This window comes from Lygodium microphyllum, chromosome 7, assembly GCF_053477565.2.
Source record: "Lygodium microphyllum isolate KBCC chromosome 7, Lygodium_microphyllum_v1.1.10, whole genome shotgun sequence".
Classification (NCBI taxonomy): domain Eukaryota; kingdom Viridiplantae; phylum Streptophyta; class Polypodiopsida; order Schizaeales; family Lygodiaceae; genus Lygodium; species Lygodium microphyllum.
In genome coordinates, this window is record NC_141141.1 from 136102957 (window position 1) to 136247135 (window position 144179).

Here is a 144179-nt window from a genome sequence, read left to right on the forward strand (position 1 = left end):
TCTAGTCAAAATGCTCAAATACTGACCCATTTTTAGTCATTCCCGTGTATATATAGCCTCATCAAAGCTCTCAATAGCTAAAGCATGAAAAAAGTGATCTACATATGTGGCTAAAATCTCAACCTCATCATCATCAACAACAAGAGACTCATCATCATCAAATCTAGCTCTCATAAGCATATTTGCAACCGGTTTGTCTTTACCTACAATGTGCTTATACTTAGGTTCATGGACTTAATATATGCAACCCACCTAAGCATAGTAATGTTAGGCATGGAGAAAATATTAATCATCACCAAGAAAGGTAGTTTGTTAGTCTCAACCACAAGAGAAAGCACAAGGATATATGATGGCTGCCAAATTTATACATGGCTACACGTATGGTTATTTGTTGTATGCGAATCACTGTACAACTACTCACATGACATCCCAAAACTCCAATAAACCAACCCCTAATACTCTACTTAGCAACCAAATCCCCATTTAACCTTCATACAGTATTCTCACCCAAGAAAAATGTTCATCAACATCTTCCATCATAGTGGCTACTACTTCTCTACATATTGCTACCCCAATCAACATGTCCTCTCAATCCTCTAAATTGTACACCATTGTTGTTGACAAAACCTCACACATTACCAACTTACCCCTACAAGGCGATATTCTCTCCAACTTGCACCAAGTTCCCCCATATCAAGTGAGTGAATACCGACCTTCTCCACTAGGCAACTGAATTGAAGAAATGTCATCAATGCAAGCCAGTTTATAAAATGGATGAGGATTTATCCACCCAAATAGGCAAGCCCGACTCTAAATTTTTTCCAGCATGACTTCACATTTGGTCCCTTTGCCAAACTATTCGCTATGATCACCTTTCCTAGTTATTAGGAGGAGCAAGAACATTTATTTCACAAAAGCATTCATGCATAAGACCACCTGGCTCGAGAGATTTCCAAACAACAACTACAAGCATGTCGAATACTTTCTTCCTTAAGTAAGCCCACCCTTCTTAAGGACCTTTATATCATTGAGAGGGTCCACCACCTTTGCAATATGATCCCTCGCTTCCTCAAAAGATGGTACGCCATCCATTATGAAGCTGCTACTATAGGAAACAAGATTGCCACTATGATCGAATAATGCAAAATTGTCACTCTCCTCAAATAAAACTCCATGTATTGTGACACAACTTCTTTACAAGCCATCATTGAGGATGGCATTTTAACCCCACCCATTATCCACTAATCAAAAAACTACTTACTAAAGAAGAAATCCATGTTACAAGTCAGTTCAATGGCCCATTGCTCCTCAACAATATCATGTCTTATCTCAATGAGTTGTTGATTCGGCCCGATGCCCTCGATGCCTCAATGCAACATAAGTACAACCCAGATTTCTACAACTAATGGATTTGTAACCTCTCACATCTTGTACATAAGTGAGACAACCAGTTATCTCTATATATTATAATAAAACTACTATAGAAATAAACCAAATCCCCACACACACTATGACCTACTCTGTCAAGCTAGGAAGCTTAGCACTATTTTGCAAGGGCGAGAAAGGCAATCACTAAAAGTAACCAAGACCAGACCAAGAGACTAACTCCTACATGAGCTGAAAGTCAAAGCCCTCAAATGGCCTTCAAAGACCACAACAAAGTAACTATTAGTTGTGAAATCAAGTTAAATTATGTATATGACTTGAAAATTCAAGTTGTGCATATCCAACTTTTCAATTTTGGTAAGACAAATCAACTTGCATGATTTAATTTTTTTATTTTAAAATTCTCATGATAAATTGCAAACAACATCCACATCGCCACATTATAACCCACATCAATCAAAGACTTGTTAAATGAAGACAAACTTGTTTTCTCTACCCAATAGGGACAGGGGCTATAATTGGAGACAAACATGTGGGGAGTCAGTCACCTCAGGTTCCAAGTTCTCACCAACTTAGGAAATCTAGTTGAAAAATGCTAGATGACAAGGGAACTCATACTCAATTTGGTCTCAAAGGCTATATCAAAGCTACTTCCACTCCCATCCACTTCTTGATTTGTTTCAAATTGATCAAGAATTATGACCCAAACACTAGATCCAATAGGTTCAGATATTGCATAAAAACCAATTGAGAACTACCATGAGCAGGTGGCCAACGTTGAGTTCACCCCAAAGATAGTGGAAGAGACATTAGGCATCAACACAGGATCAAGGAGGTATGTCAAAACACAAAAGACCCCCCAAGTTTCTCAAAGGTGGGATAAAATTTTAATAATCACAATTGGTAAAACTGCAATGAAAGTAGTGGCCAATGAAGGAGTCCTCTTAAGAGCCATTCTAGAAGAAGAGCTAAGGGTGGCAACACAACTCTTCCATCATCTATTCACCTACAACAAAACCTTGACCAGCCCAACTAGGATACCTAACTACCTCCTAGAAGGCGTACTAATAAGGGACTTGGCTAAGCAAGACTTGAATGCTTTGTGGTTGAAGCATGTCATAGAATCCCTAGCCAAGGCTCAAAAGGTAGCTCCAAAGAATCTAAATCTAAAGCTTCATTCTAACAAGATATCATTTAATCTCATCAACTACTACATGTGATGACTAAAGATATTCCTCCCACATCATTGGCATTTAGTTATTGCTTTAAATTGATCATCAAACCATGCATGAGTAAATTGATCACTGCATGAATTTGTAAAACATGTAGTTATGGGTTGATATAGTTTTCTTGGTGAATCCTTTTTCCATTTCCATAATAGATCTCTTCCTTAGGTTTTTTTAAGACTAGTAGTAGGGGATGAAGTTTGGTAGAGCATACTTGGTGTAGATTGTCATCGTTTACCTCTAGTTTTCTCCCTGATTTTTTACATTAATTTGCCTTATTAATATTGTTGGGTTCCCAGATAGCTAGGACCATTGTGTGGAATCCATGCTTACATTACAAGGATTGCCTTAACTTTTGTTGTTTGATAAATTTCTTAATAGCAAAATAAAGGGTGGTGGTTGCCAGCTTGGATCCTTGGTTAGATTGAAAGAAGTAGATAGTCCTTGTTTGCCAAGAATAGAATTTATAATGGTGAGGGGTTCCTATTGTTGGACATCCTACCTTTGGACCTTCCTCTTTTGGACTAGACTTGGTAGTGGTACAAGGAATGGCTATAGGTGTCTTTTGGTGTTAGGCTTCACTCTTGGTTGACACCCTTTAGAAGTGTCATATACATTCTTTGTGGTATCTACTGTGTGAGATCTCTCTTTTAGATTGGTTGCAGTGACTTTAGGTATGGGCTATGTCTTTGCCAACTCATTAATCTGTGCTTGCATATCACCATGTTGAGCCATTAGCTCATGGACAATTGTAGAATTGATAGTTCGCTCCTCCATCACTTCTCCTTTCCCTTGTGCTAGAAATACTTTTCCTTTCTAGGCTACAAGATTTTCCATCTACTATGTGATAGAGTGCTCCTTATTGTGCACGGACTCTTTTACTAACATTCTAATAGTACTTTTACATTCTTCTTGGGATTGTCTCATTCTAGATTCTAGCTTTCTTCATTCCTTTCTTGACCTCCTTTTTTTAGCATGAACAATTGTTCGATGTCCTTCTGTGTCCCTTTTGTTAGAATCTTATGAGGATGAGCTCCCATCTTCTTCTTCTCTATGCTTCTTCTTCTTCTTCTTCTTGCTTGTGTCGTCACTATGGCTAGGGTTTCCTCCATGTCTTTACCTCTTTTCTCTTTTAATAATATCATCAAATGAATACTTGGATAGTGTGGGTGGCTCTATATGCCATGGTAAGATCTCTTGGAGGGGTACCCCCACTACAACAACAATGATGCAAGTAAGCAAGCTGCCATAGTTAATGATGATATGCATGGCCTCCGTGTGGACACATTCCATTAGAGATGGGTGTTTAATCCACCTTCTCAACTCTTTGCCCCAATAAGATCTTAGGGTATCTTCGATGATTTGGTTCACCCTGTGAGGTGTTTGCCAGTCTCAATCCAAGGTGCACCTTTTACTAGTCCATCACTAGGTTTTTGAAAATGACACCACCGGTACTCCCTTGGAGTATCACGAGGCTTGTCACTTAGGCCCTACTGAGTCTACATCACAACAGAAGAGTTCTGACCGAACCCACTAGGATTGACCTAAATTTTCAGGTTCCTAAAATCAAGCAGGTCTCCTACCACCTAGCTAGCATCAGTAATTTCGAGTTACCACTTCCTACACGATTACTAGAACTGAAGCGGACTTGCCATTGCACTTGGTTCCAAGAGAATGGGAGACGCAGGGGAGCGCAACACGTCAACCCTCTTGCCCATCAGATAAAATCCCATTCCGACCCCCTAAAACAATGCAAGTCAGTTCTACCTAATGACTAGTCGGTCAATTTATCATCTTCTTATTTCTATCATCGATTTAGAAAAGTTCCCAGCTAACCAAGACCACCCTACCATTGGACGGACCCATCGGGGGTCACACCCACCTACTTTCCTTTGATGACGGTATCATCTTTAGTTTTTTTTAATTACCTACATCACATTTATTGAAACATATACAGCCAACTTCCTTAATTATTCCATTAAATCACCAATTCCTTCACGTAATTTATTTCACAAACACGCATACAATTCAAACAACCCTTAAATAAAAAATAAATTCATTTATTATATTAAAATTTTATCACAATTTCCATCTTTTCGATCATGTAGAAGATATACAAAATTCCACGAGGGTATTCTAACCACCAAGATTCCTCCCTTATAAACTAGTATTAGGGTTCCAGGATCCCATCGTGGGTCGTGAAGGGACTCATTAGATTCTACGAGTAATGCAAAATTTACGGCTAGACCCCCCTCGCATCCACATTTCCTACTGCTCGAGACTATCCCTACAGACAACAGATCTTCTGTTATGGAACCGATCTAAGCCTCTTGAAGCGATAATCATGACCCCCTTGGAGTAGGGTCTCGCAACTAGCTTGGGGGTAGCCTAGTGCAATCTTTCCTTTTATCCTGTTTGTCAATGTTTTTAATCAAAGATCTAGATTCTAGTAAACACAAACAATCATTTCAAATAATGACAATCACACCATCGTGCAATTCACAGCTTCACATAGCCAAGGTAGATCCTTAGCCCAAGGTAACCTTACATTCTAACGAGGATTCTTCTTCCCATAAAGAAGTGTTGAGTACAAATCTTTCAACATTGTTAAGCAAGACATGAATTTCCCATTTAGGGCTAACTTACCTAACATAAGCGAATTTCCTTTAGTTGGTACTTAGAAAAATATTGCGAAAATAATTTAACGAGATGATTTACAAGACCTTTAAATAGACTTTCACTTTTTAAGTGTTAATCAACTCTTAACCATTGTCGCATTTGACAATAAATATATCGAGTTAGTTTACTAATCTTGAGTGTGCATAACGTCATTTACTCACGTCATTTACTCATTTCGTGCAATAACCTCCTACAACTATTTCCATCATGATTCTACGAATTATAATCTTGATTAATCTATCTACAAATCATAGGTAGTAGTTAACTATTTGTGTGTGTATGAATACGCTGTCTAGATGAAACTGGCATCTCATGTAAGTGCGAATAAAAAGCTAACATTTTATGTACTTAATTTTGAAAAAAATATTATTATTTTATGTGGCGATATGAAAATAATAGCCTATTTCTAAGTTTTGAACAACCTGGTTGGACACAACATCATTGGGAAGTTCATCTTTGCTTGCGCTTGCATTTGCCACACCCGATGTTCCATTAGTAGTGGCAATTTCGGCAACCTCGGGCATTTCTGTATCTCTGGCAATACCCGTTCTTTGACCAATTGCAGTGGATTCCGTGGTCTTTCTGCATCATTCCTTTAGAGCCATCATTCGCAAGTAGGTTTAAGAGATAGAGAAGGTGGAATGAATTCGGGATGGGAGAGCGTGAGAGTAGCTTGCCGAGTTGAAGACCGAGACGATGAGTCGATTCGTTTCCTCTCTAATCCCCTCTCTAATTCCCTCTCTCGTCGCAGCCTCTCAGGATCTTCTTCCCTCTCTCTCTCTTCCTAATTCTCCCCCTCTCTAGCTCCATCTCGCAGCCTCTCGAGTTCTACCTCCCTCTCTTTTCCTCCCTCTTGCTCTATACTCTTGAGAAGGGCCTCTCCCCTCTTACTTGGACCTCTCCAACTACTCCCCATGCCTCTTGCTTATAGCTAAATTAGAGAACAAGGGTTATGGCTAAGAATGAAAAAGAGCTCTTTATGGAGAGGATCTTGGCAAAATCAGCAATTTGAAGCTTCCAAGATGCAATATGATGCTGAAATCGCAAATCTGATGGTTCCATTGTCTTTGAAAGGGGGGTAAAACTCTAGGACACTTGGTCAGAAATTTTCCAGATCACTCCTTCTCCTCTTTCGGAGTGTTATTTACTGCCTGTAAACTGGGATCACAACGTGTGCCATTTTGCCAATCCTTCTTTTTGCATTAAATCTCCAAAAATGGTTGAAAAAAACCACTTGCTTTTTTTTTAACATGACACCCTGTTCTAGAAGTTTCCATAGCTTTTTAGAATATTTACAATAAATAATATCCAAGATATCAAAAATATGCTAATTTTGTCCAAAAATCTAGTATTTTTGGACCATCCATACTATAGACACTAACAGTAATGACTAATATGGCTCATAACTCTTGTTCACGTGGTAACTTTTGTCGAGTGGCTATAGTCCTTGTCAATCCGGAAAAAATGTCGGGTTACAATCCTTGAGTTTTTTTTCTCTTTGCTCGAGATCTTCTCTATTTAATGATTTTAGAGTTCTTCAAGTCCAATTTGCGAGAAGTCGGGAAGATTTTAAATCAAAGTCAATATATCACACACCCTCAATTTGAAAATCAGTTTGCAGGGATAATAAGTAATATTCAGACATATTTGCTTTCCCATGTCTTTGAATGCCCTGGTCAAGAACGTTTAGGGGAATTGGGAATCTCTTGTCACTAATTATACTCTTTGGTTGGCAACCCATGCAATCTAAAAATTTCCTTAATAAATATTCATGTAATACATAGGATTCATAGGCAATATTAATTGGAATCAAGTGAGCAACATTTATCAACCTATCTACTACTATTGTCATAGAATCATATCCACTAGCAAGAGTGGGTAATCCAACTACAAAGTCCATGCTTATCGGCTCCCAATTGATTTGCAAAATATCTATAGATTGAAGTTCCCTCTTTCCACCTTGGCCTTTAATAGGTTAGGCACTGGGGGTCAACAATTACTACTTCTTGCACCAAGACTCCTTCAATCACAAGTCTACTTTTTAATCATCACTTCAAATTGTTGGTTGAAGTCAAAGAGCTTTAGGATTGGAACTAATGTTACACATTCCTTGAGTCTCAAAGCTTTGTTGTTGTTCTACTACCCATATGATCTAAATGTTCTTCTTCAAGAGATTAGTTAAGGGAAATGCTCTAAGGAAATATTACTTGATGAAGATTTGATCTTGTCCCATTAGTCCTAGAAATCTACAGGCTTTCTTAAGTATCTTGGGAACCATCCACTCTTGGATATCCTTGACATTTGTAAGGTTGACTAGTATTTTTTTAGCCACGACAATGTATTCCAAGTATTCGGTTTGATTTGTAAAGAATATATACTTGCTCTTTTTAGCATAGAGCTAGTTTTAGTAGAGGATTTAAAGCACAATCTTTTTTTTTACCTCACAATCTTTTAGGCATTTGGGATAAACCAATATGTTATTAAAAAAGACTAGTAGGATGTTGTCCAAGTAGGATCAAAAGATATCCTACATTAGTTTGGTTAACCTTTTCTAGAGCATTAGTCAATCCGAGTAACATGACCAAGAACTCATAATGACCATAGCAAGTGCTAAGGTGCATCTAGATATTTGGATGACAAAGCATTGGTGTCGGCTCACTTGTTCTCAATTCAAGATATGCTCTTCTTTAATAGGATGTCCTATCATAGAGTTTACTCATTTTCTAGATGCTCTTCCTCTTCTTTGGCATTCAGTGTTATTTCTAATTCCTCTACCTCTTTTGGTTAGATGGTTTAGGTTAGGATTTTGAGGAGGATTTTAGTAGTCCACCATCAAGTGTCCCCCAGTCTTTCTACACCGATAGCATTACTTGTTACCTATTCCTCATGGTTCTTGGTAGGTGCCAAGGTCCACACCCATTGGTTTCTATAATATTTATCTACTCACATCGATTTGGATAATTATTTTCATATTTCTTGTTTATTGTACAATTCTTGTGGTAATTCATAGTAATTTTCTTGGTTATGTGTTTGGCTTGCACAAGGACATCTTCAAGAGCTATAAGCCTCATTGCTTCAAAATGGATGCTTAGAGGGGGATTCATCCCTTGGAGAAATCTTGCAATATGCTAGGTCATCGTCATTGGTGGTACATACTTCGAGAGACTCACAAACTTGAAGTAATAGCCTTCCAAGGTCGAGATCAATTGGTAGAGGCCATAGAACTCATGCATCTTGATGGATTTGAAGGGATCAAGTATCATCCCTTCTCTACTCCCTCAATTTTCTCCCATGTATATAAAGCTTCAACTGCTCCATTATCTCAACACCATTGCTTCCACCAAACGAAGGCCTAGAATCATGGATTGATTTTTAATAATGGTTTTTGCAGCACCAAAGTAATCATCCATGGCTTCAATCCAAGCTTTGACACCTTATTCAACTGTGGATCCTTCTCCATCAAAATAATGGTTTTTGCAACATCAAAGTAATCATCCATGGCTTCAATCCAAGCTTTGACACCTTATTCAACTATTGATCCTTCTCCATCAAACTGTGGTGATTGTGTCTGCTTTAGGAATTTCTTCTCTTAAAGCTTTACGTGTTATCTATCATTGGCAATTTTGGTTACCACATAAGCCAATACTTTAGAGATTCATATTCTTAGAAATTAAGCATTTCTATCAAAAGGGATTCATGCATGAATACAATAGAGTTCTAGTCATGAACTTATATGTAATGGAACAAGTACAAATGTGGGAGGTCTTTTCATTATCCGTAAGGCTATATAGGTTGGTGATGAAGTAGGATATTTTCTATCCATTTTGATCATATCTCATGTGTACTACAATGGGAAAGACTTGATTGACTTGATTATAAGGCCAACAATGTGAGGTCATCATTTATCTATAAATAATCAAAATTTTATTGATCGTTTTGCCTTTTGATAGGTAGCAAAAAAATAGCATTAGTTCTTCTATCCATTAGATTCTCCTCAGATCCGTCTTAAGATCCTAGTGTAGTCAAGATTGATCATAAAGTAATTATGGAGATTCTCCATGGCATTAGACCATCCTTGCTGAATTCAAATATAGTGAAAGTCAAAAAAAATCTCGATAATATTCATCGCTTTCTCTCAAAATCTTATGTCTGAGGATTGACAAAAATTTCAAACATTAACTTCAATACGATGAATTGAGAATAATAAGCATGCTCAATATCTTTTTAGATCATAATGCACTCATTAGTGATAAAGAATAAAACTATGTCTTTATTCATTATCTCTTCAAGTTCTTTGATGACTTGAGAAGGGGTGTCTTAGTCTCATGATAACAATTCAAAAATTGGAATATCTTTAGTGTTTGATTGTTCTCTATAGGTTTGCATCCATGCAATGCTAGACTTAGATGGATTGACACATATTATTTCATGCACTCTCAAACTTTTGATGTTTTGCAATCTCTCATCTTACAAGTATCCTTACTATATGACATCTCTCTAACCTCACCTAATCAAAGATGTTACGTTTCAACTATTGAAACAACCAAAAAGAAGATAGACGAGACAATGAAAACTCACTATGTCCAAGTCTAGAAGCTATCAATGAGCTTTAAACCTCTATTGATTTTGGTTTTCACTCCTCTTCATAACTCCACACTTCTTGATTCCACATCCCTTGCATGCAAGACAATGAACTCCTCCACTTATTCCTCCAAGACAAAGCAAGTTGTGTGCATGCGTGTGTGCACGTGCGCACGTGTGCATGTGTGCATGCACTCACATAATCTAAGGCAAATAGTAGAATGCAAAATGAAGAAGTGAACAACCAAGTAGAGAAAATACAACTCTTTCTCACCCACAATGATAGAGAATCTATGTTCTCACAAACTATGGCATTCAAAATATTCAATAAGGCAACATCATTGAAAAACTCTAGAAGGTACAATATATGAATCTATTTTAAGACTCTAGTCTAAATCATCCAAAAACATCTACAAATTTATCATCATGCTGGCCTCCTCCAATGGTACAATACTTTAAGAATATTAAGAAGGCCCCATCTAATTTTTTAAAAGGCCCTATCTAATCTTTAAAAAAGACTCGTCTAATCAAAAATATACCCATGCTCCAACTAATGGTGAAGACTAGAATATATCATAACCCACCACCTCCATTCACCTCTAAAGGACAAAGAGTTAATGGCTCTCAATCACACAAAGACAATTGATGATGGTGGCTCTCAAAGGTTGCCAAGTAGGGAATGGGATACTAGAAGTAATTCGTTTTGAAGTAAATTGGATGATCACCAAAACACTCCCAAGGGAAGTATCTTTGGCTAAAAGCATATGTTATACATCAACTCTATACTAGTGCTCAACTATAAAACTCTTTATAAGAGCATGTGTAACTAAACGATAATTTTTTCCACCTACTATGGAACACATGCAAACATTGATGATAGACCGCCTATTTAGATGGGTTCACACGTCTACACTTTGCATATTGGTGGTCATTATGATCATCACATGTCCATTAACTTATCAATTATTACTTTTAGTTTATTGTGCCTACCTATAATTGGCATAGTTATAGTGTCAATCGATTAATATAGCCAATTATTCATAGTTTGACTTAGTAAACCACTTTCATTTACATTATATCTTATCTATACTTTGTGTGCATTGTATTGTGTGTGAAAGAAGAAGAAGAAGCCAACAAGAAAAAGTTTTGGCCTCCATCTCTCTTCTTGTGTTCTTGAGTGAGCTTCCTCTTGTGCGTATGGTGTATGTTTAACATAGCAACTCAAGCAAGTTCCCCCACCACGTGATTCGTGACATGGCATCATAGTAACCCCTCTAAGAAAGACTAGATTTGAAGGTTGAAGTGAAGGAGAAGAAGCAAGGATTCGAGTAAGCAAGCAATAGATAATAAGCTCTCATATTCTTCTACTCTTTCTATTTGATACAAGGCAAAGCAAAAATCTCTAATTGCTATGAGATTGGCCCTTTAGGGCTTTCCCATTGCTTTTTTGGCCATCTAAGGCTGTTTCAAATCCTGTTTTAGATCTATAAGGTTGCGGACATCAGTTTCAAAGTATACAATGATTTCAATTATGTGGATCAAAAGTAGGTGCACAAGTTATAAATTTTGAATTTGTAAGTATATTGAGATATTTTCCTAGAAGAAAACACAAGTTTTATCTACTAACGGGTTGTAGGTTTCATGTATTGTTCAGCAGTCAGTTAAAAAGGCTACTTGGTGTATTGCTATGTAATTATTATGAAATATTGCAAAAGACTTGCTTGCTATTTTGTATCAATTTTGAGATAATGGAAGAGAACAGTGGAAACCCCATCATTGAGAAGCTATACAAGAATAAATATCCATCGTGGAAGTTTTATGTGACAAAATCTCTTATCAAAAAAGGCCTCTATGAGTTTGTTTTAGGTGAAAAAAAGGAGCCATAGCTAAGTAATGCTACAACTAGAAAATAATTAAAGGCATGGAAAGAATGGAATGCAAAAGGTAAATAGTGATGTATTCGCTATCTATTGTCATTAATAATGTTACGCTAGGATATATCAAAAATGGAGAAACTTTACATGCAGCTTGGACAATTTTTGAGAATATGTTTTTCAGTAAATAGAAAAGCATGAAAAATTCAACTCAAAGCAAGAGTTGAATACTTTGAAGAAAGAAAAGATGTATGTAAATGAATATGTTTGGAAAGTGAGAAGTATTACAAATGCCTTAGTAGCTATTGATGCGATGCTTGATCATGATGATTTAGTTTCATCTACTTTGGGTGGCCTCAATAATGAGAAGTCCTGAAAATCATTTGTCACTTTTATATATGTATAAAAGCCATTTCCAATTTTTGATGAGTTGGACTCTCTCATGATCTCATTGAAGAGATCAACATGTAGGGTGAATCATCTGAAAGAAGTGGTGAATGAGTCCAAGCATTTTACTCAAGTTCAAAAAGGGAACATAGTAGATCCTCTTCAAGAGGCCATGGTATGGGACGTACTAGTGATAACTAGCAAAAGAAATTGAATCAACAATTCAGTGAAATACAAGTTTCATGAGGTCGTGGAAACTTTAGAGGCAAAGGGATCTCTAGAGAAAGAGGTGGATGGCAAAACAAAAGTCCTAGTAATTCTAGTATTGTTTGTCATTATTGTGGTAAAATAGGTCATATTGCATCCCATTGTTATGCTAAGAAGGATGATATCCACATTAGTAAACTCCAACAAAAATTCATGATAGAATAAAGACAAAAATGAGCGTTTGTTTGTTATGTAACATATGATGAATGTTGTTATAGGAAAGGGGACACATGATGATGTATGGTGGTATGTTGATTCAAGTATATCTAATCATATGTCTAGTCAAGGTGAATGGTTTGGAGAGATGCATGATTTACAAAATCTAGATCATGTACAGATGGATAATTATTCATACCATCCAATTTCACACATTAGAAAAGTTTTCTTGCCATTGCATGATGGCGGGACAAAGACTCTATGCGATATATTATAAGTGCTATCCATCACAAAGAATTTAGTATCTATTGTTCAAATGGTAGAGCAAGGGTTACAGGTTTGATTTAATGCAAAAGACTGGTTTGTATAAGATTTTAATGATAAGTGCAAGTTGGTCATAAAAGGAAGTAGGGTTCGCCACATATTCACTTTAGATGCTGAAATTTTTGTTATGATTGTTGCTATGTATGCTAAAGGAAAAGGAGTGGTTGCTATAGACATTGAAATGTAGCACAAATGTATTGGACATGCAAATGTGTAAAGGCTAAAATCAATGTAGTCCAAAGGGTTACAGGGTTGCTTACTTTTAGAGTTGCAAAATTTAATAAAGTGTGTGAAGCACATCGGTTTGGTAAACAGGAAAGACACCCTTTTTTGCATGATAGAGATGTTAGCAAGAATATACTTGATGTTATGTGTATAGATGTTTGGGGGCCTGCACAGAACATTTCCTTTAGTGACAACAAATATTTTAATACATTTATTGATGAATGTTCAATAAAGCTATGGGTGTATTTCATGAAGGAAAAGAGTGACGTATTTGAACACTTCAAAACTTTCAAGGTTGCTATTGAAACAAAAGTAGGCTTAAAAGTTAAGTGCTTAATATTAGATTGAGGGGGAGAGTACCTCTCTAAAGATTTTGACTTCCTGAGGTCTCATGGGATAAAAACACAATTTACTTACAAGTATATCTCGCACCAAAATGAGGTTGTAGAAAGAAAAAATAGACATATTGCAGAAGTTGCACGGGCATTAATGGCTAGAAAGAATATGCAAAAATATTTTTGATTTGAAGCTGTTAATACTGTTGTCTATATCATGAACAGAACTCCCATAGTAGTTGCAACTCATGGAATGATCCCCAAAGAATGCTTTACAAAGAAAGAAGCCTAATGTATCACACTTGAAAGTTTTTGGTTATATTGCATATATTCATGTGTCACATGAGGTGCCAAAGAATCTTAATCCAAAGGTTGAAAAATGTATTTTCATTGGATACTCTTTAGAGCAAAGATGTATTGATATTATAACCCTGTCACATGTGACTTCAGAGTGAGCAAGGATGTTATATTTTATGAGATCAACAGTTGGTATACATCTAATGGTGATACATTGGATGATGATGATGACCATGATAGTTATATGCAGAAAGAAAAGTAATAATCATAGAGCCTTAGTGGACCACAAATATAATTTGATACTACATTTACAATTAGCCCTTAGTCTAGGAGACTAAGAAGTAGCCCCATATCTTCAAGTGTGTGTTTTGGCCTCCATCACTTTTCTTGTGTTCTTGAGTGAGCTTTCTCTTGTGTGTATGGTGTGTGTTTGGTATAGTAGCTCAAGCAAGTCCCCCCACCACGCGATTCATGGCATCTCTTATCAATTGATAGTCCATATATTGACATAGATATAAAAAACTATGAGGGTATAGTAGTGGCTTGCATCATACAAGAGCTCTTTTGTGAGAGAAGGTCCTCTTGGCATATTGCACAAACATCATTTAATACTACATTTACAATTAGCCCTTAGTCTAGGAAAATAAGAAGTAGCCCCATATCTTCAGGTGTGTGTTTTGGCCTCCATCACTCTTCTTGTGTTCTTGATTGAGCTTCCTCTTGTGTGTATGGTGGTATAGCAGCTCAAGCAAGACCCCCACCACACAATTCATGGCATCTCCTATCAATTGATAGTCCATATATTGACATAGATATAAAAAACTATGAGGGTATAGTAGTGGCTTGCATCACATAAGAGCTCTTTTGTGAGAGAAGGTCCTCTTGGCAAGTCTGAAAGAATAGAGGAAACTTTGGAGCCAGTGTAGGAGTACCACTTAATTCAAAATTTAGAGCTAAGGCTCTTATAGTAGTCTAAAGATATCAATGTTTTAGCTTCTTCTTTTTTTGTTTAGATGCTATGATGAATTGGCCTCTTGTTATGTTGAGATGCTCCCATGAATGGTGTTATGCTTCCCTTCATTGATTTTCCACCTACAATGACATGATTATCCAGGCTTCATGATATCATAAGTGTGGTAATGTTCACAATAAATTGATACCAAAAAGCTTTGATCAAGTCTTAATAAGCTTTAATTGTGATACACTTTATAAGCTTCAATAAGCTTTAATACCTTCAATAATTTTAAGATGATAAGCCTCATGGCATATTATTGAATCCCCTTCACATCTGCTAGTACTTTGTACGATAAACACTATGTTCTTGGAAAATAGAACTATCCACAATCGATAAAACATCTATTGCTTTCCTCATCCTTTGTCTACCAAAAGCTCCACTAAAATCTAGCAAAACAAGGACCCTTGAGAAGATAGCTTGCCTAGATTAGTAACTCACACCCAAGGATGTTTTGAGCAAAGTTCCCATGCCTTAGCCTCAATATATGTACACTTGCTCTTCAAAAAAATATTTAACTCCAAGTCTTGAAAATGTATTACCTCCACATCTTAACATCTTCAATTCCTAGCACCATCTCTAAGGTACCTACAATGTCCCCTAAACAGCATATATGATATAGTTAGTCCCCCAAATTCTAAAACACAAAGTAGGAGCATACCTTGAAGTTCAAAAACCCTACTAAGATTCCAATGAATGCTACAAATGTATGTACCAAAGTAAGACGACATAAAGGCTAGATCTCAAAATTATCATGGTGATTAACTTCTTTAACTTATAGCCATCAACTCTTCTTGGATGGATGGTTATGTCCACATCTTGCAAAAGATAGGTCCTATTAGGAAATGCTTGCTTAATCACAAATGGTCCTTGTCATTGTACTCAAAAGTTTGATGGAAAGCCATACCCCATAGTGTTGTCATATTTGAGCATCAATGTGTCCCATAATGACCCTTTTATCCTAAAGCTACTCATTAAACCAATTTCTTCTTCATTTTGGCACTTTCTCTTGGCACTTTATTGCTTCATTTGTAAATAACGACAAGATCAACAAAGATAAGCATTAGCATTATGGCTTGTTTCTTCCCTTTATGAACCTTTTACCTTCTTCTTATAGGACTACAAAGTAGGTAATATCACATGAAGAGGCACAATAGAATCCTTCCCATATACAAACCAAAAGGTGGGAAACCTAGCCCTTAATGAGAAGAAAATTCAAGAAGAATCGTGCTACATCCACTCCTTTTACATTCTGTGTAGCTATTGCTTCTAGCTACTTCATCATATAATCAATTGTGCAAATGAAATGTAAACCTTACCTCTCTGAGCTCCAAGAGCAACCCTATAAAATCGAGGTTCCACTTTCACCTAGTCAACAAGTCACTATACTCTTTGCATGTTCAAGCATAAGAGTTCATTTCACACAAGCTTGAGCCTATAGACAACTTATACACCCAATGAGTTACATCACAATTCAAGCTATGGCAAGGCAACCTCTCTCTACCAAAGTGTCCACCACAACATTCTTCATGGCAACCTACATTCATGCTTGTGCACCTTCTTCATAAGTCCTTAAATCTTGTACAACTATTGCTTTGATTCCTCCTTATTTACTGTCAACACTTCATGCACCTATCTGATCACAAAAAAAGCATCTCCTTCCACAAGAACTTTTTGAAAATATGAAGGCACTTGAGTAAATAAATGCATAAAGTGTAATACTCAACCTTGTTAATGCTTTGAACCCTTGCACATTGAAAGTGTTCTACATATTCTTCCTTCCCTTGAGCATCTTATAATGCAAATCCAATGCTTTCTTTCTCTGCAACACTTTTATAGATGTCATAACATATATAACTGCCTATTTATCCAATGTCGTGTCTTGAATCCCTACATGTGACAACACCTTCCTTTTCAATGTTTAAAAATTTATTTCAACTCCTTATATGTAGGAATATTTGTAGGTTGTGCTCTCATCATATCATCTTTAAGGAAAAAGTTAACTCAAATTATTATAAGCCCAACAACCACTTATTTCAACTCTAGGCGTAAAGATCTTCATTACATATGGCCAAAGCTTATTACTTTTCAAAAAGCAACAAATAGTATAGGTTATGAATAATATTTATATTTTTGGTGGCAAACAGAATGCAAACATACTAACTATTCCAACTAACACCATGCTAGCTCAATCGCACCCATTGGTCTACAAATGCAATACATTGCTCTCATGGAGGATTTTCCTTCTCCTTTTTGCATAGGCATCATACCTAATGCATTCACCCGTCGCTAAGAAAGGTAACAAAATAGGATTGAGTACTTCATTCAATATTTTTTAATTACCTTCTTCAATCTTGGAGAGCATATTCTTGTTAATGCACAGCTTGCCAAGTCATTAACAATAATGGCATGGAAAGCATAGTCTTCAATCTTCTTCCATCTAAAGAATATGCTTTCCAAGCCATTAACAAACAGTTAACTAGAATACACATTATTAATGGATTTGAACTCATTTAAGCTTGTTTTGTTACCTTTCTCAAGGGAACAAACATGATAGGGAGCTTGTTAATGGCTTGGAAAGCATATTCTTCAATCTTCTTCCATTTGAAGAGATCCCATTGAGAGGCCTTTTTAAGAGGATGAATGAGTTCTAGCAACATACCAACAAAACAAGATAAGTACCTTAATTTGTGCAAAAAACTAAAAAACTCCTTAGTGCATGTTAGGACATCTTGGAATAACAAAGCATCAACCATACTAGACACATGTACAAGGTCATTAGTAGAAATTCCATGACCCAAGAGAATCCCTCTCTACGTTACTATCTTATACTTGTTTTTGTTCAACTATCCATCATCTCTATCAAGCCTTTCAAACACTTCATCTACCTTATTTTCATGTGCCAGCAAATAATTGTAAATGCCAAAATCTTCCATAAAGACCTTGAGCAACTTACCCAAGAATGCCCCAATACACACAACTCATCCACCTATGGATAATTATCATCTTCAAGGGATATTAAAAGCCCTAACAAATATGCAACATGTCCTCCACTTTCCATTCTTCTTTTCGATTATGACCATTGGAGAAACCAACATCCACACAATTGTTTTAGCACCCTTTTTAAGATAAATACAATAAATAATGCTTCAAGTATCTCTTAATTAGTTATATATATTCTATGAAGACAGCTTCACAACTCTTTGAAATTTGCCAATATCAACTTTTCTCTTCTTTTCTAGAGCCAAAATCTAGAGCATTTGGATTTTTGGCAAAGGCACACTGCGATGAGCATCTTCAATCTTTCCGTCCACCCCTAGGAGGAAGAGAGAGGAATTCTCATCATTAACTTCTTCACTTTTTTCGCGTCATTGAACCAATACCCATTTCAAAAGTAGCATCTTACACTTGCCCATCCAAATATAATTCAAGCCCTTTATATTCATTCCAATGAGGCATAGGCACACTAGAATCAAAGTTTAAGCTCCAAGCTCATAGGCACATGGGAAATAATTGAATAGTGGCTTTTTGCCTATCAACATTGATCTTTAAATTCTTAATGACACCCAAAGACCAAACCTACCATAACCATTAGAAGTCAATGACATTGTGAGTTCACCATATTCCAATTGTAGCACCTCACAATATCATTTATATTATCCATATTGATGGATGATCGTGAATTGAGGGTATGCATGCATTTTATATTATGTACATGGTTACGTGCTTATCCAACTAGGAAACCACATCTTTTAAGAATGTTTATACAAGAGCTTATTACTTTTTTAATACTTGTGCTTGTGATTGAGCTTGTTTTAGGGGAAACATAGCCCATAACTAGTATTTACATGTAAAAAGGCACTTCTACATGCATGTATATAGAATATATGGATGTGTGCACATGATACAATCACTTGGGTAGATTGAGAAGCCTCGAAAGGTTTAGAGAAGGGGATACAAAAGATTTATTGCAATGTGAAAACTTTGAAAAGAGCGAGCAAGAAGCCACGTCCAAATGACCCTATAATTTGTTTATATTCTACGGCACTTGCTAAGCCTAGGAGCTGAAAGGATTTGGAAAAAGCACATAAGGGCTCAATGTAGAGACAATATAAGAGGCAAGCAAGAGATGTACCTATGGTCAGTATCTCAAATCCTTAATCCGCCAAAATTCATGACTACCAATTAAACATTAGCTCTCACAAAGATGTTAATGTGCCCAACTAATGGATAACTCTATAGCACTGATGGTATCTCGATTGTCAACTAGCAAGCGTAGTGGTACTAGAGCGCCCAACTAATGGATAACTCTATAGCACTGATGGTATCTCGATTGTCAACTAGCAAGCATAGTGGTACTAGAGCCCAATCCTAATACTACAAGATATTCTTCCCCCAAAAAAGTGCATTAATAACCTCACCTAACTTATCAAAATAGACTCTAGATGCATCAAAACATCTTTTTACCAAGGATGACTTAGCCCTACCAACCAATAACATAGTTAATAATGTTGATCTTTCCCTTAGAAATACTATTGGCATAGGCACCACCCTTAAAAGGGTTGATTGTTGTGTTCCCCTCTTTACATTGGACTGTTGATGTGTCAAAAGTAGCTAAGGTTGTTGTAATGTTCTTGGTAGAAGGTTCACCCCGATTAGGACGCATAGTTACATAACACAGAAAGAAGGATGTGCACATGCATCTCCCTGTGTATGCACATGCATTTGTTACATAGTTATGCGCGCATGCATTGTATGAATGTTTATATCTATGTATGTGTGGTTACTCGCTCACCCCTCAATTTCCATCATGTTTTCATAGTGAAGGGAATAGACTGTGTCCCTCCGATAAACAACTCCCCCTTATTTTTATGACAATTGTATGAAGACTGTCTTTATCCAAGCGACAACGTCTGTAGTGTCATTTACTTTTCTCCTCAAAAACTCAAAATAAAGCTGCGAGCTCAGCTCAATTGACTGATCAGACATGGCATCCATGAAGTACAAAACTCTTCTTCAACCTTGCATCTTTAATTTGATGTAGTCACGGTTATGTTACAGCCATTGGCAGCTTTCAAAAAGGCAGGAAAACCTACAGGCTCCCATGTACCGACAAAAATTTATTTCCTTGGTATTCAGGACCTCTCCCCTAGCACAATCCTGGTGCAAAAAGACCAGAAGGGCAGGCCACCAACCATGGAAAAGCTGTCAGCATGAAGTAAAACCAGATGTCAAATTGTAAGGTAAACCTACTTGGGCTGTGTAACTGTTGCTCAAGTGAACAAGTGATCAAGCAGTTTGGCGGACTTCCATGAAAATGACATCAGTTATTTCAATGACTTCCAGAAGGAAAACCGTGTCAGAGCAACTTGAGTTCCGTCCTTCACCTAATTAGTCTCAAATGAGAGGTTAACCTTGTGATCTTAGACTTTTCCACTGCCAGCCTCAAGATTTGTTTAGACCATCACAAAGAACTTTACTGCAGAAGCCCACTTAGGTATTGGTTTTGCTCCCACTTTCCTGAAATGACAGCAATGTTTTCAAATCCTCAAAGCCAACCACTGCTTCATTAAGTTCGTGCTCTATTTTCTCCATTGCCTTTTTCATTTGCCAGGCATGCCATGAACTACCCTGTTTGCTAGACATGATAGACACTCGTAATGAAGGATGAACAATTGGAGCAGGGACAGCTACCCATTTACTGTGATGAGCAGTCACCTCGCTCAAACTGCATAAATTTGTTAAGTGGGAGAAGTTTAGTTTTGAATATTCGTAAAAGGAGAGTGAACCAATCCAAACTTCAGGCCTTCAACCCTACATTACCTGAATATAATATTGGAAATGTTTGGCAGTTCACTTGCTTTGTAATACACATCAAACACTCCCCTGCGACGAAACTTGATGGTGTCAAGTGCTCCCAACTTTCCACAAATAGACAAGACATGTCCTTCTGGAGTATTGGGACTGACCCTGCTTATTCTGACCACAGTGCTCATTGGTTTGTCTATTCTGATAATAGGATAGCTTTTGCCTTCAAGGCATAACTTTCGAACTCTCAAAGCATTGTTCATAGCATCCTCCGTCTAAATAAATGTAGCAAACCGTCTGTCAGAAAACAATACCAGAGAGCAAAAACAATATGCATAAATTTAAAAAGCACCTTGAACTGAAAGTAACAGTCACAATGACCATTTGTTGTTGGCTTCTTCAAGGAACCTATGATCTCTCCATGATGACCCATAGCCGCCCTGACCATTATCAGGTCATTAGCATAAGGTAAGTTTTGAACACAGATTGTGTACCTAACGTCATTAACTGATCCCAACTGGTCTGGATTGCAGTATTCCTCAAAAGATACACTTTGCGTATCAGTGCTTTCTGGCTTTTCCTTCCTGATTTTCTGCAGGTCATTAGAACCTCCTGCTTTAGGTTTGCTGGTTGAGCTTTTAACACTTGCCTTCATCATAGCCTGTTCAATAGAAAAGAGGCGGGCTTAAGACTGCTGAACTTGCAACTACAGTGCAGTTCTGATTGGGCTCCAAAATGAATCAAAAGAAAATACATGAAATCTTCAGGTTCAGCCATCAATTTATGCCGAAGTATCCCATTTCTATTTGAAAGTTGTGACAAAGATTTCCTTTATATGAGCAACCAAAATACTTCATGAACAAGCCACAGCACGCTTTGGTAGACTATATTATTTAATACCAACATGGCACTCACTGCATAAGAATTTCTGGCAATCTGAAAGTGTCTTTAAATAGTGGCAGCACTCATATGGATTGCACTTGCTAAGAGCACCACCTTGAAAGCAACAAATATTAGGTAACAATCACATCTTCAAAGATAATATATAAGCAATGTGACAGAGACAATCCTGATTGAGATGAAATGATTCATCCATTTGCATCCTTATTAGAAAGACTTTAATGGTGTCGTGTAAAATTTCAAAATCAAATTCTGGCAGAAGTGTTACAGAACCTTGCATTGAGAAACCAAAAACACTCGTGTGCAGATGGGTCCACCCCATCTGCTGATCAAGCAACATGCATAAAAGTTAGGTCAGAATGGTGATCAACCAGCTATTTGACTCATATGCAAACCACAACCCTGTTTCTTTCCGTTAAGCAAAGAATATACATTACATCATGTAAGTGATGGTAGATGCTTACGTTTAGCCAATATAGTTCCCTTGTATTTCTATCATTGAAAAGCTTTAGTGTAAACGAGTAATTGAATGATTTGTGTAATTAGCAGGATTCTTGAAGGTGCTTTGGTATTAAGGGACAAGTCCACCTGAGTACACAATAAACTATATCTAAAAAGTGGGTATATAGACTAGTGGGCATGTAGAGACTATACGTTCCATTTATTCAATTTCTTCTGAATATTTGGGACCATCTGTACTGAAGTCCCGATTCAGATTTGCTGGTTGAGATTTTATATTGTGCATTCACCATAGCCTATTCAACGGAAAAGAGCACCAAGTTGTATGGACTTAAGACTGCTGAACTTGCAACTATTGTGCAGTTCCAACTGGGCTCCAAACAAAATCAGAAAAGAATAGATAAAAATGTCTTCAAGTTAAGCAATCTATTTATGCTGTCAAATTCAAGTATCTCATTTCGATTTGAAAGTTGTGACAGATTTCCTTTATATGGGTCACCAAAATACATCATGAACAAGCCGCAGCAGGCTTTGCTAGACTATATCATTTAATACCAAGATGGCACTCACTGCATAAGAATTTCTAACAAGCTGAAAGTGTCTTTTAAATAGTGGCAGCACTGGTACTTGGATAACACTTGCTAAGAGCACCACCTTGAAAGTGACATATATTAGGTAACAATCACAGCTTCAAAGATAATACATAAGAAAGGGGACTTAGAGGCAATCATTATTAGCAAGACTTTGATGGTGCCATATAAAAATTAAAAATCAAATTCTGACATAAGTCTTCTGGGACCTTGCACTGAGAGACCAAAGAACACCCATGAAGATGGGTTCACCCCCATCTGCTGATCAAGCGACTGTATAAACGTTGAATAAGAATGGTGAACAACCAGCTATTTGACTCCTATGCAAACATAGTTCCCTTGTATTGCTATCCTTGAAAAACTTGTGTAAACGAGTAACCGAATGATTTGTGTAATTAGCAGGATCCTCAGAAAGAAAGAATGGTGACCAACCAGCTATTTGACTCGTATGCACACCATAACCTCGTTTCTTTCAGTTAACAAAGAACGCACATTACATCATGTAAGTCATGGTAGATATGATGGTTACGTTTAGCCAACATAGTTCCCTTGTATTGCTATCGTTGAAAATCTTTAGTGTAAACAAGTAATTGAATAATTTGTGTGATTAGCAGGATGCTTAAAAGTCCATTGACATTTATGGACAAGTCACCCTGAGTACACTGTACACTGTATCTAAAAAGCAGGTATGACTAGGGGGTATGTAGAGATTATACCTTCAGTTCTTGCAATTCAGTCATGGGATCATCTGTATTGAGGTGTTCCTCAGAATATATTTTTTGCACATGAGCATTATCTGGCTTTTCCAGCTGGATTTTCTGTATCCCATTGGAACCTCCTGGTTTAGATTTGCTGGTTGAGCTTTTAACAGGTAAATTTGTAGTAGGCTGTTCAATAGAAAAAAGCACCAAGTTGTGTGAGCTTAAGACTGCTGCTGCACCTACAATGCAGTCCAGACTTGTCTCCAAACAGAATGAAAAACAGATATATGAAGATGCTTCAGGTTAAGCAGTCAATTTTTGCTGTCAAACTAAAAGCATCTCATTTCCATTCAAAAACTGTGAACAAAATTTCTTTTATGTGAGCAACCAAAATATTCCATGAAGTCAGTAGACCATATTGGTAAATACCAAATGGACATGCTTACATACACAAAAGGGCCTTCACCAAGTTGGATTACCACATGAAATCATGCTACACAAGCACTTCTAACAATCTGAAGGTGTCTACTAGCATAATCACAAGTGACAGCGGACGGGGATGGTGATGGGACAGGAAAAGCCAAAAATAGGGGACCAAGATGAAATTTAAAAATACAAAATTGACTTCAAAAATGGGCAAACATATTGTCAGCACGGTACCTTGGCTACATGCTGAATACATCTGAGACCCACCACGTCCGAGAGCTGTCCACAACTGGAGGAGCGCAAGTGCTACCTCCCCCTTGAGCATTAGGCAATACTCCACCCCAAATCTGTTGAACTTGACTAAGCCCGGCAGCTCTAACTGAAAGGCATCTATGTAAAGCTGCAACAATTGAGAATGGTCTACAAAGTCATCCTCTTCCATCCATTTTACATCATTGGTGAATAAATTTGAAACTTCACCAAATATCTTCTAAAAACTTTACCTCTAACCTTTATTTCCTTATGTGCCAAGATCTCCTCGAGTACCTGAATCTCATCCAACTCCTCAACCTCAGGCTGAATTTCAACAGACATCCTCTAGCACATCACTACGATGTGGAGGTAATTTCAGCCGCCAATGTGGAGGTAATTTCAGCCGATATGCCACGTTCTTGATTTTTTACAACACCTGGAAGGGCCCATAGTATCTCATACTCAACTTCAGATACAACCCCTCTCTTCCTTTCATCTTTTTCAGCCTTGCCTTATCAAAACGAAGCAATACATAATCACACTCTACAAACTACAAATCGTGTCTATGGCCATCAGCTGCCTTCTTTTGCTTTTCCTGACCATCTACTTATACAAGTGATCCACATATTACTTTTTCATGTGATTTGATTTTGATCTATTTGGGATTATAGAAAAGGAGATCTCCGAATAGCATATTTTATCTTTGTAGAGGGTGCATCCTAGTTTCCCCCATAATGATCAACCTCAAAGATATTATGCTTAGTCTGCAAGAAAGGTGGTACCTTCTTGCCACCCTCAACCACATCAAATGGAGCTTTGCCAAAAGAACTATGCACTATATTGTCGTATGCAAACTCAACTGATGGCAAATACTACTCCCACTATATCCTATGGTCTAAAACACAGCACCTCAAAATATCCAACACTATAGAATTGGCTTTCTCATACTGACCATCTATCTGTGGATGGAAGGATGATAAGAATTTCAGCATGGTACCCATATTCTCAAACAACCCCTTCAAAAATAAATTGGTCATCCGAGGGTCTCGATCACTAACATTCAACTCTCGCATACCATGATACTTAAAGATATGCTGCAAAAACAAGCTCAAAAATAAAATCCATTGCAATGCTCTACCAAGGCCTATCTAAAATAAGCAAGGGCAACAAGCCCGACATCTTTTGCCTATCATGCTTCACATTCTAACAACGATGCATGTTGTAACAAACTACTCTATATCATGCCTCAAAGCTAGCCAATAAAAGATAATATTTTTATATTCTACATACGAAGAAGTATGACTTTTAGTAATAAGTCTAAGCCTCAATTGCTTTGTGACACACTCATTCATACATGATCAGAAATCCATCTCTAAACACAAAGTGCTTATACCTTCGGCAATTGCAAAGCTAATCATAAATATTAGCAAAGTCCAAATCAATAACATATTACTCTTTCATGGCATTCAACTCAATGTGATAGACCAAGCTGATGGGGCTGACGGCCAAAATTTGTGGCTTGCATGACAATGCATCAACCACAATATTCTTTTTACCATCAATATGTACAATCTCAAAATGAAACATAGAGAAAAATTTGCCCATCTCATATGTTTCTTTGACAACTTTGTTTGTGTCAAAAAGTACCTCAAAGTCTAATAATTTGTCTGCATTGTAAAATCGGTCCCCCAACAAATAATGTTTCCACGTAGACAGTGCATGAATTACAGCCAAAAGCTCTTTCTTATACAGCTGCAAATTCTTTTTCACTCCGTGGAGAATTCGGCTCTCATAAGCCACAACACGAGCATCTTGCATCAAAACAGCCCCAACGTTGTTACCACATGCATTACACTGAACGATAAATGACTTTCTTAGATCAGCCAACACAATCACAGAATCTAAAGCCATCTTTTTCTTTGACTTTTCAAACTCTAATTTTCACTACTATCCATCTATATGGCATATTCTTCTTCTGTAAAGCATGCAATGAAGATGCAATTTCAACAAACCCACATACATACCTCCTATAGTAATAACATAGACCCAAGAAGTTGCGGATCTCAAGTACATTTCTCAAAGATAGCCATGGTTGTATTGCCTCAACCTTTCTAGGGTCCATGCAAATACCATCAGCTAATACAATATGCCTTGAAAAAAGAATCTCAAGGAAAAAGAATTCACTTTTCTTGTCATTGATAACCAACCTATGCTTATGCGGTTCATTGAGCGCAATATTCAAATATCTTCTATGCTCTGCCTCATTCTTTGAATAGACAAACATGTCATCAAAAAAAGTGCCCATAAATCTTCTATGTAGCCTGAAAATGTGATCCATTATCCGATTAAAAGTGGTAGAAGCATTCGTGAGCCCAAAAGGCATGACTAGAAACTCATAGAACCCAAAAGATGTCCTAAAAGTTATCTTAGGCACATCCTCCGATCTAATGTCTATCTGATGATACCCACTTTTCAAATCTATATGGCTGAATATAGCTGCCCCCTGCAATCTATCCATAACATCATTGATCCGAGGAATCGAAAACTAATTCTTTATCGTGATCTTGTTCAGAGCACAATAATCAATGGACATATGCCATGAACTCATTTATCTGGCTCATAATCTCCTCTCGCTAGGCTTCACTGACTCTATAGGGTGGCTTAATAGGTAGGCTACTTCCAAGGATAAGATCTATGCCATGATCTTCAGGCCTATTAGGTGGTAGCTATCATGGGAGTGACTAAGAAAAACAATGAACATACATTTTTTATATGACATGGGCATAGTTGCCAGGTACGAAAGCTACGATACGGTACGGTACGATAAAATACGGTACTAAATGGTACCTTAAGATTTTATAAGGTACGGTACGATATGTTGGGATATAAAGGCCCGGTAACCTCCATGTATTTAGTACACGCACATTGTACATATGAATGCACCCTTTACGTGCCCTAAGTATTAATACATTTTATTCTTTGTGTACCAACACAATTGTTGGTACACTCTTATCGTCTCATACTTTCACTCTGCTCACTCTCTCTCAAGCCATCACACTCACTCGTTCACTCCTGCTCGAGCTGCGTCCCTATTGCTTCCAACAATAGGTATTAGAGCATCAAGTCCCGCAAGCTTTCCAAGATTGACAAGTCTAGTCTGACCTGATGAGATCAGCTGACAAGAGCTGGGCACAACTGTCAGGTTGACGTGAAGAACCAGGCGGGACCAGGATCAGTGGAGGTGCTGAGCGTGTGGCAATCAGCAGGCAGTAGTCGCAACGTGAAACATACAGGCGACCTTCAACAGGCAGAGTCGACTGGTAGCAAACGTGCAGACTGGTTGTCCGGAACGTAGACCAACCAGGCAACAGCTACTCTCACGTGTACCAACCAAGTAGCACTGGCCAACAAGCTTAGACCGGGAGTTTATTACTGCGCGCGGTGAAGACGACTGGCGACTGACGGTAGCACGCAGCGGGCAGGACGTGCAACGTGACGGGTCAACGGAAACCCCCCTCCCACCATCATTTCATAAATCCCAAACATTTTTTCTTAAAAACTTTTCTTGAATCTCTCCTCCTTGGGGGGACTTCACATACCAAAGGCATAGTTTCAAAATCTGTGCAAATCACGCCATAGAATTTGGGGCTTTTCTAAACTTTGGCATCATTCATGCTTGTCTGTGACTTTTGAGTCAGAAATTACAGACATCGCGAGTGGCGACCTCAATTAAATTGTGGATTTTGCCAACTTTGTCGAACTTTTGCATTTTTGGGTAAAATTTCCTAACATTGGACCCTAGAGGTTTGGGGCTTTTCATGTATTGGCAAAGCTTTACTCAGTTGGGTCAAATTGACTGACATTCATGCAATTTTGGACTTAAAATCTTGGGGATTTGCGCAGAATTTGGTAAATTTCTACATCTTTTGCATGTTTGTTGGTTGATTCATGTACAAACAGCAGAAAATTACTTCCGGTTGAGAAAGAAGAACAGTGCATTTTGCTAGTACAGCTTGTGTTTTTTGCAGATTGGTGCATTTACTCGTGTTCGTGATAAAATGGCTGCAACTTCTTCCAGTTCAGACATCAAGAGTTTGATGGAGATCAAACGGTTTGATGGTCATGGCTTTGACCTTTGGAAAGACCGTATGCAACGCATTTTGTTCCTGAAGGATTGTGAGGATGCTTTGCAGGAAAATAAACCTGCACTAATGTCTGATGCAGATTGGGCTAGAGTGAATAAAAAGGTCGTGGCTTACATAAAGATGGGTATCACTGATGACATTTTGACAGACATTAAGGGTTTAGACACAGGTTATGCAATATGGGAGAAGCTGAAGACTACTTATGAGATCACCACTTCTGTTAATCAGGTGCATTTAATGCGCAAGTTGGTGAATATGCGACTGGATGAGTCAAAGCCTGCAGCTGAGCACTTGAGTGCATTTACAGGGATTCTAAATCAGCTTAAAGATGCAAATCTGGATTTTGATGATAAGTTGAGAGCGATCTTTTTGATTATGATACTGCCTGACTCTTGGGAGACCTTGGTGGTTTCACTCAGCAATAATCCCAATCTCTCATATGATCGGGTGAGGGGTTCTATCTTAAATGAAGAAATTAGACATATGTCTAGTGGAGAAGGCAGCAACTCAGCTTATAATGTAAGAGCCAAGGCTGAAAAGAAAAATGCAAATGCAGGGCAGAGAAACAGAAGCAAAAGCAAAGGAAAGGATAAGAGTGGCATTACTTGCTATCAATGTGGTCGGAAGTGCCACAAGAAACCTGATTGCAGATATTATAAGAAGGAACAATAGAGAAAGAAGATTGCAGGAGATAAAAAGAAGAAGGAAGAAAAGGCAGATGCATCGGAGACAACCAAAGGCAAAGAGAAGGCCAAGGTGGCCTCTAGCGTGGCCATAGAAGAGCTTTCAGATATAGACGTTGATGTATTATGTGCAATTGATTATGATGCCCTTGTATGTCACATGTAGGATATGCAGATTACCAAGACTGATGTGATTAATGCACTCTTGTAAGTTGATGATGGTGTGACTCAGACTTGAATTGTACACTCTGGTGTCTCTTTCCATGTAACTCCTTGCTTGGAGTGTTTTGCTATTTTCAATGCAAGCAGTTATGGAAACGTGCACCTTGGAAATAACCATGCTTGCAACATTGATGGGATTGGCACCGTACACTTGTCTTTAGACAATGGTCAAGAGCTTGTGTTGAAAGATGTCAGATATGTGCCTGGCATTAAAAAGAGTTTACTATCTATTGGTCAGCTTGACTTGCATGGCTACACCACACTATTTGGTGGTGGCTTGTGGAAAGTAAAAAAGGGTTCCATGCTGATTGTAAAAGGAACCAAGAAGGGCACATTGTATTCTTTGCAGTGTAAAGCCTTGAATGGCAAGTTCCTTGCAGTTGCTGAAATTTGCAGCCACTTGGAGTTATGGCATAAGAGATTAGGCTATATGAGCCTAAAAGGACTTGATGTCCTTACCTCTTTCAAGACGGTTGATGGAAAAGGCTCTAAACTTGATTTTTCTAATGAGTGTCAATTTGGAAAGCAAACAAAAAATTCATTTTACTCTGGTGTCTCTTGTAAGTCCAATGTCTTGGACTTAGTGCATTCTGATGTATGTAGTATGCCCGCGAAATCATTGGGTGGTGCTCCATATTTTGTCTCCTTTATTGATTATTGTTCCAAGAAGATTTGGGTGTACTTATTGAAAAAGAAAAGTGAAGTGTTTGCTGTTTTTAAAACTTTTCATTCATTTGTGACCACTTAGACAGGTAGAAAGCTTACATGCTTGAGAACTGATAATGGGGGTGAGTTTACATCGATTGAATTCAAGTCATTTTGTGACTTACATGGTATTAAGAGGGAGCTTACAGCCCCTTACAGTCCTTCAAATGGGGTGGCTGAAAGATATAACAGGACTTTATGTAAAAGACTGCGGTGCATGCCCTCCACTGCTAATCTCCCGAATGAATTTTGGGAAGAGGCACTCAAAACTGCGGTTCACATTTGGAACCACTCTCCAAACAGGTCCTTGAATAATGGCATCCCTGAGGAGGTTTGGTCTGGCAAATCGGCCTCATATGACCATTTACGCATATTTGGCTTTGACGCTTTTGTGCATGTTAAGAATGAGCTGAGGAACAAACTTGACCCAAAATCCACCAAAGGCATTTTCATGGGCTATGGTGATGAGGGTGAATTTGGCTACAGAGTGTGGTTACCTCAGTCCAAGAAAATTATTCGCAGCCGTAATGTTGTGTTTAATGAGGCAAAATTGCTGAAAGGCTCTTTAGCCTCTAATGAAGATCTGAAAAAGATGAAATTTCAGAGTTTGCAGCCACCCATTACTTCAAAAAATCAGCCTCAATGTGCTGTACCACAAGCTAAAACTAATTATCAGCCGGTTATTTTTGAGCCAGATGATGATGGACAGCAAATAGAAGCACAAGGAGGTCATGGACAGCAAGATAGGCTTGCTGATTATGAAAATGCAGGTGCTGGAAATGAAAATGAAGGTGCTGTACAGCATGAACAACATGTTGAAAACAGTTTACAGCAGCCAATAAATGCTGAAAATAATATACCTCCAGATGTAGACCCAATTACTAAAAATGTTGATCATTGGGTACGCAGGTCTACACGCATAAGAAGGCAACCACATAGGTTTGACCCCTCCTTGCATTATGTGATGCTTATAGATGAGGGTGAGCCTCTTACATACAAAGTAAGAGGCCAAGTCATGTGAGTTCAGCAGTAAGTGGGAGCTAGCTATGCAGAAAGAGATTAAATCTCTATATGCAAATGATACTTGGGATCTTGTGTCATTGCCAAAGGGAAGGAAGCCACTTCCAAACAAATGGGTGTACAAAGTCAAGACAATTGATGGGAAACCCAAGTACAAGGCAAGGCTAGTTGCCAAAGGTTATGCACAAAAAGAAGGGACTAACTTCCAAGAGGTCTTCTCACCTGTTGTAAAGATGACCACTTCACGTGTGCTTTTTGCTCTTACTGCTGTTTTGGATTTAGAGCTGTATCAAATGGATGTAAAAACAGCTTTCTTGCATGGCGACATTGATGAGGAAATCTACATGAAACAGCCCAAGGGCTTTGTAGTTCTTGGAAAAGAGTAAATGGTGTGTAAGCTAAAACACAGCCGGTATTGGCTGAAACAAGCACCACGGCAATGGTACAAAAATTTTGACACTTTTATGCTATCTCATGAGTTTACGCGCAGCCATGCAGATCATTGCTTGTACATGAAAAAGGATACAGATAGGCACCCCATCACACTTGTTTTGTATGTGGATGATATGTTGTTAGCTGGGAAAAGAAAGACTAGCTTGGATGCTCTCAAAAATCAGCTGAAATCAGCATTCTCCATGAAAGATTTAAAAAATGTGCAGCATATTTTAGGCATGAGGATTCGTAGAGATAGAATGCAGAAATTGTTGTTTTTATCTCAAGAAAAGTGCATTGGAAAGGTACTGGACAGATTTAACATGGCTAAAGCTAAGCCTTTTGGGGTACCCTTACCTCCTTATCTCAAGCTTAGCAAAGCCAACAGCCCGAAAGATGACGTGGAAGCAAATGCTATGAAGGGAGTTCCTTATGCATCAGCTTGTGGTGGCTCTCTTATGTATGCTATGGCTGCTACTCGTCCAGACATTGCTAATGCAGTGGGAGCTGTTAGCAGATTTATATCAAATCTTGGCAAAGCACATTGGGAGACTGTCAAGTGTATTCTTCGATACCTTAAGGGTACACAAAGAAAAAGTATTTGCTATGGGTAGGATGCACTTAGTTTGCACGGTTATTGTGATGCAGACATGGCAGGTGACTTGGACACTCGTAGGTCCACCAGCGGGTATGTCTTTACAGTTGCTGGTGGGGCTGTTTCTTGGTGTTCCAAGTTGCAGAATATTGTTGCACTAAGTACCATTGAAGCTGAATACATATCAACTATTGAAGCTTCTAAGGAAGCTATATGGTTAAGCAAACTTGCAGATGATCTTGGCATGTCTATGGGTACTACAGTTTTGGGATGTGATAGCCAAAGTGTTGTGTATCTGGCTAAGAATGCCATGTATCATTCACGCACAAAGCATATAGATGTGCGATATCACTTCATCAGATAAATTCTCGAAGATGGTCAAATCACATTGAGCAAGATTAAAACACAAGATAACCCTGCAAATGTTCTCACTAAAAGTCTAAGCAAAGCTCAGCACGAGCATTGCATTCGATTAGTGGGACTTGGTTAGCTAGAGGTTCATATCGAACCTTTAAGTGGGAGGTTGTTGGAATATAAAGGCCCAGTAGCCTCCATGTATATAGTACACGCACATTGTACATGTGAACGCACCCTTTATGTGCCCTAAGTATAAATACATTTTGATTCCTTGTGTACCAATACAATTGTTGGTACACTCTTATCGTCTCGTACTTTCACTCTGCTCACTCTCTCTCTCAAGCTGTCACACTCACTCGTTCACTCTTGCTCGAGCTATGTCCCTATCGCTTCCAATACGATATTAGTACGACAAAAAAATAACTTGATTATTCTAAACAAAAGATAATAGAATAGATATTTCAAATCTAAATAGCAATGCTATTAGAGCATATAAGATGAGTATTTGAGGGTAACATGCCAAAACCTAATGCGGAATGCACAACATGCGCTACTGCTACCTACAACTTATAACTACATAGATGGGAGTGGATACATCATACATGCATGATCATACAAATAAGAGAAGTGTGGGCTTGAGAAAAAGAGGTTGAGAGAAATTGTTTGAATCTCAAATAACCTAATCTCATGGGTGAATCATATTAATATAAGGAGCATTTAGCTCATCCCAAAGTGCAGTTCGAATGGAAAAGATACATCCATTAAGTTGGTACCTTATGGTACTAATACGTAAGGTACGGTACCTAAAGTATGGTATAGTATCAAACCTTTTGTACGTGGTACTAGTGTAACTAGAGAGAGGAAGAGACACGAGAGAGAGAGAGAGAGAGAGAGAGAGAGAGAGGAGAGGCTTGAGAGAAAAAGAGGGTGTGAGAAGCTTGAGAGAGAAAGAGAGAGGCTTGGGGGAGAAATAAGAAAGAAAGAAGAAAAAAAAAGAAAGGAAAAAGAAAAAAAGAAAGTTGTAGACTTAAAGTAGAGTGGCCAAAAAGTATCCATTTTTTCATACTAAATCGTATAGATACGTACCGTACCGTGCCATACGGATCAATTCGTACTACGTACGGAGACAACCGTGGACATGGGATTTTTCTTTCACATAGACATATTCTCAACATTTTCACAATCATCTTTATCCTTAGTAAAAACCAAGTATGCTAAAATATAATTTTTCATGACTTTAGAAATGGCAACTCCAAATACAACAAGCACAAATTTTCCTTTTAAATTTACATCAAATGTGAGTGTCTTTTCCTTTCCAATGAGTGGTGTGACACGCTCTGCATAGCCTTTACATGTCATTCCAACTACCCCTATAGATGTGTCTCATCCTCTCTAATTCCTAGACAGATTACCATATCTACAAAGATGAAGTTGACTTCTGCACCATTATCAAAGAAAATCAATGCATGCTAATCCCTAATTTTGTCCTATGCTCTATACAGCTCAATAGTGTCATCATTGGATTGGTCAATAACAACATCCAGCACCAATCCCACTAATGTTTTGGGCTTTTTTTCCTTGGGATCTCCCTGATTTTCTGATTTCCTAGCTTCCTACCTATTGAAACAATCCTAATTCAATGCAAACATTTGCTTGAATTGTGCCCACGTTGACGGAGCTCTACCTTGCATCAAAAGAGTGGACCACCATTGCAATGCATTCCATTTCAAGAAAGTGGCTACCTTTTGAATCTTTAAAGACCCAGTGAAGTTTTCCACTAAATACGCCGCATCAAACTATTAAATGAAATTCAAAGCTTTCAACCTATTTTGTGCACCGCTAAAGGACTCAAACTTCACTGCTTTTTCACCCTCATCATAGTCTTTTCTTGCCCCTTTGGATGTCAAGTTGTCATACATTAGCTACTCGAAAAAGGGTGCATTTGCTGAATTTACATCAAAACCAACACCAAACTGAGCATTTGCATGACCAGCACTCATTTCTTGACCCCCCAAAACATTCGAGGGTGTAGATGCATTACCAAATCTATCTTGTGCACCATTGAAGAACTCAAACTTCACACTACTTTTCCACCCTCACCATAGTCTTTTGTTGCCCCTTCGGATGTCAAGTTGTCATACATTAGCTGCTGCAAAAAGGATGCATTTGCTGAATTTACATCAAAACCAACACCGAACTAAGCATTTGCATGACCAACACTCATTCATTGAGTCCCATAAACATTCGAGGGTGTAGATGCATTATCAAACATGCTACTTTGTGCCCAAGGCATCAAACCAATACTACCATACATAGGGTTTTGCACATTTCCAACCATAATTGAATTGGGCCGTGCACACCATGCATTGGCTGCTGCATACATTGGGATTTGTGCCATGCATTTCCATATGCGATCCCTGTCCAACCATAGCATGAAAAATCATGCTACCACCATAGTATCCTCGCTACCCCATCATAGCATGCATACTCAGCTATCCAAAAAATCCATTGGATTAGTACTTCCATGATGTCCTTGCATTCGCATTCCTTGCCCCGTACATACCAAGTGTTTTGCTTCATTAGTATCTTTAGGGGCTTCAGGTAAAGGCTTTGGCATCACCTTCGATGCACCTTGTTATCCCAAAGGTGTGGAAGATGACTTCTTCTTCTTGCCTCTGCTTTCCTTCGGAGCATTCAAACATCGTGTGAACTAAATGTCCTTTGCCACTTCAACAAAGAGATTTGCTATTGTCCCTCATCTGATTCTTGAACCGGTCATCAAATTCCTCTTCACTTAGCTAGTCATCAGCCTCATCATGCCTTGAAGGCCCTACATCTTGCCCAACAGTAACATTTTCAACTTGCTTTCCATGGTCCGAGCTTAGTCCAAGATCAAGCATTTCCTTCTTCCCCATGTGAGTGTCCACACTCTGAGGGATCATCACTACTTGATTCCATCTTGCTGTTCGAAGACATATTGCTGTAATTTCCCAGCTAAGAGCAAAAATCAGCACTATCACAAAGCTTTGGCTTGCAATTAGGTGCCTCAGGCCCACCAAATCAAAGGATTGAGTGGTGTCCTAACAATAAAACCACGAAACCAACCTTCCCTCTTGGAAAGGGTGGTAATTCCTTGATCAAGCACTTAATTACAACAATCAACAAATAAACATAAATTGAAATGCACAATTTACCTTAGTAATATTGGACAATAGACATCCTATTGGCCCCAATCTAATGCCCCTTTCAATATTTCTTTAACTTCAATTGCCCATGGATCTATTACAAGCCGCAATTCCACGATATCCCTGGCTGATCCAAAAGCCCCTTGCTGATCCAACAATCAACAAATAAATTGGGCAACGACCTAGTATTAGCATTCTACACAAACATGTTAAACTGACATCGAAAAAAGTTCCCTGCCTGTCACGCTGCTAAGTCCGCCATTGCGCCCCCCACTCTCCCCCCTGTTGTTTCTGCCTATCTTCCCAGTGGCGCACTGTGCCTCCCCCGTTGCCCTGCACTGCACCCTACGGCCCCATCCTATAGGCTCGTGAGCTAGTGGATAGCTCACCTTATGCCTCCACAAAGGGGGTCATCTATATGGTTCTCTGATATAGTGGCTTCAAAGTAGAGGAATTCGCACTCCACAACAGGTTTCTTAGACACCCGGTCACCCTACTATTCCCCGGACTAGCGGTAGAGTATCGTCAGTTAGTGGAGGACTTTGGATGGCTCTTCGGCACAGTCCTGACTGCCTCCTTCACAGATGCAACGATAGCCGCTGGAGTCCAGAACGTACGGGTCACTGTGAAAGATACAAAAAACATACCAAAGTTTCTAGAGATTGAGGCAAGCAGACACTCCTTCACGTAGCATATTATTGTGACTGGGCAGCCAAGGCAATACCTGCGATGCCATGACTTTGGGCATTAGGCAACAGATTGCACGTGCTTTGAAGCCAAGGTGGCTCCGCCTACATGCCTGCAGGTGGATGTTGATGGATTCACACGGGTCCAACGAGACAAAGAGGGAGATGGCAAGGGAACCTCAGCCAGCCCCTCAAACTCAACCACGACAACAGAGAGCAGGAGAGCGAGCGACGAACCCCCGATAGAGCACCTCGCAGCTCCCCCCAGCTCGGCCCACCCAGCAGAATCACAGACCTCCACCTCCACCACCCACAAAGGCGTCACAAGCTACCCCACCCTGTTGAGCTAAAATATGCATTACGTGCTGATTAGCTTCTTAAGCAGCCCCAAAACACACTAAAAATGCTCTTTTAGAGTAAAACCCTAAAACGGGGAGCGGTTCAAGAGAGTTCAGTGGAAACCCTAAAACGGGAAGCGGTTCGAGAGAGTTTAGTGGAAACCCTAATTTTTGGGGCGCCCTTCCAAATCTATAAATAGACAAGCTGCCCCCATTCAGCGATCATCCTTGTTTGCAGGTTACACCAACCCACACACCCTCTGTTGCTGTTGGCGCCCAGTTTCTAGCCTGCAGCTCGCCTCCATCGACTATCCAGCCATCATCAACTGCAACCACATTAGCTTCAGCCTGTCCATTGCTGTAGGCGACAACTCTCAGCTGCTGGCAACTGCTCCAAACTGTCCCAAACTGCTGTTCAGCCTGCTATCCATCATCTCCAGGGTCAACCAGCCTGCATTTTCAGCATTGCAGCCCCTGACACTCTCAGATACTGTTTCAGCCTGCTGTTTACAGCAGATTTACAGCAGATTGTGCACAGCTTCCAGCCTTCGATCGGTGGTACACTGCTGCGTTTACCAGTTTCCAACCTCCAGACTGCTGGATTTTGGTAACCAGCCTGCTGCCATTCACTATTCAGCACTCCTACACTCCGACTGGTGGTCACAGACTTAGGATCCGTCTTCAGTGGACGTCACACTCCAACATTGCTCTGCCCTTGAGCACACTGTACACTCTTACATTCATTTATAGCATTCATTCACTTCAAAGTTATGTTCTCCCTCTCCCTTCTTTTGTTTGTGTTTGAGTTTTGAGTTTTGCGTTTAGGGTTTGAGTTTTTGAGTTTTGTGTTTAGGGTTTGAGTTTTGCCCTCTATGTCTGTGTCTGTCTCTTTGTGTTTCTGTCATGGTCGTACACTCTGTGTATCCTCAGTGCAAACCCTAGCAGTTTCCTTCACAAACCCAAGATCCCACAACCCCCACACCCACCCCCTCCTCATGGATCACCCCCCGACCCTATCCCACAGCCTCCCCCTTCTAGGGCCACCCGCCTCCTACCTCTGATCACCCCACCATCCCCCGATCTGCCTCCTCCCCACCATCTCCCCCGCCACTCAGCCCTCCTGATCTTCACCCAGTAGATGTAACCCCCCACCCAACCCATTCCCCTGCTTCCCACAGGGGATGACGAGCATCATACACTTATATCTTCTCCTCACCAGCAGCCTAGTCCCCCCCCCCCCCCCTCCCCACACAGCCACTAGCTCATCTAACCCAGATACCTGCCACACTTTCCCTAGGCAGACACACCTGCTCCCATACGAGTTCTTCCACAATGATCAGTGGTCCGACTTGAGCATTGCGGAGCACGGAGAGTTTCCACTACCTCTACAGGTGGCGATCTTTGTGGTCCACAAGTCAAGGAGCGGCAAGGTCCATTTACTATCACCACCGGACGGACCAAACTATGCTTTTTTTCTTCAGACGGCTCATTCAGGAGACTAGATGATGGCACAGATAGAGGTGGAGGTGAAGGGCCAAGTTGCAAACCACATCTCCCAGTGGATGGGAGAAGAAGGACTAGCACTCTTTTCCCAGCAGTGGCCAAGGAGTATGATGGACATTAACTAGTGGGCTGGAGCCGAGGTCCCACATCTAAGCATTATTTTTCGAGCCCCTCCACAATGGAGAGCACCGATGGATGAGATGAAGTGGCTCGTCGCACAAGTTGTCTGCTTCTACCGCTGTACAGAGTCACGCCTCTCAGCCTCGCTGATAGATGCACTGGTGGTACCGCCTCATGCATCTTTTACCCGCATGGTCCGCCTGAGGGCCACCATAGGGGAATGGAGTTCACCTTCCAGGCCTGCGGCAAAGCGCATTCACATGCCCCATAGCTCTTCTTCTTCATCAGCAACTTCCACACCGAATAGATGCATGTTCATTCAGTCACAGGCTTCCCTATGAGTTTACATCTAGCATCCTGGAATGTGAATAGCCTCCACTACAATGGGGCACGTGGTTCCAAGAAATTCATTGTTTGGCAGAAGTTACAGCCTGCCCTTGCTCAAAGGATCGACATCTTACTTCTGCACAAGCACAAGCTCACCCCCCCCCCAGGTCCATCGGGTAGGGAAGGTACTTCCAAGCAACTCACACACCTATTGGGAGTACTCCATCGATGCCCACAGCAGGAGTGGAGACGTATGCACCGCTATTGGCCTGAGGCCTACCGCCTCTGTGCGTGACCACGAGACGATTGTGGGAGGGAGGATCCTATGGATCAAACTAGACATGGGGACGCATGCCTTGGAGTCCTCAACGTCTACACTCCTACGGAGGTTAAGGCACACAGCAGGTTCTCGATGGAGATTGCAACACGACTTCCAGAGGTGGACTCTTGGATTGTTGGAGGAGACTTCAAGAACCTAGAAGCCCTATAGGACCAACAAGGTAGACACAGAGGCTACTAGAGTATGGGAAGGGAGGTGCACGAGGCACTATAGGACCAGCAAGGTAGACATAGAGGCTACTAGAGTATGGTAAGGGAGGTGCACGAGGCATGGGAAGTCTTCCTCCTTGCAGTAAGAGCACATGATTCTTGGCGGGACCCACCTTTTCTTAGGAGGGAGAGATCGTTGGACTTCTCATGGGGATACAGGCGGCTAGGCGGAGCTCTTTCAAAATAGTTGTACCGGTTTTATATGGGAAAGTGGGGGTGCTCTCGAGAAGGCCAGGTAGGGCAATTGGCTAGCACCACCTTGTCTCCGGTTCTCCTTACTCTTGATGCTCTAGCTTCACCCCTTTGACACGCAATGCTATTGGATCCCTAACTTGATCTACAGGAGGGAGGAAGTGAGGAGGCTGATTGAGTAGCTTTGGTCTAGGGTGTGGGACAGGAGGGACAAAATCGCAGAAGAGGTTGTAGAGGTCTTACCCGAGTCAAGTAGCATCTGCCAAAAGGCAACCCTACAGGCCAAGCAACAGAGCTGGGAGGAGGAGAGAGCACTCCGGCAAGACCTAGCAGCCATGCACAGACTACTCCAAGAGGCACCAAGGGAACCCACTCTCCACACGTAGGAGGTGCGCGCAAGGGCAGCCCTCGCTAGTCTTAAGGACAAGCACTCGGAGTTGTCCTTCCATACCTCAACAGCCTTTTGGCCGTGGAAGGGGGACACGATGAGCAAGGAGTTTCTTTAGGTACATCAGTCTCGCACCTTAGGAGATCAAATTCGCAGCCTCCATGATCAATATGGGAGGATTTGCTCTAGCCCAAATGAGGCGATGGAGATTGCCACTAACTACTACAGAAACCTTTTTCAGTAGGAGACAATATCAGCCAACGGACAACGTTGTAGATAGCACGTCTGGGATTGCATTCCATCCCTTGTCACAAAGGAGATGGAATGTTCCCTCCTAGACCCCTTCAGAGACAAGGAATTAGCGGAGGCTTTCCATGCACAGGATGGACAGAAATGCCCGTGAGAGGATGGTCTTTTGAAGGCCTTCTTCACTACCTACTGGGAGGTGGTGAAGGACCCTCTATTGCTGGCCTTTCACAAAATTTTCAGCTCAAGACGAACGCCAGGGAAGTCTATCGGCAAGTCTTGTCAATCTCCTCCCAAAAGGGGGAGACCGGTTGGAGCTATCCCAGTGGAGACCAATCACCTTGTTGTCAATGGCCTATAAGGCACTCGCTCAGATGATCGGTAATCAACTCCGCCCTGTCCTTCCAAACATCATTCATGGCACACAGACACGTTTTGTCTAGGATAGGACCATCCTAAACAATGTTTTCACCTTCTTCAAGGTGACCAAGTGGGCCCAACACAGTGGTCAGGAATTGGTTGTACCACTCTTGGATTTCGAGAAGGCCTATGATAGGATTGACTGGGACTTCTTAGAGGGCACCATGGTGAGGTTGGGCTTCCCCCAAGCATGGATCTGCGGAAATTCTGCACTTTAAAAATCAACCACTAGCAAGATTCTCACAGGTAGCAAGAGGGGGGAGGAGTTTCGGCTGGAGAGATCTGTCTGGCAAGGCTCTCTTCTTGCCCTATATCTATTCTTACTCTTTGCAGAGACGATGTCCTACTTCCTTCGATCACGTGTGAGCGGAGCGGGCTACATGGCCTCTAACTTCAAGTGAGGGAGGAGATGAAGTTGCTAGATTCAAAGTATATAGATGATACCACCTTTATAAAGAGGATGATCATAGCAACTAGAAACATTAGAAACGTTTAGAAACGAAACGTCAAAAACGTGTTTCATAAGTTTCTTTCAAGAGGGGATAAAATAAGAAACGCGGGTTTTTTTATATAGGGATTTTTAATAGTTTGGACTAGGGAAAGAGGTTCTAAACCTCTAAGGAACTCTCTCTTAAACAAAGAATGGCTAATTGAGCTTAAGTGATAATAGAGTCAATAGAGAATAATACATTACACGTTACATATCTATGATCCATTATTGACTTGTCACTTATGTCAAAGTTAGTCTTTGAACAAGCTATACTACGGTTTAGAACTCAAACATTATGATTCATATATGATTCATACATATCATACAAAGAAAATTGAAATTAACATGTAAATAGCCTATCTATAATACGGACTAAGTCACATTGCAACATCATGATTCTCCTTTCAAAACAAACTGACAAAATGTCAAAATCGAGAATGAATCGTAATATAATAAATAACTCATAAATGAGACTAAAGTCGTATAATATTCAAATCTCAAGACAAGAATAGGTACTAGATTGACAAAGTCCAATAACTAAACAAAATCACAAAAAAATCAATCTCTCATCCAAAATCTTGAGCCCTCACAAGTTATTATGCATCATCATCAACATGTTTAACATTGACCTATAGTTTTTGTCAAAAAAACCGTATTTTGGTTCCAACTCACCAAAAAAAAAAGCCCACGTTTTTTACTCTCAGAAACGTTTTGTAAGTTTCAAATTCAAAAAAACGTGTTTCTTAGCTGCTATGAGGATGATGAGCTGATGTTGGAAAGAGTGAGACTAGCTCTAGAGGTGTTTTGCATTGCAGCTGGAGCGAAAATCAACTGGCGAAAGTCAGTTGATTTTCTTACAGACCCGAAATCTAGTACGGAGTGGGGCATCCACTTGGGGTTCAAATGGGTGTGTAAGGGACAGGACCGTTCAATACCTAGGGTCCAAGTGCAACTCGACATCACTCATGCCCAGCAGTTTCTTCCAATCCTCGATTCCATCAGGCAAAAGCTAACCTATTGGAGTGCTGCCTGTCTTTCCTTAGCGGGCCGGGCCCTGGTAGTAAATCAAATCCTCCTAGAAACGGCTTGGTACATTGCCTCGTGTTGGTGCTTCTCCTCGTCTTGTGGTTCAGCTTCGCCGCCCAGTACGGAATTTTCTCTCGGCCAGCTCAGACAGTTCTAGGGATTATCAAGCCAACGTGGCATGGGCAACCATCATCCAACATCGTTCTAAAGAAAGACTTGGGATCATAGATCCAGAGTTCTAGAGCCTGGCCCTTTTGGGCAAGCTAATAGTCCATGGGCTCACATCAAGAGAGTAAACCTGGGAGGTCCTTTGGCAGGAGGATCTCCAAGAGTAGAGACCGAGGCTTGGTGGTGGTTGCAGCCCATCCTTGTGATGGATCTTCATGACTGCCCAGATCACACCACCCAGATCTTCCTTCCTCCCTAGTCTACTTCGTGTGTGGCAGGGCCTTGGCAAGGCCTTAATTCAAAGGCTCCCAGAATGCCAAGAGGAGATACATCACCAACTGGTGATCTGGAACCCCCAGGTTAGAGACCGAGGGATGTGATACAAATTGGCAAGCGCCCCCATATCCATTGGGCTTGATGGAAGGCTGACCCTGCTCGTACTATCAAGAGGTGTTGCAGCAGGCATCAAGTTGCTAACGAAAAGCTGATGTGAGAAAAAGGGAGCTTGACTCAACGATCCCTCAAGAGTGGCTTGACCCCTCGATCCGAGAGCCGGTGGAGCCAGGTGAGGTATGGGCCGCTAGATTCTCGCCGGCAAGAATCTCCCTACAGGTGACAGGTAGAGTGGGCGGTGCCCCCTACAAGATTTTCTTCACCGTGCAGGATGGGGAGCGTTTGGTCCTTGACATAGGGCAGTAGGATGAAGGAATCGTTGTCTTTCCTTGGAGGAGGATTTGTGTGATTGGTCTCCAAGGGAAGACATGGCATCTACACCCTTATGTGCTTTGGAAGGAGTTCCGGGAGCGGCACCTCTAGATATGGAAAACCAAGCCACTTAATGAGCTAGAGTGGAAACCTGGAGAGTGGTTATGGCTAGCCATTGTCGGTCGCCAAGAAGCCACTGAGGTTCTTGGAGTACACAACCAAGATTGATAGATATGTACTGATGCAGGAGGACATGGACTGGGCGCCTTCGTGTAGCAAATACTTGGCGGATTCTGGCGCCGCCTTTGGCACAAGCTGGAGACCGAGGAGGGAGTCGTATTTCATGTGGCTTTCGGCACATGGAGCTCTGGCGGTTGGGAGTTGGCTCGCCCAGATGCAGCAGGATGGAGGGTGTAAGCGCTGCCCACAGCAGCTCTTTGAAACCCCAAAGCACTGCCTTTGGTCTTGCGGGATGGCACAGCCGGTGTGGAGAGGTGCCTGTCATATTCTTCATCGTGTGGCACCCAGCCTTGGTTGTATCTCCTGGGAGGCCTTTTAGTGGCTTGCAATCAGCCAGGATCGTCACCTTTTGTATGAGGCTGGGATGCAAGACATGATTTTCATTACTGAGGCTAGGTATCGCGCAATGGTCGGCTTGGAGGCTTTACCAAGCCCCTAAGTACTGGAGCTCACAGCAAACTGCTCAGAGGTATGGGAGATCGTAGGGAGTCTTACAAGATGGCACATATGGAAGGCACACTGACAAGAGGTTTTTGGCAGGGAGTGTCTTTCAGTACATGCGACTTTGGCAAAGCTTTGGACTTCCATCATCCACTCCCTCCACGATCGATGGGACTAGGTACAAGGGGGGGGTCTCGAGCTCATCAGGATCTCCATTTTCACTTTCTACACACCCAGGACGGCCAAAACCTGTTTTTCATGATGCAGGCAAGCAGCCCAGACGGCGATACACACCCCCCCCCCCCAACCATCCATGGCTTCTTGCCCCCATCCCCCCTATACTGCCTTGAGAGGCTTGTATACATTATGTATTTGTGATTTATATCAACTCCAGCTAGTCTGTTGAGCATGAGCACTCCGTTGTAATCAGTCTTCTAAGTAATATATTTAGCCACAATCTAGTTGCAAAAAGAAAAAATTGGGCAATTTTCCCCTTGATTTTCACCCAGGACTTGCTCTAACTAGCCCCCAACTACCTAAATACTACCCCAAACTTATAATGAATGGTTGGGCATCTGAAATCCTTGACAACATAACAAATTGCAAGTGTTGATTTCAATGTAAGATGCCTTATCTTATTCACATGGGTACTGAGGTGGCAGCTAAGCCTTGAGTTTTACAGAAACTTAGGATTTATAACAAAGACCCCTCAATTATCCACACACAAATTTGGCTGAGATCTGCTCAAAATGGCTGAGAAATGCTGAGATCTTCTAAGAATGGGTTGGAGAAGGTGAGACAAAGCCAAGATGAGAGAGAGATCTTATTTTGTTCGCGAGAAAACCCTGAAATCTACATGTTGCCCGCTCCAACCTGCATTTAATGCAATCACCTACTACAAAGCACCTCCAAAATGCTGTCACTTGGTCAATAATGATGTTGCCAACCCCTCAAAAGTATATCCTTGCTATAGCCTCCCTACTCGGGCCCCCATATGGCTATCTTCTACAGCAAATTGTTGTTCTCTCATAGGAAAATGGATGGACCAACAACTCCCTCTCTCTCTCTCTCTCTCTCTCTCTCTCTCTCTCTCTCTCTCCGATCCAACCCCCAAAAACGTTTTCTCAGTTTGCATGCGCATTTTTGTCAAGTGGCAGTCTTCTAAACCCATTTTTCAATATTATACAGCCATTTATGTAATTTTCAAAATTAAATAATCTTGAAAATTAATTTCAACTCTTTAGATCCTATCCAAAATTAGCCCCTCAAAAGTATCTCCTTGCTAAACACTCCTTGCTGAGGACCCAAAATGGCTCTCTTCTCTATAGCAAATTGTTGTTCTCCAATCAGAAAATGGACCAACTGCTCCCTCCCAAGCTATAAATTGATTGAATGGCTGAGACCCAAACCCCAAAAACGTTTTCTCAATTTGCATGAGCATTTTTGCTAAGTGGCCACCTTTAAAGCCATTTTTCAGCATTATCCAGCCATTTCATTAATTTTCAGAATTAAGTAATCCTGAAAATTAATTTCAAACCTTTTAACCCTATCCATAATTAAATTAGCTAGGCCATTTGCAACCTGCAGTGGTCCTCAACCTCTATTGACCCTTAGACTTGCATTAGTTAATTAATTAATGCTAGTCCCTAATGTCACCACTGATACTTTTTGGCCAAACAACTATCCTAGGATATAAATTAACACCAACTGACCAACAAAACCCAATTGACATAACTTATCACAACTTTTGCCTATAACACCCGCTGCATCCTTAGGATCCTTGGCCTGCTACCATGAAATAATTGCCATGTGCATCACATGTGCTAAACAACCTTGCAAATTTGATTAATAGCTTAATCAAATGTTATTCGCAAGATTAGAGCATCTCAACATTCCATGTCCCCATGACATGTGCTCTCTACCTCAGAATGATCTTGTTATATTAATAAGGTAAATTAAGGGAAACAAGCACGAGGGATGACTGTCCGGGGGCCTTGGACGCCCGAACGGGGTTTAGGAGAGCCTAGAATTAAAGAGAGTCCAGGAATAGTAGGACTCACCAAGAAGTGATGGCTGGCAATCGGATCACAATGAGAGTTGCTAGCAATTAACTAGGCAAGGCTGGGAGGAAAAAACGTATCTCGTGCCCCTGTTCAAAATCGGACTGTGTGGTCTTCCGTTCTCCTCATCATATCAGTTTCTTCATTGAATCGCCATCATGACTACAACATTGGTATCAGAGTCACCATCACGTTCTGTTGGAGCCGTTGGGTCATGTTTCAGCCAGCGGGTCCTGATTTCGTCAGTTTCTCACAAAGGTTTTTTTTCGGCGTCTTACAGCGTGAGGGTCAGGCGATTAAGGGGATTTGACGGTATCCTTTTATGTTACGGGTCAGGCGACTTAACGGTACTCCATATGTTACATGGGACTCCCGTGAAGACAGACACATCACCCGTCATCCATTATAACTGGACGCAGGGAGACATACAGCGTGAGACGGTACCTCACATGTCACACATTATACACGACTGTTTTCGGAGAACAGTACTAGAACGGCAGTCAAACCCGTCACCAGCCGATTGAAGTCAGTCGAACCTGTCTCATACATAAAAGACGTACTAAGATAGAAACCTCGGATATCCCATCTTCATCGAAAGATTTAGATGTGACTATGCGAGATCCTAAGAAACCCCACCACAAGTTGAGGGATAATCCAGTTCTAAAAGATATGAAACCCCCTCAGTTTCACGAGGAGGAAAAAGATAGAAATAAAGACACTATCTTAAATTTTCTCCAAAAATGGGAAGATTTACACAAACTTAAAAATACTCCACCACATCTCCAAGCGCTGGAGGCCAATTTAACTTTGGGGCCAAAGGCGTATAAATGGTGGCGAACTTTAAAGGAGGCAAATAAAATACCTGAAACTTGGGCTCAATTTGAATCCGTCTTTTTGAAAGAATTCCTTCCTGAAAATGAAATGGAAAGAAATTGGGAAGATTGGGATTATGTCAGACAAAAGGGAAGACCCCTGCTGACATATTTGGAGGAATATCATGAGATAATCCTCAAATTGGAAGCAATAGATGAATTTCAAAAGACAAGAGGATTCATCAGGGGACTAGATAACACCTGTAAAAAGGAAGTGAAAAGGAGTTCACCTAAGACGCTGGAAGAGGCAATTAAATTTGCATTAATCAATGAAGATAGTCGCGTCCAGGTACACTCACTAGTCTCACTGATACGGAGCCCAAGTCTAAGGAATTGCAAACCTCAAAATTTGTAGGCAATTTTAAAAGGAAAATGCCATTTTTTAAGGGCAAGAAACAACCTTTTGAAAAGAAACAATATGTAAGGCCAAAGTTAAGTCCAGATGACTTTGATAAGGCCAAAAAAGAAAAGCTGTGTTTCAATTGCCTATCCCCTAACCATGCTGCCTGGAATTGCCCTCAAAGGAAAAAGGGGGAAGACAAAGAAAGGATAAGGACAAGGACAAAGGAAAAGAAAAACAAATCCATATAGTGCAGACTCTAGAATTAAAGGGGCATGAAAGGTATAAATCTTTACAGGTCTTGCACAAGGATGTACAAGACAGGTGTTGTATGTCAACTTCTATGTGGCAGCCTACCTTTGGACCACATGATTTAGTTAGAGTGCATGGATTGATAGCTGGAAAGAGGGTTACAATCATGATTGATGACTCTACTACCCACAATTTCATAAATTATGCACTTGTCAAAAAATTGAAACTTCCCCAACAAAAGAGTGGGCATCAATATGTTGTTCGTATGATGCAAGGTCAAGATAATAAAATATGGGATATAATGGTATCCAATTTGGAAATTGAGATCCGAGAATATAAAGATAAACTTGATTTTCAAATTATAAATATGGAAAGAGCCGATATTGCTTTAGGGAGGGAGTGGCTATGGGGATTGGAACCATCCTTAAAACATAGTTATCATCATAATACACTGGAATTTGAAAGGGATGGTAAGACTTTTGTGATTCAAGGTGAACATGAAGTATCTGATAATCCTTTGTTGTGTTCCATTGAGGTTCAGAAGCTGATAAAGAAAGAAGCTTGTGAGGTATATCTATTATGGTCTCTTCCTGTATAAAACACTTTTACTTTCTGTAATATAAAGCAACAATTTTCTTATGTTTGAGAGTTGAATGTAAATAATGAATTAAGTAGTTTATTAGATGAATTTAAAGATGTGTTTCCTTCTGATTTACCAAGTAGCCTTCCACCAGATAGCAGTAATATAAATCACCCAATTGACACAAATAAGAATATACACCCTATTTCTAAAACCACCGTATAAATTAAGTGAAACACAGCACCAAGAAGTTGAAACGCAAATTAAAGATTACCTTGATAAAGGGTTTATACAACCCAGTAATTCACCTTGGGCTTCGCTAATTTTATTAGTAAAGAAAAAAGATGGTTCTATGCAACTTTGTGTTGATTATAGAGCACTTAATAAAATAACGGGGAAGAATAAATTTCCTATGCCCAGAATGGAAGATCTTTTTGATCAATTACAATAGGAAAATTCTTCACAAAGATAGATTTAAGATCAAGCTATCTACAAGTAAGAATTAAGCCACAAGATGTTCCTAAGACAGCATTTTGTACTAGATACGGGCATTATGATTTTTTGGTGATGCCTTTTGGCCTCACTAATGCACCAGCTACCTTTATGAAGCTGATGAATAGTGTGTTATGGCCTTATCTAGGACATTTTGTAGTAGTCTTCTTGGATGATATCTTGATCTTTAGTAAATCAAGAGAAGAACATTTGGAACACTTACAATTGGTATTCCAACTGTTAAGAACACATTCCCTTTATGCGAAGAAAACTAAATGTGAATTCTTCGCACAAGAGGTCAAATATTTGGGGCATATTATCTCGAAAGAGGGAATCAAGATGGATCCAAAAAAAGTAAGGGCAATTATTGAATAGCCATCTCCAAGGAACCTGGAAGAGCTGCAGATCTTCCCAGGTTTATCTGGATTTTATCGTAGATTCATTCGAGATTATGCCAAAATAGTTGTTCCAATGACAGACAAACTTAAAGGGAAAGGAAAAAGCTTTAATTGGGGAACAGACCAAAATGAAAATTTTCAAAAACTTAAGGAAGCTATTGCTACAGCTCGAGTACTATTAATTGTGGATCCCAATAAACCATTTGTGGTTGAAGCTGATGCCAATGATAAGGCGATAGGCGCGGTCTTATTACAAGAAGGTCGACCGATTGCTTTTGAAAGCAAGAAATTAGACCGTGCAAAACAGAATTATTTTGTTTATGAGAGGAAGTTGTATACAATAGTACATGCAATGAAGAAATGGAGGAACTATTTGTACGGTACCAAACTTTTGATCTTATCGGATCTTGAAAGCATTAAGTGGCTTAATGACCAACCGGATCTACAAGGGCGTAAAGCCAGATGGGCTGAACTCCTCCAGGAGTTCGACTATGAGATAAGATATAGAAAAGGAAAGTATAATATAGTAGCTGATGCACTCAACAGAATTGTCACAACTCTATAGAAATAGAATTTGTATCCTTTTTCATTAATTTGTCTGTATAATGATTTATTAAATTTATTTCCTTTGCACTAATTAGATATAAAGAAAAGTGCATTGGAGCTGGCCACTGATGAGTGGTCACAGGTTATGGTGGACCCACACGGTGGGTTAGAGAAAAGATAGTTTACACTTCCACCTATATGACCCGATTGGGCGCCTGTGACTAGAACTCACGCATATCAGGGTTAGACTCGCACACAGAAAGGATTGATGCCTTGAAGTGTGGGCTAGATCCACCAGAACAGACAGTTACAATTAACAAGATGGCATGATCATGAAATGCTTGTATAATGTGCATGTGTGGGCTGAAAGCTTGAAATGCACATTTCTTTGCATAGGAAAGTCACATGAAGATTCGGATACCATTTTTGCGATGTACACGGAAAAAGCTTTCATATGATACCCATATTGGGGGGGTCCCTAAATTCTAGGAGATCCCTAAATTTTAGGAGGTTTCTAAATTTTAGGAGCCTCGAATTAGCCTAAAAATGCTAGTCCTAAAAAATAGGGATGTCATTCTAAAAATAGTAAGTTCTGTACTCTAACTGTGCTTACTAAATTTGGTTGTTTCTATTCTTGACAGTATTCAACCCAAAAAGAAAGGCCATAGAGAAGAGACAAGTGTCAAGACACTTGTCACACAAGTTTCCAAGTGTCCCACCACTTGTCACATCTCATGACATGTGGCTGGACACTTGTCTTGTGCTACTCCACTTTCCCCTTTTGTACTAGCTCTCCCCTCTCCTATAAATAAGAACTCGTTTTTCTTCATTTAACATCATTTTTCTTTGCTGTAAACTCATGTACAGCACCCACAGATAGCCAGAAACTGGCCCCATCCATCCCCATCATCATCCCCCACTTCTTCATTATCAAATTCCTCCATATATCCCTCTTCTATCACTGCTGTTTACAGGACAGAAAGCCTGTAAATTCATCACAACACCTCCTTCTCGAGCTTTTTCTTCCATTTTAGCTACAAGAAGCAAGCCCTATCCATGTACTGCTGATCAACGATGGAGAAAGGCTGAATTTCCCTTTTTCTTCTCTCATACTGTAAAGAAATCGGTTCTTATCATTGCATAATAGATAATGCATGTGTGTTTGTACATCTTTGCATGATCTTGTGAGAGTGAGAATTACTTCTTCTCACTCTCAGGTTGATTGTAACTGAGCTCTTCCCTAAGGGACTTGGGTTGAGCAGAAATGCATTCCTTCGGGGGGGGTTGCCCATCTTCAACCCTCAATCTTGTCTCCGTTACTTTTACATTTTCATGGCTGTAATTTTGTGAGTAATTTTCATTTTCAGCTTTAAGTGTTCATTCTCTTTTATATTAAATCTCGAAAACAAGCGAATATCATAATTGTTAAGCATACTACGTTGTTCAGGGCGTTTACAGTGGTATCAAAGCTTTGGCTCGGTCCTCACCCCCAACTCTGATAGTGCTTACAACTATAAGTTTGTTTGTTTTCAGCCCTTGCATTGAGTGCTTGAGCATATTTTTTTTCTTTAGTCTCAATGGATCAATCGAGTGCTATCCTTCAAGCCATTCAAAGTCTTAGAGAGGAGAATCAGCAAATTCGTGAGCAACTTCTCAAACTAGAAAAAGTTGAGAATCCCAAAGAATTCAAGGAAAGAAGCCCATCTACTTCAAGGAGACAAAGCCATACCAATGAAAGGAGCCGATCAAGAAGTCCAACTACTTCTAAGAGGCAGTCCCATTCTACTTCAAGACAAAGAAAGAGATTGCGTCGAAGCTCATCCTCTTCTTCAAAGTCATCTGGCGCCTATTCTGATGGATCCTCTTCTAGTAATGAAGAGTCTCACCCTTCTCGTGGAAGACCTCATCATCGTCAAAGGCGTCGACATTCTTCACCCTCGTCTCCATCTTTTTCCCATCAAGCACTTCATCATCTTCAACCTCAAGATCCGAGCATGGACGAAGGCATAAGAAGAAGAAGAAGACTAAGTCACTATCTCAACTTGAAAAGAAGATCAAGTTCAGTATGTATGATGGTTCCCGAAATCTTGATCTTCTTCTGAAGTTTATTCGTCAATTTCAAATTTTGTATGGTCGTGACAAGTATAAAGAAAAAGAAAAGATTAAGTTTGCAGCTTTACATTTAACTGACTTAGCCCATACTTGGTGGACGGGGTTGGAATATGATCATGCTGCCCCAAAATCATGGCGGTCCTTTGTTCGCCTGATACAAAGCCAATTTCTTCCTATTCATTTCAAAAGAGATGTAAAAATGGAATGGGATCGGCTTTGGCAAAAGAAAAATAAGTCACTTAGTGACTATACCAAGAGATTTTGGGAGCTACTTTTGAAGGTGCAACATTTCAAGAAGATCAGCAGTTCGGAAAAGCTTAGGAAGTTTCAAGGAGGTTTGCATTTTAAACTTCGTACTGCTCTTAATCATTATCATTGTTCTAGTCTCAGGGAACTCATTGACCATGCTGAGACATAGAAAATGGAGCACAATGGCAACAAATCATTCCAAAAGAATGATAAGAAGAGAGTAGCTGATGATGAGGAGTATTCAGCCCCAAATGAAGGACAAAAACAGTGGCAAAAGCAGCCATCAAATCAAAAGAAGATGAAGCCCTATGCACCTCCTAATGCTCCTCAATTTCGCTCCAATCTATACTCAAAAGCAAAGCAATTTTCCGAAGAAGAAAAGCAACGCTTCATGAAAGAAGGGAAGTGCTTTAAATGTGGACAAACATGCCACATAGCGAAGCAATGTCCAAACAAGAGACAAAGCAAGGTTTCTGACAACAAGCCTAAGTCGCCAGTGAAAATCAATGCTATTAGTGATGTAGGTGCAAATACAACTCACACTCCAGAGACGCGCAAATTATTAAAAGCTTGGGGACAGTTGCAAGGTAAGCAAGCACTATTCTTGATAGATCTTGGGGCGAATGAAAATATTATTTCCTTGCAATTAGCTAAAGAGCTTGGATTAAAGAATGAAGAGATGGACACTCCGGCAGAAGTTCGCCAAGCTTTGAATGCTGATGAATGTGACACAGTGAAGACTGTGATACCCTACATTGGCAAGCTCAAGTTTCAAATTCAAGGCTACAGTGACGAAGATACCTTCTATATCGGAGACCTTGATGGTTGCGATGTGATTCTTGGCATGCCCTGGAATCATAGAGTAGATTCAACCATCTTCTCTCAGAAAAAGAAGGTAGAACTCACCAAAAAAGGCAAGAAGTACGAGATTCAAGCTGGAGTTTCTGGAGACACCATACCTATGGTAAGCCATATGCAAGTCTTTAGAGCAATTAAGGATTGTGTTCAATGTTGTCTGCTTTATGTCACTGATGTAAAAGATAATTATGAATGCTGAAAACCAAGAGCAACTTCAGCTCTTGAAAAAGTATAAAGATTGTTTTTCGGAAGATCTTCCTTATCAGCTTCCCCCAAAAAGGCCAGAAGGCCATCATATTGACATTATCCCGGGTAGTTCTCCTCCTAATATAGCACCATACCGTGTGAGCCGTCCTCAACAAGAAGAAATCAGAAAGCAAGTCGAAGACCTACTCAACCGTGGGCTAATTAGGCCAAGTAGCTCACCATTTTGTTCACCGGTTCTTCTTGTTCAAAAGAAAGATGGCACATTCAGGATGTGCATTGATTATCGAGCCCTCAACAAAATCACTGCGAAGAATCGGTTTCCTATTCCCAGAATTGACGACATTTTGGATCGTCTAGGAGGCTCAAAGGTTTTCAGCCGCATTGATCTAAAGAGTGGTTATCATCAAATTAGGGTAATACCACAAGATGTACACAAAACTGCTTTCCGCACTTCATACGGTCTTTATGAATTCTTGGTGGTTCCTTTCGGATTAACCAATGCACCAGCCACCTTTAATCGAATGATGGAGCGTATCTTTAGAGAGCATCGACAATATGTCGGTACTTTCTTTGATGATATTCTTGTCTTTAGCAAGAATGAAGAGGAGCATCATCAACACTTGGAAATTGTTCTACAATTACTACAACAAAATCAACTCTTGGTAAAAGGTAAAAAGAGTGAATTTTTCATGCATAAAATAAATTACCTTGGGCATGTCATCTCTTTTGAAGGGATTCAGATGGATCCTGAAAAGATCAGGATAATCCAAGAATGGCTTCATCTTCGTGATGTACATGAGGTGCGATCGTTTCTTGGCTTATGTTCTTATTACCGCCGCTTCATCAAGCATTTTGGACATATGGCTTCTCCACTTCATGACCTTACAAAGAAGAAGATCTCTTTCCAATGGAAGGAAAAAGAGAAGGCAGCCTTCACAAGGCTGAAAACAGCTCTTACTTCTAGACCTGTTCTTATCATTCCAGATTTGGTAAAATCATTTGTGGTGGAAGCAGATGCTTGCGGTGATTGTATTGGTACAGTGTTAAATCAAGAAGGCCATGCCGTAGCCTTTGAAAGCCGCCGTCTAAATGATGTGGAGAAAAGGTATGACATTTATGAAAGAGAAGGCAGCCTTCACAAGGCTGAAAACAGCTCTTACTTCTAGACCTGTTCTTATCATTCCAGATTTGGTAAAATCATTTGTGGTGGAAGCAGATGCTTGCGGTGATTGTATTGGTACAGTGTTAAATCAAGAAGGCCATGCCGTAGCCTTTGAAAGCCGCCGTCTAAATGATGTGGAGAAAAGGTATGACATTTATGAAAAGGAGCTCTTAGCAGTGGTTCATGCTTTAAAGATATGGAAACATTATCTTTTAGGCAATGAATTCCTTATTAAAACCGATCATCAAAGCTTGAAGTATTTCAAGACTCAAAAGCATTTGCAGGAGAAACATGCAAGATGGAAAAATTTCTTGTCTATGTTTCATTTTCAAATTATGTACACTCCAGGGAAACAAAATGTAGTTGCTGATGCACTTTCTAGAGTGCCTCGCATTGCAACTATTACAGTGGCTCATCATGAAGATTTTCAAACGATGAAGAATACTTATGATGAAGATACTGATTTTGCAGCAATTTGGTCAAATTTACAGCAAGGAGGTTCTCATCCAGATTATTCCATCAAAGACGGTTACCTTCTCATGAACAATCGCCTTTGTGTCACTCTTCCTGTTCGACAAAAGGTGCTTAAAGAAAGTCATGAACCCCCTTATGCAAGGAATAGAGGGAGGGCAGCCACTCTAAGTGCAATTGAGCGCTACTTTTATTGGCCAACATTACGAAAAGATACACATAATTTCATCGAGGCTTGTCTGGTATACCAAAAATCCAAATATGATAGGCAGAAGATTCCAGGATTGTTGCAACCTCTTCCAGTGCCCAAAGATCCATGGGAATCTATCACAATGGATTTCATCTCAGGTATTCCAAGAACACCTCAAGGTCATGATATGATTTGGGTCATAATTGATAGATTCAGCAAACAATCACATTTTATTCCATGTCATAAAACATTGAAATCCGCACAAGCTGCAAGACTTTTCATTCAACATATCTTTAGATTACATGGTATGCCTTCTGGGATCATTTCAGATAGAGACTCCAAATTCACAAGTAACTTTTGGCGTGCTTTATTTGAGAATTTGGGAACCACTTTAAAGTTCTCCTCAGCTTTTCATCCTCAAACTGACGGCCAAACAGAGGTGATGAATCTCACTCTTTTGGATATGTTGAAAGCTTATGTTAGTGAACATAAGTCACAATGGGAGAAATATCTTCCATTATTGGAGTTTGCTTACAACAATATAGTGCACTCATCCACAGGGAAAGCTCCAAATGAAATAGTACAGGGTAAAGTGATTCCTCCTCCAATTATTCGCACTAAAGATAAGATTTTTGCTGCTGATGAGTTTGCTTCAGATTTAAAAACAACAATGGATCAAGTTCGAGCCACTATCAAAGTTGCGCAAGAGCGACAAAAGAAGCAAGCAGATAAACGAAGAAGACCTTTGGCTTTTGAAAAAGGTCAATATGTCTTGCTAAAGTTTAATAAAAGCAGGCTCAAACAAGGTTCTGGTCAAAATTCATCTTTTCCAAAGCTCTCCAGTAGATACTTTGGACCCTTCAAAGTGATTGAGAAAATAAATGAAGTTTCTTATCGACTTGAGCTTCCTACTCATTGGAAAATACACAATGCTTTTCATGTAAGTTTGCTAAAACCTTACATAGGACCAGAACCAAAGGAACCCATTACTGAAGATCCCCCAGAAGTTGAAGAAACAGAGCAACTCTTGGAACCTGAAAAGATTTTGTTTCTCAAGGATCGAACCACGAGAAGTGGCCTTGTGACACGAAAATTCTTGCTAAAATTCAAGAATCTACCCACCACAGATGCACAGTGGGTAGATGAAAAATTCATGAAGGATTACCCAAATATTCTACAACAATATCAAGAAGATTTTCAGCTGAGGACAGCTGAATAAAAGCCAAAGGGCTGTCACAACTCTATAGAAACAGAATTTGTATCCTTTTTCATTAATTTGTCTATATAATGATTTATTAAATTTATTTCCTTTGCACTAATTAGATATAAAGAAAAGTGCATTGGAGCTGGCCACTGATGAGTGGTCACAGGTTATGGTGGACCCACACGGTGGGTTAGAGAAAAGATAGTTTACACTTCCACCTATATGACCCGATTGGGCGCCTGTGACTAGAACTCACGCATATCAAGGTTAGACTCGCACACAGAAAGGATTGATGCCTTGAAGTGTGGGCTAGATCCACCAGAACAGACAGTTACAATTAACAAGATGGCATGATCATGAAATGCTTGTATAATGTGCATGTGTGGGCTGAAAGCTTGAAATGCACATTTCTTTGCATAGGAAAGTCACATGAAGATTCGGATACCATTTTTGCGATGTACACGGAAAAAGCTTTCATATGATACCCATATTGGGGGGGTCCCTAAATTCTAGGAGATCCCTAAATTTTAGGAGGTTTCTAAATTTTAGGAGCCTCGAATTAGCCTAAAAATGCTAGTCCTAAAAAATAGGGATGTCATTCTAAAAATAGTAAGTTCTGTACTCTAACTGTGCTTACTAAATTTGGTTGTTTCTATTCTTGACAGTATTCAACCCAAAAAGAAAGGCCATAGAGAAGAGACAAGTGTCAAGACACTTGTCACACAAGTTTCCAAGTGTCCCACCACTTGTCACATCTCATGACATGTGGCTGGACACTTGTCTTGTGCTACTCCACTTTCCCCTTTTGTACTAGCTCTCCCCTCTCCTATAAATAAGAACTCGTTTTTCTTCATTTAACATCATTTTTCTTTGCTGTAAACTCATGTACAGCACCCACAGATAGCCAGAAACTGGCCCCATCCATCCCCATCATCATCCCCCACTTCTTCATTATCAAATTCCTCCATATATCCCTCTTCTATCACTGCTGTTTACAGGACAGAAAGCCTGTAAATTCATCACAACACCTCCTTCTCGAGCTTTTTCTTCCATTTTAGCTACAAGAAGCAAGCCCTATCCATGTACTGCTGATCAACGATGGAGAAAGGCTGAATTTCCCTTTTTCTTCTCTCATACTGTAAAGAAATCGGTTCTTATCATTGCATAATAGATAATGCATGTGTGTTTGTACATCTTTGCATGATCTTGTGAGAGTGAGAATTACTTCTTCTCACTCTCAGGTTGATTGTAACTGAGCTCTTCCCTAAGGGACTTGGGTTGAGCAGAAATGCATTCCTTCGGGGGGGGTTGCCCATCTTCAACCCTCAATCTTGTCTCCATTACTTTTACATTTTCATGGCTGTAATTTTGTGAGTAATTTTCATTTTCAGCTTTAAGTGTTCATTCTCTTTTATATTAAATCTCGAAAACAAGCGAATATCATAATTGTTAAGCATACTACGTTGTTCAGGGCGTTTACAAGAATGCCCATCATAAATGAATTGAGTTTTACTCAGTTCACTTCCAACTTGCTTGAACCTTTAAAAGGGAAATGCCAGGTTGATCCGGCATATTCCAATATATGGGAAGCAATAAAAAATGGGGATCCAAATGAAAAAGCCTCCACTGAGGAAGGAATATTTGAGGATGTTCAACAAGGAAATGGAGCATCAGGGGTTGCTCAAACCGGATTCAAGTGGAAGAATTTTACCATTGATAATGATTATTTACTCTACAAGGGTAGGGTATGTGCCCGAAAGATAAAGAAATAAGGCGCCAGATACTCTTTAAGTGTCATGATACCGCTAGCGCGGGACATCCAGGAGTTAATAAGACTTATAGTCTTATTAAAAGGCAGTTCTATTGGCCTGGAATGAATAAGGACGTCCTCGACTATGTGGTCAAATGTAATAAATGCCAGGTTAATAAAGCTGAAAGATTGAAAATGGGAGGACTTCTCTACCCATTAGAGATTCCTTCGGGAAAATGGAAGAGTATCTCCATGGACTTTATTGTTGCATTACCCAGAACACAGAGGGGGCACAACTTTGTGTGGGTGATTGTGGATAGATTAACCAAAATGGCTAGGTTTATTCCCACTTCAACTGATGTTAAAACACCAGAATTGGCTAGATTGTTCGTAGAGAACGTATACCGATTGTATGGCCTTCCGGCAAATATAGTTTCTGATCGGGATAGAAAATTTGATAGTCAATTTCGGCTGCTATATTTAGGAAGTTGAATACTAAACTTAGCATGAGTACGGCGGACCATCCGCAAACTGATCAGCAAACTGAAAGGGTTAACCAAATCCTTGAAGATATGCTCAGGGCATATATAAGTAAAAGGCAAACTAATTGGGAAGAGTATCTACCGATAGCAGAGTTTGCATATAATAGTGTCAAGCACTCTTCCACTGGGTATAGTCCATTTATGTTAATGTATGGGTTTCAGCCCAGAGCTCCTCATGCAGTAGGACTGCATAAGGAAAAGGTTCAGGCAGCCAAGGACTTTTTGGAGGATATGAATAGTATGTTAAAATTTGCTCAAGAAAATATTAAGAAAGCTCAAAATCGAGCTAGAGCTTATGCAGATCCTCACCGAAGAGACTTCACCTTTGAAGAAGGAGAATTGGTCTATCTTAAAGTGCCTGAACAAACTAAAACCATCAAAACGGGACAATGTCCAAAGCTTTCACCCAGGTATTGTGGTCCTTTCACAATATTTAAAAAGGTGGGAGAATGGGCTTACAAGCTCCAACTACCTACTGGTAATAAAATACATCCAGTTTTTCATCTGAGTAAGTTAAGGAAGAAGCAGGGTGATTTGGATAATTTAATCTTAAATGATAACATTGAGGAGCTATTAGATGACCAATCTAATCCACATGAACCAGAAAGAATATTAAATGTTCGTAACAGACGAACAAGGAATACTATTTATCAAGAATGTTCGGTTAAGTGGAAAGATTGTTCAGAAGAAAGCTCAAGATGGGAGCGAGTAAGTACCCTAAGAAAAAGGTTTCCCAATTTATAGTTAGACCTTCCAAGTATCGTTTTCGAGGACGAAACCGATTCTTAAGGGGAAGGAAATGTTATATTAATAAGGTAAATTACGGGAAACAAGCACGAGGGATGACCGCCGTCCGGGGGCCTTGGGCGCTCGAATGGGGTTTAGGGGATCCTAGAATTAAAGAGACTCCAAGAATAGTAGGACTCACCAAGAAGTGACGGCTGGCAATCGGATCACGATGGGAGTTGCTAGCAATTAACTAGGCAAGGCTGGGAGGAAAAAACGTATCTCATGCCCCTGTTAAGAATCGGACTATGTGGTCTTCCGTTCTCCTCATCATATCAGTTTCTTCATTGAATCGCCATCACGACTACAATAGATCTCTCTCTCAATCCTCGTATCTCCAATAGATAAAAACAAAGGCAATTTTGGTCAGTGTAGTCCATGAGTCTCGACAATGGCCCACATCCATCCATGAGCACACAATGGAAGTAGCCTTGGGTCTCATGGTGCACTGAAGGTCAACAAATGTGGTGCTCCTCTATCTCTAGCTCCCACTGACAAATCTGGTATATATGCTTCTTTGGATGTATGGATGTGAATCTATTAGTCGCAACCTCTGACTACTATGAGGAGGTGTGTATCTCACCTAAAATCATCTAATCCCATGTTATAAATGAGTATCCATGTATACCTCAAACGTATAATAAAGCCATCGTCAAAGGTGTGGAGAGAATAGTCTTGACAAAAAGCCATCTTCGTGTCCATCTCATATACTAGTATCAGCCATGTCCTAGTCTCTAGCTAAATAAGATCCTGTCTAATGATCTTCATTACTAGTGTTAGCCATGTTCTCTTGGTCTCTATCTAATTAAGATCATATCAAATGATCTTGCTTGTCTCAATTAAGAACATGTCAAATGATCTTGTGTGGCTCAAATTGAGAAATGGTGCATCAAGGGAGCGCTAGAAGGGAGATAGCCTATCCAAGCTAAGACCATGTAACTCAAACCGTGATGTCATTCGCGCATACCAACATGATGTATCACCCTTTGAAAGAAGTTACCACGAGGACTCAACGGCCAATTATGCATATTTGTGTCAAGGGAGCTCTCATAACCTTTATATAAATGAAACTAACTTGGTAAAAGCCTCTATCACAATTGGCGGTGCCACCAATTCAGCTCTAACAATCTCATGTGGGACGGATGTCTTATATTTGATCATCTTGGAAATCATGGATACCATTGGCCTCTCAAGTAATCTCCATCCATCATATGTCCGGCCTGATCTATTGCACTGGTCAATGGTGGATTCTCAAATCTATACCCCATACAACAATGTCGTTGTAGCTAGAGTATCAAATAGCCATAACTTAATCTGGGGCTCCTAGAACTATAGATGTGAGCACATCCTCTTCAACCCTCTCGTTGTTGTATATTCCCGCACAAGTCTAATCTCTATTGCCTCTCTAATAGAGAAAGTGGGCCCTGCAAGTCTTATCTCTGCTACCCCTCTCATAGAGAAAGTGAGGCCTGTAAATAAAACCCCCAAATATATATAAAAATCAAGATACTCCACCAACTACTTTCCAAAGTTAGAGCTTGGTGCTAATCTCCTGACATTGTAGTATTAAACACCATAACCTTGGTCTTGCCAAGGTTAACTAAGAGTCCATTGTCCAATGCATAGGAGTATAGTGCATCCACATGTCTCTATAGCTCTTGTGGGAGTCAATTATCAACGCAATGTATCATGTCATCCCCGTACAGTAAAAAGGGTATCCAAGTATTGGCCAGCATGGCGGCTCCTCTATCTCCTCATCTACAATTGTAGTTACAAATCTCATCAATGTAGAGTCCAAAAAGTGTCAATGAGAGAAGGCATAGCTGATAGACCCTCAGATGTCCACACTTATTAACAACCTGCTTGTATAATGCTAGAACACCCCAAGTGAGCTCTTGAGGTACTACCATGTTTTAAAATCTATGCATCAGTCTAGCCCTAGATACAGTGTTAAAAGCTTTGCAGAAATCCATAGAGTAACAATAGTTCCGTCTTCCATGAGCTCTAACATCCTCACTAATGGCTTCAAGTGTGAGGATATGATCCAATATCGAAAAAACCCTCCTAAATTCAGCCTTTCCTTGTGTCGTGAGGTCCACTCTTTCTCCCCACTCACATGGGAGGTATAGAATGTGGCCAATCTGTGGCCACCCATGATGGTGAGATAGTTGCAAGGTGAGGTAGGATCTCCCGGATTAAGGATGGGTACAATGCTAATAGTGATCCAGCTCTCAGAAAAGTCTTTACACATGGCTCTATTAAAAACACATATGCCAAGAGTTTTGCCACCATATGTCTGGCATATATCAAGTGCTCAGCTACCAATGCATCACGATCATGTGCTTTGCATAACATGTCAGTGGTCTCCCATGCCATGCTCTCTGTGAAGAAAGTAGTTGACTGTGGTTAAGATATCAGTGGATTTGGGAAGAGGGGGACTGATCTAGTACTGTGTATAGGCTAGCTGCATCCTGTCTTCATGTAGCAGGGGATGTGATAGGCATGGCTGGGCACTGCTCTCTAAAAAGCCTCCATGTCTCTTTGGAATCCTTGGCTCAAAAATAATTGGAGCAAATCTCTCTCCAAACAGGCATCATTGACCACCAGCATTTGAACAGAATCCCCACTCAAGGTTACTCTCATGCACAGTGGACTCAAAGGCACTGTCATAGATGGGAATATCATTGCTTGGTTCATTAATATTGCAAGGTGCAACAATGCTATTGACCTCGAGGGCATTTCCACCACAAAGAGTCTTTCTGGGTTTTGGACAAACTTCAAAGATCATTCACGCTCACCACAGGAGATAGGAGAAGTCACAAGGTGGTTTCAAGGGGATGAGGAGGAGAGATGCTTTTCTGCAGACCTGGGATTCCAGCACCTTTTTTCACCTAGCACTATATCTGCTTTGCCACTATAGCCAACCAAATTGGTTATCCACTTAACAATTGTACTTGCGATATAGCTAGCTGCTCGTTAGAGGGCTTTCTTTGTATTATCTCTGTTTTACCTTTTTCCCTCCAAAGTGTCCTTAGTAGAATTTTCTTCTCTTCAAGAAAAAAGGTATGGATTTAATCAAGCCTTCATATGACTAGAGAATATTCACATTGTTAGGAGGGAATAGGACAACATGCACAATGCTTTTAATGAATATCAATCCTTTTTCAGTGAGGCCAAAATGGCAAGATTCTATCTTTCCAAATCCATGAAACTACTTCAGTACATTTACATGTACAACAAGTATGCCAAAATTAGGAAAAATGGCATCACATGCCCTTATGTCATTATGCACATGTTCCACTTATACTTGATGTTGTCTCATTAGTTGCCCACAATAACTACTAAATACATGTTGAACATTCCATCCACTACAGTACTCTCACACATTGACACCAAAACTACACAACAACCTCTGCATTCACTAGACCAATTTCTGTAACCAACTAACGTTACACAATAGATCAGCAAAAATCTTGTCTTACAGAATTCCTTCTGAAGCTGTTTGAAATTCCACTTCCGTTTCCAGCTTCGTCAGGCAGATCCAGATCGGCAAAATCATCAACCAATCCCAGCTTTTTTCCTTGTCCTAGCTCTGTCTCATTGCTGGGCAAGAGGCCTTCACAAGTACCACCTTGGTCCAAGGTACTTGCTGCCTGTTGACATGCATCTGCATCTTTATGGCTTTCACCTGCTAGATTTGTGACCTGGTCAGAGTCTTTTTCAGATTCAGTCTTTTTGGGTGACTGGCCGGCTGCTGATTGTTTCCCTTTTGATCCTCTAATGTATTGAATTATGGGGTCATCCATTCCAGTCTTGCCTGTTGCCCCTATTGCTTGCTCCAGTTTCCCCAGGAAGAGATCCAGAACCTTGGTATCCACTTTTGAGCCATTCTTGCTGGTGTTAATTTCTGGCTGGCTCAAAATTTCATCATTCTGAGGCGCTGAAACTTCTCTTGTAGTTGGGGTCATCGAAGACAACACTCCATTTTCACACCCATCAGACTTCTTATCTCTGAACTTTTTGGTTGATGCAACCTTGCTGTTTGCTTCCGAGGCTATTTTAGAATCCTTTCTTGCAACCTCAGATCGGTCCACAGCTGACACATTCTGCATACTATTACTTTCAACAAGCAACTCGTTTGGACATGAATTTGGATGTATACACCCTGAATCGTGATCTTCCGTTCGATTAGCTTGCTGTGGATCCTGTTTACTTGCATCAAAACATTCCCTTGACTTATCCGTCTCATTTTCAGGCAAAGCCCCTTTTGCAGTAGTATCTGCCTGAGTCAACACTTTTTCAGTATCAGATTGCCCTTCGGAGACATTCTTGCCACTGACCACCTTTTCTTCAAGGGTAGAAGCGAAGAACCTGCTACAAAGCTATTGTCAGTAAAACCTGAAGACAGTCTTTTTACCCTTAAGACATTAAACAAACAGTAAGAATGATCATCATCTGAGTAAAGTTGACACAATCCAAATAACCTACAACAATTTTACAAGTGAAATAAGCAAAGAAACCTTATACTAATGCTTAAGAGAAACTGGAGACTCCACTATTTTTGCAAGAGGTCATAATGGGAAGAGCAGGAAGGGGGGTCTCATTATATTGACTTCCTTGATGATTCACCATACGAGTTAAAACAGTTCCTCAATGGAAATGAATAACAAACTCACTGCACAGAAGATAACTGCACAAGCTGGTTTTACAAAAAATCTGTCAAGAAGACACAATCTCATAAAAGATCAAGAGTACATGTGCACAAAAGAAATCGTGGTAGCTGTTTTTCTTTTTTGGGTTCTTGTTAGGGGGTAACAAGAAAAGATGGTGAAAAGGGGAGAGAGAGAAGAAAAAAGAGAAAGGGGGCTGGTGACGCAGGTGGTTAGGGCTTAGGGAAGCTCCCTGGTCAATCCTTGGCAAATGATTCATTCATGTTTCTCAAGGAAGAGTAGGCAAATGTGGATAAAGCAATGGCAATTTGGCAATTGTTTGGGTCATCCTCCAACCCTTACATCAATGCCCAAAAGTTCATTCGTGTCAGTTGTACAAAAAGAGACTGGCATGCATTGGGGCATGCACTGGGGCACAGCTTTATCATTTGCAATGGTGACACTAGTAGACATTTGGGTTATCCCTATGGAGTGGATGTAGCCCCTAAAACCCTCCTAAATTGAATGTTTTCCCATATCCATGATAGATGCATGTATTGGAAATCTCAGGTTTCACATATGCATGTACATCTCAAAGCTCCCCAAACATTAATAATCAGCATGCTCTCTTACTTTTCGTCTTTGCTCCCCCAAACACAAAAGTCTTTAGCTGGGTTGGTGCAATCAAGTTGATTTATTCTATGGAAAAAGTATGGTTCTTATCCAGGCCAGTTTTGCATCTCCTAGTTGCAACTTGCTACAATAGTAAATGAAAAGGGATCATATTGATCGATTCTCGAAAAAGACTCCCTTTTGGAACGGGAAAGTGTTTACTAAATATATTTGGGAACACCACATCACAAGATATATTATGAAACTTTGCAGCATACGATGATACAACACCCAATGTACAAAACTATCTCAATGAAGCAATGTGCAACATTCTCACACGATTAAGAAGTGAATTAAGTTTGGGATTTTACATATATACATCCTATGGTAGCTTCATAACCCATGGAACAAAGTTCCATGTCACTATGGTCGCTACTCTAAAATGTATGGTGGGGCAACTTTATTGAATGTCAGGGATCACAGCATTGACAATCAGTTGTTGCCAAGGTCTTTATTCAGCAAGTTTAGATTTCCCATGGAACACTCAAATCAGGCATGTATCAAAAACACACAATTCTTTTATCTCACTTTGATTGACTCTTCGCGAAAGATATTGTCAACCACTTCTTGGATTGCTCCCACATGTGGACAAGAGGCGATTTCTCTCTACACTAAGCTCTTGGTGTGCTCTTTAGATTACTAGCTTGGCCAATGTGCAAAGGCTAAAATTAATGCAATCCCAAGGATTGGTTACAGATTTGCCTACTTTTAGAGTTGTAGAGTTACACAAGGTCTATGAAGCATGTCAATTCAGGAAGCAAGCAAGACTAACCTTTTTTGCATGATAGAGATGTAAGCAGGAATATACTAGATGTTGTGCACACAAATGTTTGGGGGCCTATGCAAAATGTATCTCTTGGTGGCAACAAGTATTTTGTTAAATTTATTCATAATTGTTTTGGAAAGCTGTGTATGTATTTCGCGAAGGAAAAGAGTGAAGTGTTTGAGCAGTCAACAACTTTCAAAGCTACTATTGAAACAGAATAAGGCTTGAAAGTTAGTGCTTGAGGTCAAATGGAGCGAGAGAATACCTCTCTAATGAGTTTAATGACTTTTTGAGGTCTCATCGTTATGTCCTTGGACATTTGGATTGGTGGTAGTAGCATTGGTCACAGTGTTCATGAAGGGACATACTGTGAATGTACTAAGGGCACTTTGGGTTTAGGACAATCAAGTCCTATGTATAGGACTCGAGACCCTATTGTGCACATTCATTGTGTGATCACCACTTTTGGACTCTTGGCCCGTTGGCCGACGCATCCGTACACTGGGATGGTGTGGATTGGTAATATGGAACACCAACCCTTGGGACATGATCATGACCTGAAGTACTACTAGCTGTCAAGCTCAAGGGTGAGGCCGTTTGGCTCTATGGTTGGGAGCTGAGTCTAATGTCGAGTTACTTTTAGGGTGAGTTTAGATGGCATCGTGTCTTGTGTGTAGGTTGGATCCTAGGGGAACGTTATATTGCTATCAAAGCAGCAACCTACAATTGGACGTGAGATTCAATGATGTGTATCACAGCAATGTGAAATTTGAGATGCTTTGCTCGTGCTAGAGCATTTGATTAATTTAATAATCAAAGGTGCAATGTTGTAAGGCAGATGTGATACACATGGAATTATTTCATAGCTACAAGCAAAAGATCTCAATGAAAGTGTGGATGTCAAAGGAAAAAGTTGTGACAAGTTATGCCAGCTCAGTTTTCAATGTCAGTTGGTGAAAGTTTGACTTTGAAATTCGCTACATGAAGGGCACAACTAATATGATTGTTAATGCTCTTAGTTGAATTCTTGAAGTTAATGCCGTATCTTTCTCCAAAATTTAGACTGATTTCTATCTTTTTCTCAAAGGGCGTTACCAAAACGATCTTCACTTTGGTAAGATCTCGCAACTAGTTCAAGAGGCATCTAGTAGCTCACTGCTTAGGAAGCTTCAATGATCCAAACAACTGAAAGTTGCTTACTAAGAGAGAGATGGTACAAAAGTATTCTATTCGTAATGGATTCCTTTTGAAACAAGGCAAAGTGTGTATGCCCCATAATCAAGAAATCCGCAAAAAAAATTCACAAGAGTATCACGATGCTTCAAGCGCTGGATACCCTGGCATGCACTGGACTTTAATCTTGATCGCATGTTGTTCTTATTGGCCATATATTAAGACTATGATTAAGTCTTACGAGTGGCCGCAATGTTAACTTAATAAAGCTAAATGGCAAAGACAGGCAGAGATGTTGCATTCTTTATAAATCCCTGATAGAAATGAAGTAGCATTTCTATGGATTTTGTGGCGGCATTGCCACGTACAAATCAAAGACATGATGGAATCTGGATTGCTATCGACCAATTGACAAAAATAACTTGATTCATTCTTAGTACCTACACAGACAATCGTGAAAAGCCATGAGTTTGTTGGTCTCTTTGTTGAACATCTTTTTAGAATTTATGGTTTGCCCAATGAAATAGTCAGTGACAAGGATTTCAAGTTCACTATCCATTTTTTGCAAACAGTTTTCCAAAAATTGAAAACTTGATTGTCCATGTCATCCTTGGAATATCTTGAAACCGATAGGCAAATTGAACAAACAATCAAAGTATGGAGGATATGCTTCATACATACATCTCTTGTAGACAATCTAATTGTGCGCATTACCTTCCTCAAATTGAGTTTGCTTATAGAGTTCTAAGAATTTGGCTACTAGTTATAGCCCGTTATGCTTATCTACAATTATGAGCCGAAACCACCGATTGCCATTGAACTCAAGGGTATAAAAATGCAGTCCTTGGTCGACTTTCTACACAATATGTTGACCATAGCGAGGCAAAGCATCAAAACGGCCCATGATCATGCCACGTTTTATACTAATCAACATCATATTCCTAGAGAGCTCTAGGAAGGCATGTGGGTTTACTTTATAAGTCCCAAAACACTCCAATTCAATGACAACTACCAAATGCTATAAAATTGTCTTCGAGGTATTGTGGTCGTTTCCAGATTACCAAGAAGATAAGTAGCATATCCTAGACTTTCCTTTGAAAATCCAAGTTCACCTGTGTTCCACATGAGTCGTTTGAAAAAACAACTAGGACAAGGGAAGTTGATTGTTCCAATTCAGAAAGTCCTACAGCTTAAGGATATTGCTTGTTATGTTCCACTCGAATCCAAATTGGTTCTTGACCTTGGAACTAAACAATCCAGTCGAACCGTTTATCCTGACTATTTAGACAAGTGAAAAAACTGCTTGAAGGCTTAAGCTACTTGGGAGTTAGTACGCTCATTAAAGAGTTGTTTTCCTCACTTCATCCCTAAGGATATTATTGAGGATAGCAATCACTCATAAGGGGAAAAGTGTTATGTCCCTAGCCATTTGGATAGACACTAATAGCATTGGTCACAGTGGTCATGAAGTGACTGTATGAATGTCCTAAGGGCACGTCGGATTTAGGCCAACCGAGTCCCATTTATAGGACTCAAACCCCCTATTATGCACATTCATTGTGTGATCACCACTCTTGGACTCTTGGCCCATTGGGCAACGCATCCATATGCCAAGACGTCGTGGGTTGGTGGTATGGAACATCTACCCTTGAGACGCGATCATGTCTTGATGTACTACTAGCTCCCAAACTCGAGGATGAGCCAATTTGGCTTTACGTTCCAAAGTGAGGCTGATTTCCATTCCCTTTTATGATGAGTTTGACTTGCATCGTGTTTCATATGCAGGTTGGACCCTAGGGGGGGACCCTAGGGGGACGTTATACTCACGGTATAAAGCGACAATTTATGTCTAGGTATATCCCACAGCAAAATGGGATTGCAAAAAGAAAAATATGCATATTGCAAAAGTTACATGAGTATTAATGGCTAAAAAGAATATGCAAAAGTATTTTTAGTCTAAGGTTTTTTATGCCAATGTGTTTATTACAAACAAAACTCCCACAATTTTAATCTATGATATGATCCCCGAAGAATGTTTTACAAGCAAAACCTAATGTATCTACTATCACACTTGAAAGTGCTTGACTGTATTGTGTATATTCATGTGCTAGTGTTTGATTGTATTGTGTATGTCCATGTGCCGGATAAGTGACGTGAGAAACTTGATCCAACGGCTTAAAAATGTATCTTTATTGGATACTATATAGAGCAAAAGGATACCATGGTTTCAACCTTGTACAATAAGTTTAGAGTTAGCAAGGAATTTATTTTTATGAGATGAGCAATTGGTGCAATAAGTTCAGTTGGATGGCTAGATTGGGCTAGAGAATAGTGAAGTGTGATTCCTTACCAATCTAGGGTTTACTCCTTCCCACATATTTCCTAGTATGTTCAAGTCTCTAATAGAGGGATTAGATTGATTTGGTTCAACTTCCAAGATAGCATAAGATAGCATTGTATTGCTTAGATTACATGATTTATCTCCATGGCCAGTTTTAGGGCCAACAGGATGTATATTGTCCAAGATTGTTAAGGTAATGTGTGCATTTCAGTTTATGCTTAGTTATTGATTATTATAATTAAGTGCTTGATCAAAAAAGGCATAATGATGCTAATGACCAGCAAAGTAAAGAGGAATTTGATGAGGAGTTTAAGAATCGGATGAGGACAACAGCAAATCCCTTTACTGGATTGGCAAAGGATCCTCAATTCACCCAATTTTTGAATGCTCCAAAGAAGGATAGCAAGGGCAAAAAGAAGAAATCATCTTCTACACCTTCCAGACAACAAGATGCATGGAAAGAAATGCCAAAGCCTTCATTTGAAGATCCCAAAGATGCTATGGAAACAAAATAGTTAGTATCTACCAGGCAAGGAATACAAATGCAAGGCTATTGTGGAAGTGGCAATCCAATGGATTTTGGACAGCCAAGCATGCATGCTATTATGGGGCAGCCAAGTTACTTTGGTGATGGCACTAGTGTCCATGCTATGATGGGTTAGGGACCGCATACGGGGATGTATGACACAACTCATTATCATATGCAGCAACCAATGCATGGTGTGCAAGGACCAATGTATTCCGGTATGGTCCAAAATATGCAAAACCCTATGTATGGCAATATTAGCTTGATGCCTAGGGCACAAAGAAGCATATTTGGTAATGCATCTACACCCCAGAATGCTTACGGGCTCAAGGAATGAGTGTTGGTCATGCAAATGCTCCATTTGGTGATTCGAAAGGCATCCGCTTTCTTGAAGGGAAATGTATTGCAGTGGTAGTCCACTCTTTTGATACAAGGTAGAGCACCGTCGACATGGGTACAATTCAAGCAAATGCTTGTATCAAATCGGTTGACAAGTACCTTTGAGGTGGACATCATGATAGCTTGGAATAAGTTGGATGCTAAGGAATGCAAGAATTCGAAGCAACATAATAAGAAGGCTTGGAATGCATTGTTACTTGTTACTTCTCATCGCCCTGTACCCCTTTATGAGCAAGTAGAAAAATATGTTTGTGGACTGACCAAAAGAATCAAGGATTTTTGCATTAAATCCACTATGTCTAGTTGTCTCAGCTCATAGGGACTACTGCTACAGCAGATCCTTTGCTACGAGCGAAGGATTCGAACTTCCTAGAGAGTGGTGGGAAGCCGAATAAAAAGTCGTTTAAGCTAGAGAAAGGAACAAATCTGAAAATCAGATTGAAAAGAGGCCAAAACAAACAAGAAAGGGCTCGAAAACATTGGCACAATGCGGGGAATTGATGGCTATGCAACTAGTAAATTGCAATGCATGCGATGTATGGGAAAATGTATCTTGGTATGGTTGGTAATATACAAATTCCCATACACAGTCACATTGCAATGGTCCAAAGTATGCAAACAAGAATGTTTCTTGATGCGCTCTAAGGAGAAGAAAGGCCTACAACCTACTCGAGGTTTCAAAGCAAGTAAAGTTAGAAGTCAAGTTTCTGTATGCTTCTTGATGAAGCTTCGGCATTGTTTCACCAACAAATACAAAGTGGATGGAAGAGGATGACTTGGCAGACCATCCTCAATTGTTGCAACTATACCGATATGCCTTTCAATTAGAGCTGACTTCAGTTCGGGCTCAATTAGGTTCAACAGAGCAAGGGTCCAAAGATTTACCTGATGCTCAAGGGGGAGGGGGAGGTAGCACTTCCACTCCTCCAGTTGTGGACAGCTCTCATATATAGTGGATCTCAGATGTATTCAACATGCATTCAAGGTATTGTGCTAACAATATATCTACCATGGGGTTACTATTCAATGTACTAGTCACTGTGAGATGTATCCAAATGGGTAATGCTTGTTACCATGGCTCTGAGACTATACTTTTGCATCAGTTTGGGATTAGTTCATGATCAGTTGGGCATGAGCTTTTGCCTCCATTTTGAGATCAAATTCTAATTAGTTTCAACTTAGTTTTTTATTAGTTTGAGAACCGTTTATGGTCACTTTTAGGATCATTTTTGCAATCAGTTTGTGATCAATTTGGGGTCACATTTACAGTAGTTTGTGATCAGTTCTCAGATCAGCAAATGATCGGTTCAGTTTATAACTGGTTCCATGGACAGCAACATGTTAGTAAATGCCATTTACAGTTTCAGCCATGGTTTATGCTAAGAATATGCTTTACTATGGTTGTGAAGTCAGAACACTTAGAAACATGAGGACGTATGCATCCAATGGGTTTCTAGCAACAATTCTTGACTAATTCTTAGTATTATTTGATGTTTATGCTGACTAGAAATTTTCAACAAGGTTTGGGGCATGTGGCATGGTTGGACAACACTGGCCAATGTTGTGACTGTGATGCCTTATGGAAATTCTAGTGCAATATGCTTTTACTTTGGCACAATGCAATGCAATCAAGGATGATTGCATGGATTTCAAGGGAAAGGTTTGTCGCCAGGATGTGAAACTTTGAGATACTTTAACCTTGCCGATAACATTAGCTTAAACATTTGATTAAGCTACTAATCAAATGTGCAAGGTTGTTTAGCACATATGATGCACATGGCAATTATTTCATGGTAATAGGCCAAGGACCCTAAGGGTGCAATGGGAGTCAAAGGCAAAAGTTGTGATACATCATGCTAATTGGGCTTTGGGAGTTCAATTGGTGTGAGTTTTAACCCTAGGTCAATTGTTTGGCCAATAAGTGTCAGTGATAACACTAGAAACTAGCATTAATTAATTAATTAATGCTAGTCTAAGGGTCAACAGAGCTTGGGATTCAAACACCACTCCATGTTGCAAATGGCCTAGCAATTTAATTATGGATGGACACATTTAATTTTGTGCAGAGTCAGAAGAAGTGAAAGTAATTTTCAGAATTATTTAATTCTTTAAATGGCTGGATAATTCTGAAAAATGGATTTAGAAGGCTACCACTTGGCAAAAAAGCCCATGCAAACTAAGAAAACGTTTTTGGGGGCTGGGTCTCAGCCATTCAATTAGTTTACAGCCTTGAGGAGAAAGAGAGAGATGGGGAGCTGCTGATCCATTTTTTGACCAGAGAACAACAATTTGTTGCAGATACAACCATCTGGGGGCCTCAACAGGCAGAGGATAGCAATGAGACACCTTCTAAGGGCTAGCAACACCATGGCTGATCAAGTGACAGCATTTTGGAGGTGCTTTGCAATAGGTGGCTGCAATAAATGCAAGCTGGAGCAAGCAGCCGGCCAAGGTTGATGTGTACGTACGGTACGTATTTGTATGTTGTTTCGTACAGATTAATTTTTTGTGTACGTAAAAATATGTACCATGTAAAAAATATCAATCTATATGGCATTTCATATCAAAATAAACATAAAAAGATCCAAATACATTTTAAATGGTGAGAGAGATCTACAAGACAATCTAATAAGGTCTTTGCTAATACACATTTGATTAGTAATCACAAAACCCTTGCCACATGTTGTAAAACTTGTTACTTCAAAAATCAAACATCAGATACCAAAACCAGTTTTCGATCAGAGATCAATCTTCAATCACCAATCACCACTCTTAGCTTTATATAAACTGATGAATCAATGTTTACACAACAAAAGTTTCGACTATCATCCATGTTAAAAGGCTGCAAATGCATCAAAAGAAACTGAATACAATGCATATACTACATAGCAAGCTGCAACACTACAACATAGAAATGTCCTCAAAAGGCATATAAGGGCTAGTCCAAAATTTAGACTCCACAATGAAACGCGATCTAAGAGTCAAAACTCCTCACCAGATGATGATGATGATGATGCACAAGAAGAGAGCAAGTCCCCATCTGTCAAGACATTGCCCTCGTTGTCATACTCAAGCTCTGTCATCACGGGCACATGTGATGATGTGAAAGATGTATCATGAGATCCATGTGCTACATCATCATCTCTTGGCTCTCCCTAAGTATAAATGAGAGTGACAACCTCATTCTCCCAAGTCCGCTGCGTACGAACAAGCAACTTCCCCCAACGAATGCTCCTCTATCTAGCACTCTCTGAATCAACAGCCTCCTCACGTAAAGGTATCGCCAAAGCCCGTGTGCGTGAGCTCGCAACACGGCGATCGATGCTCTCCAACTCTCTATGGAGTCGTATAATATCTGCCTACTCGTCTCTGACATACTGCTCCACGTCGTCCAAAGTAGAGGCTGGCACGATCTTCACATGGGTCGGATCTACCTGTGGAAAAGTAAAATCCGACAAGTCAAAACCACAAAAAATGACTTCATTATATTGAAATGTGTCAAAAGACATACGACATTGGACAATTAAATATACCTGCTTGGATGTCCCCAAAGCATGATAATCTCGCACGAGCACACTAATCACTCCAGTTGAGCGGTACTAAGTCGATTGTGGATCTTCGTGAACCAAGGAGTAAGCACTCCAATTGCGCTCACAAGCACCAGCAAAACAATCCTACGATCACGAATCACAATACAATTTTGGAGTCAAAACCCTTAATGAATTAAACTTTAAAGATGGATGCAATTGTGAAAGAGTCAAGAGTACCTACGAGAGGATTCGTAGAGCAAGATGACTCAGCTTTGGAAGACCTTGTCTTCCATAGCTCTACCACCACATGAGAGGAAATTTCATTGCCTCCTCTCTCAAAACCACTCCTCTAGCAAAGGATGGTCCTAGATTGTTCATAAAACTCACCATGCAACGTAATTAACCAGTCTGACGAGCAGCAGTCCAACTCTCGATGACGGACTAAGTGATCGTGAAACAATGGCAGGAGTGATACATTCCTCCTCCCAACCTCGCCTAGATAAGTGCTGGCAGATCTCTCCCCATTTCCTCTGCCAACCGCCCGCTTCAAGTGAGTCCTACTATTCTTGGACTCTCTTACTCTCTAGGCTCCCCTATACCCCGTTCGGGTACCCAAGGCCCCTGGACGGTCATTCCTCGCACCTGTCTCCCATAATTTACCTTATTAATGTAACATTTCCTTCCCCTTAAGAATCGGTTTCGTCCACGAAAACGATACTTGGAAGGTCCAACTATACATTGGGAAACCTTTTCCTTAGGGTACTTACTTGCTCCCATTTTCAGCTTTCTTTTGAACAATCTTTTCACTTAACCAAACATTCTTGATAAATAGTATTCCTTGTTCGTCTCTTACGAACATTTAATATTTCTTCTAGCTCATGTGGATTAGATTGGTCATCTAATAGCTCCTCAATGTTATCATTTAAGATCAAATTATCCAAATCACCCAGCTTCCTCCTTAGCTTACTTACATGGAAAACCGGATGTGTTTTACTACCAGTAGGTAGTTGGAGCTTGTAAGCCTGTTCTCCCACTCTTTTAAGTATTGTGAAAGGACCACAATACGTGGGTGAAAGCTTTGCACATCGTCCCGCTTTCATGGTTTTAGTTTGATTTTGAGCTTTCTTAATATTTTCTTGAGCAAATTTTAACATGCTATTTATATCCTCCAAAAAGTCCTTGGCTGCCCAAACCCTTAGGAGCTCTGGGCTGAAACCCATACATTAACATAAATGGACTATATCCAGTGGAAGAGTGCTCGGCACTATTATATGCAAACTCTGCTATCGGTAGATACTCTTCCCAATTAGTTTGCCTTTTACTTATATATGCCCTGAGCATATCTTCAAGGATTTGGTTAGCCCTTTCAGTTTGCCCATCAAATTGCGGATGGTCTGCCGTACTCATGCTAAGTTTAGTATTCAACTTCCTAAATACAGCACGCCGAAATTGACTATCAAATTTTCTATCCCGATCAGAAACTATATTTGCCGGAAGGCCATACAATCGGTATATGTTCTCTACGAACAATCTAGCCAATTCCGGTGTTTTAACATCAGTTGAAGTGGGAATAAACCTAGCCATTTTGGTTAACCTATCCACAATCACCCACACAGAGTCGTTTCCCCTCTGTGTTCTGGGTAATGCAACAATAAAGTCCATGGAGATACTCTTCCATTTTCCCGAAGGAATCTCTAATGGGTGGAGAAGTCCTCCCATTTTCAATCTTTCAGCTTTATTAACCTGGCATTTATTACATTTGACCACATAGTCGAGGACGTCCTTATTCATTCCAGGCCAATAGAACTGCCTTTTAATAAGACTATAAGTCTTATTAACTCCTGGATGTCCCGCACTAGCGGTATCATGACACTCAAAGAGTATCTGGCGCCTTATTTCTTTATCTTTCGGGACACATACCCTACCCTTGTAGAGTAAATAATCATTATCAATGGTAAAATTCTTCCACTTGAATCCGGTTTGAGCAACCCCTGATGCTCCATTTCCTTGTTGAACATCCTCAGATATTCCTTCCTCAGTGGAGGCTTTTTCATTTGGATCCCCATTTTTTATTGCTTCCCATATGTTGAAATATGCTGGATCAACCTGGCATTTCCCTTTTAAAGGTTCAAGCAAGTTGGAAGTGAACTGAGTAAAACTCAATTCATTTATGATGGGCATTCTGTTGAGTGCATCAGCTACTATATTATACTTTCCTTTTCTATATCTTATCTCATAGTCGAACTCCTGGAGGAGTTCAGCCCATCTGGCTTTACGCCCTTGTAGATCCGGTTGGTCATTAAGCCACTTAATGCTTTCAAGATCCGATAAGATCAAAAGTTTGGTACCGTACAAATAGTTCCTCCATTTCTTCATTGCATGTACTATTGCATACAACTCCCTCTCATAAACAAAATAATTCTGTTTTGCACGGTCTAACTACTTGCTTTCAAAAGCAACCGGTCGACCTTCTTGTAATAAGACCGCGCCTATCGCCTTATCATTGGCATCGGCTTCAGCCACAAATGGTTTATTGGGATCCACAATTAATAGTACTGGAGTTGTAGCAATAGGTACCTTAAGTTCTTGAAAACTTTCATTTTGGTCTGTTCCCCAATTAAAGCTCTTCCATTTTCCTTTGATTTGGTCTGTCATTGGAACAGCTATTCTAGCATAATCTCGAATGAATCTACGATAAAATCCAGATAATCCTAGGAAGATCTGCAGCTCTTCCAAGTTCCTTGGAGATGGCCATTCAATAATTGCCCTTACTTTTTCTGGATCTATCTTAATTCCCTCTTTCGAGATAATATGCCCCAAATATTTGACCTCTTGTGCGAAGAATTCACATTTAGTTTTCTTCGCATAAAGAGAATGTGTTCTTAACAATTGGAATACTAATCGTAAGTGTTCCAAATGTTCTTCTTTTGATCTACTAAAGATCAAGATATCATCCAAGAAGACTACTACAAAATGTCCTAGATAGGGCCGTAACACACTATTCATCAACTTCATAAAGATAGCTGGTGCATTAGTGAGGCCAAAAGCATCACCAAAAAATCATAATGTCCGTATCTAGTACGAAATGTTGTCTTGGGAACATCCTGTACCTTAATTCTTACTTGGTGATAGCCTGATCTTAAGTCTATCTTTGTGAAGAATTTTGCCCCTTGTAATTGATCAAAAAGATCTTCCATTCTGGGCATGGGAAATTTATTCTTCACTGTTATCTTGTTAAGTGCTCTATAATCAACACAAAGTCGCATAGGACCATCTTTTTTCTTTGCCAATAAAATTAGCTAAGCCCAAGGTGAATTGCTCGGTTGTATAAACCCTTTATCAAGGCAATCCTTAATTTGTCTTTCAACTTCTTGGTGTTGTGTTTCACTTAACTTATAAGGTGGTTTAGAAATAGGGTGTGTATTCCTATCTGTGTCAATGGGGCGATTTATATCACCCCTATGTGGTGGAAGGCCACTTGGTAAATCAGAAGGAAACACATCTTTAAATTCATCTAACAAATCACTTAATTCATTACTTACATTCAACTCACAAACATAAGAAAATTGTTGCTTTATATTACAAAAGGTAAAAGTGTTTTGTACAGGGAGAGACCATAACACATATACCTCACAAGCTTCCTTCTTTATCAGCTTCTGAACTTCCGTGGAACACAACAAAGGATTATCAGATACTTCATGTTCACCTTGAATCACAAAAGTCTTACCATACCTTTCAAATTCTAGTGTATTATGATGATAACTACATTTTAAGGATGGTTCCAATCCCCATAGCCACTCCCTCCCTAAAGCAATATCGGCTCTTTCCATATTTATAATTTGGAAATCAAGTTTATCTTTATATCCTTGAATCTCAATTTCCAAATTGGATACCATTGTATCCCATATTTTATTATCTTGACCTTGCATCATAGGAACAACATATCGATGCCCACTCTTTTGTTGGGGAAGTTTCAATTTTTGACAAGTGCATAATTTATGAAATTGTGGGTAGCAGAGTCATCAATCATGACTCTAACCCTTTTTCCAGCTATCAATCCATGCACTCTAACTAAATCATGTGGCCCAAAAGTAGGCTGCCACATAGAAGTTGACATACAACACCTATGATTTACATCCTTGTGCAAAACCTCTAAAGATTTATACTTTTCATGCCCCTTTAATTCCAGGATCTGCACTACATGGATTGGTTTTTCTTTTCCGTTTCCCTTGTTCTTATCCTCTTCCTTTATCTTCCCCCTTTTCCCTTTGAGGGCAATTCCAAGTAGCATGGTTAGGGGATAGACAATTGAAACACGGCCTTTCTTTTTTTGCCTTATCAAAGTCATCTTAACTTAACTTTGGCCTTACCTATTGTTTCTTTTCAAAGGGTTGTTTCTTGCCCTTAAGAAATGGCATTTTCCTTTTAAGTTTGCCTATCAATTTTGAGGTTTCCAATTCCTTAGTCTTAAGCTCCGTATCAGTGAGACTAGTGAGTGTATCTGGACGCGTACTATCTTCATTGATTAATGCAAATTTAATTGCCTCTTCAAGCGTCTTAGGTGAACTCCTTTTCACTTCCTTTTTACAGGCCTTATCTAGTCCCCTGATGAATCCTCTTGTCGTTTGAAATTCATCTATTCCTTCCAATTTGAGAATTATCTCACGATATTCCTCCAAATATGTCAGCAGGGGTCTTCCCTTTTGTCTGACATAATCCCAATCTTCCCAATTTCTTTCCATTTCATTTTCAGGAAGGAATCCTTTCAAAAAGACTGATTCAAATTGAGCCCAAGTTTCAGGTATTTTATTTGTCTCCTTTAAAGTTTTCCACCATTTATATGCCTTCGGCCCCAAAGTTAAACTGGCCTCCAGCGCTTGGAGATGTGGTGGAGTATTTTTAAGTTTGTGCAAATCCTCCCATTTTTGGAGAAAACTAAAGATAGTGTCTTTATTTCTATCTTTTTCCTCCCCGTGAAACTGAGGGGGTTTCATATCTTTTAACACTGGATTATCCCTTAGCTTTTGGTGGGGTTCCTTAAGATCTTGCATAGTTACATCTAAATCTTTTAATGAAGATAGAATATCCGAGGTTTCTAGCTTATTCTTATCTCTTTCTAGTAATAAGGTTAATTGAGATTTTATTTCGGTGAGTGTTTGAGTTAAAATTTCCATTTGAACCCCCTGTGCCTGCACACGAGCAGTTAGATCATCAAATTGTTCTCGTGTGGCAAAAAATTATTCCCATTGTTCTTCTTGTATCTCTGTTTCATGGGGATCTACCATAGGGTGGTCCCCAGAACTAGAACCCTCAATTACTCCCTCTCTCCCTTTCCCCTCCATTAATACACTCGAATTGGAAAGCAAATATAAGAAATTTGCGTACAAAGTGAAATACTTCCCTGATTATAGTGATAGGGCAGCTGTTGATGGCTTTAACAGTTTAGTAATAACCCCAAAGAGTGAGGAATAGTTCGTCTTTCCCAAAACCGAGCCAGTCGCGTTGAAAAGAAGCATGTTGGACAGGAACACAGAATAAGGAGGGGATTAAACACACCCCCTTCCTAAACAGGTCACGTGTGAACTAGCTGTATCCACAGCTATGTGTCAAACGGGACTTCGCCTGACTGGCTTAATACTGCCATCCAGTTGCACTATACGAACTCAATCGTGTATGACGAGGTACCAGCCAGTGTAACGTGTGACATGTAGGCACCGTCTTCTCGAGTCTGATACCAGTGTGACGTGTGGGCGCCGTCTTCTCGAGTCTTGTTTCGCTTCCGGATGGAAGAAAGCATTCACATGAGGACAGTCGAAAGCTTTCGTGGGAGACAGGCGAAAGCAGGACCCAATAGTTCTTCGTGAAGACCCGGCAACTCTTCGTGAGGACCCAGCGGCTTTGATACCAGTGCAATGTAATTAACCAGTCTAATGAGCAGCACTCCAACTCTCCATGACGGACTAAGAGATTGTGAAACAATGGCACGAGTGATACGTTTCTCCTCCCAACCTCGCCTAGATAAGTGCTGGCACCTCTCTCCCCGTTTCCTCTACCAGTCGTCCACTTCAGGTGAGTTCTACTATTCTTGGACTCTCTTACTCTCTAGGCTCCCCTAGACCCCATTCGGGTGCCCAAGGCACCTGGACGGTCATCCATCACGTCTGTCTCCCATAATTTACCTTATTAATGTAACACACCATCTCTACATCAACCTCAAGTTGCTCATCTTCGTCGTACATTATGTTGATATATTAGTCTTTCTACGTGAGCAGAGTGCTCTCACTAAACAGCTCTAGCTTCTTGTAGAAGAGATAAAGCAATGTAGCATTCGAATGGGACGGCTCATAAACGTCCATCACCGCTCTACAATAGCCAAGATGTCACCCCGGCTACAAATTGACAAGCCAACATTCCAATTGTCATTATATAATATAATTTTAAATATATTGTTGCAATGTGCATATTATTTAATATTAATATAATCAGCCAAGAACAATATCCAAGTGTACACTCACCGAGACTCCGTCAATGTCGTACAAGTGGTAATACGACGCTTCATCTCCATGAAGAGATGCTAGACCAGTCCAAGAGTAGAGCCCTCCATATATGTGACTCGGAGGAGGACATGGATAGGCTGCAATGCCACTGTCAAGCTCTATACCTCTATCTAAAAGGCCTCGTCAAGCACTTTCCGCTGAATGTATCTAGTGGCCTCTGTCTGCGCATGGTGCATAAACCTCAATTTCGGGTCCACCACAGTATTGGGTCCCGCAATCTAAAAAGCGTCTGCAAGACTAGGAACGTATAAGAAAACCTCGTCTTCGACGGTCGCACTATATCAAGTGCACTATGGCTCCTGAAGATGGCCAAAGCCTGATGTTTTTTTCGAAAAAATGTAGTAATCTTTGTGGCATCTGCAACATGAGGTTGCACCCATGGCAACTTTCCAATATCCTCCATCAACAAGTCCAAGCAATGTGCAACACAAGGAGTCCAAGCAATGCGAGGAAACTCTGGCTCGACCAATTCACCCATACGCTTGCAATTTGAAGCATTGTCTGTCACCACTTGGACCACATTCTCTAGCCCAACATCCAAAATTGCCTATCTGATATGGTGATAAATAAACTCAGCACTGATGGATTCTCCTGCCTTTCCTGCATCCACAGCCCGCAAGAAGTATGTGCCAAGACATGAGGACACCAAAATATTGATAATGTGTCATCTACGCATATCACTCCAGCCATTAGATATGATGGTGCACCCAAAAGACTGCCATCCCGCCTTGACAAGTACCAATGCCTTGTCTATCAAGGCTTTCTACTCTTCAAGTATCGTGGTACGCATTTTGTTATACTCCACCCCGAACCACGAGTCTGTGTGGCTAACCTCTGCTATAGCCCTCACCAATTCTCTTCCTTTGATGAGTCCTCAGTACATTGAAGGAGATGTTGCACTCCACAAGAGAGCGAGCAATCTCCATCTCAGCCACTTTTTGTCTCTCTTTCACCCACGAAAGAGATGACACACGTGAAGGCAAAGTACTCTGTCTCAGCACATGTGCATCATCATCCTCATCAACCTCCTGCATAACACGGGCCCTCTTTTTGCCCCCTGTAGGCTGGCTATCCTGTGTGGAAGAATCACCCATCTCCCCCACAAGCACATCATGAAGCGCATCTTGAGTGTGCTGGCTGCCCCTTACCTTCTTTGAACCCTTTGTTGTTGATGAATTCTCAGCAATGAGCTTATCTCTGAAATCCTGCGGCACCTGCTTGTACCCACCACAATTGCCGGTGGTGCCAATACCTGTCAAGTGTATCACGACGCAAGAAATTGTGCTTGTGAGCTCAAAGTTGCAATACTTGCACTGCCATCTACACGTGCCAGAACCAGCATGGGTCGGTGTATTAATAACACGGATGACATTGGTGTGCTCTTGCCAATAGGGGTTGCATGGCTTCCGCATATTGGATCCTGGAAGCTGTGTAACACAAAGAAAGAGAGAGACAGAGCTTAGAGCATACTCCAAAGGAAGAAAGAGAGACAAAGAGAGGGAGAGGGAGAGGGAGAGGGAGAGGGAGGGAGAGGGAGGGAGCGAGAGAGAGACGAGATTAATCATGCAGTACATTGGCTGCTCGCGGTTGAGAGAGAACGAGTACAGTACGAGATAGAGATGCATCATGAGGAACCAAGGCCATGAGCGAGAGAGAGCGTGAGAATTACCTGGTTGCAATGTGCACAGTGTGTAGAGACAGAGCAAAACAGAGCGCTGCAGGTAAAATTCCGAAATAACCCCAGATTCGTACTTTGAAGGTCAAAAAGGGGTTTTCAAAAAAAATAAACGTACCAATCGATCCGTATAGGTACGGATCCATACAGTAGGGATCGATCCGTACGTATGTACAACTGCAACCTTGCAACCAACAGACTTTAGGGTTTTCTCGTAAAGAAAATCTGATTTCTCTCTCAGATCCGTACAGTAGGGATCGATCCGTATGTACGTACAACTACAACCTTGCAACTAGCAGACTTTAGGGTTCTCATAAAGAAAATCAGATTTCTCTCTCATCTTGGCTTCCTCTCACCTTCTCCAATAATCTCTTAAGAGATCTCAGCACTTAACCATTCGCAGTTAATCTCGGCCAGATTTGGTGGAGAATAGCAGGATTTCTGTTGTAAGCCCTAAATTTCTGTAAAAATTAGGGCTTGACAACCACCTTGGGGCCCATGTCATCAAGAGAAGGCATCATACACTGAAATCAGCACTTGAAATTCATGGAATTAATAGGGATTTCAAATGCCAGCCCATCCATTGTAAATTGGGATAGTGTTTGGCCAATTGATGGTTCCATTTGTGCAAATCCTTGTGAAAATCAAGGGGCAATTGGCCCAATTGCTTGTTGATTGTATATATAGCAAAGGGCTTTTGGATCAGCAAAGGAGATTGTGGAATCTCAACTTTACACTATCCATTAGCAATCAAAGTTAAAGAAATACCAAAAGAAGTGCCAATTTCGGAACCAACGAAATGTCTATTGTCCAAGATTGTTAAGGTAATGTGTGTATTTCACTTTATGCTCATTATTAATTGTTGTAATTAAGTGCTTAATTAGGTTCTACCACCCTATTGTTGAGCTAAAAATGCATTAGCTTTAGTTAAACAGCCCCAAAACATGCTTCAGTAATGAAGAAACCTTATTTATTTAAAAGAAACATGATCCTACAGAGTTTCACTGTCCCATAAGCACAAACCCACTTGGGAGGTCCCAAACTTTCTATAAATACGTATGCTGCCCTCCATTCATCCCTTAATCTCGTTTTTGCAAATTTCAGGTGTTTCAGCTTGCTACCCACACCCCGTTCACGAAGGACATCTCAACTGAAGTTGTCCATTGCTATCTCCATCAGTTGGCACCTGATTTCCAACCCTGTTCACGCAAATTGGAGCTGATTCCAACCAAGCAACTGCTGTTCCTGCGCAGACCTGCTGCCGTACAGCTTGCCACGTCATCACAGTCCTGCATTCTGCGTTTTTAGTCTTTCTCTCTCCTGCAAGCTGTCCTTGTCACAACTCTATAGAAACAGAATTTGTATCCTTTTTCATTAATTTGTCTATATAATGATTTATTAAATTTATTTCCTTTGCACTAATTAGATATAAAGAAAAGTGCATTGGAGCTGGCCACTGATGAGTGGTCATAGATTATGGTGGACCCACACGGTGGGTTAGAGAAAAGATAGTTCTCACTTCCACCTATATGGCCCGATTGGGCGCCTGTGACCAGAACTCATGCATATCAAGGTTAGACTCGCACACAGAAAGGATTGATGCCTTGAAGTGTGGGCTAGATCCGCCAGAACAGACAGTTACAATCAACAAGATGACATGATCATGAAATGCTTGTACAATGTGCATGTGTGGGCTGAAAGCTTGAAATGCACATTTCTTTGCATAGGAAAGTCACATGAAGATTCTGATACTGTTTTTGCGATGTACACGGAAAAAGCTTTCATATGACACCTATATTGGGGGGTCCCTAAATTTTAGGAGCCTTGAATTAGCCTAAAAATGCTAGTCCTAAAAAATAGGGATGACATTCTAAAAATAGTAAATTCTGTACCCTGACTGTGCTTACTAAATTTGGTTGTTTCTATTCTTGACAGTATTCAACCCAAAAAGGAAGGCCATAGAGAAGAGACAAGTGTCAAGACACTTGTCACACAAGTTTCCAAGTGTCCCACCACTTGTCACATCTCATGACATGTGGCTGGACACTTGTCTTGTGCTACTCCACTTTCCCCTTTTGTACTAGCTCTTCCCTCTCCTATAAATAAGAGCTCGTTTTTCTTCATTCAGCATCATTTTTCTTTGCTGTAAACTCATGTACAGCACCCACAGATAGCCAGAAACTGGCCCCATCCATCCCCATCAGTTCTTATCATTGCATAATAGATAATGCATTAGTGTTTGTACATCTTTGCATGATCTTGTGAGAGTGAGAATTACTTCTCCTCACTCTCAGGTTGATTGTAACTGAGCTCTTCCCTAAGGGACTTGGGTTGAGCAGAAATACATTCCTGGGAGGGAAAGGGGGGGGGGGGGGGGGGGGGGGGGCGGGGAGGGAGATGTTTTTTGCCCATCTTCAACCCTCAATCTTGTCTCCATTACTTTTACATTTTCATGGCTGAAATTTTGTGAGTAATTTTCATTTTCAGCTTTAAGTGTTCATTCTCTTTTAGATTAAGTCTCGAAAACAAGCGAATTTTATAATTATTAAGCATACTACGTTGTTCGGGGTGTTTACAGTCCTGCCTGCGATTTTAGTCTTTATCTCTCCTGTGGTTTGCGTTTTTAGTCTCTCTCTGTTGTAGGCTATCTTGCGTGCGTTTTTAGTCTTTCTCTCTCCTCACTGCTATCTGCATCAGATCCACCTTCTCACTAGTGCGTTTGTTGGTGTTCGACATCCAAAGGTTGTGTTGCTATGATTCGAGATCCGTTGAGAGTATGACAACTCTCCAGCTCATTACCCATGCCCCGATCCTTGAGATACAAGAGTTCGAGATACAGTATTCATTCACTGCATAGTGTGTTTGCTGCATGAGCATCGTATATTCAGTAGTCATATCACTTCATTCATTAAATATTCATTGTCTCTGAGTTATCCTAACCCTAACTATGTTCTTTTATCAGTCTGTGCTTTGTCGTACGGTTTCTATTTATGTTTCTATGTTAGGGCATTTCTTTACGTGGTATCAAAGCCTGATACTCTCTGAGAAACCTAGGCCTTTGATCTGAAAACTCTACACAAAAAGCAAGAACAACAGTAGGTTCAATTGACTTCGAACACAACAATACCAATTCAATCTCCAAAAACAACTATGCCCAGAACCGAGCGAGAGTGGGTCGATCAGTTTGCTCCACAAACTTCCAACATGGTGAAAGGCACTTCTGATTACATGGAAGAAAAGCTAGGCAAGCTCATCTCTGAAGAATACAAATTGATCATAGCTTATAGACAAAAGAAGATTGAGGAGCTCGATCAAAGGATTGCCCTTCAAGAAAAGCTTCTAAATGAAGGTATGCATGAATTTCTCTCTTCAAATGTTGCGCGTAAATCTGATGATGTTGCAGGGCCGTCGAGACCTCCATCAAGGATGGGGCCCCCTCTTGGAGAACAAGACCTGCAGTATATTCCATTTTTTCATCCTCTTCCGTCCACTCCGATGCAAGGTACTTTAGATTCGTCTTTTGTTCCTTCTTCTTTTACCTCTCCTGCTTTGCAATATATTGGTAGAGATCATGTGGAAGAAAGAGTCCAATCTATTGACTACAGAAAATGTCCTCTTGAGGACCAATTCTTGTATGTTAGAACACGTCGTGGGGATTATAAGAAAAAGCTAGATACCTCCTCTTTTAACCTTCCTTTCTTTTTAGTCTACTTCACAAAATCAAAATGAATTTGATGTTCCTTTTTCTTCATTGCATGGCGCATCATCATCTTAACACTTTCATTTCCAATCATTAAATGTTAAAAATGAACAAAATGCATCTACACCTCTCACACCACATTTTCAAAACCCACCCATCCCACCACATTTTTCCGTTGCTTCTCCACTTCCATTCACACCATTTACATTTCCATTTCAGATACCTTGTGTCGCACCGCACATCACACCGGGGGTTATGGAAACATAAGCACATCCTTTAGGACCTCATCCTTTCCTTAGCCGAGTGGTGTTCCACCTACTTTAAACATTTTCGGGATCATTGCAACCTAGGTATCCCCCCCAATCTCTCCTGAGTGTGGATCAGTTGACTCCACAGTTTGCCACCATGGGTTTACCTAGTGGACCTTCTGGTCATATTGATGTGCCCCATCATCACTTTGGACAAGGCTTCCGTATCCCAATGCCTCCACCTACACCGGCACCTTATGGAAACATTCATGTTCTAGTGCCTCCGCCTCAATCAACACTCATTGGACACTCACAGTCTACTTTTGCCTAACTACCTCTACCCCCTCCTTCTATCTATCAGACATATCCACCTCCACCATCTTACACCCCACAATCTTATCCCCAACATCCATCTTACCCCACCTACCCAACACCTCATGGTTCTAGCTCATCTTCTGCCAAGCATGCATTTAATGACAATACTCGTTTTAACAGGCCAAACTTTACCACTTGGTTGAACTTAATGAGACATGTCCTTGACTCCCAAAACCTATGGGATCTTGGGCAAGGGTTGGAACCCGATCCCGCAGTTATCCCATACAAGGTTGTTTGCTCATGGAAGGCTAGGAATGCCTCCACTATTGTCGAGCTAATGCATGGCTTATTGCCTGAGTTTCATTCTCATCAAGAGGCAGAATGTACCTTTAAAAAATAGGTATTGTCAACATTGTAAAAAGACTGGCCATTTTGACAACGAGCGTTGATCAAAGACAAGAGGCACAGCATCAAAATCTAAGTCACAAACCCCCACCCCTCAATCGGGCAACCCCCAGCAAGGGAGATAGGGTGATGGCAAGGAGCAGTGCTAAGATCAGACTCATACTGCCACCGCTCAATCATCTCAGTCGACAACATTCTAAACTCTAAAGAGCTTGTGTGACTGGTCTGCAAAGGCCCACATTGTCTCCATAGAGACATCAGATGCGAGTCTCGTCCACATCTGTGAGTTGCCTCCTGATGACGAGGATACCGCAGAGGGCCCACTCGTTCACAGCCGAGCACTTCAGCTCTTGTTTGGATTATGCATAGTGGAGCTACACATCATATGACTCCTATAGCGAACATTTTCTGTTCTCGAGTCCCTGCAGCCGGACAGGTCTGCGTAGGAAGCAACTCCTCAGTCAAGATTCAAGCTCAAGGTTGCATCAGTTTTGACTCTGACAAAGGGTCCAGATCTGGCTTCGCTTAACAATGTGTATCATGTCCTTCAACTTGGGGTGAACTTGTTATCTGTTCAGCAGCTTTGCCGGTTGGGGCAAACAGTCTTTTTTACAACGACCACAGTCAAGGTCCTTGACTCTCAGACTGGTTTAGTGATTGCTCACAATGAGACACAACCTAATGGCCTATACCACATGACACTTTTTCTGACCGAGCCAACAGCTAAGGGCTCCGTGTTTCATAGCTTCCAAGCCTTAGCCACATCTCGAGAGCCTACGAACAATGAGCGCCTTTGGCATTTTCGCTTAGGGCATCTTGGTTATGACTCTCTTTATGAGTTGTCACGCCATGAGCTAGTTAAGGGCCTTCCACACCTGAAGCTAGCTCGAGATGTTTGTAAAGCATGTCAGCTCGAGAAGCAGCATCATACCTCATTCCCTCCGCAAACTTCACATCGTACTGAAGCACCTCTTAGATTGATTCATGTTGATCTTTGTGGGCCGACATCCACTGCCACCTTGAACGGCGCACTGTACTTCTTTTTGATAGTGGATGATCATTCTAGATACATGTGGGTGTATTTTCTCAAGCATAAATCATATGCTTTCACATATTTTTCTGCTTGGGTGTTGCTGGTTCATAACCAGACTGGTCGTCGTGTCGGTTTCATGAGGAGTAATAGCGGTGGTGAGTTCATCTCCCACGAGTTTTCCGAGTTCCTATAGAAGCATGGCATCTCCCGCCAACTCACCTCTACCAACTCCCCTTCTCAGAATGGCGTCGTACAGCGTAGAAACCGGACAATCATGGAAATGGTACGCTCTATGTTGTTTGCAGCAGAGCTCCCTGAACGCCTTTGGGTCGAGGCTGTTAACACTTCGGTGTACATCCTCAACCGATGTCTGACTACGGCTCTTCCTCAGAAGACCCCATATGAGGCATTTTTTGGCTCTCGCCCTGTCATTTCCCACTTCAGAGTCTTCGGGATGTCATGCATACACACACACGCCTAATGACAAGATAGGCAAGATCACTTCCCGAGCTGATCTCCTTATTTTTGTGAGATATTCCTCTAAAGCGAAAGCCTATCATTTATTTGATCCTCTGACGAACAAGGTGATCGTTAGGCGGGATGTCGTCTTTGACAAGAGGGATATCGTGCAATCCTCTGCATTGGATTCCAATCCAATTCCTTCTTCCACATCATCAGAGATCGTGCCTATTGAGCCTAGTCTACTTCCCACTCCTGACATTCCCGCAAATTCTTCCGCTCCCACGTCCCCTCCTTAATACCCATTACCTCGCTGGTACCAGCAAACCATGTGGGATTCGGGGATCCTACTACTGGATTCCACTCCGGAGGGATCTAGAAGATCTGCTCAGCTTGCTCCTCAGGCATCATTTGCGTCATTGTTTACAATCGATTATATAGCGCATTCAAAGCCGGATACATGGCACGAGGCTCTTTAACACCCTCAATGGCGAGAGGCCATAGAGAAGGAGCTAGAGAGTATTGACCGAAATGAGACTTGGACATTGGTCCACAAGAAAGTTGTCGAGACAAAGTGGATTTTTAGGACCAAGCTAAAAGCTGATGGGACTTGTCCAGACAAGTACAAGGCTCGCCTTGTCGAGCAAGAATTTCGATAGAAGCATGGCATTGATTATGAAAAGACCTTCGTCCCTACTGTGCGGTTGGAGAATAACTTGGCAAACTTGTTTACGAAGGCTCTTCCTCGGGACATTCTTCGATAGCACTCCAAATCCTTGAGCCTTATACCACATCTAAGGTCTGAGAGGGGTTGTTGGACATCCCCTAGAGGCATATAGGCAGTGTACACTCATTCTAGGGAAGATTTATGCATTTCCAAATCAAGTTGGACAGATTTATATGATTGTGAACTAATCGCAGCATTTCTAGTCGTGCCAAGCAGTGCAGGCAGTGTGCCAAAATGCCACAGCATTTTCGCTGCAGCATTTTGTTATCAGCTTATTATTTGTGTTGTAGAGAGATTGTTTGTTGTAGCCTCTCCCTTTATTCAGCATTCGATCACTGAAGATTTCTGCATTCCACTCTCTTTTTCACGCACATACACACACTCTCTCTCTCTCATGTTCATCCTCTTTTCATTCCGCTTGTATGCTTTTACACTCGCTACACTCTAATATTCTCAATATCAAAAGCTTTGCAACTTTCCTTGTTTAATTATTTTCCAAGTTGGGTGCATACTACACTCAAAGGGATCAAAATCTTTTCGTACTTGCTTATCACACACTACATGCCATCCTAATGCATACTTGGAAACTTCCTTAGGGAAGAGGAAGTCGCCTCCCTCCAAGTAGTTCCTGACAAGACCTAATCCGATGCATCGAACATACTAGAGACCAAGTCACCCCCATTGGGAAAATCAAGTACTCAGGGGCTTTCACCCTCTAAAATTCCGTAACCTAATGGTTTCCTACATAAGTGTTATACGCATACTTGGGAGCTAGGGATAGCCCCTTTCAGTAATACTGAGAAACCATAGCTATGTGGCACATGAAGGTCGTGGCTTCAAAATAGATTGTCATTTCTCGTGGGGATTGGAGATTATGAGCTATATAGTTCTCACAAGTATCATGATATAGATTCACCAAGGAATGCAACAACCGAAACATGTTTGGCAATTACATCCCTCAAGTGAGATTTTAGGTTCTTTCTATTTGTTTGGTCATTTTAGTCCATTGCGGCAGGTAGTGTTTTGGTCATACCCTTTTTAGTGTTAAGCTAAGAAATGCATCACATGCTGATTAGCCTCTTAAACAGCCCTAAAACGTACTTATTTAATAAAAAATGCAAAAAGGTGTCCAATTTGAGAGTTTTTGTGAAACCCTAATTTGGGAGGATCGATCCACATCTATAAATAGACAAGCTGTCCCCCATTCTATTTTCATCCTTTTGAGCAAGTTTCTCACTCTAGTGCGCAGATTTCAGTCATCAACCACATACCATCTATTGTCCAACCATCATTAATTGCAGCCCATCACTATCTGGTACTAGCCGGCCTATTTTCAACCATCACCTTGCTGTTTGGAGGTCTCCATCTATTGTGCCATCATAACAACTGATCAGCCTGCGCTTTCAGCATCCGGTGCCAAGCAACAAGCTGCTACCATCTCTCCCACCAGTCAACTACTGTAATACCTGCTTTTTTGGTGTCCAGTAGACCATCTACACCAGCAAACACCTCTACTATTGTTGCCTGATAGTCCTCTGCCTTAGGTGATCAATTTTCAGCCTTCCTAGTGGTACACTACTGTGTTTACCAGATTTCAGCATTCCGACTACTCGGTTTTGGTGACCAGCCTACTACCCTACATTATTTTGCACTCTCATCATCTCTGACTAGTGGTTATAGTACTTGGAATCCGTATCTAGTGGACGCCACTCTCCAATACTATTGGCATGTCCTTGGGCACTCTACAGTCTTTATTCATTTACAATTTTCATTCACTTCAAAGTTGTGCTCTCTCTCTCTCTCTCTCTCTCTCTCTCTCTCTCTCTCTCTCTCTCTCTCTCCCCTTACTTTTGCTTGTGTTTATTTCTATGTTTGAGTTTTACACGTCTATGTCTATATCATCGTGTTTCTATCATGGTCGTACACTCTATGTTTCCTCAATGCAAACCCTAGCAACTACTCCACAATTTTCTTCACATTTAGTTCATCCAAACAATTTAGTCCACAATTAGGGTTTTCTACAAATATTTGAACTATAGTACTCAGAACTCCTTTGTTGCCTTTTGGCCCAAACACCACTTGAGGTGTCTATTCCTCTCTCCCAACAAATGCTCTCACTATAGCTATGCGTACTAGCACATGCAAGGGCTTTCCTAGTACCACCCTTGTTCATTATCAATCTCACTTATCCATCACCTACATCTTTGTTCTTGAGTGTTTCTATCTTTTTTCCTCAAGTTTCTTCTTACACTACTACTTGAACAAGCCTTCAGTAATTTTTTATCTAAGACACGACCACATTTTTAACCACTCATTCTCTTCTATACTTTTGCCAAATGTATCCCTCCAACTTCATCCTTATCTTCACTCTATTCCCAAAGTGTTGTTGAGAGGGGTCGTTAACTCACACCATTATTTGTCTCGAGTTTCCCATTGTTTTACACATTGATGCACCTCAGAGTAGCATCCTATCATTATCTATTTTCAATCACAACATGCTTATTAATTGACAAATCATTGAGCAAATTCATTTCTTGAGTCCCTCCATTGTGTTGGGGGTAAAGGCGCCCATGACTAGCCGCCTGTGTATTAGTTACACTGACAATTCCCACATACCTGCACACTACAGGTGGCGGGCGCCCATCACTTCGATTCATTCTTTATTCCTTTAATAGCATTTGAATAAAGGGAAGGATAGTCACACATTGTGACTGTTGGAGCTCCCACATCTTGTGTCTCTTTCTCTCTTGCTCTTGCTCCTTCCACCATAGCTCTTGCTTCCACTTCAAGGCTCACCTCCCTTCAATTGGTACCAGAGCCATTGCACTAGCGTTAAGAAGCTCAACCCAACATTGCTTTAGCTTGTGCAGAAAAGCTTCAATTCACAGTTCCAATGGCAGCCATGGATTCTTCACCCCGAGGTATCCATTGAGCTCTATCTTCTTCCCGGCTTCTTTTCCCTTTTCTTAAGGCCTGATCCAAGGCCTTGCTAAAGGCCATTGAGCATCACCACAAGGCCTACCGAGGCCAGTGCCTGACGCAGCCCCTTCACATGATTGCGCCTTTTTGGGCAGCCTGCATCCCTACTCAAAACAATCACTCCTCTAGCCGCTTCCAGGCTTCTCGCACTCTTGGCATCTTTGGTGATCATTGGCAACACCTCCCAACACTTGTATTTGGCATTGGGCATCAATTGGAGCTCTTGGGGTCAACCATTGATTCACAGCTTGTGACAGCTTGCTGTCATACAATTCAAGGTAGCACTTCATTCATTGATTGGAGATCACTTATGCTTCCCGAGATGTCTATTTGATGACGGATCATCTAGGGATGTTATGCCAATGTATTGGAATGCTATGGGACTGATTTGAGTACTCTTTTGCTTAGTTTTACATAAGTTTTTTAATGTTGTAGTAAGTAGGGCTGAAGCTTATTTTATTAGTAAAAGCATATGCCTATTGCTCCCAGGTGCTTACCGACTACTTGGGTTGATATACCAATGCTTATGGTTCATCTTGCATGCTTTGTCATGCTTCCCGCTTGCTTGTTTCAGCTGAGATTGGAGCTTTGAATCTTGACATTGGCTGTCATTCACTATTATGTATAGTTATTTGACGCTCCAATAAGAGCTTTGCAAGTTACCTGGATCGGATGCTCCCAATATATGCTACTTGGATCTTGGATGTATGGATGCCTTCCACATGATGTTTTGAGCTCTGTTTGCTCATCTAGCATTCGACTTTTGTTCCAGTGGGAGCCGCTACTTAACACTTGGATGTTACATTGAGCATTTGTTTGGTTACACAATTGAGCTTGAGGATCTTCCAATGAGACCGTGGGACTTGGTAACATGTATATGCTCTTGTCATGCTTTATATACGCAATTGACGCTTAGTGGGCTGATCTAACATTTCTCTTGGGCCGGCACCTATCTCTGTCATGATATTGTCAATGATGTCTGCATCTTGGTTGGTTATGTATTGAGCTTCCGTTACATTGCTCAATCCATTGTGCCTTTAGTTGGTCTCTTTTGTTACCTCTGAGACCCACTCTACGCATGATGGTTATGCCTATGGGATGTATCTCAATCTCACACACTGATCCTTTGACAATTCTCAGTGCCAATCGCATCTTCACTCACTGTTAGTTGAAGCTATTCCCTAGCAGTTGCAATTTGTCTTATATCAATGATTGCCCCTCTTTCACATTGATTTCTTACTGATGTACTTCATCTTCAGCATGTTGTAATTGCAGTTTACTACACTGTTTATGCGAGCAGTCACCTTCATTGGACAATCCTTTGCATTGAGTTTGTGGACAATTCATTACTTGGTCAATACCCCTTGTTTTCAGCTTGATTTGGCAGTGGTTTTAGGGCTGTTTGCAGTAATTACAGCAACCTGCTTTGACAGTTTGTGCACTTGTTTGCCTTCATTATGGCTGGTGGCTTGAGTGATAGTGCTATCTTTAATATTGATAAGATGGATAGCACCAACTATAGCTACTGGAAGGCCCAAATCTGGTAAGCTTTAGTGCACACAATGCAGATTAGGCCTTTGAAACATAAGGGTGTCAAGCCCAAATTTATTGATGAGCTATGTAAGTCCACCATCATATTATCCCTCTTAAAGCAAGTGTTCTATAATGTTATCTCTGATGGGCAGTCCGCATGGGAATTATGGAAAAAGATTCACAATGTCTATGACAAGCAAAGCCCCGCTTCTAAATTGTATTGGCTGAAACAACTCATGGACCTTCACATAAAGAAGGACACTTCTATGTCAACTCACTTAAATGAGTTTCATTCCATTATCAATCATTTGTCTTTGCAAGGGATTGAATTCAAGGGCACTCTTCTTCTCTTATTCCTCTTAGTTACACTATCTGAATCATGCGATACCTTTCATACTGCTATGTATACCAACATACCTATTGCTAGGTTACAGTTGCAGGATGTAAAAGATGCACTCTTTGACTGAAGAGGTTAATAAAAAGAATATCAATGCTTCTCGTGCCTCTCATGCTTTGACAATTAGAGACAATAATGTTAGGCGTGGTAATGACCACCATGGGAAAGACACTCAACATTCTCGCTCTCAGTCACCTGGACAGTCTCCCAGTAAATCCTATGGCCGTAAGTCCTCGTTGACTTGTCATTACTATGGGAAAGCAAGGGCATGTTCGGCCATAGTGCCATAGGATACGTGAGGACGAGTGCAAAGAAAAGGCCAAGGGTAAAGTACAGGACAAAAATGATGATCGCAACATTATCCCTAGAAAGTCCAATGTTAAGATTGAAGAGATTAATGTTATGCAAACTAATTCTAATGATGATTTCATATTTGCAGCTTCTTCTCTTAATACTTCACAATTGACTGATGCTTTATCAAGGTATACTCGCTATTGGTTAATAGATTCAACAACTTCCTTTCATATGAGATTCAACGACTTCCTTTCATGTGACCCCTCATAGAGAGTGGTTTCACTCCCATCGCACTTTGATTGGATCTATCCACTTGGGTAATGACCTGACACTTGAGATAGTTGGTATTGGTGATGTCCAACTGCAGTTTGGTTCAGGTGCATGTTTACTCTTCATGATGTACGTCATGTATTGGCTCTTACGAAGAGCCTCATCTTTACTGACATTTTGGATAATGAAAGCTATGTAGTTTCTTTTAATGATTCCTCGTGAAATATTACCCATGGGAATCTTGTCATTGCACGTAGTGCTAAGTCTAATACACTCTACCCCTTGCTTGTACATGTCCTTGAAAGGAATGAAAATGCTTACCCATTTGCAATATCTTTTGTTCCCTGACTATAAGTGCTTTGAGTCTTGTGATCATTGTTTTTATAGCAAACACATAATACATATAAAAAGTTTGGTATGACACACATGGGTGAGCCATTGGCTCTCATTCATTCGGATGTATGTGGTCCCATACCTTACCAATCATTAGGTGGCACCAAGTATTTCGTTACCTTCATTGATGACTATACGCATAAGGTCTGGGCATATCCTATTAAGCAAAAATCGAAAGTCTTGGCTACATTTCAGCGTTGACTTGCTTTGATTGAGAACCAGTTTGGATATAGGCTGAAATGCCTAAGGTCAGATTATGGGGGTGTGTATGTCTCTAAAGCCTTTAAGCAGTTTTGTGATGAGGGGTATTTAGCGTCAGTTGACTGTCCTGTACACCCCACCCCAGGATGGTATAGTTGAGCACATGAATAGAACAATTCAGGTGCAAGTTTGCAGTATGCTTAGCCAAGCAAACTTACCACAACATTTTTGAGCTAAGATAATTACTACTGCCATACACTTGATAAATCGGTCCTCATATACTGCTCTTGACTATCAAGTTGCAGAGGAAATATGGTCCGAAAAACCTCCATTGACTCTGTCCTTTACCTTCTCACATGAAGGTTAGTTAAGCCAATTGTCCGCAGTCTCATGAGTAGAAGGCTAAGATAGCCGAGATCCCTTATGCATCCATGGTGGGTCGTTTGATGTATGCCATGATCGCCATTCATCCTGACATAGCAATTGCAGTGGGAGTTATGGCACACTATATGGCTACACCTGGATGATGCCATCGGGATGCTGTCAAGGGTATCATGAGAGATACCTGAAGGACACAATAGCTATGTACATCTATGATGGTGGCCACAATACAAAAATCATAGGATACACTAACTTTGATTATGCAAGACATGCAAACAGTAGGAAGTCCACCTCTGGCTATGTCTTCACCTTTGCGCGGCCCTATCTACTACAGCAACAAAGTATGTTGTAGCCACTTAGGCAAGCAAGGAGGCTCTCTAGTTAGGCCATCTGGTGTCAGACCTTTGCATTATTGATGTAGTCCCTACACTGGTCTTCCATGCGAAGACCAAGCACATTGAGGTGTGTTACTGCTTCATTCGAGAGGCCATTGAGGATACAAGTCCATTGAGCTTGTCAAGATCTCAATTGATCAAAATCCTACAAATCTGCTCAATAAAAGTCTCTCAACAAAGCATTTTGTATTCCTTAAGTTTATATACGTTAGTTAGATGAGATGACATCTTTCCTCATCCAATTGTACTTATATATATTTGTACTTTGTCATTTCTTTCTCGTTCTCTCGTTACTAGGGGCATATTCACCTTTAAGTGAAGGTCCTTGGAAGTAAAGGCGTCTATGCTTAGCCGCCCGTGTATTAGTTACACTGACAATATCCGCATACCCACACATATGTACACTACAAGTGACGGGCGTCCATCACTGTCACTTCATTCTTTATTCTTTCAACAACATTTGAATAAAGAGAAGGCCAATCACACATCATGATTGTTGGAGTTCCCACATCTTCTCTCTCTCTCTCTCTCTCTCTCTCTCTCTCTCTCTCTCTCTCTCTCTCTCTCTCTCTCTCGCTCGCTCTTGCTCCTTTCACCATAGCTCTTGCTTCCGCTCTATGCTTCCACTTCAGGGCTCACCTTCCTTCACATTGTTGAGTTAAGTGTCAATGAGTTCCTACATTCAAAATGGTGACGGTATTCGTGCCTATATGTTTCTATTTATAATTGTCATACTTACAAAGTTTTAATGGATATTTTCATCTTTTTTATTTACAAAGATTGTTTAACCAAGTTATTAATCTTTCAAAAGAGAATCACTTATAGTTTCTAATCAAACAATTGACTAAGTATTAACTAAACTAAAACCAGCTACGTAGCTTCCAATGAAACTTTATATGGCAAGAAAAGATAACAAGCAAGGGAACTATTCACTAAAACTAGAAAGGACTAATAAGTGTTACTCATATCATGAATACTGATTCGTCCATCAAAAGGTTTACCCAAATTTTGGCCCATCTCAATTATGCACATTAGGTGTGCACCTAAAAAGCCTTTAAAGATCTTTGCAAGTTTCCTTGTGCTCTCAATATCTCTTTGGACTTAACCTAATGTCCGTTCAAGCAATGGATGATGTCAAACCACATGGCCCAAATAACATATGTTGAACGAGTATGCTATTAATGACATCACATGGCTTCCAAATGTGTTCATATACTAAATTATTAGCGAAAAAATCCTACTCTTAATCCAATACATTGATGTCATTAGTGAAAAATCCTACTATTACTCTAATACATTGATGTCTTGATACAAACAAGGTGGTTGAAGTTATCAAATGCTCCATAAAGAAGACATGATTAGCTTGGAGTAGTACACATATTTTTAGCAACCCTAGGCCCCTTGCTACTCAATAAATGCCACGAGTCTTGCAAAAATATAATTATGCAAAAGAACCACAATTGAACAAAAAAGAAGACTGTTGGAACTAGAAGGACGCAGCTGAGAGTTTGAGATCGAGCAAGAGCGTATGAGAGTGATGGCTGGAGAGAGTGTGAGCAGAGTAAAAGTCCAAGTCGATAAGAGTGAAGAATAAAATGTATTCATACTTAGAGAGAGTTTGAGATCGAGCAAGAGCGTATCACAGTGACAGCTGGAGAGAGTGTGAGCAGAGTGAAAGTCCGAGTCGATAAGAGTGTACCAACAATGTGTTGGTACACAAAGAATAATATGTATTTATACTTAGGGCACGTAAAGGGTGCGTTCACATGTACAATGTGCGTGTACTATATACATGGAGGTCACCGCGCCTTTATATCCCAACAACCTTCCACTTAAAGGTCCGATATGAACCTCTAGCTAACCAACTCCCACTAGTCGAATGCAATGCTCGTGCTGAGCTCGGCTTAGACTTTTAGTGAGAACATCTGCAGGGTTATCTTGTGTTTTAATCTTGGTCAATGTGATTTGACCATCTTCCATAATCTGTCTGATGAAGTGATATCACAGATCTATATGCTTTGTGCATGAATGATACATGGCATTCTTAGCTAGATACACAGCACTTTGGCTATCACATCCCAAAACTGCAGTACCCATAGACATGCCAAGATCATCTGCAAGTCTGCTCAACCATATAGCTTCCTTAGAAGCTTCAATAGCTGATATGTATTCAGCTTCAGTGGTACTCGGTGCAACAATATTTTGCAACTTGGAACACCAAGAAACAACCCCACCAGCAACTGTAAAGACATACCCGCCGGTGGACCTAAGAGTGTCCAAGTCACATGCCATGTCTCCATCACAATAACCCTGCAAACTAAGTGCACCCTGCCCATAGCAAATACTTTTTCTTTGTGTACCCTTAAGGTATCGAAGAATACACTTGACAACCTCCCAATGTGCTTTGCCAGGATTTCACATAAACCTGCTAACAACTCCCACTGCATGAGCAATGTCTGAACGAGTGGCAACCATAGCATACATAAGAGAGCCACAAGCTGATGCATAAGGAACTCCCTTCATAGCATTTGCTTCGACGCCATCTTTCGGGCTGTTGGCTTTGCTAAGCTTGAGATAAGGAGGTAAGGGTACCCCAAAAGGCTTAGCTTCAGCCATGTTAAATCTGTCCAGTACCTTTCCAATGTACTTTTCTTGAGATAAAAACAGCAATTTCTGCATTCTATCTCTACGAATCCTCATGCCCAAAATATGCTCTCCATTCCCCAGATATTTCATGGAGAAAACTGATTTCAGCTGATTTTTGAGAGCATCCAAGCTAGTCTGTCTTTTCCCAGCTAGTAACATATCATCCACATACAAAATAAGTATTATGGGGCTGGCATCTGTATCCTTTTTCATGTACAAGCAATGATCTGCATGGCTGCGTGTAAACTCATGAGATAGCATAAAAGTATCAAACTTTTTGTACCACTGCCGTGATGCTTGCTTCAGCCCATACAAGCTGGGTTTTAGCTTACACACCATCTATTCTCTTCCAGGAACTACAAAGCCCTCGGGCTGTTTCATGTAGATTTCCTCATCAATGTCACCATGCAAGAAAGTTGTTTTTACATCCATTTGATACAGCTCTAAATCCAAAACAGCAGTAAGAGCAAAAAGCACACATAAAGTGGTCATCTTCACAACAGGTGAGAAGACCTCTTGGAAGTCAATCCCTTCCTTTTGTGCATAACCTTTGGCAACTAGCCTTGCCTTGTACTCGGGTTTCCCATCAACTGTCTTGACTTTGTACACCCATTTGTTTGGAAGTGGCTTTCTTCCCTTTGGTAATGACACAAGATCCCAAGTATCATTTGCATATAGAGATTTAATCTCTTCCTGCATAGCTAGCTCCCACTTACTGTTGAACTCACATGACTTGGCCTCTTTGTATGTAAGAGGCTCACCCTCATCTGTAAGCATCACATAATGCAAGGAGGGGTCAAACCTATGTGGTTGCCTTTTTACGCGTATAGACCTGCATACCCAATGATCAACATTTTCAAGAATTGGGTCTACATCAGGAGGTATATTATTTTCAGCATTCATTTGCTGCTATAAACCATTTTCAGCATGCTATTCATGCTGTACAGCACCTTCATTTTCATTTCCAGCACCTGCATTTTCATAATCAGCAAGCCTATCTTGTTGTCCATGACCTCTTGGTGCTTCTATTTACTGTCCATCATCATCTGGCTCAAAAGTAACCGGCTGATCATCAGTTTCAGCTTGTGGTATAGCACCTTGAGGCTCATTTTCTGAAGTTATGGGTGGCTGCAAACTCTGAAATTTCACCTTTTTTAGATCTTCATTAGAGGCTAAAGAGCCTTTCAGCAATTTTGCCTCATTAAACACAACATTACGGCTGCAAATAATTTTCTTGGACTAAGGTAACCACACTCTGTAGCCAAATTCACCCTCATCACCATAGCCCATGAAAATGCCTTTGGTGGATTTTGGGTCAAGTTTGTTCCTCAGCTCATCCCTAACATGTACAAAAGCATCACAGCCAAATATACGTAAATGGTCATATGAGGCCGATTTGCCAGACCAGACCTCCTTAGGGATGCCATTATTTAAGGACCTATTTGGAGAGCGGTTGCAAATGCGAACCGCGGTTTTGAGTTCCTCTCCCCAAAATGCATGAGGGAGATTGATAGTGGGCAGCATGCACCGCACTCTTTCACATAAAGTCCTGTTATATATTTCAGCCACCCCATTTGAAGAAGGACTGTAAGGGGCTGTAAGCTCCCTCTTAATACCATGTAAGTCACAAAATGACTTGAATTTAATCGATGTGAACTCACCCCCATTATCAGTTCTCAAGCATTTCAGCTTCCTATCTATCTGAGTGGTCACAAATGCATGAAGAGTTTTAAAAACAGCAAACACTTCACTTTTCTTTTTCAACAAGTATACCCAAATCTTCTTGGAACAATCATCAATAAACGAGACAAAATATGCAGCACCACCCAATGATTTCACGGGCATACTACATACATCAGAATGCACTAAGTCCAAGACATTAGACTTACGAGAGACACCAGAGTAAATGAATTTTTTATTTGCTTTCCAAACTGACACTCCTTACAAAAATCAAGTTTAGAGCCTTTTCCATCAACCCTCTTCAAAAAGGTAAGAACATCAAGTCCTTTTTGGCTCATATGGCCTAATCTCTTATGCCATAACTCCAAGTGGCTGCAAATCTCAGCAACTGCAAGAAACTTGTCATTCAAGGCTTTACAATGCAAACAATACAATGTGCCCTTCTTGGTTTCTTTTGCAATCAGCATGGAACCCTTTTTTACTTTCCACAAACGACCACCAAACAGTGTGGTGTAGCCATGCAAGTCAAACTGACCAACAGATAGTAAACTCTTTTTAATGCCAGGTACATATCTGACATCTTTCAACACAAGCTCTTGACCATTGTCTAAAGACAAGTGTACGGTGCCAATCCCATCAATGTTGCAAGCATGGTTATTTCCAAGGTACACCTTTCCATAACTACCTGCATTGAACATAGCAAAACACTCCAATCAAGGAGTTACATGGAAAGAGGCACCAGAGTCTACAATCCAAGTCTGAGTGACACCATCATCAACTGACAAGAGTGCATCAATCACATCAGTCTTGGTAATCTGCATATCCTGCATGTGACATACAAGGGCATCGTAATCAACTGCACATAATACATCAGCCTCTGTATCTAAAAGCTCCTCTATGACCACACTGGAGACCACATTGGCCTTTTCTTTGCCGTTGGATGTCTCCCATGCATCTGTCTTTTCTTCCTTCTTCTTTTTATCTCCTGCATTCTTCTTTCTCTCTTGTTCCTTCTTGTAGTACCTGCAATCAGGTTTCTTGTGGCCCTTCCAACCACAATGATAGCAAGTGATGTCACTCTTATCCTTTCCTTTGCTCTTACTCCTGTTTCTCTGCCCTGCATATACATTTTTCTTTTCAGCCCTGCCTCTTACATTATAAGCTGAGTTGCTGGAGCTGCCTTCTCCACTAGACATATGTCTAATTTCTTCATTTAAGATAGAACCCCTCACCCGATCATATGAGAGATTGGGGCTATTGTTGAGTGAAACCACCAAGGTCTCCCAAGAGTCAGGCAGTGTCATAATCAAAAAGATCGCTCTCAACTTATCATCAAAAGCTGATTTAGAATCCCTGTAAATGCACTCAAGTGCTCAGCTGCAGGCTTTGACTCATCCAGGCGCATATTCACCAACTTGTGCATTAAATGCACCTGATTAACAGATGTGGTGATCTCATAAGTAGTCTTCAGCTTCTCCCATATTGCATAACCTGTGTCTAAACCCTTAATGTCTGTCAAAATGTCATCAGTGATACCCATCTTTATGTAAGCCACAACCTTTTTATTCACTCTAGCCCAATCTGCATCAGACATTAGTGCAGGTTTATCTTCCTGCAAAGCATCCTCACAATCCTTCAGGAACAAAATGCCCTGCATACGGTCTTTCCAAAGGTCAAAGCCATGACCATCAAACCGTTTGATCTCCATCAAACTTTTAATGTCTAAACTGGAAGAAGTTGCAGCCATTAAATTCTGCACAAATTCCCAAAACTTCAAGTCCAAAATTGCATGAATGTCAGTCAATCTGACCCAGCTGAGTAAAGCTTTGCCAATACATGAAAAGCCCCAAATTTTTGGGATCCAATGTCATGAAATTTTACCCAAAAAATGCAAAATTTCGACAAAATTGGCAAAATCCCCAATTTAATTGAGGTCACCGCTCGCGATGTCTCCAATTTCTGACTCAAAAGTAACTGACAGGCATGAATTATATCAAATCCGGGAAAAGCCCCAAATTTCTGGCTGGAATCCTCACAGATCTGTGATCTATGCTTCTGGTCTGTGAACTCCCGTCAGTGGCAAGTGGTAATGAGGGGATTAGAGAAAAATTTTGATTTGTTTTTGAAAAAACAAAGGAACTAACGAGGGAGGTCCGTTGACCCCCGTCGTGTCACGTCACCCTCAGACGTCGCCCGCCTTCCGCCAACGCTGGTTCTGTCTGCCATCGAGTCATTGCACTGCACAGCTGTCACCTGCACTTCGTCACGATGGTCTGCTAGTTCCTTGCTACAATCGCCTCTGCTGACTGCTGCTACACGCCTGCTGCCGCAAGCCCAGCAGCCGTCACCTCAATCTTGTAAAGCGTGCAAAGTCTTGGCTCTGATACCAATTGTTGGAACTGGAAGGACACAGCTGAGAGAGTTTGAGATCGAGCAGGAGCGTACGAAAGTGACGGCTGGAGAGAGTGTGAGCAGAGTGAAAGTCCAAGTCGATAAGAGTGTACCAACAATGTGTTGGTACACAAAGAATAAAATGTATTTACACTTAGGCCACGTAAAGGGTGCGTTCACATGTACAATGTGCGTGTACTATATACACGGAGGTCACCGCGCCTTTATATCCCAACACGAGACAATGTGTTAGAACAATGCATTACCAAAACTTGCTCAAAAAGTGCATATGCCAATAGCCCAATGAAAACTCCTTGCAGACGAACCCGACGAATAGTTCACCAAGTCCAAGATAGTCCACACAAGAGTTGCTCAACGCTCCAAGAAGACCATCCATTTAGCCACACTATTTTAAAAATCCTAGTATTCTCAAGGGCAACTCTGCTCTCTCTTAAAGCATGATATCAGCTAGACAAAAGGAGCGTCTACCTTACAATCTAGCAGAGCTTCAACTAAATACAACTATAACAAGAATAGAATTCAAGATTTTTTTCCATCCCAAAGAGAGTGAGATATTTGAAAATATTGACTAGAATACTAGTGGTACTTTGTTATACTACCTACTACATAAGCTGTATCAAAATAAATATGACTCGGTTTGAGATATCCTTTAGATAAGACAATGAAATTGCCTCAAACAATTTATTAATTATTCGATGCTTTCAAGGACATCACAACACATTAAGAAATTGTTTAAAAGGTACGCATTGAATCAAGGAGGTTATGCAAAAGCTTTTGAAATCTAGAGCACGTTTACAACCATATTTTGTAAACATGGAAGATTGATTAATCGTTTTGTCTATAAGATTAGTTATAACAATGTGAGTATCTTCTGTTTCCTTGGAAACTGAAGCTTTAAGGCAACCCAATATGATGGATAAACTTCTTTGCTATGTTATATTTGTAAACAAAACAAAATATTCTGGCTACTAGAGTGCTGGGAAGATAAAGTGAAATCTCTTAGTTTTGGGAATCTCATTGGTCTAGCATGAGAGACGACCGAAAGAAGTAATCTCGTTACATTAATTTGGCCATTAATTTCTTCCTCCATTCAAATATGATTCTCTTTCCAAGGTTCATACAATGTGTGATTGAGGAATTTCAACCAAAGGTACTAGAGTTGTCAAGTCAAAGCAAAAAATTATCAATGACCTAAATAATTGAAAGATATAATTGTACAAGATCCAAAAGGCTTTCAAACTTTCGCTATAGTTTCCTAGTCCATAGCCTTCATAAAACATGGAACAGATTTTTCAAGGACTTTTTAGTAAGTCAAAAGGAAATTTCTTTCTTTAAAATATCTATTCATGATGATAGATTCTATCAAATGGGTAACTTTAACAAAGAAAAAAATCAACATACTACTATATGCTTACAAATATGTAGACTGAATTTTCAAGATGTGTGGAATCTCTATCAGCATTATCCTAAACTGAAATTTGTTTTGAAGAGATTGTTGTTCAACTTAGTCATAAACATTATGTGTAATTCTTAATCCTATTGAAATAAACAAGCAGAATACCAATTCTTCATCATTCAAAAAAGCACTAGCATAGTGATTAGTGATAAGTCAAAAAGATAAAGCGCTTGCCACTAGTGAAGTGCACCGAGTAGAAAGCTACTTGTAAGCTTCTTTGAATCATGAAGTCCAGATTAAAATCTTACCAAGTTAGCTGCAAATGAAGTTCTAAAATGACAATCATTGCAGATGTGCACCAATTAGAAAGCTACTTGTAAGTTTCTTTGAGTCATGAAGATGAGGTCAAAATCTTAGATGCAAGTGAAATTCTAAATATGAAGTCTACTTAAATGTATCCTTATGCAGCTTTTGGGCATTACAATAGAACAGAAGGATAGCACATCAAATAAACCAGTCCATTATGAGTAAGATTAATGAGTTCACTTTGTGTTTGTTTTTCAGACAAAGTAAGATTAATGTATTCACTTTGTTTTTGTGTTTGTTTTGTAAAGCTGGTGCATAAGCAAGCTCAAAGGCAGAACCCTGTACCTACTAGCTTATACACAAGGTAGTCGAATGTCCTTTGTCACGGGGACGTGTATTTTTGACTTCTTGCTTTGGCATAATTAAGTTGTGCACGTGTGAGGTGCACAAGTGAAGTGCAAGTTATTTTAGGAATAATGACAACCTAAAACCCAAGTTCGGCAGTGAGGGCTATTGGCAAAAGTCGTGACAAGTTATGTTGGACGCATGCTAGTGGGCTGGTGGTGACAATCTTGGCTCTAGGCATGGTGTCATTGGGCTAGAGCGAAATTAAACATTTTAGGCTTAGACTAAGGTTAATGAAAATTGGAAAGACCTTCAAGTTCAATGGGCTTAGCAATTAAATTGTGCATGAGTAGGGACCGATTTGTGGGCATGATGAGGATTTTTTATTTTCCACAATTATTACTGCCGAAAATACAATTTTAGAGGTGGAGTTTTGCATTAGGAGGTGTGCCACTCGGCAAGAGAGGAGAAAACATGCTATACAACGCTGCCTGGGCCAATTTTGGGTTGGCTAAGACACAAAAGAGGCTGATTTCATGCAAGTGACAGAGATCAGGTGTGTCTCGAGCAGTTGGAAGCTGCCAAGTGCAAGGACCAGCCATCAGGAGCAGCCAACAAGCACGCAATAGATGTCAAACTGTAGGCAACAGCCAGCAAGAGCAGAAAATCACAGGTGACTGCATTTAATGCAGCCAGGCAGCAGGCGACAGCAGCTGATTTTCTCCCCTGATCAGCAGGCAACGCAACTAAATGCATCTTCTGGCATCATACTGATTTCTCTCTCCTCTATCAAGTTCCCATCTTCTCTCAGAAGAATTGATGTGGACAGCATTAAACTTGCTGTCAAAAAACCTACTCTTTGCAGAATTTAGGGTTTCCAAGCCAACTCATGAAATGTACCCACGGATTTCAGAGAAACTGCTGAAATTACAGCAGACCTAAAAGAGATTGCTCATCTACAATTTAATTGATCCACATGCACATATTCTTGGCCCAAGTTTTGCCCTATTGTACTTGGAATCAAGAGGCAATTTGATTCTTGATGTCGCTAGTCAGTTGTGACGACCCAATATTCTCAAATTTCTAGAGAGATTAGTCAATATCCCCATGTACTATAAATTTGGAGGAGTACAATTAAAGAAATGCCCTAAAGGGCACCAATTTCAGAGCCAATCAAGTGTTAATGTCTCTAAATTTAAGTGGTAAAGTCTTATTCCAGATTTGCAACTTTATTGCTTGCTGGAATTGCTAGTTAATCACGTAAATCACTACCTTATGTAAGAAAGAAGGTTGGTTTCATCCTCCCTTAGACTTTCACTACTCTTCAAGGATTAACGAGTTTATCTACCTAGACTTCATGGTTTAAAGGCTTGATTATGGTAAGGTGAAACCCAATCATGTTGTGACTTCCCCCTTGGCATGTTCTCTTAGTGTAAAATTGTGATTGACTATACATTGTGCTGTGATGTTGAAGGGATTTACTTATTCTTAAGTAAGTCCAGTAAATTTGGAGGCAGATATCACCACAGATACTTCACGAGGCAATTGCCATGATTACATAAGCAATTAATTAATGTTCACACCACTAAACTGCCAGTTTCGTATAAACATGGTGTGATCTAGTTACAAATACTTATTCTTAAGTAAGTTCAAGCAAATTTGGAAGGAATCATCATGACAGCCAGCATCATAAACACTTGATGGACCAATGGCCATATTTGTATGGGCATTAATTATTGTTCACACCTCTAAACTGCCAATTGAATATAAAGAAGATGTGATCTAGCTACAAAAGCCATACTCCAAAAACCCTTGGTAGCACAAAAAGTCACACATAATCAACAAGCATTTAACATAACAATCAGTGAGATAGCAACACCAAAGGAGGGACTCTAGTACCCAAGTGAGCTTATAGAGCTCTGGATTAAACCAACATCTTCAGCCATTGCCAAGTCCCCAAACCATCTTTTGGTGCCATATATCAGCCCTGACAAAGGAACGAGCTTGTTATTAATTTGAGCAAAACCAAAAGTAGGTTAGAATGCATATGCAATGTTAATTTAGCCTAGAAGAAACAACATTCTTACCTCCACTATGAAGAAGAAACGAACCATATTTATGCATGCATAAATATGAGTAAGCAAGTACAAACTATAAGTGCATACATAAGCATGGATGCAATAGCCTATTTGGAAGCACCATGTAAGTTCAATCGCAGAACCCGTACCTAGTGTTAAGTGTACGCTTGTGTGTATGCACATGTACATACATATATATTTACATACATATACACATACACATGACAAATGACACCCCAAAAAAGAAACTTTATCATTAAATTCCCAAATTCGCCCTAAAAGTGTGAGTATGAGCAAGAGAAATTGAGGACACAATTGTAAACGTATACGAACAAATAATGAAAGAGAGAATACAAGACCTTAAACAATGAATGGATGGATGAATGAATGGATGGATGATGGAATCCATGACTCAAGGCATGAGGTACATCATATAGACCACGAAGATGATATCACGTCGTGCCAACAGCACCCTCAGTCTCCCTCTCTCCAAATGCATGTGATTCGATACACTAAGAGCAAGGAGTCAACTATATAAAGACTAGAGGACAAGACTCAAGATAGACTACTAAATAGCCAGCAGCTACTCACACATGCACCCAAATAACAGCCTAATAAATGTGTGTAACCCCCACCAAACATAAATTCCTAACACCCTCCCCTGAATCATAGAGTGATCAATATAATAGAATATACAGTAATGGCAACATATAAACCCTAGGAATTGCCACCATATCCCATAATAGCACAGCAGTGTTACTGCCAAAAACCTGTAACATTACAGTACATTGAACAATGACACCAGAAGCACCATGGACACTGTGGCACTGGCCAAATGCTAGATACACCTCGCTAGAAGTGCTGATTTCAATGTTCATAATACTCCTTTAAAAATTTTGGAAATAGCCAAATCTCAATGTCTATTAAAAACAGCCTTGAAAAAGCATATCATGACCATAGATTCCCTTCCTTCACCATCCTGCCATAGTGTGCCCCCCCCCCCCCCAACCAAAAAAAAATCCGTGGGAACAGACCATGATCAAAACACCAGATTTGAACCAAGATTTGAACCACTAGATGTGTCAACGGATGTAGAAAGCCACCCTCAGGGTCCACTGCATCATCTAGACATATGGCATGCACCAGCATGCCCTACCTTCACTCTCTTACAATCATCCCTCTCTAGCCCTGAGGATATGTGAAGAGCACCACTCCACTACTATAGGACAAGGGGATCTTCACTTCATGCCAAGACATGCACTGGAGGAGATTAGATGTTGTTGCAGAGGATATTAGAGAAAGCGAGAACTTGTGTAAGCAAATGCATCAAGCATTGACCCAACCCAGTCATCTCATATGAGAAGTCAGCTTCCCTCCTCATCCAAGTTGAGGGGACTGTCAAGAGTCGATGTAGCAGACATCTATCAGTTAGCCGAGCAAATTTGGCTATGCCACCAAAAAGCAACGTGAAATTTTTCCATTACTCACCAAGATCAATCAGCTTACATGACCACCATTGGAGAAGTATGACACCATCTCATTAATGTAGCACAGAAATGTGGCCACAAATACTACAGAAAAGCAACCATCAAGAAGACTCCATGAAGCATTGCTGAAAGCCACCATCCTGTAGAGGAACCTCTAGAAGCACCAAAGATGTGGAGTGAATCCACAAAACTCGGAACATGGTCAAAGCAGAAAGTAGAGGCTCGAAAAGAAATTCTCAAAAGAACAAGGTTAGGTGATGGTTGAAAGAATCTCGAGCCAATCTGATAGAGCAGTCATAGAGAAGATCAGTGTTTTGTAAGATGATAATAGAGAATAGAGAAAGATATACCTAAGGTATTTAAGCCTTGAGGTCAATCAGCTTGAACAATAGTAGCCTACAAATCACATCCACACCAGTACTAGAAGGGACAGAGACAGAAGCAGCAATGAAGTGAATGTAGTGATAGCTCAGAAAACATCAACATGAGAACCTCTCTACAATTTAAAACAGAAAAAGGAAGTGTGAATATGATCAGATCAGCAAAAATGCTAAATTTACCAGTCTGAAGCAGGTCATCCAAAAAAGTAAGTTCCAGAGGAACCTAGAGTGACAGCATTGGCACCGCAATTCCAGTGCTCCACAACAGAAGCAACTCTATATAATGCAGGTTACAGCCTTCTTGACAATTGGAAGACAGGTTGCCTACAGCCCGAAAGACATCGCTCAACTTTTGGACAAGCCCCCTGGCTGTAGAAGGGGCTGAAGGATGAAAAACGCAAGGTAAAGAAGCTCCAGTAATCAAGAACACAGGACTCATCAGCTCAGGCCAGCAGTAAAACAGGTTGCTCAGTGTGCAGCGGCCTAGCAGCAACGAAATGCAGCACTTTTGAGACCTGAAACGACGGAGAACAGCAACACCCAAAGACAGATCAGCAACACTGGTTGTCTGATGACATGTGAGAATGAGTAACTACAACGGTGATGGCCCATGTGATGACCAGCAGCACCGGTGATCTCCCTCTCTCCACTTGGATGTGATCCAATACAATAAGAGTGCGGGAGTCGAGTATATATAGACTACACGACGAGACCGGACAGGTCATTTGCAACTTGGAGTAGTCCCCAACCTCTATTGACCCTTAGAATGGCATTAATTAATTGATTAATGCTAGTCCCTAGTGTCACCACCAACACTTTATTGGCTAGATAACTATCCTAGGGCCAAAATTGACACCAACTAACCCCCAAAGCCCAACTAGCATAACTTATCACAACTTTTGCCTTTGACACCCACTACATCCTTGGGGTCCTTGGCATGTTACCATCAAATATCTGCCATGTGCATCACATGTGCTAAATCACCTTGCACATTTGATTAATAACTTAATCAAATGTTATCAACAAGATTCAAGCATCTCAAAATTCCACATCCCCGTGACAAAGGACCTTGCACATTTGATTAATAACTTAATCAAATGTTATCAACAAGATTCAAGCATCTCAAAATTTCATGTCCCCGTGACAAAGGGAGTGGAGTACACTTGGGAATCAATCCCAAAGTACCCACCATGCATGTGAGATGTATGCATAGTGGATCCAAATGTGGGTATGGACTAACTAGGCTTGGGCATAATAACTGCATGAGAAGCCCATGGAGAAAGGAGAGGGACATGTCGAGCAAAAGATGGAAATCCTTGCATAGAAGCGACCCAAGGAATGTGTGATGACACACCATAAGCACAAGATGGAAATCCTTACATCTAAAAGGTCAATGAATGGGGATGTGAGTGTCTAGGGGGTAGTGAGGGGGTAGTAAGGGAAATGCCCATCACAATCATCCCAGGGTGAAAAGAAGTGCTCACTTATGGATATGCAGATCCGCCTTTGCACGACTTAGTTGGCCACTAGGCAGCTGATGAAGCACCCTTTGTCAAATGCTCTATCCTCTTTGGGGTGAACCCATAGACTCCCTTGGTAAGATTACCATCGCCTCTACAGTCTTGGTAGGTTATTGGATAGCCACCATGCACCCTTTGCCCAATATTCTAGATGCTTTGGGATCGGATACCTTAAGAAAAAGAAAATAAAAAGACTAAAACTTGTTTGTAGTCCCTTTCTAATTCCAATTTTGAATCCAAGATTGGGTGTTAAGCTAAATTACCATTAGCTTTCATTAAATGGCCTAAAACCTCAAGTTAATTAATGAAATTTAACTATTCTTTTAAATTGGGAGAAATCCAAGAGAGGTTCAGTGTCCCACATGTAAACCCTAATTTGGGAGGCCCAAAACTTTCTATAAATAAACAGCCTATCCACCCATTCAGCCTGATCTCGTTTTTGCGGGTTTCATGGGCTCTAGCTTTGTTGCCCACATTTCTTTCGTGGAGAACATCTCTGACCAAAGTTGCCCAACATTGTCTTCGCCCATACGACGCCTGTTTCTAGCCTCTACCTCACAATTTGTGCCTTCTGATACTACTCCTTGTTGTTGCCAACCCTCCGGAGGCTGTATTTGCAACTAGCGGCAATTTGTAGCTGCATCTACGTCACTAGCAACATCCCCATCAGCCAGCAACTTTATCTGAGGCTGCGTGTATCATTTGGCTGCTGCATTTGACACCACCTTGCTGCATTTCAACCATTCCAGTGCTTTCTTACCTGTCGCCCAGCTTCTGGAGGCTGCATTTGCTGGTTTTCTCTCACCTCCACCTATCTAACACTATTTTGGCATCCACATTGCTCCATTTGCTGCTGCCAAACATCTTCAGAGGCTACCTTACTGCGTTTCAAGATCTGTTGAAGTGCAACACTCACTCTGGCTCATTACCTCTGCCTCAATCCTTGAGACGCGAGAGTTCGGGGTACAATATTCATTCACTGCATAGTTTGTTTGCTATATGAACTTTGTACTACACAGATTCATTCATTTCAAATATTCACTGTGTCATTGTCTCTAAGTTACCCTAACCTTAACCATGTTCTATTCGGTTTGTGCTTTATCATACAATTGTATTTGTATTTCTACATTAGGATTCTTCTTTACAAATGATGCCAGCAAGGAGAGGTAGGAGAGTTGGCACCAACATAGATAGAGAAGATGACACCAAAAATGGCAATTACTTCCCTTTTATGAAACTTTCTTGGCAATTATCCTATCGAAGTTCTACACAATTATATCTATTGAAATAATTCTTTTTGGCATTGAGTTGAGAGCCAAAAAAATGAGATAAATTCATGGAAATGTCTCGATATCTTAACCACCATGACACTGCTGCGGCACTACCTTTGGTGACATCCATACCACAACCTCTTCACAATGCAAGGTCCCTTCTTTCATCACGGGGCTAGAGGCAAACTATATAATTCTACAGCTAGCCCTTGGTAAGAGAGAGCTATTGTCTTGGACATTGATGCAATTTCAAAAGCATGAAACGAATTTGGATGCTTTTTGCATGACATATATCACATATTCATCCTTCATGAAGGACTTGCCAAACCATCTTAAGGCGATCCAACAAATCAATTAGCTTCTATACTAACTCAAACAAGTTAGCCCCTTCGAGTTCAAAGGGGCAAGCTCTTACTCTAACTAACAACACAGAGATTGCTTGCTCTAACATATCAAAACCTCAAATAGAGCAGCAATCAAAAGGTAGATGGACTGCATAAAACACAGATCTAGCAGCAAAAATGCAGATGTAGAATGGCTGTTTGTGATGCCCCTGCTAAAGAACCCATACTCCATGGCATGAATCATTTCTATTGGCAAATACAACTCAGTATGTTTAACACATAGCTACAAGAGCATGTTCTTGTCATAACTAGATGGCCCACCATGGTTCAACAACAGCCAAATTTACACGTACAATACAAGCAGGTCCATCTTTTCTTCTCACTATATCACAAATACTTGTATTTTCCCAAAAAAGGAAATCAGAGAGAACTTGAGAACTTTGATTTGACCAAAGAATAAAGTCCTTTCCTGTTGAGCTGCAGTCATCCAGCTCTCAAGTTGAATGCTTTTGGTCTACATTTGGGAAGGGACCTAAATTTACACTATGGCCTTTGCATAAATTGGTCCATGGCAAAATTTCACTTCACATATTAAGATGTCTAGTAAGGTTTCTGAGGCTCATTCCTCTGCTGCTGTAGTGCTGTGCATGGTTTTGGACTGTAACATTCCTTGTCCTCAGTAGGTACTTCTATTAGAGCATCGCACATGCTACAGAAGGAGAGCAAGAGACATGATGATTCCAATCACATATCTACTCGCTTGCAATCCCGCCACAGGAGATGGACGTATAAAAGATTTGAGGTTTATTTCTAAGAATGCTAAAGAAGCGAACCGTACCTCCTAAGACCGGGAAGAGCTGCTGCTGTCGCGAGGCCGGAGAAGAGAGGAGGTGAGAGCTGCGGAGGGAGCAGAGACTGCTCCTGATCAGCCGAGCCATTGCCAGCAGGAGGCTTTTCCTTCCTTCACGCGTCTGCCATTGACGGGAGCCGGGCCCGTACGGTTTTAGAGAGGGCTTATGCATAAGAAAGAGAATGCAACGGTAAGCATTTACATTAGTTAATCACTATGAGCGTTTACGTATTGGGCTCTCTTCTACCATACATTCTACAATTTCAAATGCTTGTAAGGTCCCCTATCTAACCCTCATCCAAGGAGCACTCTGTACTGAGCTTCATCAAATCTCAGTACAAAAGGAGAAAATCAATGTAGGTCATATGCGTTGATGGCCTCTACTTCAAGTATTGTTCACCAAGGTTCACTATCTAGCGAATTGTTTTGTTTATAATATCATGTGACCCAATCGTGAATCTTCTCATGCCCCGAGAACAACACCTTAGTATTCTTTGTATTGATCATTGACTCCAAACACTATGAGAAGTCATCGTATACTTTCGAGAGTTCATTTACATGACTCTTGTTGACCATGAGTCAATTAGAGTGACCATCACAAAAAAACTATAGATAGAGTGGCTTTGAGTTGTCATTGATAAAAAAACTAGGGTTAGAAGTGCTCCCCCTTTATGGTTCCTTCCCAACTTTGAACTCGATCTTTCTTCGAATAGGGTTTGTGACCGTTGCAAATAGCAAGGATACTAGAGGATACCCCTGTCATACCAACCTCTAAAGACGAAAAGTTATAGAACAAACACCATTCACATAAAAGTTTGTAGATGCATTGATAAAGAGAGTGCTTGCCATTCAAGTGAAGTTGTGCCTTCACAGTTTCCAAAATCAAATCTAATTTATTCTATCATAGGTGTTTCCATGATGTAATGAAATTGAGGAGAGAGATAGAGAATATACACAATACACAATAGCTTACAATATCCAAGTTGTAAGTACAATACACCCACTCTCACAATCCCTTTTTGATGAAGCTAACCCTAGGTCTACTTTTTTGAGCATATCTACATACATATACACCATGCATGGATTTCTATCTCTCAAACCCCCCCCCCCCCCCCCGGAACCAAAATACATGTATCATGATTGTTATAGCTCTTGATACCTCCTTACCCTATACCTTTATGGTCAAGATTGTATATGAGACAAATGATACAATGTGGTGCAAGGAATAAATAGACTTTTCAATAGTAAGAGATCATAGACAAGTCATGCATCAAATGAGATGTCAATGTTGTGTCGCCACCAAATGTTGAGGCTATTCTTCCACTTAAGGTTCTTTGCGCAACTCCACTCTCACTGAGTAATGTTGTGTCATCACCAAATGTTGAGGGTATTCTTCCACTTAAGGTTCTTTGCTCAACTCCACTCTCACCGAGTAATGTTACCTTGGGCTTGCTCTCAAGCCAAGAAACTAAAAGTGTGATTAGCTCTTCCTCTAACCCGTGGATCATTTTGCTCTCTATCTTTTCTTATGGATTACATTGTTGATGCCTTGCATACTGACATTCCTTGACATAGGTCAGCAAGCATCTCTATGCATCACATCTTTTTCCCATTCAAAGAAACACATTTATGTTTTTATGTGCATCCATATTATTCAAATCATGACCATCATTTAGACCATAAATACTCGCATCATCACATGCATCTTCATCAAACAAATCATCAAAACCCTTTATGATTTTGATTCCATAGTCGTTGATGATGACCCAACCAAGTCACCTATGGAAGGGGTTTTGAAGATGCACTTCCTTTGTAACTTGGGATGCATTATCCCATGCACCTATCATGCACTCATCGTCCCGTTTCAGTCCAATAGGGATTCTTGTAATAGGCATCATCATCCACAAATGTATCTTAACATGTATTAACCCACTCATGGAGGTTTAACATAAGCTGACACCCATGCAAATAGATGACCATTTCTACATTTACATCACAAGCATGGTTGGTACTTGGATCAATGTATGCTTATAGTGAGACTTCACATCAGGCATTGCTTAGTCCACCTATAGAGTTTTGGTATATCTATGTAGCCAGCTCATTAGTTGGCATGTACACATCATTATGCTAATTGTACTTTCACCTTATCCTTTTGTAGACTATCAACATAGAAGAAAAAGAAGAAGAATAATAAGAAGAAGAAGAAGAACAGGGTTTTTGACTTCCTATATCGTGTGTGTTCTATTATTTATGTCATGCAAGAACTCACACACACACACACACACACACACACTCTCTCTCTCTCTCTCTCTCTCTCTCTCTCTCTCTCTCTCTCTCTCTCTCTCTCTCTCTCTCTCTCTCTCTCTCTCTCTCTCTCTCTCTCCCCTAATGTTTTCACATGTTCATTGGGACAAAAGTTCTATCCATCCCCATGGTTGTGTCAATTTATAGGGCAAGGTTTAGTACTACATCAAGATCTTTCTAGAGTGGACAAAGCCATGCTACATGGGGTGGAATATTTAAAGATACCTTGGAATTTTCAAAGAAATGATTTTAGAATTCCAAATATGTACTCATTTTAATGCTAATATGGTGAAAGTGCCTACAAAATTTACAAAAAGCCTTACAAGCTGTAAATGTTCGTGGTTTTTCTATCAACTTCGAAAAATGTTGCTTTTGGGTCTCCAACAAAAAATCTCAAATCTACCATACTAAAGAATTTGTGAGGTACTAAAATAAAGTCTGCATGAAATTTATGTGGAAATGAAATTTTATGGCATTGGAGAAAGATGTTGGTGCATCATTTATAGAGGCAAAGTTATAAGTGTGGTTTTAGAGGGTGTCTCTCTCTTTGCATGTTATGCAAGCTAAGATCATAATGTTACAATTGCTTACACTTTATATTCAAACTCAAGAAGGTTACTCAAGAACAAGCAAATGATTTACTAAGAGGATTCTCCAAAATGTACTAATGAATGACAACCATAAATAAGGAAGATGGTTGTTGATCAACCTCCAAACCAACCCACTTTACCATTTTAGAATTAAATTCATCTCAAAGATCTCAACATCAAAGGAAAAACAAAAAGGAGGGCATGTTTAGTCTATCAGGACATGCAAAGCGAGGTGACGAAAAGGAGGTTTGCTAACATAACTTGTGCTAAAAAATAAAGACTATTAGAGCAACAAATGAATGTTATTGGCATTGTTGAAAAGTGGATTGGATGCATACATCTTAGAAATACAAGTGATTAGCTCTATATTATGAAGGCATTCATGACTTCGATGAAAAGATAATGGACCATGACAACCACATAGTGGCTAAGTGGTGATCATGCTATTGCAACTTTGACAAAGGCATTATCAAATTCATGATAATATCAATGGTTAATTCAATAGTTTGTTTATTTGAAAGTACTATATAGCTATACTATGGGAGAAAAGAGCCAAAACAATTGTAACAAAATTGAGAGGGAGAGAGAGAGAGGGAGAGGGAGAGGGAGAGGGAGAGAGCAAGAAATAGAAGAAGGAAGAGATTTTATTTTCTATACTATTGTTTATGTGGAGAGAGTTTGTGTGTGTGTGCGTGTGCATGCGTGCGTGAGAGAGAGAGAGAGAGAATAAGAGAGAGAGGAATAGAGTTAGAGATTGGAGGGAGGAAGAGACGGAGAGAGAGAGAGAGAGAGAGGGAGAGGGATGATTGAAAGAGATTATAGAAAAGATGTACTTATGTTGTGCAACTTTAAAACCATACATTCCTCATACATGTAAGATTATTGCGAGTTCTATCATAGAAGTGTTGGGGGTAAAGGCGCCTCTACCTAGCCGCCCGTATATTACTACACTGACAATACCCGCCACTACACACTGTAGGTGGCGGGCGCTCGTCACCATCACTTTATTCTTTATTCTTTTAGTGACAGTTTGAATAAAGGAAGGCCTGATAACACATTGTGACTGTTGGAGTTCCCATTTGTGTGTCTCTCTCTTCTTGCTCTTGCTCTCCGCCATAGCTCACTTCCAAGCAAGCTTCGATCCTTCTCACCTTTCAACTGGTATTAGATCTTGATCATGGAGCTTGGCCCGGCATTACTTCAGTCCGGATTGAAGACCTAGAGCTTGGAGCTTCAATGCCAGTCATGGCTTCTTCCCCCCGAGGTAAGATTTTATCTCCTGCCTCTCCCCGACCCTCATAGGCTCTTTGCATGTATTCTTTGGCTTCATTGGGCACCTTGTATGCCCCCATTTGCCCCCTTATCCTCAGCATAACCAACAAGCCCCATAGTCAGCTCACGTTTTTTTTGTGCATGTTTCAAAATCTGGCTCAAAAATCTCATTTTTTCTCATATCTCGGGCATCCAGAACCCGATTTAGGCAAGCTAAGAGTCTAACCTGGGGTTTTGGCATGCTCCGGATGCGACGACGATATCAGATCTGCCAAATTTTGATCAAAACATTTTTTGCAACAAATTTGAGTTGATTTACAACAAGAAAATGTCATGCTCTTAGCTTATGTGATGCTCTCGAGGCTTGGTATTTGATGCCCAGATACTTTGAGAATGTTTGCCCAATGTTTTGAGATGCTTTGGGACTTGGTTTGAGCTTCCATAGCTCAATTTATGTAGGGATTTACTGTTGTACATTGTTTGGGTAGCAAGGTTTTATTAGGGACAGCTTATGCATAATGCTCTTTGTTGACATTCGGGTGTCCTGTTGGATGTATTGATGCTTGGTCATCATGGTTTATGCCCAAAAATGCTATTTGAGAGCTATTGAGCCTTGATTTGGATGCGAACACTTCATTGTTGGTTGGGATTTATGCTACCTTGGTTGACAAGTTATTTTACCTCTAGTTTGGCTATGCCTATTGGTTTCAGGCTATGTCTTTGGGATATGCAATGAAGTATTGACCTTCGGGGTACAACATTGAGCTTGTCTTTGGTTTCGGATCTTCATTTGAGCTTGAGCTCGGCTTTGGAATGTATTTGATGCTCCGTTTTGGATGTACATATGGTATGTATGTTACTTATGTCTGACCGGTCTTGACATACTTAGCTTATGCCACTACTACATGCTACTTACATTGTTTGGAGCCGATTGCTACTAGTGCCTTGTCTTGGGGATATACGACTGTAGTTCTCTACCGGCAGTACTTTTCTGTTACAGGATGTATGTCATGTACATGCGCTTACACGTAGTCTTATGTCTGTAGGGCAGCTTGATGATGCTGGGTTTCATGTTTCATTTGGGAATTTTGCCTGGAAGATCATCCATGGCAGACTTGTGCTTGCTAGGGGTGCCAAAGCTGGCAGCCTCTATCCTCTTGTAGTTGATGGGTCCTGTGTTGACCATGTTTTGTCAATGGGTTCCATCCCACATGTATCTCTTTGGCATGCCTATTTGGGCCATATGTCCTTGAAGGGAATGAAAATGTTTTCTGGTTTGCAGTACTTACCGCCCCTTGACTATGTATGTTTTGATGGTAAGACATGCATGAGTGAGCCCATGGCATTGGTACATTCGGATGTCTGTGGGCCCATGCCCTATCAGCCTATGGGTGGTGCAAAGTATTTTGTGACGTTCATTGATAATTTTTTACGTAAAGTCTGGGCTTACCCCATTAAGCTTAAGTATGATGTCTTGTCTGTATTTCAGAGATGGCTTGCATTTGTTGAAAACTAGATTGGGCATAGGCTGAAATGCCTTAGTACTAACAATGGGGGAAAATATGTGTCATATGCTTTTGAGCAACTATGTGACAAGAGGGGTATTAAGCGTTAATTGACTACCCCCTATACCCCACCCTAGAATGGTTTGGCTGAGCGGATGAATAGAATCATCTGAGAGCATGTACGCAGTATGCTTAAGCCATGTAGGCTTACCACAGAGCTTTTGGACTGGGGCAGTCAGTACAGCTGTGCATGTCATAAATAAATCACCTTCTAGTGGTTTGGATTTCTAAGTTGCAGAGGAGATATGGACTGGGAAACCTCCATCTTATGTGCATCTATGTGTCTTTGGATGTGAGTCATTCTGCCGTGTGCCCAAAGACAAGCATACTAAGTTGGATCCTAAGAGTGTCAAATGCATTTTCCTTGGCTATGGGGATGTAGGCGAGATGGGTTACCACCTCTAGGATCCGCAAGCGCGGAGAGTCATCCGCAGCCATGATGTAGTCTTCCATGAAGACAAGATGCATAGGCAGCTTGAGAAGGTGGTAGAGATACACAGGGTTATATTCCAGGAGGAGCCAGGTACTCCTGCACAACCAGTTGGACAGCCTACATGAGTAATTGGTACACATGGTCAGGGTGTTGGATCGAGCGCAAAGCCTACCGTGAGACGGTCTACTAGAGATAAACGTCCACTTGATAGAATTAAGCCCTCGATGCATTATGTATTGGTTATAGATGCAGGAGAGCCTCTCACCTATGATGAGGCTATGCGCAGGGGTGACAGCCACTCCTAGGAGAGGGCTATGTAGTTTGAGATAGACTCCCTGCATAAGAATACGACTTGGGATTTGGTTGCACTGCCTTAGGGCAAGAAGGCTTTGCCATGCAAATGGGTGTAGAAGCTAAAAAGTACCCTTGGAAACCCCAAGCTAGCTTATAAGGCAAGACTTGTCCCTAAGGGTTTTAAACATGAGCATGGAGTTGACTTTGATGAAGTTTTTTCTCCTATGGTTAAGATGGCCACCCTATGCTTGGTTTTGCCCTTAGTTGCACAGCTTGAATTCTACTCGTACCAGATGGATGTCAAGACTGCATTCTTGCATAGAGATTTGCATGATGAGATATACATGGAGCAGCCTAAGGGCTTTGCAGAACCTGGCAAGGAGCACCTAGTGTGCATGTGGGAGCTTTTGCTCAACCGCCAAGACCCATGGACCACTTATTGCTTCAAGCATTCCTAAGCCAGCACTAATGGCTACCTCTCACATAGCCGATGCGCCATCCATATCTACAGGTGTAGTGAGCTTACCTCCATGCCAATCGAGTTACCTCCTCTCCCGCGCACTCCAGTAGCTCCACGATCCAAGTGCAAGCTTCAAGCAAGCTCCATCCTCAAGCTCCATGCTCCAAGCTCCATTTCCACGAGCGAGAGAAGAGAAGAGAAGAGAAGAGAAGAAGAGAGGAGAAGATGGAGAGCTTCTCCTCCCCGGTCCCTCACCCTCATACACTCACTCTCTCACACTTTCACACTCCCTCTCTCAAGCACAAGCTCAAGCAAATAAGGAGAAGAAGAAGAATAGGAGGAGGAGGAGAGCCACTTTTAGCCACACACAAGAATGAGCTTCTCGTTCACTTTTCAACTTTATATACAAAACCCTAAATCCCTTTTGGGCGGTCATCCCCTTATCCCCTTTTTTACATGGCCGGCTATGGCCTAGGCCCTTTTTCCCATTGTCCTCTTATCTTCCTAGCTTCCTTTCCACCACCCATCTACATTTACAAATTGCACGGGTGAGAGCCCGGCACTCTTAAAATAAATCATGGTGTGCCTTGCACTTATTTACAAAAGTATTGACTTGCGCTTTTTCTTGTGCGCCTTTTTCCTTTGTTTAGGCCTTTTTTGCACTTCTTGTATTTCCATATTTTTCTTGGCGTGCCTTCGTCTTCTGTTTCACTTTTTCCTTGGCCTTGTTTTCTGCTTTAGATTTTCCAGCTTTTCCACCTTGTTCGTTTGAGGGTTAACATTACCCCCTCCTAGACGAGTGCCAGTCCCATGGCACTCACAGTTGTAGGTAGCAGGCTTTAGCATGCAGCGAAGACGTGGGTGGCAAGGACATCTATGGTTACCTTGGATGATTTCTAGACGTGGGCAGATGAAGGTTGTTGGGGCCACATTGTTGGCCTGGGTGGCTGGTGGTAGGGTGGTTGGAGTTGGGGATAGGATTTTTCGCTGTTGGGAATTGCGCTAGGCTGGCACAGGTATTGGTTTTTGGGGATTTTGCACATGATGATTCTTGGCGGACTTGCAGGATGATAAAGGATAAGAATTCAAAGTTGAGTGTCGATGAAGAGCAAATGACACTTTCGTTGGAGTCTTCAATACTTGCAATTGAAAACCTCTCATATGTGGTCTCTCCCTTGGGGTAGTGCCAATCTTCTTTATTGTGCACAAGACGTAGTTCAATTAGTTTGGGAGATAGTTCGAACTCTAAGCAAGCTGAGAGTATTGTCCTGCACTTGAGGACCCAAACTGTACATACATTTTCGTACAGATATTATGTGAGTGCTCGTGCATACTTAGATATTATGTAGTTAGAAGACCACGGGCTGGTTTCTCGTAACAACGTGTGGATGAAGCAAAGTTGTCCATGTTGAGAAGAAGTAAACATGAAGGTTGTTATGAGAAACCAGCCTGTCTGAGCTTGCTCCTTGAACCTTGAACCAGTCCATGTTGAGAATGGCACGTCTTTAACAAGGTTGTGCCATGCATTAGTAGTAAGAAAGGTTTGTATGGTTGGGGGAGGCTTGCTCCTTGAACCACTTAGGACAAAAAGTTGCAGCAGGATGGCATTTGACAAACAACTCATACAACATAGGGCCTACTCAATTTGTACGCGGCGGGGTGAATTTGGATGGTTAGGTGATTGGGGCTATGCTGGTGGTGGGCTCCTGGCAGGCTGGGCAGGAAGATGTCGGCTGGGACCCAAAAGGTATAGTCCCTGGCCGCCTTGATCTCAAGAATGCCTCGAAACAATTCATCAAATTCCTCCTTGAATTGAGCTTCCTTCTCCTCCTTTGAGAACCTAGTGTCCGAGTACTCATGGCAGCTTACTCAATAACGATAGATATTTTGCAACATCGAGTGGCATGGTACCTTGTCCGAGTCTACTGGCAACATGTAACTCCTCCTCAGTGAGAACCTTATCAGCCAGAGAGTTCTCTTGGCTAGTTCTAGCTAAGTCCGTACCCCGAATGGCAGTTATCACTCGAAAGGAAGTTGGTGCCACATAGGTTTGGTCTCTTTGAGACCTGCCATTTGGCCAATCGCTCCTCCAAGACTGTCATAATCTGTGCTCCTAGTTTGGCCATTGTAACACGTTTTTCAAACCAACATTTTTCAAATTGACTTCGACCCTCTGATTGTCGCTTTAGTTTCTCTATCTCGAAGAGATTTGGTTAGGAGAGCACATCATCGAATGTTACAGTTAAGCGTAGTTCGTCGGCTTCCTCGTCAGAGGTGAGTCGCATGCGTTCATGCAGGAGCCTGTCATAATGCTCGTCAAGATGTTCTTGCTCTTCCCAGGATAGGGAAAATGGCAAGTATTCTTCAAATTGCTTCCTAGGGAATGCACCCATGTCTGCAAGGATGTAGACACATGTGAACACTTTGAGCTTAGCATCCAACTTAGTTAAGTATTTGGCGACATTTCTATGTTCAATGAGGGCTTGCTCGGTTGCTATCTCATGTAAGGTTCTAGGAGTTTTCCTAGGCTTTAGCATAGCTGGGGGCTCATGCCTAGATGAGCAAGATTGGTCAATGCTAGGATTGCTTATGCTCTTGGGGTTCCATGTTTCTCCTGAGGCCTTGCTGCTATTGTGTCATGGTTCTCTTTGGATGTGACCGGTATAGTCTTGTCACCCTGTTGTGACAATGTTGTATCCACTCTTGATTGGTCAATGTGAGTTCTGTTGTCGGTGGATTGAGTGTTGCAAGCAACCGTTGATGGTAATGATTGCTTGGATTTTTCAGAGCACATGGATGTGTCTGAGGTTTCACCACTGTTAGGAGAGATGGCAATGGGCTCATTGGTGGATGGGCTCGATGCTTTATTCCTTAGCTCTTTGGTACTTTTGGTCTCAATCTTCTTGGGGTCTACAACCGCTTGCAACTGCCGTTGTTGTTTTTGTTGTTTTGCTCTCTTTTTCTTGGGCAATTGCGGTGTCTCCTTTAAGGACTCAAGACTGTGAACTAGGTCAATCATTGATGTGCTTGAATGGGCCTTAGCACTCTCTTTTTCTAGTGTATCCTCATGGGACATAGCTGCGGCCTGTTGAACAGCCCTGCTAGGTTGTGAGGGTACAACTCCCTCTCTTTTTGGAGAGTCTGGCTCTTTAGCTAATTCCCCTCTATTTAGCTCCTCTAGCCTAGGCTTTAGGTGCTTTGGAAGTGCTGGAGTTTTCAAGGATGTTGGTTGGGATACCTCCTCCATAGGCGAATGGCTAAGGACACGTTCCGCAAGGGGCATTGTCATGGCTAAGGGCTGTAACTGCTGTGATCCCTGATTGGAAGTGGTAGCAACGTGTTCAATGGATTGGCTACCATTGGTGGATTGTGGTGTCAAGTCCTTAGGCTGATCGGAAGTGGTTGTGTCTTTTGTTGCCCTTTGAGCATTCACTTGTGTAGATCGAGTATCAATTGATCTAGCCACATTAGGTTGCATAGGCATATCCTTGGGCCGAGAGCTACGTGTGGTGTCATGTCCCACCTCTTGGACATTTAGAAGCTTAGATGGAGATAGAGGTTGGGATTGAGTAACTGCACTTGATGACTGCTATTGTGCTTCCTGTGTCCATTTATGAAAAGAGGGTGTAGGAGATATGGGATTCTTAGGTGGACTTGACACTGGCTGGAAGATTTGCTCATGGCTGTTAGATGATTCTGCTATTTGCCTTGTTGAGCATTTAGCCTTGCCCTGAGCAATGTTGTGCCTATGACGCTTGTTATCCACTTGGGAAATCAAGGGCTCCTTGGGCACTAGTGGCTTTTGCGTATCCTCAATGATTACATTTGATATCTGCTTGTCAAGCATGCTAGGTTGAGGATCTATCCTTTGATTAGTCCCATTTGGTTTCTTGATCTTGATCATGAGGGGCTCGGTCACTCCAATGTTTTTGACTCGAGACTTGGCTTTTCATTTAGACTTCCCCCTACGCTTCTTTGCTCTTGATACGTCCTGGCCTTCGGCCGACAGAGGAGGTTTAGCAGGGGGTTTTGGTACCCAAATCCGTTGGTTACCTGCATAATACCCTTGTGCACATAGCAATGCTTTGGGTATCCATCGCAGCGTTGTGCTAGCTCTCCATCTATACCTTCGTCTATAAGGCTTGGGCTTCTTCTGTGGTCTTCTACGATATTTGTAAGTCCAAAGCCTATCCTTGGCATTGTCTCCTAACCTTCTTGTTTCAAGCACGGCCTTGCTCACTGGTTCTCTTCATTCAACATGCGCTTGTATAAACTCTCTCAACAAGTCCTTGCTTCATTACTAGGCTTGCCTATTATGTCAGCACCTCCCTTGCCTTTCCCTCGAGGTTTGATGAGGTCACCCTTGCTAAAGGTTGTGATTATCCTCACACTCGATAGTGTCAAGTGTATTCTATGTGCTACAGTTGCCCTTTTGAAGGGTCTTCCTAGGAGGGTTTCCTTTTCGCAATTAACACTATTTGGAGGAACATGAAATAGGATAGGCAAGCTCTTAGTTTCAATTATCACGAGGATTTTACACTTCTCTATAAGTGCTTGTGGGTGTCCCCCGTAAGGACTAAGAGTTGCATTAGTCGATGTGAGCTCTGGTTGGCCTAGTAGGCTCCATGCTTCATAGGTCAAGATATTAAAATCTGCTCCTTCATCAATCAGAGCATAGATAGTATGCTCTCTTTTCGCGGTAAGTTTGACCCTACGATAAGCAAGCGGTACTATGTCTTCATCTTCCGGGTCTTGGCTTATAAATTTAAGCCTTCTGAAAAATGTCATTGAGTCCCCAACTGCATGACCGGATATGGATTCCCCACTGATGTCTTGGATCATATGTGCAGTGCTATTCAAGGTGCATCTATCGTTAGGACTATCATATCTAGTCATTCTCGCAGTTATAGCTTGATGTTGTTGATTTCTCCTTTGACTAGATGCATTCCGAATGCAATACATACGTGTTTTTGCAGTGTGGTCTTTTTGCCCTTGTTGGCTAGATTGGCCCATTGAGGTTCTAGGGTCTCTATTTGTCTTTGTTCGGGTATGGGCTTTTGGTTGCTCTTTTGCAAGTGAGAATTCATGCTTATGTAGAGCCATTACTACATTAGGGTCTAATTTGGAGTACCTTCACGGTGCGTGTTTTCTCTCCAACCTACTTGGGGGAGGTGCAGAGGGGGCAAAGCCCCCCTCGGGGGGGGGGGGGGGGGGGGGAGGGGGGCATCCCCCGTGGCTCGCAAGGTCGTTACGGTAAATGCCATGCGCGATTTGGAGGACCGTTCGTAGCCAAATTTTGAACTACTTGCTCTAAATTTCAGCCCAGTGATCGAGTTATGATATGGTTTCGGCTCTATATGGTCTCTTGGTCAGTTTCTAGGTCTACAAGTTAAAATTTGAAAAAATCCAAATTCGGCCCAACAGGTCCGAATTGCAGGGGCCGAATGCCCGATTCGGATCGTCCAAGGGCCGAATGAGAAAGGCCAAATGTAACTGGGCCGAATGTCAAATTCGGCCAGTCTGAATGTGGTTGTCCAAGGGCCGAATGGCCAAGTCAAGTGGACCGAGGGCCGAATGGTGAATTCGGTCGGGCCGAATGTCAACTTGTCCGAGTGGGGTTGGACTGAGTCGGCAGGGCTGAGAGTCGAATTTTAAAGCTGGTCTGAATACTTCACTCGGATGGGCCGAGTGAAAGGCGTCCGAGTGTAGCTGACCGAGGGTCGAATGGTAACTAGTTTGAATGGGCTGAGAGCCGAATGGTAACTAGTCTGAATGGGCCAAGGGCCAAATGGTTAAGTGGCCCGATTCTGGGACTCGGCCCAGAATCGCTGTCACTCAGACAGGCCGAGCAAGACGCGATTTTTACCGAACTTCAAAGAATTCGTTGCATCGAGTGACCGAGGGCTTCCTACCTATTGAGCACCTACAGATCCAAGCTACTCATGTAGGGAAATGTGTGGAATTACCTGGCCTGGGCAAATAACTCCTAGATGACCAGATCGAAGCAGGTCCACGCGATGAAGCTCTCTCCCTCTCTCGTGCTCTCCTGAAACCCTGCAATGCAAAATGTGGCCTTTATTGCCACTCCTGGCCCCTTATTACCCTAATCAAGCCTGCACTCACCTTAGTTTTGCTCCCTTCACCAACATTTAACCCAAAAATTCATTTTTTGCCCTTCTTTTATGTGTTTCAGCTTGTTATACAACAACAAAAAACCCTACTGCGTGCTCCAATGTTTTACTCCTATCCTTCCTAAATGCAAGAAAAAATCATAAGGGAAATACCTACACCATTCCATCATGCTTTTTCAAGTCCAAAAACCAAAAATATACTTGCTAAGGAGATCGAATACCTCTTCAAACTCCATCGCTTCCTACCTATCTACTCAAGCACCGGTTCAGGGAAAACTCTACTTCGAAGCTCGATTCAAAGCGCGCAAGTGCTCAAGGCTTGAATCCATTGGTCCCGGCAATGGAATCAAAATGTGAGAGCTTTTTCTCAACCGCCAAGACCCACGGACAACTTATTGCTTCAAGCATTCCAAGCCGAGTACTAATGGCTACCTCTCACATAGCCGACGTGCCATATATATCTACAGATGTAGTGAGCTTACCTCCATGCCGATTGAGTTACCTCCTCTCTCGCGCACTCTGATAGCTCCACGATCCAAGTGCAAGCTTCAAGCAAGCTCCATCCTCAAGCTCCACGCTCCAAGCTCCATTGCCTCGAGCAAGAGAAGAGAAGAGAAGAGAAGAGAAGAGAAGAGAAGAGAAGAAGAGAGGAGAAGATGGAGAGATTCTCCTCCCCAGTCCCTCACCCTCACACTCTCACACTCTCACACTCTTACACTCAAGCACAAGCTTAAGCAAGCAAGGAGAAGAAAAAGAAGAAGAAGAGGAGGAGAGCCACTTTTGGCCACACACAAGAATAAACTTCTCATTCACTTTTCAACTTTATATACAAAACCCTAAATCCCTTTTGGACGGTCATCCCCTTATCCCCTTTTTCACATGGCCAGTCATGGTCTAGGCCCTTTTTCCCATTGTCCTTCTATCTTCCTAGCTTCCTTTCCACCACTCATCTACATTTACAAATTGCACGGGTGAGAGCCTAACACTCTTAAAATAAATCATGGTGCGCCTTGCGCTTTTTTACAAAAGTATTGACTTGCACTTTTTCTTGTGTGCATTTTTCCTTTATTTAGGCCTTTTCTGCACTTCTTGTATTTCCATATTTTTTTTGGCGCGCCTTCGTCTTCTGTTTCACTTTTGCCTTGGCCTTGTCTTCTGCTTTAGATTTTCCAGCTTTTCCACCTTGTTCGTTTGAGGATTAACAGTGCAAGTTGAAGAAAAGTCTTTATGGCTTGAAGTATGCACCTAGGGAGTGGTATCATAAGTTTGATGCCTTTATGTAGTCACAGAGCTTCAGCAAAAGTGCTATGGATCCGTGTCTTTACATGAAGAAAGCCCATGATGGCTCATTGCTTAATTTGGTACTTTATGTGGATGATATGCTGATAGTAGGGAAAGCTCATGATGAGTTGGATGCTCTTAAATCTTAGCTGAAGTAGAGCTTTGAGATTAAGGATTTGGGACAGGTCTCTCACATTCTTGGTATGCGCATTAAGCGCAACAGGCATCAGGGACTACTCTACCTCTCATAGAGGGAGTATATTCATAAAGTCCTTGAGCATTTCCGCATGTAGGACATAAAGCCTATTGAATGTCCATTACCTTCTTATGTGAAGGTTTCACAGACTGATTGTCCACAAATAGATGAGCAGAGGGCCAAGATGGTCAAGATCCCTTATGCATGAGCCGTGGGCAGTTTGATGTATGCCATGATAGCCACTCGTCCAGATATTGCCTTTGCAGTTGGTGTTATGGCATGCTATATGGCTACACCTGGCAAAAAGCATTGAGATGCCGTAAAGGGTATCATGAGATACCTGAAGGGCACAACAGATATGTGTATTTGCTATGGCAACCAAGATATAGGAGTTGTGGGCTACATAGACTCCGATTACGCAGGACATGCAGATAGTAGGAAGTCCACTTCTGGCTATGTCTTTACCTATGATGGAGGTGTTGTTTCTTGGATGTCCATGATTCAGAAGTATAAGGATCTCTCTACCAGTTTGGTTCATGACCTTGGGATTGATATTATATCTATGCTGCATTTGGATTCTATGAGTTCTATTATGCTAGCCAAGAATCCAGTCTTCCATGCGAAGATGAAGCACATTGAGGTGAGGTATCACTTCATACATGGGGTCATGGAGGACAAGTTTGTTGACCTTGTCAAGATGTCCACTGACGAAAATCCTACAGATCTGCTCACGAAAAGCCTCACTACTAAGCACTTTGCCTTTCTCAGGAGATTGATGGGCGTTGGATGAGATAACGTTTTTCCTCATTATGTTGTACATGTGTACATTGTATTGTCTTTTGTTTTTCTTTTCACTCCTCATTGGGGCAGATTCACCTTTAAGTGGGAGGTTGTTGGGGGTAAAGGTGCCTCTGCCTAGCCGACCGTGCATTACTACACTGATAGTACTCGCCACTGCACACTGCAGGTGATGGGCGCTCGTCACCATCACTATATTCTTTATACTTTTATTGACAGTTTGAATAAAGGAAGGTACAGTCACACATTGTGACTGTTGGAGTTCTGATTTGTGTCTCTTTCTCTTCTTGCTCTTGCTCTCCGCTATAGCTCACTTCCAAGCAAGCTTCTATCCTTCTCACCTTTCAAGAAGGGTGTCCCCTTCACCAAGACTACTAAAGATTTTCTAATAGATGATAACTATTGTCAAGTCATGTATGTGGACTATTTATGATAGGGATATGTAAGATACAACAATATAGTTGAATAAGACGAGCTTTCTATTTTGGGAGTCATCTAGGATCATCCAAGTGCCTTCCAGCTTACTGAAGCTTATTTCACAATGGTGTTAAATATTTTGTATGAGACAAGGATACAAATTTTTAGAAAGCAAAGCTAAGGGTTTTAAGGTTTAGGGCTCATAATTTTATGGATATTTTCATCCTTTAAAAACAAGGCATGGTTCTAGGGTTTAGATTATGATAGTTCTTTGTCCTTTGCATGGTTCTGGAGTTTATGGTTCTGTTAAACATAGCATGAAAAGCCATTTAAGCCAAATGCATTATTGATGGAAAAAAAGGAAACAAAAAATAAAAAGTAAGAGCCACCAAGATATGGAAAAAAAATTCAAATTAATTTTGTAAATATTTTTTATTTCCACAAAATTGTGGATGATATATTTGTAGAATATGAGCACCGAGATCTAAATTGTTAAATTTTGTAGAAGTACCACAAGGGTCTATGCTATGATTGAGCATTCTAATAAGCATGCATGACCAAAAAAGGTTAACTAGAAAGAAAAAACCCTATGTCCATTTATATTAAAAGCCAAAAGATTAAATATTGTTTGTGAAAACTTGTGGCTCTCTCTTTCTTGTTCTCTCTTCTAACATCCATAGCTTGAGCTTAAGTGAGTCATTTCTTGAGAGTGAGGCCTTAGTGAATATGAGAATGTGGGGCTTTCCCTCTCTCTTCCCCTAGGTGCTTTTTCTCATGTGATACCTCTTGCTCGTAATAGCTCACAAAGAAGAGATCAAACAGACTATGGACTGAGAGGAGGTAACTTGAGCTTCATATACAAATCATAGACCATCAAAGTTCTCTATATCTATGTACACTACAATGATGGACATGGAGGCATCCATGAATTCTTGCATTTTCTCTTGAATCTTTGTCATAGCTTGTATGGATTACTAGGATAGGAGTTGTGCACATGAAGAGAGGGTAAAGAAGTAGGATTTTAGATTCTTCATAAGTGCACTTGTTGTTGGGGCGGAGACTAATGACCAAAGGTTGGGTGGGCACCCCTTGTACTAGTAATACATTTATAGTCACATATAAGTGTGAAGATCATGAAGAATAAGGGTAATAGAGTACCCATGAAAACTTATTGTGCTCTCTCTCTCTCTCTCTCTCTCTCTCTCTCTCTCTCTCTCTCTCTCTCTCTCTCTCTCTCTCTCTCTCTCCAAGGTGATGGAATTCAAAGACCAGAGATACCTGGGGCTCTTTCTACTGGAAATACGACGCCATAGAGACCACCTCTTATGAACCACGGAGCAAAGACAAGGAGCCACCAACCAACGCACACTCAACGAATTCTACCAAATACCAGCTACCCTCCTCACCACCGAGCCCCCACCAGGCCAACCGGCCTCCCGACCCTCGGGGACCACCTTAGAAATAGCCACAGCGAGAGGTAAATCCCGGCGCCCACGCCCCGCCGGCCCTCGTCCCCGCAGAAGACACATGTTGAAGATACAAGGGATACTATGCCACCATCGGAGGGCCCTACCCCGCCGCTTTAGTCTCTCCATGTTAGACCGACCCATGCGGGACATCCTAGGATGAACACCCCAGGAGCAGTTCCACACTGCACTGGGAGTACCTCTAGATTGTATCTAGTCTAGATATCATTTTGTACCTACTCAATTTAGTTCAACATAGCATAAATGTTAGCTTCATTGGGACTTTTGAAATCTCCCAGACATTTTGTATGCAACATTTTGGTCTCATAGGCCAACTTGGCCTGTTGTAGACGTTAATATAACTTTCTTTCTTCTTTCTTCTTTCTTTCTATCTCTCTCTCGGGTTTCTTTTTCATTCCATTGACTCCACATCCCACCATCGCCTCCTCTCAAATGATATCAAAGCTACATCATCCATGAATGCTTGGAGTTAAGGCAAGAGGAGGAGCTTTGAGGCCATATTTGGAGCTTACAAAGAAGCTATTGAAATTTTAGATATGGAACACTCAAAAGGGCTATCATTCAAACAAAATAGAGATGTATTCTTCTCATATTTTTAGACACTCATTTGGTTTAGGTTAAGGGCTACCATAGCCCAAATTTGGAGTTTGTGGTGAGCCATTGGGGGTTGATTCAAGACACATTTGTTAGTCTCTCGACTATTCAATAAGAGATTTGGTTCATGTATTGATGTATGCAAGCAAAGGAGTTGCTTAAGCGCAGGGGCAACTTATTTATTACAAGTAGAGGATTAGCTTGATGTATGCAAGCAAAGGAGCTACTTAAGCATAGGGGCAACTTATTTATTACAAGTTGAGGATCAGGTTAACCAACTTAAAAACAAGGGGGTTGCTAGTTCACACAAGCATGGGCCTTGCTTGACTCTATAAGAGAGAGAGAGAGAGAGAGAGAGAGAGAGAGAGAGAGAGAGAGAGAGAGAGAGAGAGAGAGAGAGAGAGAGAGAGAGAGAGAGAGAGAGAGAGAGAGAGAGAGAGAGAGAGAGAGAGAGAGAGAGAGAGAGAGAGAGAGAGAGAGAGAGAGAGAGAGAGAGAGAGGTTTTCGTAGAGATTGTGATGTTTGCAGATTTGAGTGTTCATCAAGGCATTCGACCATGAGGCTTTTCTTGGTAAAAACAATCTATTTTGATAGAGTTTGAAGGGCCATATTGTTCATGCTAGTTTTCTTCAACTTTTTTTCTTTCGATAGTTTTATTTAAAAAAACCTCTTATATAGCCTTTGGATTGAGGTTGATCAAGTTGGAACCACTTTCACACTATAGGGAGAAGACACTTGTGTTTTGAAGTGTGTTTTCCTTGAAGAGAGTATTCAAATTTTGCCAAAAAAAGTTTTGAAAAAATATTAATGTGCATTGAAGAGTAAGAATGCTATTTTGGAATTGCTTTTTCCATTGGTTGGCATTACAGTGAGCACTCGACTTACAATTTCTTGGTTGTGTAGTTCATACTATTTTGGTTGTTTCTTTATTTATATCCATTGTAGTGGTTATGGCTTTATCAACAACTTTTACAATGCATTTTTGTCATGGAACAGTTGGATGGCACTAGCTTCTCCTATTGGAAGGAATAGATCAATGATATATCGGTGCAAAAGAAAATCGAACCATTGGAATCAATGCATAGTGATATGTTTGAGCCTATGCCTATAGTTTCATTGGGAGGAACATCATATTATGGTACTTTTATCAATGATGCTAAAAGGAAAGTATGGGTTTATCCTATTCACAAAAAAAGTGATACATTTGATGCCTTCCAAAAGTTCTTGGCATATGCAAAGAATCAATCGGGCAAGATGCTCAAATGCTTGATGACCTATAATGGTAGGGAGTATACTTCTCATGTCTTCCTTTTGTGAGACGTGGGCTATCAAAAGGGGGTTGATTGCTCTTGAAAACCCAACTCAAAATGGGGTAGCAAAAAACTTAAATAAGACCATACCAAATAGTGTTCAAAGTATGCTATCAAATGCAACTCTTATTTATGGATTTTGGATTGAGGATATTAAGACAAATATTCATGTGATCAATCGATCACCTAGCAAGCCATTGGATGGCAAGATTCCTAACGAGGCATGGTCTGGTGAGAAACCCTCTTATGATCAATAATGCATGTTTAGTGATGAGACCTATATGCATATTTCTAAGGACAAGAGGGACAAACTTGATCCCAAGTCATGAAACTGATGGGATACAATTTATGTGAGCCATAGCCTAAAAAGAGTGCATAGCCATGATGTAGTCTTTCAATGTAGAGAAGATGCATAGGAAACCCAGAAAGATTGTTAAGATATGCAGGGTAATATTCTAGAAGGAGGGATAGCCACCATGTGAGCACCACATACGACATGATCCACATGATGCAAGGCTAGGAGAACTAAGAAATATTGAGGTGGGAGTACCATGGCCAAGTGGCCAATCTCAAATACAGCAATATAGATAGTTGAAATAGATACATGTCTAGGTTGAGCAAGTATTGAAACAATCTATGAGAGTCTCTAGACCACCACAGAGGTGCACTTTATCTATTGATTATGTCATGGTTATAGATTGTGAAAAGCCTTCATGTTATGACCAAGGATGATAATGCAACTTGGAAGTTGGTTCTTTTACTTAAGGGCAAGCGTATAATACCATGAAAATGAGTTTATAAGTGAAAAAGATCTCCATCTTATGTACTACCTAAGTATAAGGCAAGTTTGGTAGCCAAAGGGTTTAAATATAAGAAGGTATTGACTTTGATGAGATCTTCTCACTAGTAGTCAAGATAATAACTCTTCGTACAATGCTTGCATTAGTTGGCAAGGAAGAGATGGAGCTTTTCCAAATAGATATGAAGACTAATTTCTTGCATGGAGATTTACACAATGACATTTATATGAAACAAACTAGAGGGATTTATGATATAAGGAAAGGAACAATTGGTATTTGAGCTCAACAAGAGTTTATATGGATTGAAGCAAGCTTTGAGGGTTGTGGTTAGGACAATAGTAGTGAGATGGTCACAAGAAAAACGTCAAAAATATCAGTCTAAACTAAAATATCAACAACCTGGTCATTCAATGGATACACCTTCTTGGATTAGCATGGGCCTTGTAGCAGCTTTTCCATAAAACAATTGGAGCAATTTATTGTAGGAGGAACTTGATTCCCTTATAAGAAGTGACTCTATTTCAAGGTCATAGTTGGATTATATTTTCCAAACCTTAGACTCCCAAGATTTCGTGTTACAAGTTTCAGTGTGTTCTACTCACACATGGATGCTATGATAGATGCATTGCTTCTAAAACATGGTTTTCAACAAGATTAGCTTTTGATATCTCCCCAATGCTAGCTTGTGAGAGGGATCAACACCTTTTATTGTGCAGTTGCTTGATTATTCCAATTTGCCAATGGAAGGATTTGTCTTCAAAAGTTCCAACATAGATCTCGGATCATTATAATCTTTGTTGACTTGGAATTTCTCCAATTCCTTTTAAGCTTGAATCTTTTTCTTGACAAAGAGGATATCCGCCATTTCTTCTTGATATGTTTAAATGTTGAGATGGCAAGCTCAACATGTGCGGCATTGATAATGGACCGCCTAGCTAGACAGGTCTGCACATCTACACTTAGCATGTTGGTGGTCATTATGATCCTCACATGGCCATTAACTTATCACTTATTATATTTCATTTGTTGCACTGACCTATAGCTAGTATAGTTATAGTACCAATCAATTAGTATAATCCATTATATACTATTTGACTTTGTCGGTCACTTTCCTTTATATTGTATCTTATCTATACTTTGTGTACATTGTCTTGTGTGAAAGAAGAAGAATAAACTAATAAGAAAATGTTTCAGCCTCCATCTCTCTTTTGATGTCCTTGAGTGAGCTTTCTATTGTGTGCATGGTGTAGCAGCTCAAGCAAGTCCCCCCACCATAAGATTTGTGACATGGCATTAGAGCAGCGCCATTAAGACAGGTTGGTTTTGAAGGCTGAACTGAAGGAGAATAAGCAAGGATACTAGCAAGCAAGCAATGAGTAAAAAACTCTTTCATTCTTCCACTCTTTCTCTTGGATAGTGCCTGTGCAGACACTGGAAGCAAGGTAGAGCAAAAATCTTAGATTGTTGTGAGATTTGGTGTGTGAACAGAGCACTTTACATTCCACAAATATACCCTTCAGGGCTTTCCTACACATTTTTTGGCCATGTGAGGTTTCGAAACCATTTTAGATTTGCAAGGTTGTGGACATCATTTTATATGCTTCAAGTTTGGTTGTGTCAATCGAAAGAGGGTATACATGTTACAAATTTTGAATCTATAAGTTCTAAGGAATTTACTTGAAGCAAACAGAAGTTTTATTTGCTAATAGACTATAGATTACATATAGAGCAGTGAGTTAAAAAGGCTACTTCATGTGTTACTATACACTTGTTACGAAAGGTTGCAGAAGACTTGCTTGTTTTTTATATCAATTTTTTGATAATGGCAGAGAACAATGGAAACCCCATCATTGAGAAGTTGGACATGAAAAACTACCCATCATGGAAGTTTTGTGTGGCGACCTTCCTTGTTGAAAAAGCCCTCTACGAGTTTATTTCAGGTGAAGAAAAGGCGCCATAGGTAAATAATGTTGCGGTTTATGGTTGAAGAATTTAAGGGGTGGAATACAAAAGACAAAAAGATAATATATTGGTTGTTTTGTAGTTATTGATCACATTATGTTGGGATATATTATAAATGCAAAAACTTCATATGTAGCTTGGACAATCTTTGAGAATATGTTTTTAATAAGCAAAAAGGCATAAAAGATTCAACTGAACCAAGAGTTGAATACTTTAAAGAAAGGAAGATGTCTATAAATGAGTATGTTTTAAAAGTGAGAAGCATTGCAAATGCCTTAGCAGCTATTGATACAATGTCAGATGATGATGATTTGGTCTTATCTACTTTGGGTGGGCTCAATAATGAGAAGGCCTAGAAATTCTTTGTCACTATATGCATGTATGAAAGTCGTCTCCAGTTTTTAATGAGTTGGTCTCTCTCATGATAAGTGAAGAGATCAACATGTAGGGTGAATCATCTGAAAGAAGTGGTGAACAAGTCCAAGTATTTTACTCAAGTTCAAGAAAGAAACATGGTAGATCCTCTTTAAGAAGCAATGGAATCACCTCAAAAGCTCAAGCTACATGCTAGTGATAACTAGTAAAACATTTAAATCAGTAGTTTAGTGAAATCCAAGTTTTAGGAGGATGTGGAAACTTTAGAGATAGGGGAAGCTCTAGAGGAAGAGATGGATAGCAGAACAATAGTGGTTTTAGAAATTCTAGTACTATTTATTATTATTGTGGCAAAACAAGTCATATTACAGTCAATTGTTATACTAAGAAGGATGATATCCACAATAGTAAATTGTACTAATAAGGAAACTATGCATCTTCTTCACGACAGAATGAAGACAAAAATTAGCTTCTGTTTGTTATGCATCATATGATGAATGTGATTATAGGAAGGAAAGGGGATACATGATGATATATGGTATGTTGATTCAGGTGCATCTAATCATATGACCAGTCATGTGGAATGGTTTGGAGAGATGCACAATTTACAAAATCTAGGTTATGTGTAGACGAGTGATGATTCATGCCACCTAATCTCACACATTGGAAAAGTTCCTTTGTCCTTGCATAAAGGCCAGACAAAGATTCTGTTAGATATATTACATGTGCCAATTTAGTGTCTATTGGCCAAATGGTATAGTAAGGGTTGCAGGTTTGATTTAATGCAAAAGACTGATTTGTGGATAAGTGCAGGACATCACAAAAGGAAGTTAAGTTGGTTGCATGCTCACTTTAGATACTACAATTCCTACTATGAATGCTACTATGTATGTGAAAGGAAAAGGAGTGGTTGCAAACATTGAAATATGGCACAAATGTATGTGTAGACGAGTGATGATTCATGTCACCTAATCTCACACATTGGAAAAGTTCCTTTGTCCTTGCATGATGGTCAGACAAAGATTCTATCAGATATATTACATGTGCCAATTTAGTGTCTATTGGTCAAATGGTATAGTAAGGGTTACAGGTTTGATTTAATCCAAAAGACTACTTTGTGGAAGATTTTAATGATAAGTGCAAGCCATCACAAAAGGAAGTAGAGTTGGCTGCATGTTCACTTTAGATACTAGAATTCCTACTATGAATGCTACTATGTATGTTAAAGGAAAAGGAGGGGTTGCAAACATTGAAATATGGCACAAATGTATTGGATATGTAAATGTGCATAGGCTGAATTAATGCAGTCCAAAGGGTTGGTCATAGGTTTGTTGCCTGCTTTTTAGAGTTGCAATTTCATAAATTGCGTGAAGCATGTCAGTTTGGTGAGTAGGTAAGACAACCTTTTTTGCATGATAGACATGCGAGCAAGAATATACTTGATGCTTGCATACAAATGTTTGGGAGCCTACACCAAATATCTCTTGGTGGTAGCAAATATTTTGACATGTTTATTGATGATTGTTCAAGAGAGCTGTGGGAATATTTCATGAAGAAAAAGAGTGATGTATTTGATCAATTCAAAACTTTCAATGATGCTCTTGAAACAAAAATAGGCTTGAAAGTTAAGTGCTTAAGGTCAGATGGAGGGGGAGAGTATATTTTTAAATGAGTTCAATGATTTCTTGAGGTCTCATGGGATAAAGAGATAGTGCATGCATATAAGGGACTAGCACGCCATGGGCATTCTAGTGCACTTGTGAACTAGTGTGCAATGGAATGAGTAATGCGATGTGGTCAAGTGCACATGTGGATTATGGAGTGCAATGATATGAGTTGAAATGCAATGATGTGTACCCCATTGTGTGCACAATGGAGGTTGTAGTGGACTAAGTGTAGGGTGGTACACTAGTACACATGTGCTATGGTGTATGAGGATATGCAATACCTGTCCCATAGTGAAATGGGATTGTAGAAAGAAAAAATAGGCATATTATATAGAAGTTGCATGGGCATTGATGGTTGAATAGAATATGCCAAAATATTTTTAGTCTGAAGCTATTCATATTGCTATTTATATTATGAATAGAAGTCCCATAGCTACAGTTCATGGAATGACCCCTGAATAATGCTTTATAGGCAAGAAGCCCAATGTGTCACACTTAAAAGTGTTTGGTTGTATTGCATATGTTCATGTGCCAAAATACTCTTTAGATTTAATAGGATATCATTATTATAACCTTGTGGAAAACTGGTGCCGACTCAAGGAGGAGGTTACAGATTCTCTAGGATGTTGGAGATAGCAGTGCGAGGCGGCGAGGGTACGATTGAAGGCAGGAGTGGTCCATCATCTTGGGAATGGTGGCCACATGACATATTTGGATGACTTTGTAAGTTTTTCTTTTGTTCTGCTTGCTTATTTTTTTGCAATATCCCTTGTACTGACAATTGTGTTTCTAACAGTTGTATTTTGTTTTCTTTGTAGTACTCCATTACAAACCGCGATCCCACCAGCCTAGAGATTCGATATGCAGAGAGACACAGTCTCACTGCATTGATCGACGGATTATATGGATGCATTGGCCTTGTAAGTCACTCATCTTTCTTGTCCTTAGGTACTAATTTTAATTAAAATGCATTATTGTATGGTGGACTGATGTGTAGTTGTTTCTTTTTTTTGCAGAGTCCATTCAATGCTTCTTTTTGCGACGGGACGAGGTTTCAGATGGTGAGGATCTATAGCTCTCGCCCTTGGATCCGTGGAGCGCACATGCTCTTCTTTTTTGGTCATGTGATTTGTGTAGGCATTTTCAATGCACTATGTATCTTGCCATGATTGTACTGTCACTTTCATTATGCGATCTTGTATTTATTTGATGTATCAGTCTTATGATTCAAGTACACATTTACTTCATTTAGACAAGCATTGGACACATTACTGAAACTCTTTTGTATGGCCCAAATAAAGCACATAGTGCTATTTGTGGCAGGCAATATTTTTTTTTTCCATGTTACCGTTGCTATTAGCATCGCAAATTTACTGCACGTGTCACTATTACCGTCGCAATATGCATCGCAAAGCATCTCTATCATAGTCTCTATTTGCGTCGCTATCAGCGTCGCATTTGCGATGCTGATAGTGATGCAAATAGCGACGCTGATAGTAGCGACTGTTCTATGGCGTCGTTAATACCGATATTTTTTGCACTGACGGGGGCAAATTTATTTATGAAAAATTTCATCGCTTTGAACGTCGGTATAAGGTTTGTATCTTGTAGTGTTTGGTCAAGAAGCACTCTGAGTTTATCAGCTATACTATCTCTCTGTGGATGGAGAAGAACCATCTCTGAAGCATCAAACACAGAAATTCAGCAAATTTTCGATCGTAGGCAGAAATTTGAATTTCGATGACATCAGATTCTTAAAATGCAGACCTAATTTTTACTTAATTTAGCAGCATAAGAGTAGCAAAAAACGACAGCATATTCTAGATGGTAGGTTGATGATGTTTTATTGAAATGGATTTATGGTTATAGGAGCCGAACACAAGCAAGATGACGGCACATCGGATCACAGGAAGTGATGGCAGCTTGTGGGTATTATTTGAAAAGCAAATTCAACATTCTGATAACACAATGGAGACAACATTCTTGACAGCCAGGATGGCAGAATACTTTAAACACAAGGTGATAAAAGCTTTGATAAGCTTAAAAAATATTTAGTCTTAAGGCTGTAAGACTTTTGATTTTTTAAAGCTTCAAGCTTTCAAGCATTTGATGCCAGTTAAGCCTTTTGGAATGTATCCTAAATGTAAAGCTTTGTAACCTTTAGAAAGAAAAAAGTTTTCAAAAAACCAATGTATGTGTAGTAATCTATTTAAAGGAGAATGAGAGAAGAGTTAAGGATGGCCCTACTCCTTGTATTCAATATTGTAATTTGAGTGAGGAGAGTGGAGGGTCGCATGTGTGCAAGTGGAATCTTATTTTGCCAATGAAGTAATCGAGAACATGATAGTTGAAGAGCCGAATGGTGTATCAAGTTTTTATAGGTATGAGAATTCAATACAATTGTTTTTTTGTTTTCGAAGTGCGTGTTTTTGAACATTATGCGAGGTGTGTGGTGCTTTATTTGAATTGTGTTTTTTTATATTTTCGAGCTACAAGAGGCATTATGCGTCGTTTGGTTTTGAGTGTGGCTTGTGTGATGTTTGTGAAACTTTTAAAATTTTTCGTGTGGTGTTGATCAACAACAAAGTCAATTATCCTATTTGCCACTCCATAACGTCTCGTTTTATCGGGTTGTGAGTGAGGCTTGTTCTCATTCACTGCTCATGTAACAACGTAGATTCAAGTGTGCCACTATAATTATTAGAGAGCTACTAAACTCACTGACTTTTCCAAATGTAGGTGAACATGGTAGCTTGGTTAACATTGTGCTAATTTTCATTTGATTGATTGAAACCCAACCACCAATACCAAAATCTACCACCTAGAATGAAATCTACTATCCAAGGTTGCCATGTGGTCTACCAAATGAAGCTACATTTGGGACTAAAATAAATCATGAATAGCTAAGAAAATACCTTAAATTTTAGTTGGGACTAAACTGCGAAATTTAGCTAGGACTAAACTAGTGTGAACACACTAGAGTGGACTAGTACAAGTGCACACTAACCTCGACCTAATGTGCTTATAATGAATGACTAATATACATGAAGGGATTATAGAGAAAAACAATGATAGAGCTCCCTAAGTCCTCATCTAACTCAAACTAAGACTCACAAGCAAGAGATGTACACATGAAAAGACAATGTAAACCATATTTGTTAACATTAAATGTGCTCAGTCTAGGCTCGAGAAATTGTACAACTCTTGAACATGGATCTTGTTAATGGAAAAAATTGCAATAGCCTCTAATTAAGACCACAAACACTTGCCACATATGTCAAGAATCGAGTGGTGAGGGGACTTGCTCAAGATGCTGTGCCGAACACACACAGAATGCACAAGAAGAAGCTCACTCAAGAGACAAGAAGAGAGATGGAGGCCAAAACGTTTTCTTGCTAGTTTCTTCTTCTTATTCCACACAATTTACAATGTACACAAAGTATAGATAAGATACAACATAAAGGAAAGTGGCCTACTAAGTCAAACAATGCATAACCGACTACACTAGTCGACTGGCGCTATAACTATGCCAGCTGTAAATAGGAGTAACAACCTGAATATAATAAGTTATGAGTCAGTGACCATGTGAGAGTCATAATGAACACTGATGTGCTAAGTGTAGATGTGTGGACCCATCTAACCAGGGGGTCCATCATCAATGTCCGCATGTGTTGAGCTTGTCATCTCAACACTCCTTCTCAAGCTCAACTGCATCTCTGCAACTCCAAGTAAGCTTTGAAACTTTTGAAGCTTCTCTGTACCCAATGCCTTCGTGAAGATGTCAGCTATTTGATCCTGTGTGCTGACATACACCAAGTCAATCTCACCTGCTAGTACCTTCTCTCTCACAAAGTGGTAGTGTACCTCAATATGTTTTGTCCTGGCATGGAACACAGGTTTCCTAGCCAACTGTATACTGCTCATGTTGTCACAATAAATGACAACTGGACCTTCCACCTGCACATCTAAATTAGCCAATAACTTTGTAGCCATACTACCTCACATGCTACTACAGCAGTACCTCTATACTCAGCCTCTGTACTCGACAAAGCAACTGTAGATTGCTTTTTGCTGCTCCAAGCAACTGCTGCACTACCAAGAGAGAACATGTATCCGTTGGTAGATCTTTTATCAGACATACTACCAGCCCAATTTGCATCTGTGTATCCAAACACTTGTACATCTGTACCTGCCTCATAGAAAAGTCCATAATGTAATGTGAACTTTACATATCTCAATATGCATCTGACTGCATCCAAATGTGGCTTTCTAGGTACTTGCATAAACTGACTCACAAGACCAACAGCGTAGCTCAAGTCTGGCCTTGTAATGGTCATGTAGATCAAAATCCCCACTATCCTCCTGAACATAGTAGGGTCTTCTATCTCATCCCCAACATCAACACTCAACTTTACATTCTGCTCCAACAGGACTGAAAGTGGTTTGCATGCTGTCATACCATACTTGGACAATATATCCAAGCCATACTGTCTTTGGGACAACCATATACCATCATCACATCTGATCACCTCAATGCCAAGGAAGTACTTTAGTTCACCTAAATCCTTCATCTCAAACTTCTTCTTCAAAAAGTCCTTGACTTCAGCATTCCCACTATCACTATCACATGTAATAATCAAGTCATCCACATAGATGACTATGATGACCAAACCTGCATCTCCCTTTCTCACATAAAGTGAGTGATCAGCATTAGAAATATAAAAGCCAATATTGACAAGATACTCTCTGATCTTGTCAGACCATGCTCTAGGTGCTTGCTTGAGCCCATAGAGCGCCTTCTTCAACCTGCACATATACGTGGGATGCTCTAAATCTTCATAACCTGCTAGTTGATCCATATACACTTTCTCCTGCAAATCACTGTGCAAGAAGGCATTCTTCACATCCATTTGCTACAACCTCCAACCTTTGGCTGCTACCAAAGCAATCACACATCTGACAGTTGCCATCCTAGCAACTGGACTGAAGGTTTCTTCATAATCTATGCCATATGTCTGGGCATAGCCTTTTGCAACCAGCCTAGCTTTGTACCTACTAATAGAACCATCTGTATTGTGCTTAATCTTATAAACCCACTTATATCCAATAGCTTTCTTGCTCTTTGGCAATGATACTAGATCCGAAGTCTTATTGGCCTCTAATGCAGCCATCTCCTCATCCATTGCTGCATCCCAATGAGCATGACCAATAGCCTCCTCAAAACATGTGGGCTCAACATCCTCAACTAGTTTCACCATATAAGGATAATGGTGAGCTGCATAACCTTCAAAACCAAATCTTTAACAGGGTATCTGACCCTGCTAGATCTGCGTACCATCGGATCACTCAATGGAGCCTTTACATTATTATGAGCTCTCTGTACACCTGGTGTCCTCACTGAAGGAATGCCAAGCTCATCATCCAAGCTCTCTGAGCCACTGGAGTCTCCATCAAGAACTGCATCAATTTCTTCTGACACTTTATTCTTTACCTGTAGTGCTACTAGATGCACCTGAAGATGTAGAGCTACTCCTTAGTCTCCCAGACCAAGGACTACCAGATGATGTCTCTGGTCCACTAAGAGTCCATGATTCTTGCTTTTCAGCCTGCACATGAGTGTCATGATCATCATCATCATCTAATGCATCACCACTTGATGCATACCAACTGCTCATTTCATCAAAGATGAGATCCTTGCTCACTCTGAACTTACATGTGACAGGGTTATAACAGTGATACCCTTTCTACTCTAAAGAGTATCCAATAAAAACACATTTTTCTGCCTTTGGATCAAGCTTTTTCCGTAGCTCATCTAGCACATGAATGTATGCAACACAGCCAAATACCTTCAAGTGTGATACATCAGGCTTTTTGCCAGTAAAGCATTCTTCAGGAGTCATCCCATGAACTGCAACTGTGGGAGATCTGTTCATAATATAAACAACAGTATGAACAACCTCAGACAAAAAATGCTTAGGCATATTCTTTTTAGCCATCAAGGCGCGTGCAACTTCTGCAATATGCATGTTTTTCCTTTCTGCAACCCCATTTTGCTGTGGGATATATCTACATGTGAACTGTCTCTTTATCCCATGAGACCTTAGAAAATCATTGAACTCATTCGAGAGGTACTCTCCCCCTCCATCTGACCTCAAGTACTTTACTTTCAAACCTGTTTCTCTTTCAACTGCAGACTTGAAAGTTCTAAAGTGCTCAAACGCTTCACTCTTTTCCTTCATAAAATATACCCATAGCTTCCTAGAACAATCATCAATGAATGTGACAAAGTATAAACTGCCTCCAAGAGATACATTTTGTGAAGGCCCCCAAATGTCTGTATGCACAACATTAAGGATATTTTTGCTTACATCTCTGTCATGTGAAAAGGGTTGTTTTGCATGCTTACCAAATTGACATGCTTCGCATATCTTATGAAATTCTGCAACCCTAAATGTAGGAAAACCTGTAACCAACCCTTTGGACTGCATTAATTTCAGCCTTTGTACATTTGCATGTCCAATGCGTTTGTGTCAAATTTCAATATCTGCAATAATACCTTTTCCTTTAGCATACATAACAGCATTCATAGTAGGAATTCCAGCATCCAGAGTAAACATACGTCCAACTCTACTTCCCTTTGCTACCAACCTGCACTTGTCATTGAAGTCTTCTACAAAGCAGCCCTTTGTATTAAATCTGACTTGCAGCCCTTGCTCTACCATTTGACCGACTGACACCAAGTTCTTTGTAATAGATGGCACATGTAATACATCTGAAAGACTCTTTGTCTTACCATCATGCAAGGACAAGGGAACTTTTCCAATGTGTGAAATTGGGTGGCATGAATCATCATCCATTTGCACATAACCTGCATTTTGCAAATCTTGCATCTCTCCAAACCATTCTGCATGGCTGGTCATATGATTGGATGCACCTGAATCAACATACCAAACATCATCATGTGTTCCCTTTCCTGTAACAGCATTCAGCATATGCTGCATAACAAACAGATGTTCATTTTTGTCTTCATTCTGTCGTGAAGACGATGCATAGTCTCCTTGCTGCAACTTACCATTGCGAATATCATCTTTCTTAGCATAACATTGGGCTGCAATATGACATGTTTTGCCACAGTAGTGACACACAATACCAGAGTTGTTAGAACCTCTATTCTGCCATCCACCTCTTCCTCTAAAGCTCCCCCTACCTCTAAAGTTACCAAGACCTCCTGAAACCTGCATATCGCAAAATTGCTGATTCAATCTGTTTTGATGGTTGTCACTACCACGTCCTGTACCACGGCCTCTTGAAGAGAACATGCCACGTCCCCTTCCTGAACTGGAGTAGAAAGCTTGAACCTGTTCACCACTTCTTTCAGATGTCTCAATCTGCATGTTGATCTCTTCAGTGATCATAAGGGAGACCAACTCATCGAAATCTGGAAATGGCTTTCTGACATATACGAAAGTTACAAAAGACTTCCAAGCCTTTTCATTGTTAAGTCCACCCAAGGTAGACGACACCAAATCATCATCATCGGGCATTGCATCAATCGCTGCCAATGCATCTGCAATGCTCCTTACCTTCAGTGCATACTCATTGATAGATATCTTCCCTTTCTTCAATGTATTCAACTCTTGCTTGAGTTGAATCTTTCGTGCCTTTGTATTTACGGAAAATATACTTTCAAGTATGGTCCAAGCTGCATATGAATTCTCTGCATTTCTAATATGTCCCAGCATATTATTGTTAATTATTGCAGACAGCCAATACGTGACCTTCTTGTCTTTTGCATTCCATTCCTTTCGTGCCTTTGTCTCTTCTGCAGTTGGAGGATCACTCACCTCCGGCTCCTTTTCTTCACCTGAAACAAACTCGTAGAGGCCTTTTCCAATAAGGAAGTTCGTGACACGGAACTTCCATGAAGGCTAGTTGTTCTTGTCGAGCTTCTCAATGATGGGGCTTCCACTGTTCTCTGCAATTATCACAAAAATAATACCAAACAACAAGCAAATATTCTGCAACCCTCGACCTGTAGTGCACAACAATACACTAGACATCCTTTTTCATTGTCTGCTCAACAATACATGCAATCTGCAACTTGTTTGCAGATAAACCTTATGTTTACTTCTTGCAAACACCTCAGGAATTACAGATTCGCAATCTGTAGCCTGCGCACCTACTTTTGGTCAAAATAGCTGAAATCACAGTGTACCTTGAAACTGCTGTATGCAACCTTGCGGCTCTAAAATGGGGCCTGAAATGGCCTCAGATGCCCAAAATAATTGCGGAAAAGTCCTAAAGGGCCTAACTACAGAATACACATTGCTCTTCACGCACACCAAATCTCACTGCAATTTGAGATTTTTGCTCTGCCCTGCTTTCGGTGCCTCCACAGGCACTATCCAAGAGAAAGAGTGGAAGGATGGGAGAGCTTCTTACCCATGGCTTGCTTGCTCGAACCTTGCTTCTTCTCCTTCACTTCAGCCTTCAAAATCAGCCTCTCTCAGTAGTGCGGCTTTGATACCATGTCAAGAATCGCGTGATGGGGGGACTTGCTCAAGATGCTGTGCCGAACACACACAAAATGCACAAGGAGAAGCTCACTCAAGAGACAAGAAGAGAGATGGAGGCCAAAACGTTTTCTTCCACACACTTTACAACGTACACAAAGTATAGATAAGATACAACATAAAGGAAAGTGGCCTACTAAGTCAAACAATGCATAACCGACTACACTAGTCGACAGGCGCTATAACTATGCCAGCTGTAAATAGGTGTAACAACCTGAATATAATAAGTAATGAGTCAGTGGTCATGTGAGAGTCATAATGACCACCGACGTGCTAAGTGTAGACGTGTGGACCCATCTAACCAGGCGGTCCATCATCAATGTCCGCATGTGTTGAGCTTGTCATCTCAACAACATAGTTCTTAATAGCCTCTTTTTGTATGTGACTTGCTTGATTATGGGGTTGTCCATATAATTTTCCTCTTTTATTCCCAGCACAACCCAAAAACTTGTGCTTTCTTCTCACTTTTCTTGAGCTTATTAGCCCCATAAGCGTGCTTGAATTCTTATTCTCAAGGCTATAAGGATCATTTCCAACTCTATACTTTTAGAGCTACTTGGCAACAATATAGATCTTAATATATCTTTGGTGCCTAGGTCTAGTCCTTAGCCACTCAAATTGTGACCAATGACACACTACTTCTTTGTGTTGTCGTAGAGTTGTCTAGGGAATTTTGGAATTTTGAATAGCTTCTACAATAACATTTACCTTTCTCAAGCGTTCCATTTCCCTATCCAACTTCTCTTTTGATTATTGCTATTGGATAGTCCACTCAATCATGCTCTCTATTAGGCTTTG

At 40.6% G+C, this 144179-nt stretch overlaps 1 protein-coding gene and 1 pseudogene across 3 annotated transcripts; both read right to left on the reverse strand.

Annotated features, from left to right (window-relative positions):
- Positions 1-19748: 19748 nt before the first annotated feature.
- Positions 19749-111126, reverse strand: LOC148034003 (uncharacterized). 3 transcript variants are annotated; one of them, XM_087682015.1, is made up of 7 exons: positions 110861-111122; positions 104842-104929; positions 61622-62513; positions 23223-23393; positions 20910-21218; positions 20573-20832; positions 19749-20477 (listed from the first exon to the last, which is right to left on the reverse strand). In XM_087682015.1, the coding sequence occupies exons 1-7, from the start codon at positions 111042-111044 to the stop codon at positions 20243-20245; spliced, it is 2139 nt and encodes a 712-aa protein (XP_087538141.1). In that variant the 5' UTR covers positions 111045-111122; the 3' UTR covers positions 19749-20242. The 3 variants fall into 3 exon arrangements, with proteins under 3 accessions (XP_087538141.1, XP_087538142.1, XP_087538143.1); XM_087682016.1 differs by having other exon boundaries at positions 61622-62510; positions 110861-111121; XM_087682017.1 differs by lacking the exon at positions 23223-23393 and having other exon boundaries at positions 110861-111126.
- LOC148034004 (uncharacterized) lies at positions 71647-80164 on the reverse strand (annotated as a pseudogene).
- Positions 111127-144179: the final 33053 nt, after the last annotated feature.

Coding starts and splice junctions, on each gene's coding strand:
- LOC148034003 (XM_087682015.1), bottom strand. CDS start 111,044: ATGCATAAGCCCTCTCTAAAACCGTACGGGCCCGGCTCCCGTCAATGG. Junction 104,930..110,860: donor GCTCTTCCCGGTCTTAGGAG/GTACGGTTCGCT, acceptor TTCCTTTGTCAG/GGCTGATATATGGCACCAAA. Junction 21,219..23,222: donor CTGAATTGCAAGAACTGAAG/GTATAATCTCTA, acceptor TCTATTGAACAG/GCTATGATGAAGGCAAGTGT.